We start from the raw sequence: 141,138 nt of genomic DNA, 5'->3' as shown, positions 1-141,138 counted from the left end.
TTACGACCTTTGCAGCTCTGTAAAGCAAAAGAAAGCTGAATCAGGATCATAAGCAAAGTATCTGTACTTCAGATTCCTTTGCTTTGCAGACCTGTGAAGGTTGTAAATTGGCAGCTTGGTTGTAAAGTTACTTTTTCATCATTGCTGTAACTCTGGCTACTAAATGAGGCAGTCACTAAATGAGGACCACCTGTACAAAATCACATTTTACAATTACAGTACCTGTAAACATCAAATTCGATATAAATCCTTTGAAAGGTTCATTTTTTTCTGTGTTTTCGGAAACTTCAGATACGCTGGCATAGCTGGTTGACGGCTGAGGATGGTCTGGGTGTTCTATTCCTGTGGATGGGGAGGGAAATAGGGAGGGAAGTGGAGTTGAGGAAGGAGTAACTTTCTTAAAGAACCCACTATGTTTGGTTTCCACAGTTTTTTTCTTTTTTCCTTCATATATTTCACGATAACACTTTAAGATTTCACACATTTCCCAATGTACCTTTCTAAAACGTTCTACATTTGGATCCATACTTTCTAATTCTGATAAAATTTTGTTAATGCCCGAGAAAACACCAGCCAGTCTTTTCACACTGAATGTTTTGGGCTTAACTTCTACAATCTTTTTTTCTTCTTTTTTTTCTTTTTCTTTTTCTTTTTCTTTTCCTTGTTCTTGTTCTTTTTCTTGTTCTTCCAGTACTCGTTGTGCTTCTAATTCTTCTTTTAGTTCGATTAAATCTTGGTTTGAAAGCTCTCCCTCAGTGTAGGATATCAAATTTCTCAGATCTTCAGCATCAACCTCTAAATCAAGGGATTTCATTAGTGTCAAAGTTTTCTTATTTATTTCATCCAAATTATTTTTTCGGTCCAATCCTTCAAAATTATTTACAACACCAAAATGTTTTAAACGCTTTTTCCAAATCCCTTGCATGCATTTCACACTAACATCCTGCCATGCGGCTGCAACATTTTCAATACAATGGAGGATATTGTAGCCTTTCCAAAACTCGCGCAAGGTTATCCTATCATCCTCCATTGCGGCTATCGCTTTGGCAAATGTTGCATGCAAATAGTATGCCTTGAATGCTGAGATAGCTCCCTGGTCCATAGGCTGAAGGAGAAGGGTGGTGCTTTGGGGTAGATAAACTACCTTTACATCCGGATGGAGACTGTCAAGATGCAGGGGATGTCCAGGGGCGTTGTCCAGGAGCAGGAGAATTTTAAAAGGAATTCCTTTTTGACAGCAATATTCTTTTACTTGGGGTATGAAACAATTCATAAACCAATCCTCAAAGAGGACGTGTGTCATCCAGGCCTTGCGATTAGATCGGTAATAAACGGGCAGTGTGTGCTCACTTATGTTTTTGAACTCCCAGGGGTCGCCTGATTTGTGGATCAGAAATGGCTTCAGCTTGAATCTGGCGACATTTCCACCCAACAGTAAGGTTACTCTATCCTTAAAGGCTTTACATCCAGGTGTTGCTTGGGCCTCTCTGTGTATGTATGTCCGCTCTGGCATTCTTTTCCAGTATAACCCAGTTTCATCCACGCTGAATATCTGTTCAGGGAAATAGTTCCCCTCCGCTATGATATCATCAAGTTCATCCAGAAAATGTTTGACAGCTTCTTCGTCAACCCTTGCAGCTTTGCCTGATATGTGTGCTTTCTGGTAATGAAATCTTTGCTGAAACCGCATAAACCAGCCATGGCTGGCAGTGAATGTTTCGGTGCACTCCTCCCCTGCTCGTTCCTTCAGCGTTGTGAAAATGCTGCGTGCCTTAGCCTGAATGAGAAGAAGGCTAACCGGCAGCCTTTTCTGGATCTGATCTTCGATCCAAAGTATAAGGAGTTTTTCCATTTCGTGGATGAGTCCTTTTCGCTGTCTTGTTATACTTGCGTTCATTCCTGCTGATCCTTTCATCGCCTCTCTGATCCTTGCCTTATCCTTCAAAATAGTGGAGATGGTGGAGTGGGCCAGGCCTTCTTCTCGCGCTATTTTAGTCACCTTCTTCCCAGCCTCATACGCTTTGATGATCTTCATCTTCAAATTGAGATCAATGGCTTTCCTTTGCTTCTTGCTACTTCCTTCAGCTGAACTGGGGTTCTTTCTCTTTGAAGACATCTTGGTATGGGATATAAATGCGCGTAAACAAGTAAATAAACAAAATAAGAGCAGATTATACACCATACTAACTGTAATAGCAAAGATGTGACAGAGAGAGAGAGAGGTTGTAAAAGTCATAAATGCATCTACTGGATGCAAAATGAATTTTTCATTACTGTCATATTTGTGAATTGTCACTAACCGAGGTAGTTGCTAAATGAGGAGTGGCTGTACCTTATTCTGGGCAATTTACTGGAGAGACAGCAGAACACTTCCTTGCTTACAAACCTTTGGCTGGCTTCTCACAACATAAGCCTAAACCTAGTTTCACAAACTACAATACAGCCACTCCTCCTTTTATGTCTACCTCAGTTAGTGACCGTTCACAAATAGAACGGCAATAACCAGTGGGAAAAAAATAATTTTCCAATCAATGTACACACTTATGATCAAATTTCTACGCCTGACAACAATGCACACCACAGTGAGAGTAACACTAGTGTTGCTGCATGAGGGACCTTTATCTGGATGAGATGGCAGCACAATAACCACAGCAACTTTGCAGTGTCTCTCTCTCTCTCTCTCTCTCAGTCACGGGTTCACTTAGCGACCATTTTGCTTCCAATTTAAGGAAGGGATTGCATCGCTAAACAAGGAAAGGGTCTACTGGCATTCATATAATTTATTATGCCCAGACAACTGAACCATATTATGGCTGAATGTGATGAGCATCTTTATGCATGTTGCAAGGCAATGGCAAGGCTCCTACAACATGCTCAGTCACAAACTAGCCAACCCCATATGTTACTACTACTACTACTACTACATTATATTTATATGCTGCCCATCTCCTAGTAACTCTGGGCGGTTATGTTGATTGATTGATTGATTGATTGATTGATTGATTGATCGATTGATCATATGTGGCTGCCGATCCCACATAGTGTGACTCTGGGCAGCGTACAAAACAATCATAAAAACAATTTTAAAAATATTCAAAAAGGACAAAAAAATTAATCTTATAAAAGGCTAAGGGAGCACATCACATTATAAACAATGGAGCCACCTAATCAAATTATCATTCCCTTGTGATCCCCAGGCCTGTTGGCACAACCAGATTTTAAGGACTTCTGGAAGGTCGGGAGAGATGGGGCCAATCTTACCCAGGGGGGACAGTGTTCCACAGGGCAGGTGCCGTGGCAGAAAAGACTCGTCTCCTGGGTCCCGTCAGATGTAACTCCTTAAAAGATGGGACCCACAACATACCTCTTCTGCCAGACCTGATGGGACAGGCAGATGTAATCGGGGAGAGGCTGTCCCTCAGATAGCCCGGCCTCATGCCATGAGGGGCTTTAAAGGTTAAAAACAGCACCTTGAATTGGACCTGGAAGCAAACTGGCAACCAATGCAGCTCACGGAACAGAGGAGTAACCTGTGCTATTCTGTGGGCACAGATAACTGCCCACGCTGCCACATACTGTATCAGCTGAAGCTTCCAGATACTCTTCAAGCGTAGTGTCACATAGAGTGCATTACAGAGTCTACCCAGGAGGTGACCAGAGCATGAGTGACTGTAAGCAGAGCCTCCTGATTAAGGAATGGGCACAACTGGCACACAACACAAAGCTGTGCAAATGTCCTCCTAGCCACAACGGCCACCTGCTCTTTAATCAGGAGTTGTGAGTCCAGGAGGACTCCCAGGTTGCGCACCAGGTCTCTTTGGGGCACTGTAACCCCATCCAGCACCGAAGATGGCATAGTCGCAGGACTGGCAGGCCCAAAAACCCAGAGCCACTCAGTCTTGCCAGGGTTCAGTTGACGCCTGCTGTTCCCCATCCAGACCCCCACCACCTCCAGATACCGGGATAAGTCATCAACAGCATCGCTGAATTCAGTAGGGGCAGAGATGTATAATTGGATATCATCAGTGTACTGATGATACCTCACCCCATGACGACAGATGAGCTCACCCAGTGGCTTCATGTAAATGTTAAAGAGGAGCGGAGAGAGCATTGAGTCCCGCAGCAGCACCACAGTCAGGGCCAAGGGCAGGATCTCTCCTCTCCAATCACCACCGACTGGTATGGACCACAGAGAAAAGAGGAGAACCAGCGCTGTCCATCCCCAGTCCCCTGAAGGATACCACGGTTGATGGTATTGAAGGCTGCTGAGAGGTCAAGCAGAGCAAGGATGGAAGCACAACCCCCATCCCGCTTCCACCAGAGATCATCCAAAAGCATGACCAAGGCTGCTTCTGTCCCATACCCAGGCCTGAATCCTGACTGAAAGGGGTCCAGATAACTCTAGGTTAATCTAGAGTTCCCAAGCTGGTGCTCTTAAAAATCCAGACTTCCCCAAACTGCCACATTTTAATGTAGTACAGGGCGGGGAAGATGAGAACATCTTGAAGGCACATGTTGGGGGACACTGCACTAGATCACTATCAGAGAGGAAAGATGTGACCCCGCAAAAGCTCCTGCAGTAATGCCTTTACCTCAAGGACTTGACAAACAGTCCTGATTAGGTCATCCAAACAGCTTTCTATTCTATAACAAAGGCCAAGATTGCCTTTATTTTATTTATTTTTTCCTGATCAGGGACTGCTCATGACAACAGAACATCTGAAAACACTACCGTCCTCCTCTGCCTTGCTAATCCTCTAGATCCACTCCAGAATCATCTGCTGCAAAATTTTCTCCTTTGGGCAACTGTCTGATCGCCATAGATGAACAGAATCCCCCATAATCCCCTTAACAGAATCCCAGTGTTTTATGTTGTGAGACTATTATTCTAATCGCCTTGTTTCCACGGGGGCTCTTGAGACCAAAACTGAAACACACTATGACCCCTGCTACTACAGCTGGCAAGAAACACATTTCACAGGTTAGTAATTTTGATGGCTTTCTGCAGCTGCCCTCATATTCTTCCCCCCATCCTTTCCCCCCTTGTTCAGTCTTTGGTGTCTGAATACCTTCTGTTGCTCATCAGCATCCTGGAGGCTGAACTGCCTGGGGTGCAGGGGCCACTGCCTCTCCAGATCGACCTCCTCCAGAGGCTCTTCCACCTTCACCTTCATGCAGAAATCCAGCTTTTCCCTGTCCATCCAGGCGTTCCCACCGATGTTCGGATCTCTTGGGAGCACAACCTCCCCTCTGGCCTCTCCACAGCTCTCCTCCTGGGGTTCTTCCTTGACTCTCCCCAAGGGGACCTGGAAGTCCTTGGCATCTTCCTCCAATGGAGCCGGTGCTGGGGGAAGCCCTGCCACCCTTTTCAGGAATTCCTGCCATTGAGAGTCCCAGCGTTGGTGCATTTCCTCCTCTGACTCCGTCTTAAAGTGGGATGGGCCGTCCCCGCTCAAAAAGTCCCCGATGGTCCTCACTTGGACAATGAGAGGGTCTCTTCCCCTTCTCTCACTTCCCTCTTCTTCTTTGGGTACCACAAGCTTCTGTTCCTCCATAGTTGTTCCTCCCTGCAGTTCCAGGAGGGAAAAGGAAAGGGAGGAGGAAACATTAATGAGGGAAACACAATCTGGAAGGAATAAAAAGGCCCTCTTCTGTGTCTCTAATATTAGCTCTTTAAGATTTGCAAAATATTAACTCCCTGGAATAAAAACAATTCCCTGATGCTTAGGTCATGCTTAGTAGCTCCCTAATACAAATTAATTAACATTAAATAAATAAATAAACTGGAGCCCAAGCTCAGGTGAAGCCATGGGTGCTGGTGCTTCAAGCCTCCCGGTCCCCTCCAGTGTCCCTCGGCCTTCCTCTCTCCCTACAATCCTGGGGGCCTCCCAGCTCAGGGTCGGGGCCTGCAGGTTTGCAGCCTTTATGCACAAAAGCTCGGGTGAGCTTGGAATGAGCTCCCTTTGTCTCTGGGGAAATCTGGCCTTTAAAAGGAGTATAAAAGCCTTTTTTTTCCTTTGATGAGTGGCTTAGTTCAGGGCCTGGTCATTCCACCTGGTCTTGTTTAGCTGACAGATGCAAGTTAACACCTAAGTTAAATTAGTTTATCCAGAGAAAGATACAGATATACACATAATCCTCGCTTAGCAAACACAATTGGGACAGGAAACTCAGTCACTAAGCACTGTGGTTGCTAAGTGGAAAATCACATGACCGTGACAGACTCAGAGTGTCACTTCCTCTTCAATCGTTATGTGAAGCAACACGGTTGCTAAGCAAAAAATCACATGACTGTGACTTATGATTTTACTGCTGGCTTCTCCACTGACTCTGCTTGTCACAAGCTGGTTTGTGAAGGACACAAGTGGCGATCGTGCAACCGATCGTGCAACCGCAGGCTCTGTGATGCCCATAAATGAGAGAACTGGTCGCAAAGCAACTTCTTTTTGAGTGTTGTTAGTTCAAATAGTCACTGCTGCATGAGGTATTATCCCCCCGGACCTTTGACTGGCCCCGACCTTCTCGGCCCTGAAGACCCGGCTGTGCCGCTGAGCCTGGGGGTCTGGCAATGGTGGGGAGCTCTTACGGGGGCTGCATTGAGCTGATGTAGGGCGAATTCTGCGGCTTCCATTGATTATGGATAGTTTTTATACTTTTGTGTATTGGTTTTTAAGGTCATCTTAAATTGTTTTTACCTGTTGAGAGCCTCCCAGAGTTGCTTAGATGAGGTGGGGGGGCACAGATCAAATAAATAATAATAGCAATCAGAATCATAACAATGGCAGTCGTGTGACTGAGGGAGGCTGCAAAGGTTGCAAACGATTAAAACAAACTTATTTTTTCAGCATGGTCGCTGAACGAGGCAGTTGGTAAGCGAGCTCTACCTGTATATCATCCTCTGATGGAAACTTCTGCCCGACGCTCACGCACCGGAGTCAAATATTTCAAACAAATCTATTAAATGAAACTCTAGCAGACGGATATATTTGGTCGCGATAGAAGAACCGCTGTAATTAATTCAGGGGGGGCTCTACCACATTACAAGCCCCTCCGCTGCCTCTCCCAGCCGCAGATCAACAGGGCTGCCACCACCCCGGCGTCTTACCGCGTCGCGAGCAGTGCAACCCCGAGGAAGGGGCCAGGGAAGACGGCCAGGGACGAGGCGATCGCCGAGCCGAGCCGAGCCGAGCAGATCCGGCCGCCTCGGTCAAGAGCGTCACCGGATCGCAGCGACCAGGCAGACGGCGGAGAGCCCCAGATCCCGGATCCAGGTCCAGGCCACGCAAAGTGCGGAAACAAGTGCAACGAGTGCCTCTGAAGCGCACCTGGGAAGCGAAGGTGAGCTGCGCTGCCCGAGCGGGAGGCGGGAGGAAGCGGAGAGGAGACCGCGCGGCTGCCCCAGCGGCTGCCCGGCCGGGAGGGGCACCTACCTTCTTCCCCGGGGAAGCCCCGCGCCTGCCCGCCTGCCCGCCCGCCTGCCCGCCCGGGGGCGGACCCGTCGCCTCGCCTCGCCTCGCCTCGCCTCGCCTCGCCTCGCCCGCGGCGCTCCCGCCGGCCCCGGCCCCGGCCCCGGCCCCGGCCCCGGCCCGGCCACGCGCCTCCCTTCCAGAGGGGGCTGCCGCCTCGCCGGCCAGCCGCCGCCTCCTCCTCCGCGCACGGGAGGGGGACAGGCCAGCGGCGCCTCTTCGGGGCGGACGCTCTAGGAGGCGGGGCTCTATGGATTTAACTCTTTCGCGCTGCACCCGGCCAAGGAAGCTCTCCGGGGGGATTTGCGAGCTAAGCCTGGCTGTTTGCTTTCTGAGGGAGGTAGGGTGTGTATGGGTGCGCGCGCGCGTGCGCGCGTGCGCGTGTGTCATAGCGCGTGGTGAGAAATCCACAGCTCTCCCCTAGGACTGCTCACTCCCAGCCGATATTCTGACAGCTCCACGTGGGCCATCCTGCCCAATTCTTCCTATCAGCGGACCTCCTTCTCCGAGCATTGGTCCAGTTCACTTTCGTTTACTGCAGCGCGAGTCCTCTTGCTTTCTTGGCAGCAGAAAGGAAGAGATGCTGCTGTTGCCTCGCTCTGGGATGCCTCTTCTAAAGGGCTTCCTGGGGGTCTCTCATCCAGATGCTGAGCCAAGTCACTATAGCTAGCTTCTGAACCCAGACAAAACCAGCCTGCCAGGCTGTTTGTGTACTGGGAGCTCTTGTGTATTAGGAATTTCCTGTGTCGCTCCTGCTTGTTCTGCTTTGACTTGATAGTGACTAGCTAAGAATTGAACTACAGTAACCTTTGCCTCATTATAATAGTAAAAAACACACCCCTAGGAGTAAACAGCAGATGTTAATGAGCCCTCCATGGCTTATTATGGGGTGCTTAGTTGCAATACGCATGTGCATGATGTAATTTACTCATGGATTTGTTTCAGCCAGTAAGAATCGTGATGAATGTTACCTGCTTAGTGAAATGTATAAAAAGCTTTGGATGACACCCATTTGCAAGCTCGATTTGGGTTCTGATCCTGAGTGTGCCTCTTTGCCTCTGTACAGGAATAAAGTGTGAAAGCCTTCCCTCTACTCTGTGTGTAATCTGGCTCTCTCTCTCACCGCATAAAAATGTGCCCCAATCAGTTGGTCACCCAGCAGCCAAGAATGCTTTCATCTGCTGAGATTTTGCAGATAGAGGCATTAAGAGGGGATCTGTGCCAGGGGAAAAATGAATGGAACTGAGGGGGAAGAGAATGAAAGTGTGTATTTCTCAAAGTTTTCATTTTGACTCTTTCCCGCCACCCAGAGTTATTGTTATGAGATGGACAGTCACATAAATTATTTAAACACAAAAGATCAGTAAATAAAAGTATTATGATGATGATTTATAAAATTTGTATGCAGCTGACTCTCAAGAACTGTGGGTGGTATTTTAATCACAGGATTTATTAATTAATCACAGGAGAGAGAAGTGTAGGGGCATGCCTTGATAAAATCTGGAGGGTGAAGAATGGGTGTGGGCCTATGAGGGCACTTCTAGAAAAATCCCCTTTTCTTTGCCACCCAAATATTCCCTACTGAATAGATTTTACTGAGTTATGGGGCAGTTCCTCCCCCAAAACTTCTACGGAGGCTGAATATATTCAGCAAGGCGCCATACGGCGCAGAGCAACAACAAATGTTGACCTGTTGATCTATTCAGTTCTGCTCATCCCGGCTGACATCTACCAAGATTTCAGAGAAGAGTCGTTTCTAACCTGCCTGCGATCCCAGAGGTTGAAAAAAGAACTTCAATGTGAAACCAGTGCTTCTTTATAACATTTTAATGTGTCAGTATTTCTAAAAGCCAGCAACAGCCATTGTGCTTGATTCTCACCTGCCTGCTGTTTCACTCCAACACTAGTAGCGTCTCTGGACGTTTTCCAGAATCTCTGAGATTGTATGTTACTGCCCTCTAGGATGTCCCTCCTGGATGGATTTTCATGTGTTTATTAAGTATGAAAGAACTACAGAATCTTTTTTTCACACAGTGAGCATCTGTATGGTTTCTCCCTGGTATGAATCCGCTCGTGGACCTCCAAGTTGGATTTCTTATGGAAGCTTTTCCACAGTAGGCGACCTATGGGGTTTCTTGCCCGTGTGCACGATAGTACGCTTCCCGAGATGTGAGCTAGAAACAAAGTTCTTCCCACACTTAGGACAACTGTATGGCCGCTCTCCTTTGTGGGCCTTCATGTGGATCACAAGCCGTGACTTTTGACTGAAGCTCTGTCCACAGTCTAAACACTGGCATAGCTTCTCACCCATGTGCGTCATTTTGTGTGTTTTCAACTGGGAACTGGTCTGAAAGTTTTTCCCACATTCGGAGCACTCGTAAGGCTTCTCGCCTGTGTGGGTCCTCTCGTGTTTCACTAGTGATGCTCTCTCACTGAAGTTTTTGCCACAGTCCAAACACTTGTGCAATTTCTTACCTGTGTGTGTCCTTTTATGGAAGGTGGCAGCTGATCTGGTATCTTTTCCCACACAGAGGATTCATACAGCTTCTCTCCTGTATGGGTCCTCTCATGTTTGATGAGGGGAGCCTCTTTCAATGAACCATTTGCCCCAGTTGGACCATTTATGTGGCTTTTCTCCCATGTGGATACACAGGTGTTTTTTGTCACACTGGAAATGGCTTCATTTAAGTTTTTATCATGTTCTTCATGTAGGGAAGCTTCACTTGCTTTCATTCCTGAGTGCCTTTGTGCTCCCAGTGGATTTCTTTCCTTTCCTTTAATCCCAGAACCCCAGAAAAATTATCTTTTGACTCCTTCCAATGGGCTCTTGCAAAGGTTTATTTCTTCAGATCTTCCCACCTGGAAGGTCTTCTCCATATGGGTTGGCCCATATCCATCATATTCTGAGAGAAACAGAAAAGCATTTATGTCAAATTGCCCCCCGACAATAAATTCCATTTCAAATAAATTCTTGTATAATTTCGAGTGTTGGAGGGTCTCCTGAAGCACCTCTTCCATTTGCCCTAGTCTCTTAAAAGCCTTCACGTTTGACCTACGAAATCCCAATTGAAGCATCCTCATTTGAAGGCCTTCCAGCGTGTATGTGAACACTCCAGTTTGGGAGGACCTCATCATTGGGAAGACTGTCTTCTTGGGCAACAGAGAATATAGTTCATGTATCACAAAGCTACAGAGCAACCATTTGGATTTGCTGGCCTCCTCCAAATGTAAGATTCTCTAATCTGCATCACTAAATTACGGACCTCATCATGGAGAAAATCTATCTATGTAGTCACTAATAATCAATATTGACTTGATGGCGCATAAATCCATCATGTCCACCTGGCAGAAGTTGGGAACACAGGCGACAGCTAGCCCAATATTACACGCTCAACTTACAGCACCTTTTCTAGCAGTCACATCTTTCCCATTCTCTGCAACCTAATCCTTTCAAGCAAAGGTTCCGTGAACCAAAAATTCTGTGATGGAAACTGGGACCATTTCCTTCCCCACAAAATGCCATTTGGCTTGGTGGACCATCAGATGTCAAGGACTGCACAACCAACTCTTTCTGCAAGATGCTGGCACTTCCCTGGGTTTCAAAAAGAGTGCAGAGAACCATCTTGGCTCAAAGCACCCCAGAAATGTTTGCAGTTACTGACAATCTGCATCCTTACCTAGTTAGTTAGCTTCCCCATCATTTTCTTGTTTTATCTCCAGGGGAAGCTTCACCTTCACAATGTCCAAGGCCTCTTCCTCCCATTTGGGAGATTTTAGCATCGTATCCTTTGGAATGCCTGAAAAAACAAAAAGGAATGTTGATTCAACTCAAAGAAGTCCTGGAGGACTTATGCAGCAGGCTTGTTCTCCATTCCCTCCAAGAGGAATAACCCTCAAAGTAGTTGGGGGAGATGGGATCCAATTTGGAGTTGAATGCACAGAAATCACTTTTCCCAAGCCAATTCTGAATTCCCTTCAGGCAGCTATGTCCAAATGGTTGGCAGCTCTAGATTCTTTTGGGCCACAATTCTGAACGCAGATGTAGATGAACTGGCAGGGAAGTACAGAAAACCATTGGCTGCAACTCTGAAGCATAGAAACCAAAAGGCTCTTCCCTACTCCACCAGAGACGCTGGTTAGATAAAGGGACTTTGTGCAGTTCCAACCAGGACAAAATCATCACAGCTGAAACATCTCCTGGTCCGGGAATCACAAGGAGCAAATCCTGTGCAGCTGCCTCCTGGAACCCTTCTCAGGTTTGCTGATTGCACCCACTCTATGTTCCATTCCAAGGACCTGGTCGTAAAGCGAAATGGTTGCTAGGTGAGAATCACAATAGCCTAGACGTGACTGCGACTGTACTTACTTCAGACTTTACTTCAATGTTCAAACGAATCTAGACCTGCCAACCATCTGGACATAGCTGCCTGATGCTACTTCCTTTCCTTTGTCATATTAAGTGTGGAGGAAATTAAGAAACTTTATTAGGGACGTGCAAATTGCACCTAATCTGATTCTGACTTAGCATGTGATTTCATTCTGTTATTGTTCATGACGTGGACATTTTAAACAACATTTTGTATGTTCTACTTCAAAGAGCTCTTTAATTCTAACATATTTTTGCCGTTAAAAAATACACTATAACAATTTATTACCTTTTAAATCTTTGCATATCATTCTGACAATTTAAAACTTAGCAACATTTTTAAAGCTTTGTTTTAATACTGTATATAGACCTTTTTAACAAAGCAGCCTAAATAGAAACACAAAGGTTAAATGGAAACTAAATGTAAGAACACTTTGTTTGCAGGTAGTCCTCACATTACGACCACTCATTCAGCAACCGTTCAAAGTTATGATGGCACTGAACGAGGGGGACTTACGGCCATCCTCAGAGATCCAGAGGTCGCAGCATCCCTGCGGTCATGATTCAGGTGGATTATGACATCGCAGGGAGCTGTGGTTACGTGATCGTCATTTGCAACCTTCGCTGTCGGCTTCCTGTAGGCAAAGTCAATGAGGAAGCTGGCAGGGAAGGTCACAATTCACTCCCGTAGGTCACTCCCACCACTTTTTCTTCCAAGAAACCCTATGACAGAGTATGACAACCCAGGGTTCTCATACTCACTAGGGCCTCCCCACCAGCCTGCATACCATAGTGGCCCCTGCCAGCCTGCCACACTCCACAGCACCTGCTTCTAGTCCCTGCCAACCTGCCCATGGCCCCTGCCAGCCTTCCCACACTCAGTAGCCCTCACATGCGACACTTACCCACTAGCCCACAGCTCTCGCCCGGCAGCCTGTTTGTCTATGACTCCAGCCACATGAATGACCTGTGCAGTCTCTGGGTTATACTGGTAACTTGGATGCTGAGATTGACATCACTAAGCATTGTGGTCATGTAACACTTTATGACCACATTGCTTAGTGATGGAAATTCTGGTCACAATTGCCATCCTAACTGAGGACTACCTGTATTATGTAGGTACAGAATTAGACATAATAATATAGCATTACCAAAATAAAAGAGTACAGGTAGACTATAACTGCGGCTGTCAACCAGGTCAGTGAAACTGCCACTATGCTTATGATCTTACAGGCAGTCCTTGTTTACCAACTACCCCATTTAGCAACCATTTGCATTTACAACAGTGATGAAAAAATAACTTTACAATCAATCCTTGTATTTACAACCTTGACAGCTCTGTAAAGCATAGAAAAGTTGAAGCAGGATCCTAAGCAGAGTATCTGTACTTCAGATTCCTTTGCTTTGCAAACCTGTGAAGGTTGTAAATATGAGGATTGGTTGTAAAGTTGCTTTCTCGTCACCTTTGTAACTGCGCTTGTGACATGAGGCAGTTGCTAAATGGGGACTACCTGTACAAAATCAGATTTTACAGTTACAGTACCTGTAAACATCAAATTCGATATAAATCCTTTGAAACGTTCATTTTTTTCTGTGTTTTCAGAAACTTCAGATATGCTGGCATAGCTGGTTGACGGCTGAGGATGGTCTGGGTGTTCTATTCCTGTGGATGGGGAGGGCAACAGGGAGGAAAGTGGAGTTGGGGATTTTTTTCTTTTTTTCTTTTTTCCTTCGTATATTTCACGATAACACTTTAAGATTTCATACATTTCCCAATGTACCTTTCTAAAACGTTCTACATTTGGATCCATACTTTCTAATTCTGATAAAATTTTGTTAACACCTGAGAAAACACCAGCCAATCTTTTCACACTGAACGTTTTGGGCTTAACTTCTAAAATTTTTTTTTCTTCTTCTTTTTCTACTACTTCTTTCAGTTCGATTAAATCTTCGTTTGAAAGCTCTCCCTCAGTGTAGGATACCAAATTTCTCACATCTTCAGCATCAACCTCTAAATCAAGGGATTTCATTAGTATCAAAGTTTTCTTATTTATTTCGTCCACATTTTCATTGTGGTCAAATCCTTCAAAATCATTTACAACAGCAAAAGGTTTCAAACACTTTTTCCAAATCCCTCGCATGCATTTCACACTAACATCCTGCCATGCGGCTGCAACATTTTCAATACAATGGAGGATATTGTAGCCTTTCCAAAACTCACGCAAGGTTATCCTATCATCTTTCGTTGCAGCTAAAGCTTTGGCAAATATTGCATGCAAATAGCATGCCTTGAATGCTGAAATAGCTCCCTGGTCCATAGGCTGGAGGAGAGGGGTGGTGTTTTTGGGTAGATAAACTACCTTTACGTCCGGGTGGAGACTGTCGAGATACAGGGGATGTCCAGGGGCGTTGTCCAGGAGCAGGAGAATTTTAAAAGGAATTCCATTTTGCCAGCAATATTTCTTTACTTGGGGTATGAAACAATTCATAAACCAATCCTCAAAGAGGACGTCTGTCATCCAGGCCTTTCGATTGGATCGGTAATAAATGGGCAGTGTGTGCTCACTTATGTTTTTGAACTCACAGGGGTCGTCTGATTTGTGGATCAGAAATGGCTTCAGTTTGAATCCGGCAACATTTCCACCCAACAGTAAGGTTACTCTATCCTTAAAGGCTTTACATCCCGGCGTTGCTTGGGCCTCTCTGTGTATGTACGTCCGCTCTGGCATTCTTTTCCAGTATAACCCAGTTTTGTCTACATTGTATATCTGTTCAGGCAAATAGTTCCCTTCTGCTATGATATCATCAAGTTCATCCAGAAAATGTTTGGCAGCTACTTCATCAGCACTTGCAGCTTCACCAGATGTGTGTGCTTTCTGGTAATAAAATCTTTGCTGAAACCGCATAAACCAGCCACGGCTGGCAGTGAATGTTTCAGTGCACTCCTCCCCTGCTCGTTCCTTCAGTGTTGTGAAAATGCTGCGTGCCTTAGCCTGAATGAGAAGAAGGCTAACCGGCAGCCTCTTTTGTATTTGATCTTCGATCCAAAGTATAAGGAGTTTTTCCATTTCGTGGATGAGTCCTTTTCGCTGTCTTATTATGCACGTGTTCATTCCTGCTGATCCTTTCACTGCCTCTCTGATCCTTGCCTTATCCTTCAAAATAGCGGTAATGGTGGAACGGGCCAGGCCTTCTTCTTCAGCTATTTTAGTTACCTTCTTCCCGGCCTCATACGCTTTGATGATCTTCATCTTCAAATTGAGGCTGATGACTTTCCTTTCCTTCTTTCTACCTCCTTCAGCTGAACTGGGGTTCTTTCTCTTTGAAGACATCTTGATATGGGATATAAATGTGTGTAAACAAGTAAATAAGCAAGTGAAAATAAGAGCAGGTTATACATGATACTAACTATAATAGCAAACATATGACTGAGAGATCCTGAGAAAGTTATAAACCACATTATGGTCACAAAATTGTGAAGTCCTTGGGGTTCTCTGAGCTTGGTTCTTTTCTTGCAAACGTTTCATTACCTGGCTAGGTAATGACTTCAGTGGTAGAATGGAATGGGATTTGCTCTCTGTTTATATACTGTGGCATGCCCTGGGTGATGATTGCTGGTGAAGAGAGGTTCCAGATAAGCAGAGATTACCACCAGGCATACAATCAAGCAGTAAACAATACCCAAATCAAGGAACTACCAGAGGAAAAAATAAAACAAAACAAAACCCACACCCCCTCCAACAGTGGCAGGGCATGCCACAGTATATAAACAGAGAGCAAACCCCACTCCATTCTAGCACTGAAGATGTTACCTACCTAGGTAATGAAATGTTTGCAAGAGAAGAACCAAGCTCAGAGAGCCCCAAGGACTCCACAGTTCAACCCTGAACTACGCATATTCTCTTCTATTGGTTTCAAAATTAATTTTTCCTTTCTATTGTATTTGCGAACGGTCACTAACCAAGGTAGTTGCTGAATGAGGAGTGGCTGTCTCTAATTCTGAGCAATTTACTGCAGAGAGGGCAGAACACTTCCGTGCTTACAAAGCTTTGGTTGGCTTCTTACAACATAAGCCTAACCATGGTTTCACAAGCTAAAATGCAGCTGCTCCTTCTTTAGCGGCTATCTCAAGTTAACGACTGCAAATACAATGGCAATAAAGAGTGAAAAAAAATAATTTACCACCAAATTCCTGTGCCAGACAACAATGCACAATGGAGAGAGAGTAACATTGCAATTGCTGCATGAGAACACTATCTGAATGAAACAACAGCACCCAGCGTTCTTCGCAGCGTCTCTCTCTCTCTCTCAGGCACATGTTTGCTTAGCAACCATTTCACTTCTGATTTATGGAAAGGATTGCATCACTAAATGAGGAAAAGGTGTACTGGTGTTCATACAACAAATTATGCCCAGAGAATTGAACCATATTACGGCTGAACATGATGACTTTCTTCATGCAAGTTGCACGACAAAGATGGGGTTGGCTGGTGTGGGTCTTCCGGGCTGTGTGGCCGTGTTCTTGAAGTTCTGTTTCCTAACGTTTCGCCAGCACCTGTGACTGGCATCTTCAGAGTGCAGGAGCACAGACAGGAGCAGTTCTCTCTCTATCTGAGAACTGCTCCTGTCTGTGCTCCTGCACTCTGAAGATGCCGGTCACAGGTGCTGGCGAAACGTTAGGAAACAGAACTTCAAGAACATGGCCACACAGCCCGGAAGACCCACAATAGCCATCGTATGCCGGCCGTGAAAGCCTTCGACAATACAAAGATGAGGTTCCTACAATATCCTCGGTCAAAACTATCCAACCTCTAGATGATGATGATGATGATGATGATGATGATGATGATGATAATTTATTAAAGCTATGAACTACCCAACTCCCAGTGACTCTGTGAAGTTATGGTAACCTAGAGGTCCCAAGCTGGTGCTCTTAAAAATCCAGCCTTCCCCAAACTGCCACATTTTAATGTGCAGTACTACACAGTGAGGATGATGAGAATATCTGGAGGCACATCTTGAGGAATACTGCATTAGATTGGTATCGGAAAGGTTTCACACCGCAAAAGCTCCTGCAGTAATGCCTTTATCTCAAGCACTTGACAAACAGCCCTGATTAGGTCATCCAAACAGCTTTCTATTCTATAACAAAGGCCAAGATTGCCTTTATTTTATTTATTTTTCCTTATCAGGCAATACTCAATAAAACAGAACACCTGGAAACCCTACCGTCCTCCTCTGCCTTGCTAATCCTCTAGATCCACTCCAGAATCATCTGCTGCAAAATTTTCTCCTTTGGGCAACTGTCTGATCGCCATAGATGAACAGAATCCCCCATAATCCCCTTAACAGAATCCCAGTGTTTTATGTTGTGAGACTATTATTCTAATCGCCTTGTTTCCACGGGGGCTCTTGAGACCAAAACTGAAACACACTATGACCCCTGCTACTACAGCTGGCAAGAAACACATTTCACAGGTTAGTAATTTTGATGGTTTTCTGCAGCTGCCCTCATATTCTTCCCCCCATCCTTTCCCCCCTTGTTCAGTCTTTGGTGTCTGGATACCTTCTGTTGCTCATCAGCATCCTGGAGGCTGAACTGCCTGGGGTGCAGGGGCCACTGCCTCTCCAGATCGACCTCCTCCAGAGGCTCTTCCACCTTCACCTTCATGCAGAAATCCAGCTTTTCCCTGTCCATCCAGGGGTTCCCACCGATGTTCGGATCTCTTGGGAGCACAGCCTCCCCTCTGGCCTCTCCACAGCCCTCCTCCTGGGGTTCTTCCTTGACTCTCCCCAAGGGGACCTGGAAGTCCTTGGCATCTTCCTCCAATGGAGCCGGTGCTGGGGGAAGCCCTGCCACCCTTTTCAGGAATTCCTGCCATTGAGAGTCCCAGCGTTGGTGCGTTTCCTCCTCTGACTCCGTCTTAAAGTGGGATGGGCCGTCCCCACTCATAAAGTCCCTGATGGTCCTCACTTGGACAATGAGAGGGTCTCTTCCCCTTCTCTCACTTCCCTCTTCTTCTTTGGGTACCACAAGCTTCTGTTCCTCCATAGTTGTTCCTCCCTGCAGTTCCAGGAGGGAAAAGGAAAGGGAGGAGGAAACATTAATGAGGGAAACACAATCTGGAAGGAATAAAAAGGCCCTCTTCTGCGTCTCTAATATTAGCTCTTTATGATTTGCAAAATATTAACTCCCTGGAATAAAAACAATTCCCTGATGCTTAGGTCATGCTTAGTAGCTCCCTAATACAAATTAATTAACATTAAATAAATAAATAAACTGGAGCCCAAGCTCAGGTGAAGCCATGGGTGCTGGTGCTTCAAGCCTCCCGGTCCCCTCCAGTGTCCCTCGGCCTTCCTCTTTCCCTACAATCCTGGAGGCCTCCCAGCTCAGGGTCGGGGCCTGCAGGTTTGCAGCCTTTACGCACAAAAGCTCGGGTGAGCTTGGAATGAGCTCCCTTTGTCTCTGGGGAAATCCGGCCTTTAAAGGGGGCATAACCCACCCCCTTTTTTTCCCTTTGATGAGTGGTTTAGTTTAGGGCCTGGTCATTCCATCCTACTCCTGTTTAAGTGACAGTTGCAAGTGAACACCTAAGTTAAATTATTTTATATAGTGAAAGATATAAATATACAGGTAATCCTCGCTTAGGAAACACAATTGGGACAGGAAACTCAGTCACTAAGCACTGTGGTTGCTAAGTGGAAAATCACATGACCGTGACAGACTCAGAGTGTCACTTCCTCTTCAATCGTTATGTGAAGCAACACGGTTGCTAAGCAAAAAATCACATGACTGTGACTTATGATTTTACTGCTGGCTTCTCCACTGACTCTGCTTGTCACAAGCTGGTTTGTGAAGCACACAAGTGGCGATCATGCGACAGCAGGTGCTGTGATGGTCATAAATGTGAGAACTGGTCGCAAAGCAAGTTCTTTTTCAGTGTCGTTAGTTCAAATAGTCATTGCTGCATGAGGCATTATCCCCCCGGACCTTTGATTGGCCCCGACCCTCTCGGCCTTTAGGAAGGCCCTGAAGACCCGGCTCTGCCGCCGGGCCTGGGGGTCTGGCAACGGGGGGAGCTCTTACGGGGGCTGCACTGAGCTGATGTAGGGCGATTCTGAGGCTGATTGTGATTTTGTTTTTAAATTGATGATAGTTTTTATACATTTGTGTATTGGTTTTTATGGTCTTCTTAAATTGTTTTTACCTGTTGAGAGCCTCCCAGAGTTGCTTAGATGAGGTGGGGGGGCACAGATCAAATAAATAATAATAGCAAGCAGAATCATAACAATGACAGTCGTGTGACTGAGGGAGGCTGCAAAGGTTGCAAACGATTAAAACAAACTTATTTTTTCAGCATGGTCGCTGAACGAGGCAGTTGGTAAGCGAGCTCTACCTGTATATCATCCTCTGATGGAAACTTCTGCCCGACGCTCACGCACCGGAGTCAAATATTTCAAACAAATCTATTAAATGAAACTCTAGCAGACGGATATATTTGGTCGCGATAGAAGAACCGCTGTAATTAATTCAGGGGGGGCTCTACCACATTACAAGCCCCTCCGCTGCCTCTCCCAGCCGCAGATCAACAGGGCTGCCACCACCCCGGCGTCTTACCGCGTCGCGAGCAGTGCAACCCCGAGGAAGGGGCCAGGGAAGACGGCCAGGGACGAGGCGAGAGCCGAGCCGAGCCGAGCCGAGCCGAGCAGATCCGGCCGCCTCGGTCAAGAGCGTCACCGGATCGCAGCGACCAGGCAGACGGCGGAGAGCCCCAGATCCCGGATCCAGGTCCAGGCCACGCAAAGTGCGGAAACAAGTGCAACGAGTGCCTCTGAAGCGCACCTGGGAAGCGAAGGTGAGCTGCGCTGCCCGAGCGGGAGGCGGGAGGAAGCGGAGAGGAGACCGCGCGGCTGCCCCAGCGGCTGCCCGGCCGGGAGGGGCACCTACCTTCTTCCCCGGGGAAGCCCCGCGCCTGCCCGCCTGCCCGCCCGCCTGCCCGCCCGGGGGCGGACCCGTCGCCTCGCCTCGCCTCGCCTCGCCTCGCCCGCGGCGCTCCCGCCGGCCCCGGCCCCGGCCCCGGCCCCGGCCACGCGCCTCCCTTCCAGAGGGGGCTGCCGCCTCGCCGGCCAGCCGCCGCCTCCTCCTCCGCGCACGGGAGGGGGACAGGCCAGCGGCGCCTCTTCGGGGCGGACGCTCTAGGAGGCGGGGCTCTATGGATTTAACTCTTTCGCGCTGCACCCGGCCAAGGAAGCTCTCCGGGGGGATTTGCGAGCTAAGCCTGGCTGTTTGCTTTCTGAGGGAGGTAGGGTGTGTATGGGTGCGCGCGCGCGTGCGCGCGTGCGCGCGTGTCATAGCGCGTGGTGAGAAATCCACAGCTCTCCCCTAGGACTGCTCACTCCCAGCCGATATTCTGACAGCTCCACGTGGGCCATCCTGCCCAATTCTTCCTATCAGCGGACCTCCTTCTCCGAGCATTGGTCCAGTTCACTTTCGTTTACTGCAGCGCGAGTCCTCTTGCTTTCTTGGCAGCAGAAAGGAAGAGATGCTGCTGTTGCCTCGCTCTGGGATGCCTCTTCTAAAGGGCTTCCTGGGGGTCTCTCATCCAGATGCTGAGCCAAGTCACTATAGCTAGCTTCTGAACCCAGACAAAACCAGCCTGCCAGGCTGTTTGTGTACTGGGAGCTCTTGTGTATTAGGAATTTCCTGTGTCGCTCCTGCTTGTTCTGCTTTGACTTGATAGTGACTAGCTAAGAATTGAACTACAGTAACCTTTGCCTCATTATAATAGTAAAAAACACACCCCTAGGAGTAAACAGCAGATGTTAATGAGCCCTCCATGGCTTATTATGGGGTGCTTAGTTGCAATACGCATGTGCATGATGTAATTTACTCATGGATTTGTTTCAGCCAGTAAGAATCGTGATGAATGTTACCTGCTTAGTGAAATGTATAAAAAGCTTTGGATGACACCCATTTGCAAGCTCGATTTGGGTTCTGATCCTGAGTGTGCCTCTTTGCCTCTGTACAGGAATAAAGTGTGAAAGCCTTCCCTCTACTCTGTGTGTAATCTGGCTCTCTCTCTCACCGCATAAAAATGTGCCCCAATCAGTTGGTCACCCAGCAGCCAAGAATGCTTTCATCTGCTGAGATTTTGCAGATAGAGGCATTAAGAGGGGATCTGTGCCAGGGGAAAAATGAATGGAACTGAGGGGGAAGAGAATGAAAGTGTGTATTTCTCAAAGTTTTCATTTTGACTCTTTTCCCGCCACCCAGAGTTATTGTTATGAGATGGACAGTCACATAAATTATTTAAACACAAAAGATCAGTAAATAAAAGTATTATGATGATGATTTATAAAATTTGTATGCAGCTGACTCTCAAGAACTGTGGGTGGTATTTTAATCACAGGATTTATTAATTAATCACAGGAGAGAGAAGTGTAGGGGCATGCCTTGATAAAATCTGGAGGGTGAAGAATGGGTGTGGGCCTATGAGGGCACTTCTAGAAAAATCCCCTTTTCTTTGCCACCCAAATATTCCCTACTGAATAGATTTTACTGAGTTATGGGGCAGTTCCTCCCCCAAAACTTCTACGGAGGCTGAATATATTCAGCAAGGCGCCATACGGCGCAGAGCAACAACAAATGTTGACCTGTTGATCTATTCAGTTCTGCTCATCCCGGCTGACATCTACCAAGATTTCAGAGAAGAGTCGTTTCTAACCTGCCTGCGATCCCAGAGGTTGAAAAAAGAACTTCAATGTGAAACCAGTGCTTCTTTATAACATTTTAATGTGTCAGTATTTCTAAAAGCCAGCAACAGCCATTGTGCTTGATTCTCACCTGCCTGCTGTTTCACTCCAGTACTAGTAGCATCTCTGGATGTTTTCCACAATCTCTGAGACTGTATGTTGCCTGCCCTCTAGGATGTCCCTCCTGGATAGATTTTTATGTGTTTATAAAGCATGGAAGAACTACAGAATCTTTTTTCACACAGTGAGCATCCGTATGGTTTCTCCCTGGTATGAATCTGCCTATGAACCACCAGGTTGGATTTCTTATGGAAGCTTATCCCACAACAGGAGTGCTTATGGGGCTTCTCACCCATGTGAATTCTCTTGAGCTTCACGAGGTTTGTTTTCCAATCAAAACGTTTCCCGCACTCTGTGCGTATATACTTTTTTCTTGCCGACAGAGTGCTCCCCTTTTGAATAACAGAGGGTTTGCTGTTATTTTTCTCATATTTATGCAATTTATCCTTTGCTTGCACATGTGGAGTATCTGGAACACTGATGGTTGGACATCATCTCTGGCTCCTCTTAATTCCACCCTTTTTGCCACAGTGAAAATTGGCTTCATTTAAGTTTTGATCACCTTCAGGCAGGAAAGCTTCACTGGCTTTCTTTTGTGAATGCCTTTGTGCTCCCTTGGATTTACTGGTTTACTTTTAATCCTGGAACCCCAGAAAAATTATCTTTTGATTTATTCCAAACTCTTGCAAGTGTTTATTTCTTCAGATCTTCCCACCTGGAAGGTCTTCTCCTTATGGATTGGCCCATGTCCATTGTATTCTGAGAGAAACAGAAAAGAATTTGTCACATTGCCCCCCAACAATAAATTCAAAAACTTCTTGTAGAAATTCTAGTGGAGGGTCTCCTCAAGTGTTCCCTCTTCCATTTGACTCAGTCTCTTAAACGCCATCTCTTCATTCCCCCCACTCCCCAGTTGACCTAGAAAATCCCAAATTCAAGCATCCTCATTTGATGGCTTTCCAGCATCTCCCTGAATACTCCAGTTGATGAGTCTAGGACCACATCAACAAGAAGACTCTTTTCGGGGGCAACAGAAAATAGTTCACATATCACCAAGCCACAGATTTACTTAAAACATTTTATAATTAAACACAACTAATTGACGTTTTACAAACCATCATTGCTGGGTCCATGCAACATACTAAGCCGAACAAATCACATTACAGTTAAGCTCAACCTTCCCTAGATGTCCACACTTCAGCTCCAAGAATCCTTCATTCCTGATCAATCTGTAGAATTGGACAGATAAAGCAATGGTCCAGAAATGTGGCATTGATCCCCTTCGTTATGACAAGGCAGAAACTAGATCTGTTGATTTGTTGAGGATGGCTGAATTTGGAATCCCACCCTGAACAAGGGTTTGGATTTGCTGACCTCCTCCAAATGTAGGATTCTCTAATCTGTATCACTAAGTTACAGATCTCATCATGGAGAAAATCTATCTATCTGGTCACTAATAATCAATATTGACTTGATGGAGCATAAATCCAACATGTAATGGGTCCACCTGGCAGAAGCTGGGAAGATAGGTGACAGCTAGCCCAATATTACATGCTCAACTTACAGCAGATCTCTAGCTTTTCTAACAGTCACGTCTTTCCCATTCTCTGCAACCTAATCCTTTCAAGCAAAGATTCTGTGAACCAAAAATCCTCTGATGGAAACTGGGACCATCTCCTTCCCCAGAAAATGCCATTTGGCTTGGTGGACCATCAGATGTCAAGGATTGCGCCACCAACTCCTTCTACAAGATGCTGCCACTTCCCTGGGTTTCAAAAAGAGTGCAGAGAACCATCTTGGCTTAAAGCACCCCAGAAATGTTTGCAATTATTGACATTCTGCATCCTTACCTAGTTAGTTAGCTTCCCCATCATTCTCTTGCTTTATCTCCAGAGGAAACTTCATCCTCACAATGTCCAAGGCCTCTTCCTCCAATTTCGGAGATTTTAGCATCGTATCCGTTGGAATGCCTGAAAAAAAGAAAAAGGAAAGTTGGTTCAACTCAAAGTCCTGGAAGACTTATGCACCAGGCTGCTCTCCATTCCCTCCAAGAGGAATAACCCTCAAAGTAGTTGGGGCAGATGGGATCCAGTTTGGAGATTTAATGCACAGAAATCACTTTTCCCAAGCCAATTCTGAATTCCCTTCAGGCAGCTATGTCCAAATGGTTGGCAGCTCTAGATTCTTTTGGGCCACAATTCTGAACTCAGATGTAGATGAACTGGCAGAGAGGTACAGAAAACCGTTGGCTGCAACTCTGAAGCATAGCGACCAAAAGGCTCTCCCCCACTCCCCCAGACATGCTGGTAAGAAAACGGACTTTGTGCAGTTCCAGTCAGGATAAAATCACCACAACTGAAACATCTCCTGGGTCTGGCAGGGGCAAATCTTATGCAGCTGCCTCCTAGAAGCCTTTTCAGGTTTGTTGATTACACCCACTCCTCATTCCATTCCAAGGACCAAGTCGTTAAGCGAAATGGTTGCTAGGTGAGAATCACAGTAGCCTAGACGTGACCGTAACTGTGTTTGTGACTTTACTTCAGCCTTTCAAACTCAATTTCTGTTATCTTTCCTGAAGTGGACATGGTTAATAACATTTCGTACTTTCTACCTCAGAGCTCTTTGATTCTAACATAGTTTTGCCATTAGAATATACCCTGTAACCTGAGGACTACCTGTATTATGTAAGTACAAAATTAGGTATAATTGTATTGCACTACAAAATAAAAGAGTACAGGTAGAGAATTATTGGGCCCAGCAACAAGGTAAATGAAACTGCAACTGTGCTTATCGTTTTACAGGTAGTCCTCATTTAGTGAGTGCCTCATTTAGCAACCATTCGCAGTTATCACAGTGATGAAGAAGTAACTTTAAAATCAATCCTTGTGTTTACAACTTTGCAGTTCTATAAAGCAAAGTTGAAGCAGGATCCTAAGCACAGTATCTGTACTTCAGATTCCTTTGCTTTGCAGACCTGTGAAGGTCGTAAATATGAGGATTGGTTGTAAAGTTGCTTTCTCGTCACCTTTGTAACTGCGCTTGTGACATGAGGCAGCTGTTAAATGAGGACCACTTGTACAAAATCAGATTTTACAGTTACAGTACCTGTAAACATCAAATTCGATATAAATCCTTTGAAAGGTTCATTTTTTTGTGTGTTTTCAGAAACTTCAGATACACTGGCATAGCTGGTTGACGGCTGAGAATCATTTCGGTGTTTTATTCCAGTGGATGGGGAGGGAAATAGGGAGGGAAATGGAGTTGGAGATTTTTTTCTTTTTTTCTTTTTTCCTTCATATATTTCACGATAACACTTTAAGATTTCATGCATTTCCCAATGTACCGTTCTAAAACGTTCTACATTTGGATCCATACTTTCTAATTCTGATAAAATTTTGTTAACGCATGAGAAAACACCAGCCAATCTTTTCGCACTGAATATTTTGGGCTTAACTTCTACATTTTTTTTTCCTTCTTTTTCTTGTTCTTTTCCTTCTTCTTCCAGTAGCCGTTGTGCTTCCAATTCTTCTTTCAGTTCAATTAAATCTTCGTTTGAAAGCTCTCCCTCAGTGTAGGATACCAAATTTCTCACATCTTCAGCATCAACCTCTAAATCAAGGGATTTCATTAGTGTCAAAGTTTTCTTATTTATTTCGTCCACATTTTCATTGTGGTCAAATCCTTCAAAATCATTTACAACAGCAAAAGGTTTCAAACACTTTTTCCAAATCCCTTGCATGCACTTCACACTAACATTCTGCCATGCAGCTGCAATGTTTTCAATAGCATGGAGGATATTGTAGCCTTTCCAAAACTCGCGCAAGCTTATCCTATCATCCTCCATTGCGGCTATTGCTTTGGCAAATATTGCATGCAAATAGCATGCCTTGAATGCTGAGATAGCTCCCTGGTCCATAGGCTGGAGGAGAGGGGTGGTGTTTTTGGGTAGATAAACTACCTTTACGTCCGGGTGGAGACTGTCGAGATGCAGGGGATGTCCAGGGGCGTTGTCCAGGAGCAGGAGAATTTTAAAAGGAATTCCATTTTGCCAGCAATATTTCTTTACTTGGGGTATGAAACAATTCATAAACCAATCTTCAAAGAGGACGTCTGTCATCCAAGCCTTTCGATTGGATCGGTAATAAATGGGCAGTGTGTGCTCACTTATGTTTTTGAACTCACAGGGGTCGTCTGATTTGTGGATCAGAAATGGCTTCAGCTTGAATCTGGCGACATTTCCACCCAACAGTAAGGTTACTCTATCCTTAAAGGCTTTACATCCAGGCGTTGCTTGGGCCTCTCTGTGTATGTACGTCCGCTCTGGCATTCTTTTCCAGTATAACCCAGTTTTGTCCACATTGTATATCTGTTCAGGCAAATAGTTCCCTTCTGCTATGATATCATCAAGTTCATCCAGAAAACGTCTGGCCGCTTCTTCATCAGCACTTGCAGCTTCACTGGACGTGTGTGCTTTCTGGTAATGAAATCTTTGCTGAAACCGCATAAACCAGCCATGGCTGGCAGTGAATGTTTCGGTGCACTCCTCCCCTGCTCGTTCCTTCAGCGTTGTGAAAATGCTGCGTGCCTTAGCCTGAATGAGAAGGAGGCTAACCGGCAGCCTCTTCTGGATCTGATCTTCGATCCAAAGTATAAGGAGTTTTTCCATTTCGTGGATGAGGCCTTTTCGCTGTCTTATTATACATGCGTTCATTCCTGCTGATCCTTTCACTGCCTCTCTGATCCTTGCCTTATCCTTCAAAATAGCAGAAATGGTGGAACGGGCCAGGCCTTCTTCTTGCGCTATTTTAATCATCTTCTTCCCAGCCTCGTACGCTTTGATGATCTTCATCTTCAAATTGAGACTGATGACCCTCCTTTGCTTCTTTCTACCTCCTTCAGCTGAACTGGGGTTCTTTCTCTTTGAAGACATCTTGATATGGGATATAAATGTGTGTAAACAAGTAAATAAGCAAGTGAAAATAAGAGCAGGTTATACGCGATACTAACTGTAATAGCAAACATGTGACTGAGAAAGAGATGCAAAAGTTGTAAATGCACACAATGGATGCAAAATTAATTTTTCATTACTGCTGTATTTGCGAGTGGTTGCTAACTGAGGTAGTTGCTGAATAAGGAGTGGCTGTACCTCATGCTGGGCTTTTTAGTGCAGAGGCAGCAGATCACTTTCTTGCTTACAAACCTTTGGCCGGCTTCTCACAACATAAGCCGAACCCTGGTTTCACAAGCCACAATACAGCCGCTCCTCCTTTTGCGGCTAACTCAATTAGCGACTGTTCGCAAACATGACGGTAATAAACATTGGAAAAAAATTCATTTTCCAACCAATGCGCAGACTTACGACCAAATTTCTCCGTCTGCCAACAACACACAACGGAGTGAGCATTGCTGCACGAAAGAACTTTATCTGAATGAAACTGCAAAAACCAGCAATCTTTGCAATGTTTCTCTCCCTCTCTCTGCCTCCCTCTCTCAGGCACAAGTTTGCTTAGTGACCGTTTCACTTCAGACTTAAGGAAGGGATTACATCATTAATGAGGAAAGGGTGTACTAGTGTTCATATAAGTTATTATGCCCAGACAACTGAACCATATTATGTCTGAATGTGGTGACTTTCTTCATGCAAGTTGCAAAACAAAGAAAAGGATCCTACAAAATGATTAGCCATAAACTATCCAACCCCTATATGTTTAAAATAATAATGGTAATAACATTTGATTAAATGTATAAGCTGCCCAACTCTGTGCAGTTATGTTAACCTAGACTTCCCAAGCCAGTGCTCTTAAAAATCCAGCCTTCCCCAAACTGCCACAGTAAGGATGATGAAAACATCTGGAAGGCACATCTTGGGGAACACTGCATTAGATCAGTATTGGAAAGGTTTCACACCACAAAAGCTCCTGCAGTAATGTCTTTATCTCAAGCAATTGATAGACAGCCCTGATTATCTCAAGGTCATCCAAAACAGCTATATATTCTATGACAAAGGCCAAGGTGGCCTTTATTTATTTATTTTTTGTTATCAGGCAATACTCACTAAAATAGAGCACCTGAAAACCCTACTATCCTCCTCTGCCTTTCTAATCCTCTGGATCCACTCCAGAATCATCTGCTGCAAAATTTTCTCCTTTGGGCAACTGTCTGATCGCCATAGATGAACAGAATCCCCCATAATCCCCTTAACAGAATCCCAGTGTTTTATGTTGTGAGACTATTATTCTAATCGCCTTGTTTCCACGGGGGCTCTTGAGACCAAAACTGAAACACACTATGACCCCTGCTACTACAGCTGGCAAGAAACACATTTCACAGGTTAGTAATTTTGATGGCTTCCTGCAGCTGCCCTCATATTCTTCCCCCCATCCTTTCCCCCCTTGTTCAGTCTTTGGTGTCTGGATACCTTCTGTTGCTCATCAGCATCCTGGAGGCTGAACTGCCTGGGGTGCAGGGGCCACTGCCTCTCCAGATCGACCTCCTCCAGAGATTCTTCCACCTTCACCTTCATGCAGAAATCCAGCTTTTCCCTGTCCATCCAGACGTTCCCACTGATGTTCGGATCTCTTGGGAGCACAGCCTCCCCTCTGGCCTCTCCACAGCCCTCCTCCTGGGGTTCTTCCTTGACTCTCCCCAAGGGGACCTGGAAGTCCTTGGCATCTTCCTCCAATGGAGCCGGTGCTGGGGGAAGCCCTGCCACCCTTTTCAGGAATTCCTGCCATTGAGAGTCCCAGTGTTGGTGCATTTCCTCCTCTGACTCCGTCTTAAAGTGGGATGGGCCATCCCCGCTCAAAAAGTCCCCGATGGTCCTCACTTGGACAATGAGAGGGTCTCTTCCCCTTCTCTCACTTCCCTCTTCTTCTTTGGGTACCACAAGCTTCTGTTCCTCCATAGCTGTTCCTCCCTGCAGTTCCAGGAGGGAAAAGGAAAGGGAGGAGGAAACATTAATGAGGGAAACACAATCTGGAAGGAATAAAAAGGCCCTCTTCTGCGTCTCTAATATTAGCTCTTTGTGATTTGCAAAATATTAACTCCCTGGAATAAAAACAATTCCCTGATGCTTAGGTCATGCTTAGTAGCTTCCTAATAAACTGGAGCCCAAGCTCAGTTGAAGCCATGGGTGCTGGTGCTTCAAGCCTCCTGGTCCCCTTCAGTGTCCCTCGGCCTTCCTCTCTCCCTACAACCCTGGGGGCTTCCCAGCTCAGGCTAGGTGCCTGCAGGTTTGGGGCCTTTACACACAAAAGGTCTGGTGAGCCTGGAATGAGCTCCCTTTGTCTCTGGGGAAATCTGGCCTTTAAAGGGGGCATAACCCCCCCTTTTTTTCCCTTTGATGAGTGGTTTAGTTTAGGACCTGGTCATTCCATCCTACTCCTGTTTAACTGACAGTTGCAAGTGAACAACTAAGTTAAATTATTTTATACTAGACAACTCTGACCCGGTGGGTCATCCTTGGCGGTTTCTCTAGGGTATAGGAAGGCATGACAGTGAGGGCATAGTTTCATCATTGCACCAACATAGCAGAAATATTATGCCTTGTGAGTCGTACATTTTGCCTTGCTTTTCTCTGTCGAAGGCGGGTATTGCCGTGTTCAGCAATTCTCGCAGTTATTACTCTTTGCCACATATTCTCAAGTCGATCTTCCCTATCCTCCTCTGTCTCTTCTTGTCTCCTCATTTTGTGCCTTCTGCTATTTGTTCTTTCTCTCTGTTTCTGGAGACGTGCATTTCTCTGCTCCTTTGTCTCTTCCTCTCTCCTCCTTCTGTGACTTTCCCTATCTTTCTGGAGACGTGCATGTCTCTCCTCCTCACTCTCTCTTTCTCTCCTCCTCCTTGCTGCGTCCCGACGACACTTGGTGTCATCTCTTGACCATGACGTCCGCCCTCTCTTTCCACGCGGCATAATTAGGCTATTTTTTTACCCCGATGCTGGACAGTGCCGTCATCATCTAAGAAGACTATATATCATAAAGAGAAAAATAATCGTAGTGGCAAGCAAACTTCAATAATAAATCAACATTTACTTACTTAAACAGATAAACAGAATGACCATGGACAGGCAAAAAAGCAATGGGAGAGGGAGCGACTTCCGACTTCCTGCCGGCTTCCCCATTTACTTTTCTTCTGGAAAGCTGGCAGGGGATGTCGGAAATCACGATCATGTGACAACGGGGATGCTGCAATGGCCCCAACTTTGTGAATAAAACTGGTCTGAACGTCCTGGAACTTTCAATTACACTGTAGTAATGGGTCCGGATTTTTTACTCATTCTTTAAGTTAGTGGATTATAGGTACCTTGATTCAAAAATTGTTGCAATATAATGCACTGTTTGGGCTAACTTGAGGATACACACAGACAAAAAGATAAACAAAATGAGAATTTTAGTAGTATACTCGACAACCTCATATTTCCTTACCTAAACAAAGGAACAGAATGACCAAGAGCAAAAAAGCAGTGGGAGTGGGAGTGACTTCCAACTTGCTGCTGGCTTCCCCATTGACTTTGTTTGTGGGAAGCTGGCAGGAAGCATCAGAAATCTTCCTTCCTCCCTCCTTCCTTCCCTCCCCATCCCTCCCCTTCCTTTCTTCCCTTCCTCCCTCCCCTTCCTTCCTTCTTCTCTCCCTCTCCTTCCTTCCCTCCCCATCCCTCCCTTCCCTCCCTCTCCCTCCTTCCCTCCCCATCCTTCCCCTTCCTTTCTTCCCTCCCTCCCCCTCCCTCCCTCCCCCTTCCTTCCTTATATTTATTTATTTATATATCAAATTTGTCACCGCCCATCTCGTTAGAAAGCGACCCCCCTCCCCCTTCCTTCTTTCCTCCCTTCCCTCCTTCCTTTCCACATATAATATAGGCTTGTCCCATTTGCCCTCCCCTCACAACCCTCAGGAGAGCCCTGATGGCGCCTCCCACTCCCCCTCCTCTGCTGACCCACAGAACTGCCGGCCACTTTGCTGGGGCGGAAGGTGGAACAAAGGGAGCCAAGGACCGTGAGGAAAACTGCAGCCCCGCTCCCCTTTCCGGCGTGTCCCCAAGGGCCCCTCCCTCGGGAGAGGAAGGGGGTTCACCCTTTGACCACGGGCATCGCCCCAGATAGCCCTCCCTCACCAGCAGGAATCCAAGTCGCTCCCTCGTCCTTCCCTCACTGTCAACTGCCATTAAGAGATTTCAAATTTCTGGCTCGGTTCCAAAGCAGCTAATTGCCACTCGCCCGTTGGGCCTTGCTGCCAGCCAATTGGGTGCAGGGGACAGAGGAAGGCGCAGCAGCAGAACAGCAGTGCTGAAACAGCCACAAATTTCTCAAATTTCAATCCCACAGGAGCAATGGGTCCCAGATTTTGGATGCATTCTGTAAGTTAGTCCATTTGAGGTACCTTGGTTAAAAAATTGTTACTCTATGACACACCGTTTTTCCGAGTTGAAAGTTACAGACACGAGAGTTTTAGTAGTATATAGATAGATAAAGATATAGATATATAGGTAGTCCTTGCTTAGCAATTGCACTTGGGACCAGAAATTCAGTCGCTAAGCACTGTGGTTGCTAAGCGGAAAATCACATGACCGTGACAAAGTTACGATGTCACTTCCCCTTCAGTCATTAAGGAAGCAGCATGATTGCTGTCAAAAATCACATGATCACGACTTACTATTTTCCTGCCATGTTCTCCATGGACTGCTTGTCCCAAGCCAGTTGTGAAGCGCACGAGTAGCAATTGTGTGACCACAGGATGCGGCAATGGTCCTAAATGCGAGAATTGGTCGCAGAGCTGTTTTTTTCCCACGGTTGTAAGTTCAAATGGTTACTACCGCTGGGCCTGGGGGTCTGGCAACGGTGGGGAGCTCTTACAGGGGCTGCACTGTACTGATGTAGGGTGAATTATGCAGTTGATTGTGATTTTGTTTTTAAATTGATGATGGATAGTTTTTATACATTTGTATATTGGTTTTTATGGTTTTCTTAAATTGTTTTTACCTGTTGAGAGCTTCCCAGAGTTGCTTAGATGAGGTGGGGGGGCACAGATCAAATAAATAATAATAGCAATCAGAATCATAACAATGGCAGTCGTGTGACTGAGGGAGGCTGCAAAGGTTGCAAACGATTAAAACAAACTTATTTTTTCAGCATTGTCACTGAACGAGGCAGTTGGTAAGCGAGCTCTACCTGTATATCATCCTCTGATGGAAACTTCTGCCCGACGCTCACGCACCGGAGTCAAATATTTCAAACAAATCTATTAAATGAAACTCTAGCAGACGGATATATTTGGTCGCGATAGAAGAACCGCTGTAATTAATTCAGGGGGGGCTCTACCACATTACAAGCCCCTCCGCTGCCTCTCCCAGCCGCAGATCAACAGGGCTGCCACCACCCCGGCGTCTTACCGCGTCGCGAGCAGTGCAACCCCGAGGAAGGGGCCAGGGAAGACGGCCAGGGACGAGGCGATCGCCGAGCCGAGCCGAGCCGAGCCGAGCAGATCCGGCCGCCTCGGTCAAGAGCGTCACCGGATCGCAGCGACCAGGCAGACGGCGGAGAGCCCCAGATCCCGGATCCAGGTCCAGGCCACGCAAAGTGCGGAAACAAGTGCAACGAGTGCCTCTGAAGCGCACCTGGGAAGCGAAGGTGAGCTGCGCTGCCCGAGCGGGAGGCGGGAGGAAGCGGAGAGGAGACCGCGCGGCTGCCCCAGCGGCTGCCCGGCCGGGAGGGGCACCTACCTTCTTCCCCGGGGAAGCCCCGCGCCTGCCCGCCTGCCCGCCCGCCTGCCCGCCCGGGGGCGGACCCGTCGCCTCGCCTCGCCTCGCCTCGCCTCGCCCGCGGCGCTCCCGCCGGCCCCGGCCCCGGCCCCGGCCCCGGCCCGGCCACGCGCCTCCCTTCCAGAGGGGGCTGCCGCCTCGCCGGCCAGCCGCCGCCTCCTCCTCCGCGCACGGGAGGGGGACAGGCCAGCGGCGCCTCTTCGGGGCGGACGCTCTAGGAGGCGGGGCTCAGGCCGTATTTGCACAGGTTAAGCCTGGGTGTTTGGCTTCGGGGGGAGGGGGCCCGTAGCGTGTGGGGAGAAGTCCGCGGCCCTCCCCCCGGATCGCCCACTCCCAGCCGAGATTCAGAGGCCAGCCTGGCTTCTGCGGGTCCGGTGGGCGACCCTGCCCAGTTCTCCCCGTTTGTTGGTGCACCGGCGTCTCCGAGAACTTGCCGAGCTAACTTTCGCCCGCCCGCTTTCCACCAGGCGTGCGCCGCTCTGGTCCAAAGGCGGCTCCCAGCAGCCTGCAAATCGCGCACAGGCGAGCAGAGCGGGAAAAGCCGCGCGCCCCGACCGCCCCGCGGGGCCCCGGTGGAAGAGCCCGCGGCGCCCGAGCGCTGGGCAGCCGCAGTCCGGCTGAACTCCGGGGGCGGTTGGGCGGCTTTCCCCAGAAGCCGTTCCCGGGGCCGGAGACCTTCGCGGGGAGGCTCTGCCGAGGAACAAAAGGGCTGCTCTGCACGAGGAAGCCGAGGAGCCAAAGCGTTTAACCTGCACAAGCCTGCAGTTGTTGCGGGCAGTTATTGCGCTGTGGAGAACTCCAGCGACGTTTGGATTAAAATTTAATTGTTGCAAACCGTACATTCATTCCTTGCCCGAACCTAACCCCGCTAGAATCGTTAATTTATTCACGGAGGGAGTTATGTAAGTCATGTATTTATTTGCCATTCATTCCATTTATATGACATATATCACATTAAATTATATTTATATGACATTTATGACTCTCATAAAGGTGAGATATTTGTATATCTCAAATGTATGATAGTGGGTGACTACGAATGAATAAAAGAAGTTAAAAAGAGCACAGCAAAATAATAAACAGCATGGCCAGTGGCGCAGACAAAACCTATCAGCACCATGAACGCAACCAGTTTGGGCTCAGCCACACGCCAGGCCCCAGGCTCAGTGGCAAAAGGTCTGCAAGGCCTTCCCGAGAGCCAGCGCGGTTGGGGCCAGTCTGACCTCCAGAGGGTGGGCCTGGACAGAAGAGACCCTCTTCCTGGGCCCCGCCAGGTGCGTCTCCCCAACGGACGGGACCTGGAGCGTGCCTCCCCCGCCAGATCTAACGGGATGGGAAAGAGGGGCCTGCGGGTAACCTGGCCCCAAGCCATTTTAGGTGGCCCGCAGCGCTTCAAGCCTTGTTCTTAACCTGCCTGATGTTCTTCAAGACACAAAAAGGTGCCTTGACCCAAGGAAAGGGAAGGAGAAGGAGAAGCACAGGGACAATCAGGGAGTGATATAAAATGGTGCAGATTATTTCAACTCAGCTCAACACAGGCTGGTTATAATAGACTAACGACTGCAAAATTTCATTTTCCTTCGGTGCTGGTATCACATCCTTCAGAGATTCCCCAGAATTAAGGAATCGGGCATTGGCTAGCTATGCCTGCAGCTTTACTACAAAGCCCCCATGGCTGCTTAGTTCAGAGTGCAGGATCCTTTCTCATTAAAGAAAAAAGGACAGGTGTTGGAACATGCTGATTACATGTAGTCCTCGCTTAACGACCACAATAGGGACTGGAAAATTCATTGTTAAGCAGGGCGGTTGACTCATGCCTGATTTTACAACCTTTTTTGCAGTAGTCATTAAGTGAATCACCATGGCCGTTAAGCAAATCATGTGGTCATTAAGGAAATCACACAGCTTGTTGGAACCAAGCTGGGAAGGTTGCAAATGGCGATCATGTGACCTTGGGACGCTGCAACCCTCATAAGTGTGAGCTGGTTGCCAAGCACCTGGATCATGATCATATGACAGTGGGGGGGGGGCTGCGAAGATTGTAAGTGCAAGGACCGTAAGTCCCTTTGTTCAGCACTTTGGTTACAACAGTTCCTTCCTTCCTTCCCTTTTTCCCTCCCCCTTCCTTCCTCCCTTCCTCATTCTCCCTTTCTTTCTTCCCTTCCTATCACTCCCTTCTACCCTCTTCCTTCCTCCCCCTTCCTTCCTTCCCTCATTTCCTTCCTTCCTCCCTCACCCACCCTCCCTCCTTCCTTCCCTTTCACCCCCTCTTCCCGTTCCTTCCCTCCCTCCCTTCCCCTTCCTCTTCCTTACTTCACTTGCTCACTCCCTCCCTCCCCTTCCTTCTTCCCTCCCCTTCCGCTTCTCCTCCCTCCTTCCTTCTTTCCTTCCTTCCTTTTCCTTCCTCTTCCTTCCTTTCTTCTCTCCATCCCTTTATTTCCACATATTATATAGCCTTTTACCATATGTCCTCCCTTCCCAAGAGCCCTGGTAAAGTTGCCGCCTCCTCCTCCCTCCTTCTCAACCTGCCACTTTGCTGGGGGGAAGGTGGAACAAAGGGAACCGCAGTCTGTGAGAAAAACCGCCCCCTACCCCCCATTCTGGCATGTCCCCAAGGGCCCCTCCCTAGAGGAAGAGGACTGACCCATTGACCACCAACACCCCATAGCCAGCCCAACCTTGTCAGCAGGCATCGGAGTCACTCCCTCGTCCTTCCCTCACCACCAACTGCCGTTAAAGAGATTTCAAATTTCTGCCTTGGTTCCAAAGCAGCCAATCACCGCTCACCTGTCAGGCCTTGCCGCCAGACGATTGGGCGCAGGGGACAAGAGGGAGGCCGGAAAGAGGTTGGGAATACACCCATGACAATCACATGATCTGGGCTGAAAGCTGCAGTGCAGTGCTGAAGCAGCCACAAATTTCCCAAATTTCAATCCCACTGGAGTAATGGATGATGGAATTTGGGCACATTCTGTAAGCTAGCCGATTTGAGGTACCTTGATTCAAAAATTGTTGCCCTATGACACACCTTTTCGCCCAGTTGAATGTTACAGACAACAGGGTTTTAGTAGTATATAGATAACAACAAAGCAACAACATGGAAGAACGTTTAGGAACATGGTATGTTCTCTTAGTTTGAAACCACTCTGTACTACCACTTAAAGGCCCTGGCATTTCCTTCTGCAAGATAGGGAAATCCAGCCCTTCTTTCACCCATTATATTCACACCTCTCATGATTTTTGTTCAGTATTTCTATAGACAGTTCTAATGTTTCCAGCACTGCACTTTTCCCCCAGTCCAATGTGTCCAGAAGATGCCTTCCATGCCTACATCATTCCTTCAACCTCAGACATTTGGTATCTAGATCAGTGTTTCTCAACCTTGGCAATTTTAAGATGTGTGGACTTCACCTCCCAGAATTCCCCAGCCAGCCTTGCCAAGGTTGAGGAACACCAGTCTGTGGAGTCCTAGGTGCTCTCTGAGCTTGTTTGCTTGCAGATGTTTCATTACCCAACGAGGGAACATCATCAGTGCGAGTGTGGAGTTTGCTGCCTGTTTATATACAGTAGTTTGCTCTGCCAGTGTTGGTGGGGGTGTGGTTTTCTCATTGGTACAAACTGAGTCTATGACTCAGATGTCACCCACAGTCATTGTTAGGAGATGGGAAGCCATATAAATTATTTAAATAAACAAACTTAAAACATCAGCAAATGACTCTCAAGGACTCTGGGTGGTAATCTAATCATAGAATTGACTGATTAATTAATTAATGAAAGTAGGCAACCACAGGAGAGATAATAGATAGGTAGAGTGAGCCTTGGTGAAATTTAGAGGGTGAAGAATGGGTGTGGGCCTTTGAGGGCACTTCTAGAAAAATCCCCTTTTCTTTGCCACCCAAATATTCCCTGCTGAATAGGTTTTACTGAGTTATGGGGCAGTTCAGAAGATTCCAGAAAAGAGTCATTTCTAACCTGCCACCGATCCCAGAGGTTTAAAAAAGAACTTCAATGTGAAACCAGTGCTTCTTTATATTTTAATGTGTCATTATTTCTAAAAGCCAGCGACAACCATTGTGCTTGATTCTCACCTGCCTGCTGTTTCACTCCAACACTAGTAGCGTCTCTGGACGTTTTCCAGAATCTCTGAGATTGTATGTTACTGCCCTCTAGGATGTCCCTCCTGGATGGATTTTCATGTGTTTATTAAGTATGAAAGAACTACAGAATCTTTTTTTCACACAGTGAGCATCTGTATGGTTTCTCCCTGGTATGAATCCGCTCGTGGACCTCCAAGTTGGATTTCTTATGGAAGCTTTTCCACAGTAGGCGACCTATGGGGTTTCTTACCCGTGTGCACAATAGTACGCTTCCCGAGATGTGAGCTAGAAACAAAGTTCTTCCCACACTTAGGACAACTGTATGGCCGCTCTCCTTTGTGGGCCTTCATGTGGATCACAAGCTGTGACTTTTGACTGAAGCTCTGTCCACAGTCTAAACACTGGCATAGCTTCTCACCCATGTGCGTCATTTTGTGTGTTTTCAACTGGGAACTGGTCTGAAAGTTTTTCCCACATTCGGAGCACTCGTAAGGCTTCTCGCCTGTGTGGGTCCTCTCGTGTTTCACTAGCGATGCTCTCACTGAAGCTTTTGCCACAGTCCAAACACTTGTGCAGTTTCTCACCTGTGTGTGTCCTTTTATGGTGGCAGCTGATCTGGAAGCTTTTCCCACACTCAGAGCATTCATATGGCTTCTCTCCTGTATGGGTCCTCTTATGTTTGATGAGGACATCTTGCCCAATGAAGTTTTTGCCTCAATCGGAGCATTTATGTGGCTTTTCTCCCATGTGGATACACAGGTGCTTTTTGTCACACTGAAAATTGGCTTCATTTAAGTTTTTATCACCTTCTTCAGGTTGGGAAGCTTCACTTGCTTTCATTCCTGAGTGCCTTTGTGCTCCCTGTGGATTTCTTGGATTTCTTTTAATCCCAGAACCCCAGAAAAATTATCTTTTGACTTCTTCCAACTCTTGCAAATGTTTATTTCTTCAGATCTTCCCACCTGGAAGTTCATCTCCTTATGGGTTGGCCCATATCCATCATATTCTGAGAGAAACAGAAAAGCATTTATGTCACATTGCCCCCCTAACAATAACTTCCATTTCAGACAACTTCTTGTATAAATTCTAGTATCGGAGGTTGTCCCCAAATCTTCCCTCTTCCATTTACCCTATTCTCTTAAAGGCCATCTCGTCTTCCCCTTCCCACTTGACCTAGGAAATCCCAATTCAAGCATCCTCATTTGAAGGCCTTCCAGCATCCACCTGAACACTCCACTTTGGGAGGACCTCATCATCGAGAAGACTCTCTTCTTGGGCAACAGAGAATATAGTTCATGTATCACTAAGCTACAGAGCAAGCATTACGAATTGCTGGCCTCCTCCAAATGTAAGATTCTCTAATCTGTACCACTAAGTTATGGATCTCATCATGGAGAAAATCTATCTATGTGGTCACTAATAATCAACACTGACTTGATGGCGCATAAATCCATCACATAATGGGTCCACCTGGCAGCAGTTGGGAACACAGGTGACAACCAGCCCAATATTACATGCTCAACTGGCAGCAGGTCTCTACAGTCATGTGAAAAAGAAAGTATACCCTCTATGAGTTCTATGGTTTTATGTTTCAGGACATAATAAAAATCATCTGGTCCTTAGCAGTTCTCAAATGTAGGTAAATACAACCTCAGATGAACAACAACACATGACATATTACACCATTTCATCATTTATTTTACAAAAAGAAAGCCAAAATGGAGAAGCCATGTGTGAAAAACAAAGTACACCCTTACTGCTTCCACAGGTATGAAGAGGTTAGGTAGCAGCTAGGTGCTGGTAATCAAATGCCCTTGATCAACTGATCATCAGCAAGTGTGACTACCTCTATAAAAGCCGAAGTTTTAGGAGTTTGCAGGTCTTGAGCATTGAGGTGTGTGTTAACACAATGCCAAAGAGTAAAGGCATCAGCAATGATCTTAGAGAAGCAATTGTTGCTGTCCATCAATCTGGGAAGGGTTATAAAGCCATTTCCAAACAATTTAAAGTCCATCATTCTACAGTGAGGAAGATTATTCACAAGCGGAAAACATTCAAGACAGTTGCCAACCTTCCCAGGAGTGGACGTCCCAGCAGATTCACCCCAAGGTCAGACCGTGCAATGCTCAGAGAAACTGCAAAAAATCCAAGAGTTACATCTCAGTTTCTACAGGCCTCAGTCAGCATGTTAAATGTGAAAGTTCATGACAGTACAATTAGAAAAAGACTGAACAAGTATGGTTTGTTTGGAAGGCTTGCCAGGAGAAAGCCTCTTCTCTCTAAAAAGAACATGGAGCATGGCTTAGGTTTGCAAAGTTGCATCTGAACAAATCACAAGACTTCTGGAACACTGCCCTTTGGACAGACGAGACCAAAGTGGAGATGTTTGGCCATAATGCACAGCCCCACATTTGGTGAAAACCAAACACAGCATATCAGCACAAACATCTCATACCAACCGTCAAGCACGGTGGTGGAGGGGTGATGATTTGGACTTGTTTTGCAGCCACAGGACCTGGGCACCTTGCAGTCATTGAGTCGACCATGAACTCCTCTGTATACCAAAGTATTCTAGAGTCAAATGTGAGGCCATCTGTCCGACAGCTAAAGCTTGGCCAACATTGGGTCATGCAACAGGACAATGATCCCAAGCACACCAGCAAATCTACAACAGAATGGCTGAAAAAGAAAAGAATCAAGGTGTTGCAATGGCCCAGTCAAAGTCCAGACCTCAGCCCGACTGAAATGCTGTGGCGGGACCTCAAGAGAGCTGTACATAAATGAATGCCCACAAACCTCAATGAACCAAAGCAATGTTATAAAGAAGAGTGGGCCAAAATTCCTCCAGAACAATGTGAGACTTATAAAATAATACAGAAAACGATTACTTCAAGTTATTGCTGCTAAAGGCGGTTCTACAAGCTATTGAATCATAAGGTATACTTAGTTTTTCACACACGGTTTCTCCATTTTGGCTTCCTTTTTCTTAAAAAAATGACATACTGTAATACGTCATGTGGTGTTGTTCATCTGAGGTTGTACTTACCTACTTTTGAGAACTGCTAAGGACCAGATGATTTTTATTATGTCCTGAAACGTAAAACCATAGAACTCAAAGAGAGTGTACTTTCTTTTTCCCATGACTGTAGCTTTTCTAGCAGTGAATCCTTTCCCATTCTCTGCAACCTAATCCTTTCAAGCAAAGGTTCCGTGAACCAAAAATTCTGTGATGGAAACTGGGACCATTTCCTTCCCCACAAAATGCCATTTGGCTTGGTGGACCATCAGATGTCAAGGACTGCACAACCAACTCTTTCTGCAAGATGCTGGCACTTCCCTGGGTTTCAAAAAGAGTGCAGAGAACCATCTTGGCTCAAAGCACCCCAGAAATGTTTGCAGTTACTGACAATCTGCATCCTTACCTAGTTAGTTAGCTTCCCCATCATTTTCTTGTTTTATCTCCAGGGGAAGCTTCACCTTCACAATGTCCAAGGCCTCTTCCTCCCATTTGGGAGATTTTAGCATCGTATCCGTTGGAATGCCTGAAAAAACAAAAAGGAATGTTGATTCAACTCAAAGAAGTCCTGGAGGACTTATGCAGCAGGCTTGTTCTCCATTCCCTCCAAGAGGAATAACCCTCAAAGTAGTTGGGGGAGATGGGATCCAATTTGGAGTTGAATGCACAGAAATCACTTTTCCCAAGCCAATTCTGAATTCCCTTCAGGCAGCTATGTCCAAATGGTTGGCAGCTCTAGATTCTTTTGGGCCACAATTCTGAACGCAGATGTAGATGAACTGGCAGGGAAGTACAGAAAACCATTGGCTGCAACTCTGAAGCATAAAAACCAAAAGGCTCTTCCCTACTCCACCAGAGACGCTGGTTAGATAAAGGGACTTTGTGCAGTTCCAACCAGGACAAAATCATCACAGCTGAAACATCTCCTGGTCCGGGAATCACAAGGAGCAAATCCTGTGCAGCTGCCTCCTGGAACCCTTCTCAGGTTTGCTGATTGCACCCACTCTATGTTCCATTCCAAGGACCTGGTCGTAAAGCGAAATGGTTGCTAGGTGAGAATCACAATAGCCTAGACGTGACTGCGACTGTACTTACTTCAGACTTTACTTCAATGTTCAAACGAATCTAGACCTGCCAACCATCTGGACATAGCTGCCTGATGCTACTTCCTTTCCTTTGTCATATTAAGTGTGGAGGAAATTAAGAAACTTTATTAGGGACGTGCAAATTGCACCTAATCTGATTCTGACTTAGCATGTGATTTCATTCTGTTATTGTTCATGACGTGGACATTTTAAACAACATTTTGTATGTTCTACTTCAAAGAGCTCTTTAATTCTAACATATTTTTGCCGTTAAAAAATACACTATAACAATTTATTACCTTTTAAATCTTTGCATATCATTCTGACAATTTAAAACTTAGCAACATTTTTAAAGCTTTGGTTTAATACTGTATATAGACCTTTTTAACAAAGCAGCCTAAATAGAAACACAAAGGTTAAATGGAAACTAAATGTAAGAACACTTTGTTTGCAGGTAGTCCTCACATTACGACCACTCATTCAGCAACCGTTCAAAGTTATGATGGCACTGAACGAGGGGGACTTATGGCCATCCTCGGAGATCCAGACGTCGCAGCATCCCTGCGGTCATGATTCAGGTGGATTATGACGTCGCAGGAGCTGCAGTTATGTGATCGTCATTTGCAACCTTCACTGTAGGCTTCCTGTAGGCAAAGTCAATGAGGAAGCTGGCAGGGAAGGTCACAGTTCACTCCCATAAGTCACTCCCACTTCTTCTTCCAAGAAACCCTATGACAGAGTATGACAACCCAGGGTTCTCATACTCAGTAGGGCCTCCCCACCAGCCTGCACACTATAGTGTCCCCTGTCAGCCTGCCAACACTCCACCTGCTTGCAGTCCCTGCCAGCCTGCCTGTGGCCCCTGCCAGCCTTCCCGCACTCAGCCCTCACATGTGGCACTTACCCACTAGCCCACAGCTCTCACCCAGCAGCCTGTTTGTCTACAACTGCAGCCACATGAGGTCCTCTCTGAATCACCTGTGCGGTCTCTGGGTTATAATGGTAACTGGGATGCTGAGATTGACATCACTAAGCGTTGTGGTCATGTGACACTTTACAACCACATTGCTTAGTGACGGAAATTCTGGTCACAATTGCCATCCTAACCCGAGGACTATTTGTACTATGTAAATACAAAATTAGGCATAATAATACAGCATTACCAAAATAAAAGAGTACAGGTAGACTATAACTGTGGCTGGCAACCAGGTCAGTGAAACTGCTCCTATGCTCCTATGCGTATGATCTTACAGGTAGCCTTCATTTACGAACTACCCCATTTAGCAACCATTCACATTTACAACAGTGATGAAAAAATAACTTTACAATCAATCCTTGTATTTACGACCTTGGCAGCTCTGTAAAGGATAGGAAAGCTGAAGCGGGATCATAAGCACAGTACTGGTACTTCAGATTTCCTTTGCTTTGCAGACCTGTAAAGGTCGTAAAATGGTTGTAAAGTTGCTTTCTCGTCACCTTTGTAACTGCGCTTGTGACATGAGGCAGTCATTAAACGAGGACCACCTGTACAAAATCAGATTTTATAGTTACAGTACCTGTAAACATCAAATTTGAGATAAATCCTTTGAAAGGTTCATTTTTTTCTGTGTTTTCAGAAACTTCAGTTATGCTGGCATAGCTGGTTGATGGCTGAGGATGGTCTGGGTGTTCTATTCCTGTGGATGGGGAGGGAAATAGGGAGCGAAATGGAGTCGGGGAAGGAATAATTTTCTTAAATAACCCACCATGTTTGGTTTCCACAGTTTTTTTCTTTTTTCCTTCGTATATTTCACGATAACACTTTAAGATTTCACACATTTCCCAATGTACCTTTCTAAAACGTTCTACATTTGGATCCATACTTTCTAATTCTGATAAAATTTTGTTAACACCTGAGAAAACACTAGCCAATCTTTTCACACTGAACGTTTTGGGCTTAACTTCTACAATTTTTTTTTCTTCTTCTTTTTCTACTACTTCTTCAACAATGCTTTGTGCTTCCAAAACTTCTTTCAGTTCGATTAAATCTTCATTTGAAAGCTCTCCCTCAGTGTAGGATACCAAATTTCTCACATCTTCAGCATCAACCTCTAAATCAAGGGATTTCATTAGTGTCAAAGTTTTCTTATTTATTTCGTCCACATTTTCATTGTGGTCAAATCCTTCAAAATCATTTACAACAGCAAAAGGTTTCAAACACTTTTTCCAAATCCCTTGCATGCATTTCACACTAACATCCTGCCATGCGGCTGCAACGTTTTCAATACAATGGAGGATATTGTAGCCTTTCCAAAACTCGCGCAAGGTTATCCTATCATCTTCCGTTGCAGCTAAAGCTTTGGCAAACGTTGCACGCAAATAGTATGCCTTGAATGCTGAGATAGCTCCCTGGTCCATAGGCTGGAGGAGAGGGGTGGTGTTTTTGGGTAGATAAACTACCTTTATGTCCGGGTGGAGACTGTCGAGATGCAGGGGATGTCCAGGGGCGTTGTCCAGGAGCAGGAGAATTTTAAAAGGAATTCCATTTTGCCAGCAATATTCCTTTACTTGGGGTATGAAACAATTCATAAACCAATCTTCAAAGAGGACGTGTGTCATCCAGGCCTTCTGATTAGATCGGTAATAAATGGGCAGTGTGTGCTCACTTATGTTTTTGAACTCACAGGGGTCGTCTGATTTGTGGATCAGAAATGGCTTCAGTTTGAATCCGGCAACATTTCCACCCAACAGTAAGGTTACTCTATCCTTAAAGGCTTTACATCCAGGCGTTGCTTGGGCCTCTCTGTGTATGTACGTCCGCTCTGGCATTCTTTTCCAGTATAACCCAGTTTTGTCTACATTGTATATCTGTTCAGGCAAATAGTATCCTTCTGCTATGATATCATCAAATTCATCCAGAAAACGTTTGGCCGCTTTTTCATCAGCACTTGCAGCTTCACCAGATGTGTGTGTTTTTTCGTAGTGAAATCTTTGCTGAAACCGCATAAACCAGCCACGGCTGGCAGTGAATGTTTCGGTGCACTCCTCCCCTGCTCGTTCCTTCAGCGTTGTGAAAATGCTGCGTGCCTTAGCCTGAATGAGAAGAAGGCTAACCGGCAGCCTCTTCTGTATCTGATCTTCGATCCAAAGTATAAGGAGTTTTTCCATTTCGTGGATGAGGCCTTTTCGCTGTCTTATTATACATGCGTTCATTCCTGCTGATCCTTTCATCGCCTCTCTGATCCTTGCCTTATCCTTCAAAATAGCAGAGATGGTGGAATGGGCCAGGCCTTCTTCTCGCGCTATTTTAGTGACCTTCTTCCCAGCCTCATATGCTTTGATGATCTTCATCTTCAAATTGAGACTGATGACTTTCCTTTGCTTCTTTCTACCTCCTTCAGCTGAATTGGGGTTCTTTCTCTTTGAAGACATCTTGATATGGGATATAAATGTGTGTAAACAAGTAAATAAGCAAGTGAAAATAAGAGCAGGTTATACATGATACTAACTATAATAGCAAACATGTGACTGAGAGATCCTGAGAAAGTTATAAATGCACATATGATGGTCTCAAAATTAATTTTTCATTACTGTTTTATTTGCGAATGGTCACTAACCAAGGTGCTTGCTGAACAAGGAGTGGCTGTACCTAATTCTGAGCAATTTACTGCAGAGACACCAGAACGCTTCCTTGCTTACAAGGCTTTGGCTGTCTTCTTACAACATAAGCCTAACCCTAGTTTCACAAGCTACAATGCAGCTGCTCCTTGTTTTGTGGCTATCTCGGTTGAGGACTGCAAATACAATGGTAATAAAAAGTGGAAAAGAATTCATTTCCAACCAAGGTGCACATTTACCACCAAATTTCTGTGCCAGACAACAATGCACAATGGAGAGAGAGTAACACTGCCATTCTTCACAGTGTCTCTCTCTCTCTCTCTGTCTCTCTCTCTCTGTCTCTCTCTCTCTCTCTCTGTCTCAGGCATGAGTTTGCTTAGCGACCATTTCATTTCTGATTTATCGAAAGGATTGCAGCGCTAAGCGAAGAAAAGGTGTACTGGTGTTCATTATGCCCAGACAATTGAACCATATTACGGCTGAACTTGATGACTTTCTTCATCCGGGTTGCACGACAAAGATGAGGTTCATACCACATGCTCAGTCACAAACTATCCAACCCCATATGCTAATAATAATAATAATAATAATAATAATAATTTAAAGTTATAAACTATCCAACTCCCAGTGACTCTGAGCAGTTATGGTAACCTAGAGTTCCCAAGCTGGTGCTCTTAAAAATCCAGCCTTCCCCAAACTGCCACATTTTAATGTACTACATGGTGAGGATGATGAGAACATCTGGAAGGCACATCTTGGGGAACACTGCATTAGATCAGTATCAGAGATGAAAGATTTGACCCCGCAAAAGTTGCTGCAGCAAAGTCCTTATTGATAAACAGCCCTGATTATCTCTAGGTCATCCAAAACAGGTTTATATTCTATGACAAAGGCCAAGGTGGCCTTTATTTATTTATTTTTCCTTATCAGGCAATACTCACTAAAACAGAGCACCTGGAAACCCTACCGTCCTCCTCTGCCTTGCTAATCCTCTAGATCCACTCCAGAATCATCTGCTGCAAAATTTTCTCCTTTGGGAAACTCTCTGATCGCCATAGATGAACAGAATCCCCCATAATCCCCTTAACAGAATCCCAGTGTTTTATGTTGTGAGACTATTATTCTAATCGCCTTGTTTCCACGGGGGCTCTTGAGACCAAAACTGAAACACACTATGACCCCTGCTACTACAGCTGGCAAGAAACACATTTCACAGTAATTTTAGTAATTTAGTAATTTAGAATTACTAAATTCACAAAATTTAGTAATTTTGATGGCTTTCTGCAGCTGCCCTCATATTCTTCCCCCCATCCTTTCCCCCCTTGTTCAGTCTTTGGTGTCTGGATACCTTCTGTTGCTCATCAGCATCCTGGAGGCTGAACTGCCTGGGGTGCAGGGGCCACTGCCTCTCCAGATCGACCCCCTCCAGAGGCTCTTCCACCTTCACCTTCATGCAGAAATCCAGCTTTTCCCTGTCCATCCAGGGGTTCCCACCGATGTTCGGATCTCTTGGGAGCACAGCCTCCCCTCTGGCCTCTCCACAGCCCTCCTCCTGGGGTTCTTCCTTGACTCTCCCCAAGGGGACCTGGAAGTCCTTGGCATCTTCCTCCAATGGAGCCGGTGCTGGGGGAAGCCCTGCCACCCTTTTCAGGAATTCCTGCCATTGAGAGTCCCAGCGTTGGTGCATTTCCTCCTCTGACTCCGTCTTAAAGTGGGATGGGCCGTCCCCGCTCAAAAAGTCCCCGATGGTCCTCACTTGGACAATGAGAGGGTCTCTTCCCCTTCTCTCACTTCCCTCTTCTTCTTTGGGTACCACAAGCTTCTGTTCCTCCATAGCTGTTCCTCCCTGCAGTTCCAGGAGGGAAAAGGAAAGGGAGGAGGAAACATTAATGAGGGAAACACAATCTGGAAGGAATAAAAAGGCCCTCTTCTGCGTCTCTAATATTAGCTCTTTAAGATTTGCAAAATATTAACTCCCTGGAATAAAAACAATTCCCTGATGCTTAGGTCATGCTTAGTAGCTCCCTAATACAAATTAATTAACATTAAATAAATAAATAAACTGGAGCCCAGGCTCAGGTGAAGCCATGGGTGCTGGTGCTTCAAGCCTCCCGGTCCCCTCCAGTGTCCCTCGGCCTTCCTCTCTCCCTACAATCCTGGGGGCCTCCCAGCTCAGGGTCGGGGCCTGCAGGTTTGGGGCCTTTACGCACAAAAGCTCGGGTGAGCTTGGAATGAGCTCCCTTTGTCTCTGGGGAAATCTGGCCTTTAAAAGGAGTATAAAAGCCTTTTTTTTCCTTTGATGAGTGGCTTAGTTTAGGGCCTGGTCATTCTACCCTACTCCTGTTTAGCTGACAGATGCAAGTTAACAGCTAAGTTAAATTATTTTATACAGAGAAAGATATAGATATACAGCTAGTCCTTGCTTAGCGACTGCAATTGTGACAGGAAACTCAAGTCGCTAAGCACCGTGGTCGCTAAGCAGAAAGTCACATGACTGTGACAGTTACGATGTCACTTCCCCTTCAATTGTTAAGGAAGCAGCACAGTTGCTAAGTGAAAAATCACATGACCACAACTTGCGATTTTACTGCCGGGTTCTCCACTGAGTGCTTGTCGCAAGCCAGTTGTGAAGCGCACAAGTGGCGATTGTGTGACCACAGGATGCAGCAATGGTCCTAAATGCACGAATTGGTCACAAAGCTGTTTTTTTCCCCACTGTTGTATGTTCCAATGGTCACTGCACGAAGCATTATCCCCCCTGGACCTTTGACTAGCCCCGACCCTCTCGGCCTTTAGGAAGCCCCTGAAGACCCGGCTCTGCCACCGGGCCTGGGGGTCTGGCAACGGGGGGAGCTCTTACGGGGGCTGCACTGAGCTGATGTAGGGTGATTCTGAGGCTTCCATTGATTATGGATAGTTTTTATACTTTTGTGTATTGGTTTTTAAGGTCATCTTAAATTGTTTTTACCTGTTGAGAGCCTCCCAGAGTTGCTTAGATGAGGTGGGGGGGCACAGATCAAATAAATAATAATAGCAATCAGAATCATAACAATGGCAGTCGTGTGACTGAGGGAGGCTGCAAAGGTTGCAAACGATTAAAACAAACTTATTTTTTCAGCATTGTCACTGAACGAGGCAGTTGGTAAGCGAGCTCTACCTGTATATCATCCTCTGATGGAAACTTCTGCCCGACGCTCACGCACCGGAGTCAAATATTTCAAACAAATCTATTAAATGAAACTCTAGCAGACGGATATATTTGGTCGCGATAGAAGAACCGCTGTAATTAATTCAGGGGGGGCTCTACCACATTACAAGCCCCTCCGCTGCCTCTCCCAGCCGCAGATCAACAGGGCTGCCACCACCCCGGCGTCTTACCGCGTCGCGAGCAGTGCAACCCCGAGGAAGGGGCCAGGGAAGACGGCCAGGGACGAGGCGATCGCCGAGCCGAGCCGAGCCGAGCAGATCCGGCCGCCTCGGTCAAGAGCGTCACCGGATCGCAGCGACCAGGCAGACGGCGGAGAGCCCCAGATCCCGGATCCAGGTCCAGGCCACGCAAAGTGCGGAAACAAGTGCAACGAGTGCCTCTGAAGCGCACCTGGGAAGCGAAGGTGAGCTGCGCTGCCCGAGCGGGAGGCGGGAGGAAGCGGAGAGGAGACCGCGCGGCTGCCCCAGCGGCTGCCCGGCCGGGAGGGGCACCTACCTTCTTCCCCGGGGAAGCCCCGCGCCTGCCCGCCTGCCCGCCCGCCTGCCCGCCCGGGGGCGGACCCGTCGCCTCGCCTCGCCTCGCCTCGCCTCGCCCGCGGCGCTCCCGCCGGCCCCGGCCCCGGCCCCGGCCCCGGCCCGGCCACGCGCCTCCCTTCCAGAGGGGGCTGCCGCCTCGCCGGCCAGCCGCCGCCTCCTCCTCCGCGCACGGGAGGGGGACAGGCCAGCGGCGCCTCTTCGGGGCGGACGCTCTAGGAGGCGGGGCTCAGGCCGTATTTGCACAGGTTAAGCCTGGGTGTTTGGCTTCGGGGGGAGGGGGCCCGTAGCGTGTGGGGAGAAGTCCGCGGCCCTCCCCCCGGATCGCCCACTCCCAGCCGAGATTCAGAGGCCAGCCTGGCTTCTGCGGGTCCGGTGGGCGACCCTGCCCAGTTCTCCCCGTTTGTTGGTGCACCGGCGTCTCCGAGAACTTGCCGAGCTAACTTTCGCCCGCCCGCTTTCCACCAGGCGTGCGCCGCTCTGGTCCAAAGGCGGCTCCCAGCAGCCTGCAAATCGCGCACAGGCGAGCAGAGCGGGAAAAGCCGCGCGCCCCGACCGCCCCGCGGGGCCCCGGTGGAAGAGCCCGCGGCGCCCGAGCGCTGGGCAGCCGCAGTCCGGCTGAACTCCGGGGGCGGTTGGGCGGCTTTCCCCAGAAGCCGTTCCCGGGGCCGGAGACCTTCGCGGGGAGGCTCTGCCGAGGAACAAAAGGGCTGCTCTGCACGAGGAAGCCGAGGAGCCAAAGCGTTTAACCTGCACAAGCCTGCAGTTGTTGCGGGCAGTTATTGCGCTGTGGAGAACTCCAGCGACGTTTGGATTAAAATTTAATTGTTGCAAACCGTACATTCATTCCTTGCCCGAACCTAACCCCGCTAGAATCGTTAATTTATTCACGGAGGGAGTTATGTAAGTCATGTATTTATTTGCCATTCATTCCATTTATATGACATATATCACATTAAATTATATTTATATGACATTTATGACTCTCATAAAGGTGAGATATTTGTATATCTCAAATGTATGATAGTGGGTGACTACGAATGAATAAAAGAAGTTAAAAAGAGCACAGCAAAATAATAAACAGCATGGCCAGTGGCGCAGACAAAACCTATCAGCACCATGAACGCAACCAGTTTGGGCTCAGCCACACGCCAGGCCCCAGGCTCAGTGGCAAAAGGTCTGCAAGGCCTTCCCGAGAGCCAGCGCGGTTGGGGCCAGTCTGACCTCCAGAGGGTGGGCCTGGACAGAAGAGACCCTCTTCCTGGGCCCCGCCAGGTGCGTCTCCCCAACGGACGGGACCTGGAGCGTGCCTCCCCCGCCAGATCTAACGGGATGGGAAAGAGGGGCCTGCGGGTAACCTGGCCCCAAGCCATTTTAGGTGGCCCGCAGCGCTTCAAGCCTTGTTCTTAACCTGCCTGATGTTCTTCAAGACACAAAAAGGTGCCTTGACCCAAGGAAAGGGAAGGAGAAGGAGAAGCACAGGGACAATCAGGGAGTGATATAAAATGGTGCAGATTATTTCAACTCAGCTCAACACAGGCTGGTTATAATAGACTAACGACTGCAAAATTTCATTTTCCTTCGGTGCTGGTATCACATCCTTCAGAGATTCCCCAGAATTAAGGAATCGGGCATTGGCTAGCTATGCCTGCAGCTTTACTACAAAGCCCCCATGGCTGCTTAGTTCAGAGTGCAGGATCCTTTCTCATTAAAGAAAAAAGGACAGGTGTTGGAACATGCTGAGTATGGGCACTTTGATACTTGGAAAAAAATGGAGACGAGATGGAGGGAAAGGAACCATCCCATTGCAAAAAACACTGTGCATCATTGCACTTGGGGATCACCATTATCCTGCAGAAAGTCAGGATTCATGTGAAAATTCACACCATTTTAGAGGAAAACCCTGCACAAAGAAACCCCTCTAACACAACATGGTAGCATAGGCTAAAGTTGGAGATTCAGCTACTTGTATTGAGGATGCAAAGGGCCAGATGGGAACTTTGCATAGGAACGTGTTATTTTTTTCTATTTGCAGGTGATGGGGACCACCCTGAGTCATTGGGAGGTATACAAATTTCATAAACAAGACAACATGGAAGAACATTTAGGAAAATGATTAGTTCTGTTAGTTTGAAACCACTCTGTACTACCACCTAAAGGCCCTGGCATTTCCTTCTGCAAGATAGGGAAATCCAGCCCTTCTTTCACCCATTATATTCACACCTCTCATGATTTTTGTTCAGTATTTCTATAGACAGTTCTAATGTTTCCAGCACTGCACTTTTCCCCCAGTCCAATGTGTCCAGAAGATGCCTTCCATGCCTACATCATCCCTTCAACCTCAGACATTTGATATCTAGATCAGTGTTTCTCAACCTTGGCAATTTTAAGATGTGTGGACTTCACCTCCCAGAATTCCCCAGCCAGCCTTGCCAAGGTTGAGGAACACCAATCTGTGGGCTCCTAGGTGCTTGCAGACATTTCATTACCCAACGAGGGAACATCAGTGTGAGTGAACGTGGGGTTTACTGGCTGTTTATATACAGTAGTTTGCCCTGCCAGTGTTGGTGGGGGTGTGGTTTTCTCCTTGATACAAACTGAGTCTATGTTATGACTCAGATGACACCCACTGTGATTGTTATGAGATGGGTAGCCATATAAATTCTTTAAATAAACAAACTTAAAACATCAGCAAATGACTCTCAAGGACTCTGGGTGGTAATCTAATCATAGGATTGATTGATTGATTGATTGATGAAGGTAGGCAATCACAAGAGAGATAATAGGTAGAGCGGCCCTTGGTGAAATTTAGAGGGTGAAGAATGGGTATGGGCCTATGAGGGCACTTCTAGAAAAATCCCCTTTTCTTTGCCACCCAAATATTCCCTACTGAATAGGTTTTACTGAGTTATGGGGCAGTTCCTCTCCCAAAACCTCTACGGAGGCCGAATATATTCAGCAAGGCACCATACGGCGCAGAGCAACCACAGATATTGACCCATTGATCTATTCAGTTCTGCTCATCCCGGCTGACAGCAAGTATTTCAGACAACAAGATTTCAGAAGAAGGCCATTTCTAACCTGCCTGCGATCCCAGAGGTTGAACAAAGAACTTAAATATGAAACAAATGCTTCTTTATCACATTTTAATGTGTCAATATTTCTAAAAGCCAGCAACACCCATTCTGCTTGACTCTCAGCTGCCTGTTTCACTTCAACACTAGCAGCGTCTCTGGACGTTTTCCAGAATCTCTGAGATTGTATGTTACCTGCCCTCTAGGATGTCCCTCCTGGATGGATTTTCATGTTTATGAAACACGGAAGAACTACAGAACCTTTTTTCACAGAGTGAGCATCCGTATGGTTTCTCTCTGACATGAATTTGCTTGTGGACGCCCAAGCTGGATTTCTTACGGAAGCTTTTCCCACAGTAGGGTGGCTTGTGGGGTTTCTTGCCCGTGTGCAGTATAGCATGCTTCCTGAGCTGCGAGCTAAAAACAAAGCTCTTCCCATAATCAGGACAGCCGTACGGCCTCTCTCCTGTGTGGGCCCTCATGTGGATCATGAGCCGTGACCTCTGTCTGAAGTTCACCCCGCAGTCTAAGTGCTGATATGGCTTCTTGCCCATGTGCGTCCCTTTGTGTGATTTCAATTGGGAACTGGTCCGAAAGCTTTTTCCACATTTGGAGCACTCGTCAGGCTTCTCACCTATGTGGGTCCTCTCATGTTTCACTAGTGATGCTCTTTCCCTGAAGCTTTTGCCACAGCCCAAACACTTGTGGTGGTTTCTCACCTGTGTGTGTCCTTTTATGGAGTTTGAGGTGGTAGCTGGTCAGGAAGCTTTTCCCACACTTGGAGCATTCATACGGCTTCTCTCCTGTATGGGCCCTCTCATGTTTGATGAGGGGAGCCTCTTTCAATGAAGCATTTGCCACAGTTGGAGCATTTATGTGGCTCTTCTCTGGTGTGGATCCTCAGGTGCTTGACCAGAATCCCCTTTTCCCCAAAAGCTTTTCCACATTTGGTGCATTCGTACAGCTTCTCTCCTGTGTGAGACCTCTCATGATCAATCACAGTGGATTTTGTGTTGAAGCATTTGCTGTATTTGGAACATTTATATGGCTTCCCCCCTGCCTGGATTCTCTTGTGGTTCACGAGGTTAGTTTTCGAATCAAAACTTTTCCCGCGCTCTGAGCAAATAGACTTTTTTCTTGCTGACACAGCGCTCCCCTGTTGAATAATGGAGCATTTGCTGTTAATTTTCTCATATTTCTCCAGTTTATCCTTTGCTTGCACATGTGAAGCATCTGGAACACTGATGGTTGGACACCATATCTGGTTCCTCTTAATTCCAGCCTTTTTGCCACAGTGAAAATTGGCTTAAGTTTTCATCACCTTCTTCAGGCAGGAAAGCTTCACTGGCTTCATTCCTGAGTGCCTTTGTGCTCCCTTTGGATTTACTGGTTTTCTTTTAACCCCAGAACCCCAGAAAAATGATCTTTTGACTCCTTCCAATGGACTCTTACAAACGTCTATTTCTTCATATCTTCCCACCTGGAAGGTCTTCTCCTTATGATTGGCCCATATCCATCATACTCTGGGAGAAAGAGAAAAGCATTTATGTCACACTGCTCCCCTAACAATAACTTCCATTTCAAACAACTTCTTGTATGAATTCTAGTATCAGAGGTTGTCCCCAAATCTTCCCTCTTCAATTTACCCTATTCTCTTAAAGGCCATCTTGTCTTCCCCTTCCCACTTGACCTAGGAAATCCCAAATTCAAGCATCCTCATTTGAAGGCCTTCCAGCATCTATCTGAACACTCCACTTTGGAAGGACCTCATCATCGAGAAGACTCTCTTCTTGGGCAACAGAGAATATAGTTCACGTATCACTAAGCTACAGAGCAAGCAGTAGGAATTGTTGGCCTCCTCCAAATATAAGATTCTCTAATCTGTACCACTAAGTTATGGATCGCATCATGGAGAAAATCTATCTATGTGGTCACTAATAATCAACATTGACTTGATGGTGCATAAATCCATCACATAATCGGTTCACCTGGCAGAAGTTGGGAACACAGGCAACAGCTAGCCCAATATTACATACTCAACTTACAGGAGGTCTCTAGCTTTTCTAGCAGTCACATCTTTCCCATTCTCTGCAACCTAATCCTTTCAAGCAAAGGTTCTGTGAACCAAAAATTCTCTGATGGAAACTGGGACCATCTCCTTCCCCAGAAAATGCCATTTGGCTTAGTGGACCATCAGATGTCAAGGACTACACAACCAACTCCTTCTGCAAGATGCTGGCACTTCCCTGGGTTTCAAAAAGAGTGCAGAGAACCTTCTTGGCTCAAAGCACCCCAGAAATGTTTGCAATTATTGACATTCTGCATCCTTACCTAGTTAGTTAGTTAGCTTCCCCATCATTCTCTTGTTTTATCTCCAGGGGAAGCTTCACCTTCACAATGTCCAAGGCCTCTTCCTCCAATTTGAGCGATTTTATCATTGTGTCCTTTGGAATGCCTGAAAAAAGAAAAAGGAAAGTTGATTCAACTCAAAGAAGTCCTGGAGGAGTTATGCACCAGGCTTGCTCTCCATTCCCTGCAAGAGGAATAACCCTCAAAGCAGTTGGGGGAGGGGATCCAATTTGGAGTTGAATGCACAAAAATCACATTTCCCAAGCCAATTCTGAAGTCTGAATTCCCGAATCAAATGACATGCTAAGTCAGAATCAGATTAGGTGCAATTTGAACGCCCCTAAAAAAGATTCTTTATTTCTTCCACAGCTAATATGACAAAGGAAAGAAGTAGCTTCAGGCAGCTATGTCCAGAAGGTGGGCAGCTGTAGATTCTTTTGAACCACACTTCTGAACTGAGATGTAGATGAACTGTCAGAGAGGTACAGAAACCCATTAGCTGCAACTCTGAGGCACAGCGACCAAAAGATTGTTTCCTACTCCACCAGAGATACTGGGTAGAAAAGGGGACATTGTGCAGTTTAAAAAGGTTAAAGGGAAACTCAATGTATGAAAAGGTGGTTTATTATGTAAGTACAAAATTTCAGCATAAGAATAGTGTGCTGAGAGCCAGTTTGGTGTATAGGTAGTCCTCAGGTTACCATGGCAATTCGGACCAGATGTCCATGCCGCTTAGCAACAGCAATTCCAGCAGTTCAGGTTGCAGCTGTTAAGTGAGGACCTCATGTGACCACAACTTCCGATTTCCTGCTGGCTTCTCCATTGACTTTGCTTCTGGGAAGGCAGTAGGGAAAGTCGGAAAGCACAATCACGTGACCATGGGGAAATTGCGATGGCTGGAACTCTGAAGACCAGTCTTGTTCCCCTCGTTCAGCACCATTGCATGTTTGAATAGTCACTGAATGAGTGGTCGTAATTCAAGGACCACCTGTAGCTGTTAAAGCACTGGGCTAAAAACCAGGAGACTGTGAGTTCTAGTCCCATCTTAGGCATTAAGCCAGTTGGGTGACCTTGGGGCAGTCACTCCCTCTCAGCCCTAGGAAGCAGGCAATGGCAAACCACTTCCAAAATCTCGCCAATAAAACTGCACAGACTACTCCAGGCAGTTGCCATGAATCAAAAACAACTTGAAAAAAAAATTGTTACCAAAATAAAAAAGTACAAAATCAGATTTCATAATTACAATACCTGTAAACATCACATCGGATATAAATCCTTCGAAAGACTGGTCTTTTTCTCTATTTTTGCAAACTTCGGATACGCTGGCATAGCTGGTTGATGGCTGAGGATTGTCTGGGTGTTCTATTCCTGTGAATGGGGAGGGTAATGGGGAGGGAAGTGGAGTTGGGGAAGGAGTAACTTTCTTAGAGAACCCAGTATGTTTGGTTTCCACAGTTTTTTTCCTTTTTTCTTCATATATTTCCCGATAACACTTCAAGATTTCATGCATTTCCCAATGTACCTTTCTAAAACGTTCTACATTTGGATCCATACTTTCCAATTCTGATAAAATTTTGTTAACACCTGAGAAAACACCAGCCAATCTTTTCACACTGAACGTTTTGGGCTCAACTTCTACAATTTTTTTTTCTTCTTTTTCTTTTTCTTTTTCTTGTTCTTTTTCTTTTCCTTCTTCTTTTTCTTCCAGTAGCTGTTGTGCTTCCAATTCTTCTTTCAGCTCGATTAAATCTTCATTTGAAAGCTCTCCCTCAGTGTAGGCTATCAAATTTCTCACATCTTCAGCATCAACCTCTAAATCAAGGGATTTCATTAGTGTCAAAGTTTTCTTATTTATTTCGTTGACATTTTCATTGTGGTCAAATCCTTCAAAATTATTTACAAGAACAGCAAAACGTTTTAAACACTTTTTCCAAATCCCTCGCATGCATTTCACACTAACATCCTGCCATGCTGCTGCAATGTTTTCAATACAATGGAGGACATTGTAGCCTTTCCAAAACTCACACAGTGTTACCCTATCATCCTCCGTTGCGGCTATGGCTTTGGCAAACATTGCATGCAAATAGTATGCCTTGAATGCTGAGATAGCTCCCTGATTCATAGGCTGTAGGAAAGAAGTGGTGTTTTTGGGCAGATAAACTACCTTTAAATCTGGGTGGAGACTCTTGAGATGCGGGGGATGTCCAGGGGCGTTGTCCAGGAGTAGGAGAATTTTAAAAGGAATTCCCTTTTGACAGCAATATTCCTTTACTTGGGGTATGAAACAATTCATAAACCAATCCTCAAAGAGGACGTCTGTCATCCAGGCCTTCCAATTGGATCGGAAATAAATGGGGAGTGTGTGCTCACTTACATTTTTGAACTCACAGGGGATTTCTGATTTGTGAATCAGAAATGGCTTCAGCTTGAATCCGGCGACATTTCCGCCCAACAGTAAGGTTATTCTATCCTTAAAGGCTTTACATCCAGGGGTTGCTTGTACCTCACTGTGTATGTATGTCCGCTCTGGCATTCTTTTCCAGTATAACTCAGTTTCGTCCACGCTGAATATCTGTTCAGGCAAATAGTTCCCCTCTGCTATGATATCATCAAGTTCATCCAGAAAACGTTTGGCCGCTTCTTCATCAACACTTGCAGCTTCACCAGACGTGTGTGTTTTCTGGTAATGAAATCTTTGCTGAAACCGCATAAACCAGCCACGGCTGGCAGTGAATGTTTCAGTGCACTCCTCCCCTGCTCGTTCCTTCAGCGTTGTGAAAATGCTGCGTGCCTTAGCCTGAATCAGAAGGAGGCTAACCGGCAGCCTCTTCTGGATCTGATCTTCGATCCAAAGTATAAGGAGTTTTTCCATTTCGTGGATGAGGCCTTTTCGCTGTCTTGTTATACTTGCGTTCATTCCTGCTGATCCTTTCATCGCCTCTCTGATCCTTGCCTTATCCTTCAAAATAGCAGAGATGGTGGAATGGGCCAGGCCTTCTTCTCGCGCTATGTTAGTTACCTTCTTCCCGGCATCATATGCTTTGATGATCTTCATCTTCAAATCAAGATCAATGGCTTTCCTTTGCTTCTTGGTACTTCCTTCAGCTGTGCTGGTGTTCTTTCTCTTTGAAGACATCTTGGTATGGGATATAAATGCATGTAAACAAGTAAATAAGCAAGTGAAAATAAGAGCAGGTTACACGCAATACTAACTGTAATAGTGAACATGTGACTGAGAGAGAGAGAAGCTGCGAAGGTCATAAACACACACATTGGTCCCAAAATTAATTCTTTTTACTGTTCTATTTCTGATTGGTCACTAACCAAGGTAGTCGGTAAACAAGGAGTGGGAGTAATTTACTGCAGAGAGAGCAGATCATTTCCTGGCTTACAAAGCTTTGGCTGGCTTCTCACAACATAAGCCTAACCCTGGTTTCACAAGCCACAATACAGCCACTCCTCATTTAGTGGCTACCTCAGTAAGCGACCATTCACAAATACGACAGTGATAAATGGTGGAGAAATTTATTTTCCGACCAATGTGCGCACTTCAATCAAAACTGAAACACAAACTATGACCCCTGCTACTACAGCTGGCTAGTAACACATTTCACATGTTAGTAATTTTGATGGCTTTTTGCAGCTGCCCTCATATTCCCCCCCCCCCGCTTCCCCCTTTTTCAGCCTTTGGTGCCTGGATACCTCCTGGTGCTCATCAGCTTCCTGGGGGTTGAACCTCCTGGGGTGCAGGGGCCACTGCCTCTCCAGATCGACCTCCTCCAGAGGCTCTTCCACCTTCACCTTCACAAAGGAATCCAGCTTTTCCCTGTCCATCCAGGCTTTTCCACCGATGTTCGGATCTCTTGGGAGCACAACCTCCCCTCTGGCCTCTCCACAGCCCTCCTCCTGGGGTTCTTCCTTGACTCTCCCCAAGGGGACCTGGAAGTCCTTGGCATCCTCCTCTGATGGAGGCGGGGATGGTGCTGGGGAAAGCCATGACACACTTTTCAGGAATTCCTGCCATTCAGAGTCCCAGTATCGATGCGTTTCCTCCTCTGACTCTGGCTTAATGTGGGATGGGCCGTCCCTGCTCAAAAAGTCCTCGATCGTCCTCACTTGAACAATAAGAGGCTCTCCTTCCCCTTTCTCACTTCCCTCTTCTTCTTTGGGTACCACAAGCTTCTGTTCCTCCATAGTTGTTCCTCCCTGAAGTTCCAGGAGGAAAAAGGAAAGGGAGGAGGAAACATTAATGAGGGAAACACAATCTGGAAGGAATAAAAAGGCCCTCTTCTGCGTCTCTAATATTCGTTACTTGTCCAAGATTTGGAAAACATTCTCTCCTTGGAGTAAAAACAATTCCCTGATGCTAAGGTCATGCTTCATAGCTCCCTAATACAAATTAATTAACAATAAATAAATAAACTGGAGCCCAAGCTCAGTTGAAGCCACGGGTGCTGGTGCTTCAAGCCTCCCGGTCCCCTTCAGTGTCCCTCGGCCTTTCTGTCTCCCTACAATCCTGGGGGCCTCCCAGCTCAGGGTCGGGGCCTGCAGGTTTGGGGCCTTTACGCACAAAAGCTCGGGTGAGCTTGGAATGAGCTCCCTTTGTCTCTGGGGAAATCTGGCCTTTAAAAAGGGTATAAAAAGCTTTTTTTTTCCTTTGATGAGTGGCTTAGTTTAGGGCCTGGTCATTCCACCCTACTCCGGTTAGGTGACAGTTGCAAGTTAACAGCTAAGTTAAATTACTTTATCCAGAGAAAGGTACAAGCGGTTGTTCTGTTGGCAGTAATATTTGTTCACTGGTTCCGCATTACTTTTTTTTTCTGATTTGTAATAACTGGGGGGGGAGGGTGTTGCTGTTTGTTTGCTTCGCTTCATGGCAACGCTGTGTCATTATTACTGTCTCGCCAGTATCACTACCAATATTATTATTATTCGTTGCTTTTGCCTCGCGCCTACCTTCCCGATCGAACTGCAGCCTGGCGGGCGATTCGCCTTCTTTTCCGAACGCGAGGGGGGAGAGGCCAGCGGCGCCCCTGGGGCGTCCTCTCTAGGCGGCGGTGCTCTATGACTTTAACTCTTTCGCTGGGTTGGCGCAAGAGCGCGCTTCAGCCGGGCGAGGAAGATCTCGCGGCTGCCTGGCACAGGTTGAGTGTGGTTGAGTTGGAGGCGGGGCAGGCTCTGGCGTGGCGTGGCGTGGCGTGGCGTGTGGGGTGAACTCAGCCCGTTTCTGGATTGCAGTTCAGCGTAGTGGAGAAATCCGGGATATAAAATTAATCCACTAACCAAGTTAAGTGGGTTGCGTGAACACAGCCGTTGGACTCAGATTTAAGGCTCAGGAGCTCCGAAAGGTCCTTTGGGCTGTTCGTTTTCAGCCCTACAAGGCTGTGATGGTGGGGAAAAATTGAAGAGAGAGTGCTAGATACTCTGCCATGAGTTCCAGGGGTATAAAAATAATGTGTGTTTTTTTTTAATTAGGATTCCAAAGTCTCCCATCTGGTACATCCCATTGAAGGAGTTCAGCCAGTGGAAAATTCACAAACGGTGTTCCAGTGTGGTTGTGGAGACTTCACACAACCTACCTTCCCAAGTTTACATTAAACTATAATGAACTCAAACCAATTTTCTGGGTCTGCAAAAGACAACTTTATGTACAGGATGCTGGGCTATAATGCCATTTGTGGATTGTGGAGACCCAGCCACTGGGAGAGATCCTTTTCTACAGTACAGCAGGGAGTTTTCCTCTCTCTTGATCCAGAAGGCAAGACCAAGTACTTTTGACCCTCCTTCCTGTCAAAGAAATCTCTCCCCAATTCTGGTTCTGTCTCAGCTTCTGAAAGCAGGTTGAGTGCCAAATTCAATGATGTCATTTTCCTTTCCTTTCCTTTCCTTTCCTTTCCTTTCCTTTCCTTTCCTTTCTTGCCCTAAATCTAGGAATGTGAATGCATTCTCCTCACTCCCAAAAGTAGTTTGCCCCACTCTGCCCCTAGATCAGGAGCAGGCAACCTCTGGCCTGTTTTGAGATCGGCTTGCGGGTGCTCTCACAAAATGGCTGCTAGGATGGGCCTGGCCAGTTGCACTCACAACATGCTCTTCAAATCTGGCCATGGCTGATGGGAACTGAAATCTAGCACCACCTTCAAGCGCTCTTGAAGGAAATGGGTTGTGTAGACTAATAGTTCCCAACTTAGGTAACTGCTGTAGCAGACATACAGATTTCAGGTCCCAGAATTCCCAGCAACTGGTCAGGCTAGCTGTGGAGATGGGTCCTGCTGGACCAGATAAATAAATCTGAATCTAATTCTACATAAGAGTCTTTTGGATTGCCGCGGGATAGAAATATGTTGAATAAATAAATAATAAATAAATCAGGGGCCTCGCCCAGTATTTTATATCATGCAATGGCCAATCTGGAAACTCACCAGCATGAACAGAAGGGCCATGAATCTCTCCTCTTGGGGTTCCCCAACAGCTGGTATTTAAGAGCTGCTGCTGGTGATTCAGAAAGTAGCAAAGAGCTATCAAGCAGCCACTGATAGCCAGAGACCCCCAGGAATTTGTCCAGCTGCCTTTAAAACTGCTTATGCTGCTGGCTATCGCTGCATCTGATGGCAGCAAATTCCGGTGAATGAAGTATTCTTAAAGTCATTCTTTCTCAGTCGAGTCAGATGGAGACAAAATAACCCAGTGGTATTGCTACAGACACACCTTGGAGGAGAAGTAAGAGCAGAGATGTAAGATGCACAAGCTGGATCAATCTTTTTCTTTTTTAAAAAGGAGCCTTTATTATTTTAATCCTCACAGTGCACTAAAGATACTCAAGGGGGTCCCCACCTACTATAAGGGGGGAATAACGGTGATCATTCTTAGGTCTACTCAGGTACACGCCTGTCCGGTGTGCACCTTTTTATGTTTTTTAAGATCAGAGCTGGAAACGAAGCTTTTGGGGCACTCGGAGCACTCGTATGGCTTCTCGCCCGTGTGGGTACGCTGGTGCGTGATCAGGTTGGCTTTGACGCTGAAGCTCTTCCCGCAATAGGGGCAGCTGTACGGCTTCTCCCCGGTGTGCCTCCGCTGGTGCTGAACCAGGTGCGCCAGCTGGCTGAAGTTGTTGCCGCAGTACGAACAGTTGTACGGCTTCTCGCCCGTGTGCACCCGCTTGTGGGTCAGCAACCGAGAGTTCGTCACGAAGCGCTTCCCGCACTCCAAGCAAGGGTATGGCTTCTCCCCCGTGTGGGATTTCTTGTGAATGTTGAGGTTGCCCTTCTGGCTAAAACTCTTGCCACACTCAACGCACTGGTGCGGTTTTCCTCCCGGATCAGTTTTTTCAAGACTCGGAAAAGGAGACTCCCAGGGGAGTCTGTCCTGGCAGGCTGTGCCTTTGGGTGTTTTTCCTCTCTTCTGCGCTCCCAAATTGGCTGAGCTTGGCTGAGGCAAATGTCTGCCCTCCGGGCTTCTCCTCTTAGCCTTACACCTGCAGATCACCTCTCGGTTTTCAGGGCCCTCTTCATCCCGTCTCAGGGCGAGGCTACGCTTGGGCAAGCCGCTCCCACGCGGCCAGCCTTTATACGGCTGTTCTCCAGCGCCAGCTTTCTCCTGCGTCCCCGAGCCAGACCTTTTGTAAAAGCGTTCCCCGCAAGGGGTGCACCGCTGCGTTTTCTCAGTCTGTACCTTCCGATTCTTAAGGGAACCCAAGCTCAGACCCAGGCCGTTTTCAGCACCGGCCTTGGTCGTCGTCTTCTTCTTCTGACCGACGGGTCCCTCTTGAGAGCTCCATTCGTGGAGACTTTTCTCACTTTCAGCCGAACAGCGAGCCTGTTTTGCACTCTTCCTTGGATAGCGTTCCTGGCGACTGCCACGAATCTCTTCGAGCTCAGGATCACAGATCAGCTTTCCTGTGATTTTTTCTAAGGGGATTCCCCATTCCATTGGCTCGGATATTCCTAGCAGAAGGGCGTCTTGCTTCTGGGTGTCCTTAGATTCTGAAACAAGCAAGCAAACGATCGTGAAAAACCATTAACACGTCATTCATTGACCAGATTCACACACCAAGTTAAGCCACTCTTTGGGGTCCCAGCTTGCTCAACAAGTCAAAGGACCTGTTTCACCCTAAGCCAGTGTTTCTCAACCTTGGCAACTTTAAGACGTGTGGACTTCAACTCCCAGAATTCCCCAGCCCATATGCATGGCTGGCTGGGGAATTCTGGGAGTTGAAGTCCACACGTCTTAAAGTTACCAAGGTTGAGAAACACTGCTCTAAGTGAAGCTGTAACCAATAGATAACCCCCAGCCACATGCAGCAGATCTACCCAAGCTTCTGGAGGCTCCCAAGATTGACCTCCTGCCAAATTCAGAACTAAAACAATAGCAAAACGTTCTTGTTATATTCACAGCGAGCCCCATGATCTACAGTGGGGCAAAAAAGTATTTAGTCAGCCACCAATTGTGCAAGTTCTCCCACTTAAAAAGATGAGAGAGGCCTGTAATTTTCATCATAGGTATACCTCAACTATGAGAGACAAAATGGGAAAAAAAATCCAGAAAATCACATTGTCTGATTTGTAAAGAATTTATTTGCAAATCATGGTGGAAAATAAGTATTTGGTCACCTACAAACAAGCAAGATGTCTGTTTCTCACAGACCTGTAACTACTTCTTTAAGAGGCTCCTCTGTCCTCCACTTGTTACCTGTAGTAATGGCACCTGTTTGACCTTGTTATCAGTATAAAAGACACCTGTCCACAACCTCAAACAGTCACACTCCAAACTCCACTATGCCCAAGACCAAAGAGCTGTTGAAGGACACCAGAAACAAAATTGTAGACCTGCACCAGGCTGGGAAGACTGAATCTGCAATAGGCAAGCAGCTTGGTGTGAAGAAATCAACTGTGGGAGCAATAATTAGAAAATGGAAGACATACAAGACCACTGATAATCTCCCTCGATCTGGGGCTCCATGCAAGATCTCACCCCGTGGGGTCAAAATGATCACAAGAACGGTGAGCAAAAATCCCAGAACCACATGGGGGGACCTAGTGAATGACCTGCAGAGAGTTGGGACCAAAGTAACAAAGGCTACCATCAGTAACACACTATGCTGCCAGGGACTCAAATCCTGCAGTGCCAGATGTGTCCCCTGCTTAAGCCAGTACATGTCCGGGCCCGTCTGAAGTTTGTTAGAGAGCATTTGGATGATCCAGAAGAGGATTGGGAGAATGTCATATGGTCAGATGAAACCAAAGTAGAACGTTTTGGTCTAAACTCAACTCGTCGTGTTTGGTGGAGAGAGAATGCTGAGTTGCATCCAAAGAACACCATACCTACTGTGAAGCATGGGGGTGGAAACATCATGCTTTGGGGCTGTTTTTCTGCAAAGGGACCAGGACGACTGATCCGTGTAAAGGAAAGAATGAATGGGGCCATGTATCGTGAGATTTTGAGTGAACACCTCCTTCCATCAGCAAGGGCATTGAAGATGAAACGTGGCTGGGTCTTTCAGCCTGACAATGATCCCAAACACACCGCCCGGGCAACGAAGGAGTGGCTTCGTAAGAAGCATTTCAAGGTCCTGGAGTGGCCTAGCCAGTCTCCAGATCTCAACCCCATGGAAAACCTTTGGAGGGAGTTGAAAGTCCGTGTTGCCCAGTGACAGCCCCAAAACATCACTGCTCTAGAGGAGATCTGCATGGAGGAATGGGCCAAAATACCAGCAACAGTGTGTGAAAACCTTGTGAAGACTTACAGAAAAAGTTTGACCTCTGTCATTGCCAACAAAGGATATATAACAAAGTATTGAGATGAACTTTTGATATTGACCAAATACTTATTTCCCATCACGATTTGCAAATAAATTCTTTACAAATGAGACAATGTGATTTTCTGGATTTTTCCCCCCATTTTGTCTCTCATAGTTGAGGTATACCTATGATGAAAATTACAGGCCTCTCTCATCTTTTTAAGTGGGAGAACTTGCACAATTGGTGGCTGACTAAATACTTTTTTGCCCCACTGTATTTTACTAAAGAATACAAAGTCTTCCAACTCCTAAAAGATTCAGGGGGGTGAAAATTCAGTCTTCGGAAGCTGAATTGTACTGCAAAAAGGTTGCCTGGTCAAACTTTAAACTATGATTTATTCATTGCAATGACTGTGTTTGTTCACATTTTAGCTCAGCAGAGCTAAAGCTACTGGGCTGTTAAAAGTTTTTTAAAATGTAATAATAATTTTAAAAAGTAACGTGTGCATCCAGCTTCACCCTATCTTTTTTGTCAGTGATCAATGTGATTTATTTATTAAACATGATGGCCTGAAATGCACATTGAAACATTGTGTTGCTATAAGCTCCTTTTGTAAGTCACACTAAAGGTTATTAGCATTTTTCTAATATTCATTCTGATATTTTTATATGAAATGGTTATTATTGCCCCAATTGGGGCTGGCAAGAAAATGTTGCTAAGTGTTTCCTCTAGCATTTCAGCCACCCATGCTTCACCCCCAACGTCCTATAATTATCCCACAACGTTATTATTTCTCTTCCTGTCCACTATATTGCTGTTTAAGAATTTTCCTACTGAGTATTTTGAGGCGCGTAGGGAGTGTAGCTGCAAGCGTTAAATGCCCTCCCAAGCCAGCTGATATCTTCCTGTTATGCTGGCTATTTTTTGCTCTGAAAATGAACCTGCTTTTTTCTCCAGTTGGTCACATTACAGATGTATCCGGCATGCTGGCTATCTAACCTATTAATTGCCATCAACACATCTGGAAGGTAGAAAGCTGGGGAAAGATGGTCTATAGAACTGTTTAATCCTATAGGTCTCTTGGAGAAAAGTAACACGTATGTACGCACACAACTCCAACATCACAAAGCACTGAGCCAGTTTCTGCTGGGGGAAAGAAACTGAGTTTGTTAGCGAAGAAGAAATGATATCCGTGTTCCATGCAAAGTTTTTCCCGTTAATTATTCCATCAGGACAGATCAGACTAATTTTCTCCAGATGTTCAGAGGCTGATTGGCTCTAAATATTAATCTTCACTACTGAGCGAAAGAGATCAACAAATCCATGGAGACTGAACAGCCGTTATTACCTGCAACTTATAGTGGCAAATTCTGTATTTTAACTAGGTTCTATGCAGGTCGGCCCTTTCCTTTGTCTTTCTTGAACCTGGTTTCTTGAAAAAGATATTCATCCTTGAACTCAGAACTTCAGCCTTACCCAAGATGGCTTCCTCTTCCTCCTCCTCCTCTTCTGCATCTGTGGAGATACAGCTTTCCACAGTGTCTGAGGGATCATGCTCAGATGTGGGGGAATTCACAAATTCCTCCTCTAGTAGTCCAGGCACCTGAAGAACAAGAGACACCAAGTGTGCCTGATTAGCCAAGATGTCACAGACCGAAGTCTTTGATATGAAGTGAGCAACCTTAAAGAAGCTAAGCAAGTTTGCTTGAAAGAAGAGAATCAAGGAATCTTCCTTGGAGTTTTACAATGGAAAAAAAGGTGGAAGGTCATATAATTCAGTCTTCCCCTACTTATTGCCTCCAGTGTTTTGGACTAAACTCCCATCGTCACAGCCAGGCTGGTTGTCCAACACAGCAGAAAACAGCTTGAAGGAGATATTCTATTTCTTGTCATCCAGTTTTCTATTTTACTTTCCCAAATAATGTTTGGTACCTACTATGCAAGATCAAGCCTCACATCCACTATCGCTGCATGTGCCTTTTTCTATCTGTTTTTGTATTGAGCAACTGGATCCCATCGTGTTTCTGTTTTAACTGTTTGTTATGAGCTGCTCAGAGTTGGTTTGTAGTTGAGTGACACCTAAATCAAAGCAAACAAATAAATAAATAAATAATTGCTTTATCCTGCTGCAAGGCTTGGAAATGCCCTAAAAACGCTGGTAGATCCAGTCCTCATTGCTTTGTCTCCATTTCCATTGGCACACCCCGGATTTGTATTCAGCTCATTAAAAAAAAAACACCCAAATTTCTCAACTATGATATGGTTAAAGTGTTGCAAACTGATCCTGAGGCCCATCCAAAAAGGTAGAAGATTCTTTTGTTAATTGTGTAGGGAGGCTTTTTTAAAAGTATATTTAGACATTTTGTCAATTTTTTTCTTGTAATTTGCAAATACTGTAAACATTATTAAAAAGACACAGAGGATCACAGAAAGAAAAGGATCATTTTGGTTCTCAAGGCAATTCTTACTCCCCCAACAGGCTGGCAGAAAAATATCTCCTATCCCACTGGGGGGGAGGATGGGGGGGATGGCAGAAAGCATTTTTTTTTTCACTTTGACAAGGTCCATGTCTTGTGCCACCATAGGACAGTTTTAGCTGAATGGTTTGCGGAAGCTTAGCCACTGTGGTTGGTAATTTATCCCTTATGGCTAAGTGTGCTGTAGGAATTTACTCATTTGGGCTTACTCAAAGTCTTGGATAACGGAGATCCCTGAATTGCAGATTTCGGTTATTGTCCTTTGGGTTCAGCCCAAAAGTATTCCAGACAAAGGACAGTCCACTTTCCTTGAAAATTTCCTACACTGTAGAGCCCACTCCCTTCCCAAGCAATTGTTTTCCTTACTTATAATCAGAATCTGCTTTTCCATAATGTAAAGGTTATTATTCCATTCTGGGACAACTTTCCTCTGCGTGACATCCTTTCAAGTTCAGTGAAACTTTGTTTTAACAGACTATTTTTAGGGGAAGGGTTTCTGTTGCTCCCTGGTGTCCATTAAACACAAAAGGACATATTGCAGAGATTTATGACATTTGCCTACCAGTGTCAGCATGCAAGTGGTGTAAACCACCACAGATGTTGTAATATTAACATAAATTTAAGTGCTTTGTCCAGATTTGTTTGCTATCTCAGGGGGATGCAACAGACTGCATGTGGGATTCATGCGGGATATTTGGATAGAAATATGGCCCACTGTCTCTGAAGTCTACTAAATGGGTGTCCATTAAATCAAAGTTTTGCTATACTTGAAGAGTGTCATCACATCACCCCAAAGGCTACTCTTCTTTAGGTTATTCTCAGTTCCCTTATTCTCTCCTCATGAGACTTGGTTTCTCACCTGACCGACTTTGCTGTCCTTCTCAGAACAAATTCCAGTTTCTCTAAATAAGCCTTCAGGGATAGACTCAGTAGCTGTGTTCACACAATTTACTTAAGCATGCTGCATTCATACAACTACTGATGTGTGAACCTAGACCAAATCCAGAGGGTGGACTAATACATAAACCAAACTGAGCATATTGTGTATGGGTCCAACCCATAAGGGACCTCCCCAGTGCAGAACAGATTGAAACTCCTGTATTAATTCACATCATTTAGAAACAATATTCCTACTGCTGCAACCTTGAATTGTATGTGGCTTTTTTATAGCCATTGCAGATAATGGACATCCTAATTTAGAAATTAAGGCCCACAAAAGTTGGCAGAGTCTGGACCACATTTGGTTGCTAAATGATATACCCCAGCTAAGATACCTGGCTACATCTTGTAGACTTCTGCAGAAGGCCACGTTCTGAAGTCCCATCTCAAAATCATGACATTGGAAGAGCACATTGTTTGAACAACACACCTACCTTTTGTTCACAAGACTCAGCTTCTTGCAGCCGAAGGAGGAATTTTTCTGCTAGAGCCAAGGCCTGAGAACATGTGGCGGGACCACTTTTGCAGACCCAGATCTGCATCTCCAGTGGCAGGATGGTCAGGAACTGCTCCAGGATCACCAGATCCACAATCTGTTCCTTGGTGCGCCTCTCTGGCAGAAGCCACTGGCGACAAAGCTCCTGGAGTTCGTTCAAGACTGCTCGGGGGCCCTCGATCTCCTGGTAGCAGAAATGCCGGAAATGTTGGCGCTTTATCTCCAAGCTGTCAATGTTCACCTCAGCCAAGGTCTGTTCTTTCAAAGGCCCTGAACTTGTCAAGTTCTCACAGGCTTTCTGGGTTTCCCTGCTGAGGCCCTGCAAGGTAGGCCTCCCCATTGCACGCCCTTCCCTGATCAACTGGTTGGGCTGTTTCATCATCCGATACGAAGCCTTGAACGCCATCATATCCTCCTCAGATACCGGCTCAAACAACCGCGAAGGCCTCCACACGGAATAGAGAGACGGCACCGCCGCCAACCCTTCTTTCTGCCGCTGAGTCTTCTGGCTCTCCTGCAGACCTGTGTCCAGTCCCTGCTTGCTCTGCAGCAGAGCAGCCCCCGTCAGGAGATTCCTGGCCGTTTCCCTTCGGAGAACACAAGAGTTTCTTTCCACTTGGTTCACGCGGGGCTTTGCCCCCCACAGGTCACACGATGCCATTTTAGTTGCTGGCTGGACAATCTGAACTGGAAAAAGAAAATTCCCTAATGGATCAATGCAACTTGATACCCCTTATGGATGTTCTGCATAAAAATGAACAAAAAAATGAATTTGTGGTTTACGGTTAGACAGGATAGATTATAGAATGAAGAGAGTCATGATGTAACTCTAGATAAAGAGGTTAAAACATAATTATACTATAACTGCTGTGAAGAATATCAAAAGCCACCTCCTAATATCCTTTTTCTTTTTATCTTTTATATAGATATAAATACATCTTATATTTTTATAAGATATATACCTTATATCTATTCTCCTTCATATCTTTCTTTTTCTACTTTCTTCTACTTTTCTTCTTATTGCACATTTAGCTTTTTTATTTCTCTTTCCTTTTTGTTTTCTCTGTTCTATTTTAGTTTGTATTAGTTCTTATTATTGCTGTTAAAACTTTCAATAAAAATTATTTTTTAAAAAAAGGTGAACACAGTTGGTGCCTAATGTACATTTCAACCCTCTGTTGTACTTGATGTGGCTTTTAAAATAACCTAAATACTTTAGGGAGCAGCCAGTGTCAGGCAGGTTGACCTCAGAGGCTCTAGTTTTTATCCTCAGGCTATAAATAAGATTAGGAATATGAGAAGCAGAATCTTCTCAATTGGGGTGTCAAGATTGTGGGAATGCAACTCACTTCTATCCCTTTGTACGAGCAAAAAAAGGGCCTAGTTTATGGCCGGTTGAGAAAAAGGCAAAATCTCACAGGAATCCTGAATTCTAAATATTTATTTTAAAAAGAAGTGTTTCAGATTTTTTTCCCCTCTCTTCTGGGACAATTTTCATTATTCTGCTAAATGGAAGAAAAAAAAAATCAGTGTTCCAAAAAAATGACTCTTTTTCTCACCTGGTTAGTCCTGGGCTTCTCCTTGCAGGGACTTTGTTTCTACTTCAGCAGTCAGATTCAGTTTTAATTCAGATTCCTGTACAGGAAGGGAGCTTGCACCTTTCCAACCTTATGATTCTCCTTTGCAGGCAGAACCTTCCAGGTCCAATCACAAGTGTCTCCAATTAGAGATGGACAGAAAGCAAGTAATGATCTATCAACCAATCTGTTCCAAATTACAGTAATACCTCGGTTCACGAATGCTTCTGTTCACGAACAATTCGGTTTGCGAACAGCAGCGTTCGGGAATTTTTGCTTCCGTTCGGGAACTCCACGTCGGGTGACGAACACGACCCGTGGCCATCTTCTCGGCTCTGACACGTGGTCGTGGCTTCCTCTAGGTGAGATTGTGGTCGCAGACAGACACTTGCTGTGAAGCTTTTTGGTGTCGCCTCAAGCAAGGTTAGTGTTCTCTCTCTTCATACTGTACTGTACTTTATTTCATATTTTTGTGGTTAAAAAAAAAAACATATGGTTCAGAACGGATTAACCTTATTTACATTGAACCTTATGGGGAAATTTGATTCGGGTCGCGACCAATTCGGTTCGCGACCATAGAATGGATTAAGTTTGTGAACCGAGGTACCACTGTACTTGGAAATCTGTAAGAGGTTCTGACCCCTTGTTAACACACCTATTGCTTTAGCCAGAGCAACAACAAAACAACTTTTCACCCCTCAATTTAGAGCAGTATTTCTCAACCTTGAGAACTTTAAGACGTGTGGACTTCAACTCCCAGAATTCCCCAGCCAGCCATGCTGGCTGGGGAATTCTGGGAGTTGAAGTCCACACATCTTAAAGTTCTCAAGGATGAGAAACACTGATTTAGAGTGCTGAAAAGATGCTTGCAAACAAAACCAGGAACAGATTATAGGAGGGAACAACTATGATTTCAAGATTTTTCTGACACTGAAAACAAATTCTTGTACTCAAAATGGAATCAGAGGCACCCTGGTCTTTAATTCTGAGATTATAGTGGCATAATATGCCTGACCAAGTCAGTTACTCTCTCAGAGAAAATTTTTGCCACCGTGAGTTGGCACTACGCTCTCAGACACCCCATTCAAACAAGGGGCAGTTTTCCATCATCCGCAGTAGTGCCTGGGACGCTGTATCTTCTGGCCGCTTTTCGCTGCAGTCCCAGATCTGCAGAGGCCTGACTGGGATCAGTGCCCCTGCAGACAGAACTGGGGAAAACTTACCAACCCTATTTCTTTCATCCCATTTTCCTCTGCTCCATTCCCACGGAGGAGTTTGTGTTGTGCAAAAAGGAATGGAGAGACCTAGATCACAGTAGTCCTGTTTTTGCAGGGCCATTCCAGGTCAATCTCTGCACTGGCAGCAGGAAGAAATTAATCCGCTGTTAATACTCTTGCCCCAGTTTGCTCGGCATAACAAGCAGGCTGACTGGCTGATAACCTTGTAGAATCCCGGAGCTGTTCAGGGCTAAAACTAATCCTATCTTCACACTAGTTCTGATTTAGTTCTGTGGTTGTGTGGCGCAGGTTATCTGATGGACAGCTGTAAGAGCACAGCCTTACTATAACATGGTGGGCCCTGAGGATCTAGTAAAAATCAAAGTGGATCTCTGAATAGAAGATCTTGGGGGAACTCAGGAAAAAAGAAAGAAAGAAAATCCTGGAGTTTGTCCCTCATCACTGTATAATCAGTGTAGACAAGGGGTGAGTAAAAAGTAGACTAGGTTCTATTGTTCCACTACTGGATGGGTTTGAATAGGGGTCTCCAATTGCTACCTAAGGAGCAAAAAACAACCCTGTTCATCCAAATTCCCATGATACATTTATTGCAGAGGTAGAGAATCAGCAGCCCTTTGAAAGTTGTTCAGCTACAACTCCCAGCAACCCCACACATCGTGAGAGATTCTGAATGTTGTAGGACAGTAATATCTGGAAGGCTGCAGGCTCCCCACTTCTGCTTTATTGTGATGGAAGACTTGAGCGAGGAGGTCCAAGGTCAAAGGGAGGGGGAGAAGAATCCCAAGCATCTCCTCAGCCCGCAGCCTGAGCGTGTGAAAACTAAGAGGGTGAGACTGGCACCGCCCTAAGGAATTCGGAGTGTTTAGTTGCGGTCGCTGGGGGTTAGAGTTAGTCTGGCGAGATTCTGTCTAGTAGGTGTAAGCTAATAAAGTAACTGAACTGTTCCTGAATCGTCCTGCTGAGTTTCTTGGGCTGAACCTGACATTTATTAGGCCAACTGAAAATTTCCAAAATACTTTGCAAGTTTCCAAGATTCTTCATTGGGCAACATAATTAAAAATCCAGAAAAAAAGGATAAGAGAGGGAAAAAACTAGGCTTGTGTTTAAAACATGCACGTGTCAGGTTCCTGACTGTTTCACCAAAGCAATTGTAAAAAAATCATTTTCCTTTCCTTTCAAAATTAATTTTGGATCTGTTATTTCTACAACAGGGTGAGTATTGTTTTGGAACCAGGAGTCACTTTTTTTTTTTTTTTACATCAGTTTGGCTGCGGGCATTTCAGCTCTTTTGTTTCTTACAAGTTTGGAGGTTTTTACAAAAAAAATAGCTGTGTCAGACCTTTAGGAAACTATGTTAAAAGCAAACTTGGGAAGCTCCAGAAGTTGCAAAAAAAAATAGCTGGACAGGGTGTGGATTGCCTATCACTGCACTACATGAACGCCAAGGTCAGTCCAGCATATGATTCTACATTCACTGAATTAAACTGATCAATCCTCCAAGCCATCATTTGGAAAAAGAGGTAGAATACAAAATAAGTAAATAAAATAAATTAATTTTATACCAAGCTCTACTTAGCTGAAAGCAAGTTTTAGTAAATAAAAAGACAATTGAATACGCTTGAAATATTCCCCCACATACTGAACTCAGAATAAGCAACTTATCAGAGATTTTGTAAGACATTTGGTAGAGATTTTTAAAATTCCACATACTTTTTAATATTTGATTCACTGCTCCAATTTTAGTGTTTTTCTCTTTTCTTTTTCATTCTTTTAGGACAGGGTTTGGGCAGTTCCCTGTAGATCTCTGATGTTTTCATAGTAGTTAACTTTTAGTAACTTTTCTTAAAAATACATTATTAAGTCATTCCTACTATCTGCTGCAATGGGGCTGGATAAAATGTTGCCATGTTGTAACATTAATAAACAATTCTTTCATATAATGGTAAAAACTAGATTCCTGACCCTTTTCATTACTGAGTTCTGTATGCTTTAATTACAGCTGTCTTTATTTTGAATGCTATACCGGATGCATGTTTAACGTTCATTTTATTCTGATGCATTTTATATTTTGAATAAAGTTATGCATTCCAAATTAAAAGCTCAGGCTGACTTAGAAATATTCTGGGATAGAAGCTTTTGCATGGTTTATAATATCTTTCCTGTGCTTAAACTGTATTTTAACGTTTTATTCTTTTATCATTTTTCACCCTTTAATGGCCAAGTAACCCGCTTACCGAACTTTGATTACCGAGCAGATCAGGAACACGGTGGTTTTCATCATTAACTTTCATCATTAGGGAACTTAGCAGAACTTACTGCTGAATAGCCGAGGGCAGGATTGAACTTTAAGCTATTTCCTTCAGCGCGCTCTTATTTCCTGATCCATGATCCCAGGTCAGAGTTCCTGAATTTCTCTTGGGGGGGGGCTTTCAAATCACACCGCAGTCACAGAAAAATCGCCCCTACGCCGAAAAAGGCACAAAATCTGGCTGCAGCCCGTCTACCCAGGGGTGCCCCCCACCCCCCGCTTCAGGGACTCCCGCATGCAGGGTTGCAGCCGAGCACCTTGGCAGCGAAGCGCCGCCGTCGGGAGCGGCTGGACGGACTACAACTCCTATCCTGCCCAGCCAGCCCCTCTTCCCCGGGAACCCTTCCCGCCTGCCCAGCCCGGGATTCCGCTCCCGGCTGGGACTCACCTTCCCTCTGCAGCCTTTGCATTGCGCCTCTCCGCCGCCGCGTCCCAACTTTCAGGAATCGGTGACCCCCTCCATGGCACCCGGGATGGAGACGCATACAAAGGGCAGTTTCTCACCGAGGGGAAGGACCCGAGCAGGACAGGAAGGAGGCGGCGACCCTTCCCACCCATTTCCCCCGCCACAAATCTGGACCTTTCTAGGCAGGAGAGCTCGGTGCCTTTAACCTTTTGCGAAAAGGGACTGGCGCAGGCGCGCGGGCGGCGGAGCGGGGCCGGGGGCGGGCGCGCGACCGAAGGGCCGCGTGCGCGGCTTCCGCGGGGCGCGAGGGCTGCGCTGGGGCGCGTTTGCAGGGAAGCGCCGGGGCTCGGGCGCGTGGCGCGCGGGTCGCGTTAAGCCGGCCTGAGGAGCCTGGTCCGCCTGGGCATTGCCTACAGCTCAGCCGTTGCAGACCTGGATATTATTATTAATATTATTGTTGTTGTTTATATGCCGCCTTTCCCTCAGGAGCGCAAGGCGGCATTATTTGGTTATTTAGCTATCAAATTTGTATAAACCTAATTATATATTTTAATTGTATATTTATTTATTGTTTTAACATGTTGTGAGCTGCCCAGAGTCCCCCATTGGGGGGAGATGAGTGGGGGACAAATTTAATAAATGAATAAATAAATATAGCTGTCCATCTCACATACGTGACTGTGGGTGGCATTCTATTCTATTCTATTCTATTCTATTCTATTCTATTCTATTCTATTCTATTCTATTCATTTTATTTTATTTTATTTTATTTTATTTTGTTTCATTTTATTTCATTTTAAGAGCCACCCATCTCCCGTATGTGACTCTGGGCGGTGCACAATAAAAGAAATATGTCAGGCCTAGGCCAAGGAACTCCAAGAGACAGTGCAAATTCAGTTCAGCTATGTTTATTAGCTACAACCTCTAGCAAGAATCTTCCCAGACTGAAACCCCGGATCCCAGAGTCCTCCAGCCACAACAGTGTGAATTCCTCAAGGAGGTGCCAGTCTCATCCTCTTGTTCCTCCCACGCTCTTCTGGGGAGCTTTTTTTTTTTTAATCTGCGCTCAGTCGTTACCGACTCTGCAGTGACTGCTTGGACGAGTCCTTTTGCAGTTTTCAAGGCAACTGTTTTTCGGAAGTGGTTTGCCAGAGCCGCCTTCCTAGGGCAGAGCCCAGCTGGCGAGCGCAGAAGGCAGGGTTTCCGTTGCTTCGCGCCCTTTTCGGGCGCACGTGGTTTTTCACGCTTACCAGCAACTGCTCCCGACTCCTTTTTGCAAGGCACCGCCAGCATTTTTCCTCCCACCGGAGTGAGAGTACCCATTTATCTACTCACGTGAGTTTTCGAACTGTTGGGTTTACAGGAACTGGGGAGGAAACAGGAGCTCACCCTGCTAACGCAAAGGCTGGACACGAACCGCTGAAGCGTCAACCATTTCTGGCCAGCAACTTTCAGCGTCATTAAGCCGCTGCGCCACCGCGTCCCCCTTCTGGAGAGCTAAGAAAATGTTTATCTCTCTGAGCCTGGCCTTCATAATTCCATTCCATCACAAATAAACAATATAAAACAGTATAATACAACCATTTAAAAAAGTGAAAACACATACTGTATAAATAAGAACGAGGGAGAATGGACCAACAACCTACAGCAGTGTTTCTCAACCTTAGCAACTCTAAGATGTGTGGACTTCAACTCCCAGAATTCCCCAGCCAGCTGTTCTGGGAGTTGAAGTCCACACATCTTAGAGTTGTCAAGGTGGAGAAACACTGACCTACACAGTGTAGCCACCTTGCAAGGTCCCTACTTTCCTGGGATCGCCAAGCCTGTTGAAAGAACCAGGTTTTAAGAGATGCCAGTAGGGTTGGGGCTTATCTTATCTTGGGGGGATGATGTTCCAAAGGGTGGGTGCCACAGTAGAAAAGCCCCCCCCCCCGCTGGGTCCCATCAGGTGGAACTCCTTGGCAGACTGGTCCATAACATCCCCTCCTGCTGGACCTTACGTATTTATTTCATTCAATTTCTGCCGCCCAACTCCAAACTGATTTTGGATGGCTCCCCATGTAAAAGAACAAGAGGAAAATTGCAATGAAATAAATGCCCAAGATGGAAAATCCGGCCATTGGACACCCAAACATAGGCAGGCACGTGGCAAACCCATCCAGGCTGCTCCTTCCTGCGATTTTTCCTTGTAAAGGCTGGGCTAAGAGACATTTTGCATGGTTAAGGGCTGACTTCGATCTTGATCTCTCTGATCCTCATCTAATGCCTCAACCACTACATCACCTAGCCTCTGTGTTGGGTGAATGTTTGCAGAACATATTAATCCTGTTCCCCTGGATTGTGTAATGAGCCCACTGGGTTGGGTTTGCTTAACCCCAAGAGCCACCAACTGATCAACCAAGTTTTAAATTTAGCCATGTTGTGGAAGCCCAGCCAACACTGCAGTGGGAGGCTTTTCAATTCAGGACTCCAGTAACTATGCTTCATCTCCCCTTCAGCTCTCTAGGCGTTTTAAGAGACATGGTTTCTTCTCATCAGGGGTGTCCACAAGATGTGGTGAAAAAAGTCAAGATGGTAGCCATCAGAGTGTAATGAAAGTTTTGCCTTTTAGATGCATCGTACCCACATAAACTTGGCGGGGCTTTGATTGCGGGACTTTTTTGACCACACTCCAGTTACCCCTCGGGGGGGTGTGTGGATTGTCTACATGGGGAAATTGTGTCATGGACCTCCTGTCCCTCTAACAACCCTCTGTTTGCATAAGCTACTAACCCATGCTTAATATTGCTGCAGTTCAAACTCACTAAACCAGAGAGTAAGCCCATGAGTTGATTAAGCAGGAATAGGATGGAGCATCCTGAAGGAGCCAGTTAGCATGGCAGGTGACATGCTGGCAAATGGGTGTTTTGCAAGTGGCTATGTCCCCTTAAGCAGCTATTTTATGAGAGGGACTGTCTCACTTCAAATGAGTGTACATTGCGTAACCTCGCCTTTTCAAATGTGTCCATTTGAGATCTCTTGCGTTGAATGCTGTACTTCATATTACTCTTAATACAGTGGTACCTCGGTTCACGAACGCTTCTGTTCATGACCAATTCGGGTCACGAACAACTCCGTTCGCAAAATTTTGCTTCCGTTCGCGAACGCCGGATCGGGTGAGGAACAGGATCCGTGGCCATTTTCCCTCCTGTGACACGTGGTCGCGGCTTCCTGTAGGGAGGGGGACTCTCCCTTCAAACAATAACCGCCTCCCCACCCGCCTTCCTGTCCTCCACGCCAGAAGTCACCTCGAGCAAGGTTAGCGTTCTCTCTCTTCGTACCGTATTTTGTGTCATATTTTTGCGGTTTTTTAAAAAAAAACATGGTTCAGAACGGATTAACCGTAATTACATTGGACCTTATGGGGAAATTTGGTTTGACCGAATTGGTCGCGACCAGAGTCGCGGAACGAATTAAGTTCGTGAACCGAGGTACCACTGTATTTAGGCAAAATCTGCTTTGCAATTCCAATTAAATTATTCAAGGCCTGCCCTCTGTGGCAGCAGAAAATAACTCCTCTCTTTTATAACAGCCTTTCAGACACTCAACGTTTCTGCATCTCCATAATCTTCTTTGCAGGTGAAACCTACCCAGTTCCTTGCATTTAGAAAACTAGACTCAAAGGACGCAGTCTCAGTTAACATGCTAATGTTCTGTCTGCAGGGATTTTGAACTGTATTTAGTCTCTAGTTCTCCGCATGATCTATTTACAGCTTTTTCAGGTTTCATGTCTTTGTTCAGTTAATAGTCCAAGAATTCCAGGAATGACAAAAATCCACAAGGCATTATTTAATAGGTACATCACAAAACGTAAGGTGTATTCTCTTTTTCCATACTAAGAAAGTCACAATTTTCAAGAGACATAATAGGCTATAAAAAAAGAACGACCAGGAAAGAGGGGGGGGAATGGCTTTAAAAGGGAGAGAAGGGGGTGCCAGTATTAAAAGTGTATGTAAATATCTGTAAAATGTAAAAGAAGACAAAAAAAAAAAGCTGACACACCCATTATGACAACTGGCCAGAAGTGTATCCAAAAGGAGACAATAAATGGAACAGGAAACGTTTGCAAAGATTTCATTTAGAATCTACGACTAATACATGTACGGGACTCTCCTAGCAATCCCCAACCCACAAACTAAGACCAGAGCCTTGATCCAAAAGGAATACATGTATAAAAGAGCTGCATCAAAAAGCATGCCGGATGTGATTATGGAAGAAGAGGATTTTGTTTTCATTGTCTGCACAAAACCCATTTTTGCTGCATCCCAAATGGTGACACTGATAAGCACCCAAAGGCCACAACATCTAAACCCTTTAGACTAAGATACGCTTGAAAAGTTCCAGGAAGGGTTCTCTCGAGCCCATGGTCACCACGCTCCTTCCAAATCACAAACCACCCTTTCATTTACCCCCAAATATAGCGGAGAAACTGGGACAGAAATTTGTCCAGCTCAAATCCACTGCTCTAAAGTTTTCTATGCAGGATTCATTCCTCAACACTGCATTTTGAGGCCCAGGTGGGTTTTCTGGGGCAGGTGAAACAGAGACATGAAGAAAGGCTGAAATTCCGGCCCTGAAATTCATTATAATGGTGGTAAACCTGCCCCTTGAAATATCGATTTGCCCCATCATGACCTTACAGGGCACGGTCGTGGCTGTCCGTCTTTAACGCAAGCAGAGGGTTCCAAACTAGTGGCTCTGCTGGCTGAATTATTATGGGAATTGGAGTCCACATCTGGAGGACTCCAGGTTAGGAAAGGCAGCTTTAAACCTTCCTATTGCATGCAGTTCTTCGTAGTAATCATTTTCACTGCATGAGGAAAAATGTGCCTGGGGAAGGGAGAAGATGACAAGGCAATGAGCAGGTGGTGGAAAACAATCTCAAACTTTCCCCTCCCATGGCCTGAAGGCTCTTTAAACTCCCCCCCTTGCAGCTCCTCTTCCCTGCAGTCTGCACCATCCCACTCCTTTCCCCCCCAAGATAATAATAAAAAAACACTAAAAGGACAGAAGATGGAAAGAAAAACCAGGGGGAGGAAATCAAAATTCCATGGTTGTTTTCCTTTAGGGAAAAATGCCTTGGGGGGTGAGGGGGAACCTAAATGGCAGGCAATGAATCCCACAACAGGGCCTTCTCAGCTTCTTCTGAACGGCAGTTAATCTTCTCCACCAATCGGCCCATCTCCTGACTTTCTTGCAGATATCCAGAAGAAAATTTCTAAAGAAGGAGGAAATAGGTGGAAAAGGAGGCTTGTGGCCCCCTCCCCCATCTGTTCTCCCCTTTTGAAAAAAGCAGGAGAAGGTGAGCAAACTAGCAGGTAGAATATTGCAGGGGATAAAAAGGTTTCAGTAGATCCACCCCACATTTTCTCCCAGGTGGGAAAAGAGATACCAAAGAGAATACTGCAGAGAGTATCCCTGGTTAGAAGGATGGAGACCTATTAACCACAGTTCTTCAACCTAATCGCCTCCAGGACCCACTTTATATAGGACTGAGGCCAATCGAATATCAGACTTTAACAAGAAGGTTGTCCTGGACGCACGCTCTCTGATTCTGCAAGTGCTGGGCTATACACGAAACTTTCGGGACAGCCTGCCCGCTTCCCCCTGTGAACTTTTTTATGTTTGGTGAGATCTGAGCTCGAAATGAAACACTTCCCGCACTCAAAGCAGCCGTAGGGTTTCTCCCCAGTGTGGGTCCTCTGGTGGGTAATAAGGGACGATTTCCGATTGAAGCATTTGCCGCAGTCCAAGCACTTATGGGGCTTTTCCCCTGTGTGGATGATGTTGTGGTTCAGGAGATTAGAGCTGGTACTGAAGCTTTTCCCACACTGGAAGCACTGATAAAGGTTCTCCCCGGTGTGGATCCTCTTGTGTGTAATCAGGGGTGCTTTAGCATTGAAGCTTTTCCCACACTCGGAGCACGTGTAGGGCTTCTCTCCCGTGTGAGTCCTCTCATGGATGATGAGGTGAGTTCTCTGGCTGAAGCTCTGTCCACAGTAGGAGCATTTATACGGTCTCTCTCCCGTGTGAACCCTTCTGTGCATCATCAGGTTGGTTCGAGTGCCAAAACCTTTCCCGCACTCGGAGCACTCATACGGTTTCTCCCCCGTGTGGATTCGCTTGTGTGCAATGAGAGAGGCTATCTGGTTGAAGCTCCGGCCACACTCGGAGCAATGGTACGGCTTCTCACCTGTGTGCACCCTCTTGTGCCTCAGCAGCTGGGAGCTGTTTCCAAAGCTTTTCCCGCACTCGGGACACTCGTACGGCTTCTCCCCCGTGTGGGTCCTCTCGTGGGTAATCAAGGACGACTTCCAGTGGAAGCCCTTGCCGCAGTCAGCACACTTGTGCGGCTTCTCCCCCGTGTGGACAATGTTATGGTAGATCAGGTTGGAGCTGGTCGTGAAGCACTTCCCGCATTCGGAGCACACGTAGGGCTTCTCTCCCGTGTGGGTCGCTTTGTGCTTCAGGACAGCCGCCTTTGTGCCAAAGCTTTTGCCGCACTCGGAGCACGGATAGGGTTTGGCTCCAGCTCCAGTGCCTTGGCCAGATGCAAGGGGCGCTCTGTTCTTGAAGGTCTTCCCACATCGGGGGCAGATGTAAAATTCGTCGGGGTCCATTTTCTGATTGGGAGGAAGGTCATCAACCTCGCAGAGGTGTCCGCACTCTGTGCATTTCCTTTTGCTCTTATTCTGGGCTCGGTCTTCTTTTACAATGCTTCCATCGCCTTCTTGGCCAAGCACGGCCTTCTTGGGAAGGTCTTCCTGGAAGCTCTGTAGCTCCCGCGGATTCCCAGGCTCAGCCTCTTGCTCATCCTGGAATGGGAAGAGCGTCCCTTTGGCCAAAGGGGTTTCCAGCTGAAGGATTCCATCTTCTTTTGCCTTCGTTTCATCATTACCTGCAGGGATCATCAGAGCCTGGTGAGTCACAGTCCATTAGCATGGAGAATCCATCTTTACCAAGCTTGCGTACAATCGTGATATATGCTTCATTCAAGGAAGTTAAGATGCCAATTTCAAAAATCTGACTGTATCAAGTTTAGGAACAAATGTTTCCTTAAAGATGAAAGAGGAAATTCACCCAATCCTGGCACTTTCCCATTACACATAGTCAAAACTACTTCTTTGAACTCATCTACGGTAAAATGAAGTAATAATATTTGGTGGAAGGGAAATCTAATTTTGGAAAACCAAGTTTAGCTTCAAAATCCTCTATGTCTTTGCAAAAGGATTCTCAGGTTTACAATATAGATTAGAATAAAATATGAAGACTGTTAAAGGCACCAGGCTAGAAACAGGAGACCCTGACTTCTAGTCCTGCCTTCAGCATAAACCCAACTGGGTGACCTTGGGCTAGTCGTTCTCTCTCAGCCCTAGGAAGGAGGCAATTGCACACCACTTTGAAAATATTGGTAAGGAAACTGCAGGGACTGATCCAGGCAGCCACCAGGTGTCAAGACTGACTCAAAGGTGTAAACACACACACACACACACACACACACACACACACACAAATTTATATCTTTGGGAGCACTACATGTAAGTTCCATTTCAATGGGTGTGTAGAGAGCCACGGGGATGACCTTGGAGTAACTCAGCACAGATGATGGTTGCAAAAACATGCTTAAGCTTGGGAAACCAAGAAAGCATGAGAAACAAGGTTAATCTGACTCTTTTCTGATTCACTACAGCAGTGCTTCTCAACCTTGGCAACTTTAAGATGGGTGGACTTCAACTCCCAGAATTCCCCAGCCAGCCAGGCTGGCTGGGGAATTCTGGGAGTTGAAGTCCACCCATTTTAAAGTTGTCAAGGTTGAGAAACACTGCAGTAGAGCGTAAGAGGGGAAACTTAACCTATCTCAGTAGAGTTCTAGTGTTCCTGTAGAGTCTGTTTCCTGGCCTAGCTTACTTCAAAGGGCTGACGGGCTGTGACCATTTTTCATCCTTCTTCCGCTTTGGGAGATACGTCAAGACCCAGCCACATCTTTCACCGTTTTCCTGATATCTTGGGAAACATCATCTTTTCCACTTCTTTTTCATCACAGAAAAGGATAGCCCCCTTCTACATTACCTGCACGGGACCATGCTTGGCCAAGGAGATACACAGCACGAAGCACTTGGAACACTAAGTTTACTATTAGGATTAGAGATATGGGGGTGCCTTTAGGAGCTAAGACCTACCCAACAAGAAGGCTTCCTTATCACTCTTCTGCTTGCCACCGCTGGCTAGTTGCACCTTCACTGGGTCTTCAGGCAGCAGCTCTTCTGAGATTGGGCGGTTAGCGGGCACATCTCCCAAAGACCCTGCCATCTGAAAGCAAGGTAAGAACATCGAATGAAGATACAAACAGGACCTGGCCAAGATGAAGGCCAGAGTTTCTGGTGAAAACATCAACGTTTTCCATTTAAGCAGTCCTGACAGCATCCTCCTTGCAGAATCCTAAGCACAGAAAGGGAAATTTGCAGGGCACCAGATCTAGTCCCAACACAGACGTTTTGGACCTCTACTTGCACTGCATCATTGCATCGTCCCATTGCAGAATGACAAAACCCTGCCCGCTCCTATGTCACTGGGATGCCCACACCCATCTATTTTAGCCAGCACTGCCAATAGTTAGAGAAGATGGGAGCTGTGATTCAGTATAATTTGGCAGACCCTACACTTTCCCTCCCAACTGCCAATAAAATCATTCACTGTAAAGAAAACTAGATTCTCTCTCCTATGCTGAAGCCAAGCAGAGATTCTGACTATGAAAGACCAATCTTGTGTCTAGAATTAAAATACAAGGATGTGGAGGAGCTGAAAAAGGGGTACAGAAGAGCCACCAAGATGGTGAGGGGCTTGGAGGCTAAATCCTATGAGGAGCAGTTAAAAAAATTGGATCTATTTAACCTAAAGGGAAACATGATAGCGGTCTTCTAATACTTGAAGTGCAGTCAGAGGGAAAGAGGGTATGGATTTATTCTCTGTACCTTCTGAGAGTAGGACAAGAACCAATGGTGGGAGCTTTCCAGAAGGAGATCCAAATACAAAAGGAGGAGGAATTTGCTGTCCATGACTGCTATGGAGTTGTGGATCAACCTCCCTTCTGGAGTCATGGAGGTTCCATCACTGGAGTTTTTCAGACAAAGGTTGGACAAATATTTGTCTGGGATGGTGTGAAGGTTCCTACCTTAGGCAGAAGTTGGAGTAGAAGACCTACAACGTTCCTTTCAACCTTAGGATTCTATGAATGTACTTGTTATACTACAAGTTGCCCAGCCCTGGGCAAACAGTTGCCCTCTTTATCCCAGCCCTCTTTCTTTTTAGCAGGAAATGTTCTTGGACCATGAACCCTTTTCCTTGTCTGGGTCCTTCTGGCTGCTGGGAACTGCAGATCCCCTCAATCATAGAGATACCCACAGCATCTAGACCAGTATTTCTCAACCTTGAGAACTTTAAGACGTGTGGACTTCAACTCCCAGAATTCCCCAGGCTGGCTGGGGAATTCTGGGAGTTGAAGTCCACACGTCTCAAAGTTCTTAAGGTTGAGAAACATTGATCTAGACCAAAGCAGCATGCAACATTCTTTGGGACAAAGACCCATTTTCAGGACTGCACAAGGGCTGCACCACAGAAAACGGGTGGGAACAGGACAAAACCTACATGTGGTTGATTTATTCACAATTACTTCAAATTAAAACACAACAACTATGGGTATTCCCCATGGGTGTAACAGGTTTTCTCTTCTGTTGCATCAAACGTTACAACTGGTAACACTACGGGGGAGCATCCTACAAGGATCCAGGGTAGGATAAAGCTATTCTAAATTCTTGCTTTATATTATGTCAACCCAATGGTCCAAGGCTTGCTGCCTTGGCAACAGGTCTCCAAAAGTCTTTCCCAATCCTTGGTGTCTTGACATTAGAGAAGCCAGAATCTGAACCCAAGATTTGATGCATCATCTCCCCATTCTCTTCCCACCCTACAAATCATATTGGAGAGCACGATCCAGTTCCCACACAAACATTCCAAGGAGACCGGCAGTTTTCACGTCCTTGGTCTCTCTCTGGCGAGCTCGGCGGGTGTCCCTCTGGTTGTCTTGCTAAGAAGTCCTCAGCCAGGGCCACTGCCTCAGAACAGGTCTCGGGACTGCTTTCCCAGACCCAACTCTGGATCTCCAGGGGCAGGATGTTCAAGAACTGCTCCAGAATCAGCAGCTCCAGGATCTGCTCCTTGGTGTGTCGCTCCGGCTGCAGCCACTGGTGGCAGAGCTCCCAGAGTTGGCTGGCGGCCTCTCGAGGGCCCTCAGCCTGGTGGTAGCAGAACCGTCTGAACCGCTGGCGCTGCCTCTCCGAATCAAGGCTGTCCTCCTCCAGAATCTCCTCCTTCACTTTCACAGGAAAGTTCAGGCTTGCATAGGCCTTGTGGGCTTTGTCACAGAAGCCTGCCCCAGTTTGAGTCGCATATTCTTTTCTAGGCCACTGGTAACCCTCAGCCACTCCTTCTTGACTGCTAGGCCCTGACTTGGATATTTGATTCTTCCATCTTGGATGGGGAGATGGCGGGGCACTCAAGAAATCTGACCTCTGGCCTTCCCAGCCCTGTTGGAGCCTTTCTGCTAGCTCCTGTTTCACAAGTGGTAGAGTTGCCTTAGCCACAAGCTTCACGCTGCTCTCTACGCAGGTGACATCATGGCCTCTTCCTACCTCTTCCAATCTCTTCTCAGGTTGTGTGGGTCCTGCCAGGTCTTGGTCCTCCATTTTGTAAAGTTTTGGCTGCCCCTCTGGGAGAAAAATATATACAGAACCAGGGTTAATAACCATGATGCAACACAATTTCTCAGCAATGTTCTACCAGGCCATTAGAGAAGGTGAAGAGCTTTTTTGCTTGTCTAAGGTAACATTTTGTCAGGGGAAATTCATCAGGAAATTAGGTACTAGTTGAGGGCAGAGCCCAAATCAGCGATGGGTAGGGTCTAAATGAGTACACACAGGGTTTCTTCTTTCTAGCTAACCCAGGAGAAGCTGGAGAACAGACTGTTCTTGCCAGAGGCCTAAAAACAGGGCAAAGAAAATGGAGCAAAGAACCATATGAAACTAAGGGCTACAGTTGCGTAACTTTGCAGGATTAGAGTCCCTGTGTAGCTTCATTGTTGTAATCACAATGAAAGCTATATAGTTTCCTCAGAGCATCATCTATGGTCTTCCTAAAGATATGGTGGCTCAGGTCTTCTCAGAAACTTTAGACGGGCTGAAACTGTAGACTGGACTTCCGTTCACTCTGCAACAGGAGACTCACCTTGGTGAACGCTCAATCCTTGTCCCCAAACCAATTAAAAACTGCTGTGCCATCCCTAAGAGCTGGACTACAATTCTCACCAATAGCCATGCTGGTTGGGGATGATGGGAGCTCTAACCCAGCATGCTTAGAGAGTATCAGGTTGTGAAGGTGTAGAGCAGTGTTTCTCAACCTTGGGAACTTTAAGATGGGTGGACTTCAACTCCCAGAATTCCCCATGCTGGCTGGGGAATTCTGGGAGTTGAAGTCCACCCATCTTAAAGTTCCCAAGGTTGAGAAACACTGGTGTACAGAAAAGGGACTCAGCTGGACCAGAGATCTCATTCAGATTTTAAAAAGGCAGCCTTCTGCTCTGCAACCTTCAACCAGCCTTTCCCTATGCTGCTCTCTGGGGATGATGGGAGTTGACATCCAACTGGCGAACACCAGGTTGGGGAAAAGCTCTCCACGTGGAGGGCGTGACCCAGCTGGTCCTTAGCCCGGCAGGCTTTGCAGTTTGGGTGATTGAAAAAAGGCTGCCCTCCCATTTCTGAAATAAAATTTCCCCCTTTTACTGATGCCTTTGGCGCTCTCTCACTTTGGCATTTTTCTTGCATCCTTTACCCAAAAAGAAGCGGGGCGGGGGGGAGGGAGGTGGATCCTATCAGCTCCAGGGACTCGCTCTTTGACTCTGTAGCCCCCCCACCAGCTTTTGTGCGGCTGCTTTCACGGGCCTCCCATTCCCACCTGATCCCCCCCCCCCCTTCTCCACCATCCTCTTCCTTAACTCACTTCCCCAGCTGTGTTGCAGTCCTGGAAATCTGCAATTTAAAATGCAAAGATTTTTTTTAAAAAAACAGCAACGGGAGCCAAAGGTGGTGCCTCCTTCTCAACCAGCCACCCAGGAGGAGGGACAGGAAGAGGAATTCATCTGCAGCTTTGGGAAGGAAGAAAAAAAAAATCCGGCTCCATCTAGGAGGCTCGGCTCTGTCATTTTAACCCAGTGTTGTCCAAACTTGGCCACTTTAAGATGAGTGGACTTCAACTCCCAGAATTCCCCAGCCAGCCATGCTGGCTGGGGAATTCTGGGAGTTGAAGTCCACTCATCTTAGTGGCCAAGTTTGGACAACACTGTTTTAACCCCTTGAAGCTCCAAGACAACGGACCCGAGAGAAAACTTGTCTCCACTTGCCACTGGGCGATTTGGACTTCGTGGCTGGCGATCCCCGGGCAAGGCGCCGGTCTGAAGTCAAGCCTCCCGAGCAGCCTACGTGAAACATTTCCAGCGATCGTGGATGCCAACTCCCAGCCAAAAAGGGACCAAGGAGGGTGGGAGTTGCTCTCCAGCCTAATGGAAGACGAGATGCACGGTTCAGCTCTAAAGGACATGTGCACGAAGTCCTTTCAAAGCATTTAAACTTCCTTTCGGGTCACATTCCCTTTAGGGGGGAACATGACTTGCTAGGCTCTTTTGGCCAAGGAGAGAGAAACCCCTGACTTGGTTGTGCTCATCGTCTTTTACCTTTAGGGTTTATTCTGTTTGGTTTCGGAGCTGCCCAGAGTTGCTGAGAGTGGGGCAGCGTACGATTATGATTAGGGTTGGTGGCACAGTCAGCCAGAGGTTTAGGCTGGATTTGGCCTTTTTATCCACCCGTGGAGTCCTTCCCAAGGCCCTGGGGTGGGCAGATGTGTGAGGGTGTGAAAGGTATTGGATCGTGGCAGGATATGAGCTCTTCCGAGGAAAGCTGCCTTTCGCAATGGAGGGAGGGTGATTTTGTCAATGCTGATGGGGCTCAAGGAGTGCTCCAGATGTTTTGGGATTGCACCTAAGGTGTCTATAACTATTGGTACCATCTTTGCTTTCTTTTGCCACAGTCGTTCTACTTCTATTTGCAGGTCTTTATATTTTGTGATTTTCTCCAGTTCTTTCTCTTCCATTCTGCTGTCTCCAGGGATTGCAATGTCCCCTATCCAGACTCTTCGTCTTTCTTACCAACAATGGTTAAGTCTGGGGTGTTGTGTGGCAGGTGCTTGTCTGTTTCAATTCTGAAGTCCCAGAGCACTTTAGCTTCTTCCTTTTCTGTTACTTTGTCTGTTCTGTGGTCCCACCAGGTCTTGCTGGCAGGCAAATGGTATTTCTTGCAGATATTCCAGTGCACCATGGTTGCTACTTTGTCAGGCCGTTGTGTGTAGTCGGTCTGCGCGGTCTTCTTGCAGCAGCTGACTAGGTGGTCCACTGTTTCTTCCGCTTCTTTGCAGAGGCAGCATTTGCTCTTCTCGATTCTGGCTTTGTATGCGTTTGTTCTTAAGGCTTGGTCTTTGGCAGCCAGAATGAGCCCCTCTGTCTCTTTCTCCAACTTTCCTGCTCTTAGCCATTGCCAGGTCTTGTTGTTACCTGCTTAGCCTGCTAGTTTTTTTGTGTGCTGGCCATGTAATCCTTTGCCTTGCCATGTCTCTTTTCTGTTCTTCATTTGGTCTTTCTTATAAGCCAGTATGCTCTCTTTGGTATTCAGGAAGCCTTCATGGTGTACCAACTTCAGTGCATCTTCTTCACTGTCCTTCAGATATTCTTCCAGCATCCTTTTTTCTTCTTCAACTGTCTGGTGTAACATTCCATGCCCACCTGTGCTCCTTGGTAAGTAGAGTCTGTCAACGTGGCTGCATAGATGAAGGGCATGACTCATTGTCATGATTTTTCTGGTCTTCCTATCCAGGGCTTTTAGTTCAGCTCGAGTCCTGTCCACTGTTCCAGCTGTATATCTAATGACTGGAATCACCTTGATGGTCTTTCTGCCACTGAGTTTGGACTTTAAGATCTTCTTCACTCTCATGATGTATTCACTACTAACCTTCTTCTTGACTTCAGTGTGTTTGATGTTGTCAGCTTGAAGGATGCCCAGGTATTTGTAGAGATCTTCTTCATCCAGACTCTTGATGTTATTTCCATTGGGCATCTTTTCCTTCATTTTCACTATTTTTCCCCTGTTGATGGTACGGGTGGCACATTTGTCCAGTCTAAACTCCATTGGAATATCTTGGCTATATATTCATACAGTGTTGAGCAGCGATTTCATTTCAGATGGTGTTTTTCCATACAGCTTCAGATTGTCCATGTAAAGGAGATGGGATAGCCTGGCAGATGTTTCTGATGTTTGATAGCCATGTCCTGACTGGTCATTATTGTTGATGGAGGAATCAATGCAATGACACACAGTAGTGGTGATAGTGAGTCTCCTTGAAAGATTCCTCTGTTGATGTTAACCTCTCCCAGTCTATTGCTCTTGACCAGCAACAGTGTCTTCCACTGTGCCATTGATCTTTTCACAACGCTTCGGATGCATCTACTGACTCCTGTTATTTCTAGGCACTTGATTATCCAGTCATGTGGAAGGGAGTTGAATGCCTTCTTGTAATCAATCCAGGCTACATTCAGGTTGGTCTTCCTTCTCTTGCAGTTTTCCAAAATCATCTTGTCAATTAGGAGCTGATCTTTTGTCCCTCTGCTGTTTGGGCAGTTTCCTTTCTACTCAGATGGAAAGAGCTTGTTTTCAACTAGGTGCTGTTGGGCTGCATCAGCTACCACCCGAGTTAGCAATCTGAAAGTTGTTGGCAAGCAGGCAATTGGCCTGTAGTTGCCTGGTGCCGCCCCTTTTGCTGGATCTTTCATTATCAGGAAGGTTTTGCAAGATGTTCACCAGTCTTCAGTTTCACCTCCTTGCAGTATGTTGTTAAACTGCTTGGCAGTGAGTGGGTGCAGAGAGTCAGATGTTTCAACCAAAACCATGCAGTTCATCTTCACCTGCTGCTGACCAATTCTTGATCTTCTTGCCCTTTTCTCCACCATTTCTGCTGTTATTACAAGTTCTTTCATTTCAGCTTCTTTTTTTTCCCCTTCTCCACCTCCTTTATCCAAGCTGCATTCTTGTTGCATTTCTTTGGGTTGTCCCACAGCTGCGCCCAGAACTGCATTATTTCTTCTTTGTCAACTGTTGACTGGTTCATTGCAGTCTCTCCGTTGATGGATGGGTAGAAACGTTTCTGATTTGACTGAAATTGGAGATTCTGCCCGTAGTGTGCAATTGGAGCTTCGTATCTGCTGGTTTCCATTGGCTATGGCTGTTATTTGCTGCTTTACTATTTCCAGTGCTTCCTTGATCTTCCTTGTTTCTAGGTGATACTTCTTGTTCAGGTATTCTTTGTTCTTCTTGTTCAGTCTTTGTATATTTGCGACAGGTAAGCAACTTTTCTTCCAGCAGTCCTGCAGCTGCTGGCCCTGGTTGCTCAGCCAACAGTCCTGAGTCCTGTCGCCCACTTGTCACCAGATGTCCAGGATCTCCAACACCTAGGGCGGTCCTTGTTGACCCTGGTGACAACTCATTCAGTATGGGTTTCTGTAAATTACATCTCACCATATGATTTATGGGAGAGACACTTTGTGTGGCTCCTCTGATGAGACCTGTCCATTATGGTTGAACCTCTGGCATAGCTCTCATCCTCCTCGGAGTACGCAAGCCCCACAACCGTGTCAAGGTAGAGCCTCACTGGGGGATTATTATTATTATTCTCACTCACCTTGGAGAACACTGTATTGGGTTTAACAAATAAATGAGTAAATAAATAAATAAATAAATAAATAAATAATATTGTGCCAATTTCTGTTGGAGGAGGAAATGCCCCATCACTTTGAACTTCTAGTCCTCCTCTCCACCCGTGAAAGCGTATCCAAAAAGAAAATATCATTAAATACTGAGTCCTGATTTATTTGGTTATATTTTCTAAGATAATGAAATAAAAGAAATATTTAGCTATATTTGTTTAAGTGTCAACACAAAATCATGTGGTGTAAAAAAGTGCTCTTCACTCCAACTTGTCACAGCCAAGTTGGGCTTGTTCTTTTCTGTGTGTGGAAGGGAAATGAGCTTGCTTGCTGTTTCTTAATTAGCTTCCTAAATCCTTTTAGTCCACAAGAGGCTGGAAATATCAGTAACTGGAATTTTTTTGGCAGACCCTCCAAAGTATTAATAAAAACAAGGATATGTTTTAATATTCCAGTTTTCATACAAAGATAAAGAGCATTCTTACCTGCCATATACTAGTATATATTTTTAAACAACCTTTGATGGTTTCAGGCGGTCTCAAACGGGGTCAGGGTTATCTAGAGCAGTGTTTCTCAACCTTGGCACCTTTAAGACATCTGGACTTCGGCTCCCAGAATTTCCCAGCCAGCATGCTGGGAGTTGAAGTCCAGACGTCTTAAAGTTGCTAAAGTTGAGAAACACTGGAGTGGCTTTCTGCTTGTGTTGGTCTCTTTTCCATTGGAAGGAATTCCTACCTCCCATCTGTTGTTGGCTTGTAAGCTTCAGCTGTACTTGCAGGTCTTTTAAAGGGAATGGCGGCTTGGTTTAAGTAAAGCTTTCCTTGTCCTTGACTTCTGCAAATACATGGATGTATTCCTTCTTCCAGCATCTTTTTTCAACTTCCTGATTTAGCCTAGGGCACCTAACCAGGCACAGGCCTGCTTTGCTGTGAAGCCCAAGCAAAATTAAGGGAAGAGCTTGTCCTAGATTGATAAGAAGTCTAGCAGCTGTGTCCAAAACAATTCCAATGTCCAATGTCCAAGAGGCATTCTGGTTCTCTTTCACAAGAGTGCCAAGCCTTCTCCCCTTTACTTCAAAAGACTTTGAGAAAAGGAACCTCCCCACCCTCATTGGCCTCTATATCCATTGAAAGGAGAAGCACTTGCTAGAATTCTTGTGTTGTGAATTTCGCCTTCCTCCAAATCTTACCAGTCAGAGCTCTGAGAGAATTGATCTTGGGATTAACCATTACCAGTCCAGGAGAAGTCTGACAGCTTGGGTGTTCAAGTTTGGGGTAGGGTCAAATCTGGCAAGGGGTCTGTTCCCCTTTCTCTTGGGCAGAGAAGGAGCAGGCACGCAAAGTATCATGCTGAGGGGTGGGAAGCTATTTCTTCCACCCACCCCTTTTTTATATGGGGTGAACAGTGAAAGGATCTGCTTAGAGGAGTAAAAGCAATGACAAGGACTAAGTATTCTTATATGGCTTCCAATTTTTGCTTAGAACGTACTGCTCCGTCTCCCCTCTTCAGTGTGATGTCATGAGATGCTCCATTCCCAGCTCTCAATAGAACGCGTAATACAGGCAGAATGATGGCTGGGCAACCACGTAGCCCATTCCAAGCATTCAAGGGAGATCTCAACTTTCTATGTGTCTTGGGTTTTGAGTGCACATCCATCTATGGGCCAACGGGCGACATCAACTAGAGCTTCTAATTTCTCTCTCTGGATTGGGACAGGAGGAGCAGTGAAGCTTTTGACCTGGAATGTGAGAATCGATGCTGTTGAAGAACTTTTGTCACTCAGCTTCCCAGCTCTGAGGTAGCCCTGGCTATGTTTCCACTTCATCCCATTCTTGAAAATTCTCACCTTTCTCTCAACCTACTGATTAGTTAATCTGTCTGCTTTTGCCATTCAAAACTCATCCATTCTTTCTTTCTAATGGCATCCATCCATTGTTGACTGTCTCTCTTGTCAGACATACTTTTAAAGTACTTTTAAAGTACCCAATTCAAGTTATGTTGATATATCTTTTGACGGACCCAATTCTCACTTCCATAGAACTAAGTGGGCACAAATGCACTCTTATAGTCATTCAGCAGACTTTCCAGCCACATTACCCACTAACTTTCTATCAGCATTTGCATTTCTCTATCCATCCATCCATCCATCCATCCACACACCCCCACACCCCTTTGGGCATGTATCTCAGAATCAGTCTTGACTCCTGGCAACTAACGTGGATAAGTCCACAAACTTTTATTGGCAAGATTTTCAGAACTGACCTTGCCAGGATTTTTTTCCTAGGATTAAGAGAAAGTAACTGGTCCCAAGTCACTCAGCTGATTTTGTTCTAAAGGCAGGACTGGAACTCACAGCCTCCTGGTTTCTAGCCTTTGACCACTAAACTGTCTCTCTTTCCCCCATTTTTAGTAAATTGATGTTTTATGTATTTATATATATTTATGTTTTTAATGTTTGTTGTGAGTCGCCCAGAGTTCCCCCATCGGGGAGATGGGTGGGTGAGAAATTTAATAAATAAATTAAATAAACTAAAAAGCATTATGCAATGGGTAAATATTCAATCATCAGGCACCCTTAGGATCTACTGCAAATCACCCAGAAGTGTACCAGGAGGCCCAGAGAATTATTTTGCACGCCTCTAGTGCAGAAGACAATGAATGATGAGAGGCCTGACACCTTCAAAATCAGTGTGAACCAGCTGTGATTTTTAAAAGGGAAAAGAGGTTCTGCTTTCCTATGGGAGAGGCTTGGGAGGCGGGGTAGGGCATCCAGGAATATGGGGCGGGGGGGGAGGCAGGCAGGCAATCTTGTCAAAGCCTTTTCAATATCAGGATATTGATAATATCTTGATAATATCCATATCAACGTCCCAAGAGGATTCCCACTCTCCCTCTCTTCTTTTCAACTTTATGGATTAGATTTCTATCCCACTTTCATTCTCAGGAGCTCAAAGCAAGGTCCTTTCCCTTCCATCTTTTCCCACCACAACCACCCTGTGAGGTTGGTTGGGAAGAAGGAGCTGGGAGAAGGAGCTTCCATGGCTGAAGGAGGACCAGAACCTGGGTCTCCCTGCTCCTAGTCCAGCACCTTCACCATCTCCCCACCCTGGCTGTCCTAGATCCAGAGGAAAAGAGAGAGAGACCACCAGAGGGGGCCCAGAATTTGGGTCTCCCCGCTCCTAGTCGGGCACCTTCCCCACTAGCCCACCCCGAAAGGGATGGACGGCCCCAGGTCCCCCCAGGGAGCTTCTGTGGCTGAGGGCACCCCGCTGGCTTTTCCCAAGGCCACTGAAACGTTCCAACGCCCTGCATCCTGCTGCCGTTTTGGGAAGCCAGGATCCCTCTGGCCCACCAGGGGAACCCCGATAAATCGTCAACGCCCCCCACACAAACATCTTGCATCCTCTTTGCCTCTCCGGCTCTCTCCCAAGGGTTAAATCAAGCAAGCTGAGCTTGCACAGAGCGGCTGTGCTATTTGAGAAGGAAGCAAACGGCTGGTGGCTTTCCTGTACTTGCTAGGAAATGAGATGCTTCCAGGGGATTCCTTCCTCCTGGATCCCTTTTTTTAAAATCCTAACCTCTGGCCAGCCGCCGTTGCCGCCGTAGCCAGCCAAAGGGGGGGATCCCAAAGGCTGCAGAGCCTGCTTTTCCATTACTGCCGAGAAAGGGAGTGGATACGGGCAGGCGGGTGGCCTGAGGAAAGGTGAGCATCTTTGTCTTCGGGGAAGGAGAAGCGGTGGGCGAAGGGCAAGGGGGCAGGCGGAAGGAAGGGCCACCGCTGCCCAGAATTCAAATGGTACCTTTTCACAGAGGTCATCACTGAGTTACTGTAGAGTTTCACCGAGCCCTGCCAACTTTCTTCCTGGCTCTGGCATCTACTTTTTTTAAACAGCCGCTCAGCCACATTTCTTCCTGTCGCTAAAAGCTCCTGGCATGGAAAGCAGGGGGAGGCTGAATGTGAAACGCAGACGAGGAGGAGTCAATGAAAGAAAGGGGCATGAGGCTCATTGAATCAGCTAGCAATCCTTTTGGCATCCTCTGGTTCCTCTTGAGGACATTACGCCGAATGCCCACCCTAACGAAACACAGAGTGTATGGGCTGGGTTCACACAATTGGTACAACCCTTAACCCAGGTTAACAAAATGCAATGGTTGTGCTCCCAGGACCTGTTATACTTAGAGATGGGCTGCTCCATGCAACATGGGAAGCCAATGGCTGGGTTTCCTGTGACGTGTTGAATCACAAACTCTGATTGATTGCCATCAAGCTAGTGTTGCCTCTTAGCCACCAAATAGCTAGATCTTGCCACAGATGGTTTGAGCCTCTGGTAGCGCCTTGGAAGGGGTTGGCGTGTCACAGAACACGTTATGGGTGATCTGTAGTAGATTGGGAGGGATTTCTGGCTCCTGTTTTACCAAAGTAGCAACAGAAAGGTTTACTTTGGACATCAGGCTAAGCCAAGGCATGTTTAAGCTTGTTAAGGAATAAACCAGATTTATCCGGGTTTATACCAACAACATTATAGCTTGGGGTAACATGGGAATCTTCCTGCCTTCCTGTTGAAGAAATAAAAAAAGCTTGGGGGGACCCCAAGGGGGTTACTGCATGGAAAGACGGTAGCTCCTTTTGGTTCTGCACCCAGTTCTGCTTCCTCAGCCTGGCACCCTCGGATGTGTCGGAACTACAGCTCCCAGAATTCCTAGCCAGCACAGCTCCATTGCCTATTGGATACCTCGAATGACTGGGGGATAAATCACATTTGCTCTTCTTGGCCCGTCCCCTGAAGCTGATTGGTGGAAAATCTAGGATGCACAAAAAGAGGGAAGAAGAATTCCTTCATGGGGGGCCTGCAATGCATGGTCAAAAAAGTCAAGATGGTGTCAGCAACAGTGCGACCGTAGCTCTGCCCACGTGCATAAAAAATGGACAGAACTTCAATTGCACTATGGCCACCTGCGGACACCCCCATTCTGTCAGTGTATAGTTAAATTTGGAACTCTTTCCCACAAGTGATGAGGCTATGAGCACCAACTGAGACATAGGGCTAGCGGTTTCTCAACCTTGGGCACTTTAAGATGTGTGGACTTCAACTCCCAGAATTCCCCAGCCAGCCATGCTGGCTGGGGAATTCTGGGAGTTGAAGTCCACACATTTTAAAGTGCCCAAGGTTGAGAAACCCTGGGCTAGGCAATAGATGGGTGTAACTCACAATGACAGCATGCCTCCTGCAGGATCTTTATTACATCTACATCCACCTGTCTTCTAGGAGCTCCAAGTAGTGGACATGGTGCTCCTTCTTAATTTTACCATCACAGCCCTTGTCCAGCGGGGTAGGTTGATCTGAGAGGGAGCAACTGGCCCCAAGTCATCCAGCCACCTGAATGGGTAAGTAAGGACTTCCATTTTGGTTTCTCAAGTCCTAGTCCAGTCCTTTTATTGCTATGATACGTTGACTTCTCTCGTGTTTGGGAAGTTCCCAAATTAATTTGATTAATCCGTGAGAAATAGGATGTTTGATTAGAGATGGCCTTGATCTCATCTAGCGACTCATTTTTGTGAGCTGAATAACCTTGCGGGTTTGTGGTGAGGATAAACTGAATAGTATAAGTTACTTGGATGGGTCTACCAACCAACCCTATACGTGTCTATGTGTGTCTTATTGCTTTATGGATATATCTGTGTATCCTTATTCTTTTTTTTTCCCCAACATTTTTTGTTCCAGGACAGTGACTCCTTCCCTCCAAAATGGAGACCTGGGCCCGAAAGCGGGGCTCAGAGATCTGTGCCCAAGTGGTAGCCTTGGCGGAGGATTTTTTGTTGAGGCAGCGAGAGAAGGAAAGATGGGAACGACGGGTGAGATCGGCTTTTCCTAGTCTATGGATTGGGGCACTTCAACATCCTGAACATCTTTTGGAAAGTCCAACATGGCCATATTCCACAAAACATATTGAATTGGAAACCCGAAGAGTTTTGAGCTTGGAATAATTGTTCCCACCATACTGGAAGGGTTCTGATGTTGTTCCAACCATATGAATGAGTTCTGAGCTGGAACAGAGGACTATTTCATGCCTAGAACACTTCCGGTAAGGTCCAAACAATCCATTTCAAACTCAAAATCCTTTATACACCCTATGAAGTGGGCTGGAGATTGGTTGTCTGAAGAACTGCCTCTTTTCCCACACAGTTATCTGGCCTTTGAAATCATATTTGGAAGCATTTTGGCATTCCACTGGCCAAAGTCTTCTTTGGACTCTTTCCCATAATATAAAAGGTGCAAGGTGCCATGAAAAAAATGTGCAAAGTTCTGAATTCTCTTCATCCTACAAAAGAACACAAAAGGAACAGGAGTTAGGGAAGAAACAAGGCAGTTCAAGCAGGAAGCTAGGTATGTGAGCCACGAGATCGGCATTTCCTTCCAAGTTAGAAATGCTAAAATCTTTCCAGGTTGATGTGGAGATAAATGGCAGGCAGGAAGGTAGAAGGAGAGGTTGTGGGCTGAACGCAGGATACATTTTCATGCTGTTCTGGTTCTTCTCACCTGACAGAGGTCTGGATAACTCAAAAACGTGTACCCCATTTCATGTCATTCTGGTTTCTCCTAAAAAAAATTACCGGACAGCTATAGATTTTGGATTTCTTTTCAGGGTCTAACAGAGCTGAGATTGTTTTCTATACTGAAGTATGTCATTATGGTACTTCTGTTCTACATGCATATGATTCTGCTGATTCCACTATTAAAATGGGGAAGAAAGCCTGTGACCCAGTGTTTCTCAACCTTGACCGCTTGAAGATGTGTGGACTTCAACTCCCAGAATTCCCCAGCCAGCCATGCTGGCTGGGGAATTCTGGGAGTTGAAGTCCACATATCTTCAAGCGGCCAAAGCTGAGAAACACTGCTGTGGCCCATAGATTATATCCAGATATAAGATATCAGGTGACAATTTTACATTACCACCCATTATTGACCATGTTGTCAGAAAACGACAGACACGGGTTCGGTTGTCCAGTAGACAGAAGTTTTTATTGGGCACGTTTGCAAAGGTGGGTCCCTCCCGCAGCAATGGAGGAACCCCGAAGCAAGGTCTGACAGGTTTTTATACCCCCTATCTGTCCTCCCCCTCCTACGAGGGCTTGGCTCACAATCTCACCTTTTTTACCGCCCCGGAGCGCCGCTAATTAACTGCAAAACCGCAGACATTCCACTTCCGAATCCAATCAGCGCAATACACATTCCAATCCCCACTTGACCCGACAGCCGCCCCCTGCCGTTTCTCTCCACTCTGGTGCGATCGTGCCTCTTGCCTGCAGTCTTTCCTCCCTCCTGCCGCCCCTCTCCACTCTGGTGCGAGTGTGCCTTCTGCCCATCCTCCCTCCTGCCGCCCCCCCAAGGCTGCCCCATGGTGCACAGCGCTCTCCCCTAGCAAACATGGTTCGTTTGAGGCCCTCACTTCTCCCTGCCTTCTCACAATCCCCCCTTTTTCTTTTCACGCCTCTGTTGGGCCTCAAACCTGACTAACAAGATTGCTCCCTTGTCCCGGACCCGGGGCTTCACACACTGGGACAGGTAATTCCCACAAGCAGGGAGACATTGCATTAAGCAACATACTAGGACCAGTAAGGCAATGAAACCAATGGCTAGTACAAAAAGTTGTTTTAACCAAGCAAAGTTAGGTAACCAACTAGTGAGCCACGACCAATTCCATCCCTCTGGATCCTCGGATATGCGAGAGGCTAAGGTCTTCAACTTGGCTAGTTTTGCTTCAACATAATTCTTATTGTTGGTTAGGTTAAAGCAACAAAGACCTTGAAAAGATTCACAGCCTTGTCCTGCCCTTAATAGGAGATAGTCTATAGCTATCCGATTCTGAATGACCGCCCTCCTGATCTCAGTGACTTCTTCAGTGAGGGCTGCAATGAGAGAGGATGTAAGGTTGACACTTTTAGCCAGGAGGCAGGCCACCTTCCTTAGGTCCAGGTAAGCTCTTCCGCTTAGTGCAGGAACCCCTACTAAGGAGAGGGCCAGAGCCATGGCTTCTGTTTTGGACAAGAGTGTCACATCACTCTCACAATCAGATGGCAGCTCCCTTTTTCTTTTTTCTTTTGATGGGTGCGCTTGTATTGGAGGCAGAGCATATAGAGAGGTCAGGCGCCCTATGGCACAAGGGCCCCCTGAACTATAGGCTGGAACATAGGTGTAAGCTTCATGTCCACATAACAAAAAGAAACCTTTAGGTAGGTATAGAGGGGTTGAGGCGTAAGGGATATTATAGACCCCTCCACAAGTGAAAGCAGGACCTTTTGAGGGCAATGGGGGGTACGGTTCTGGGTATTGTTGAAATATACACATTGAGTTGCATTGGTTATCCCCAAGAGATTTAGAGCCATTTGCCTTTGATTAGTCCAGGGTCTTGGTATGGGAGAAGACCCAAAATGATAGAACATCCCCCCCCCCACGGGGATCATCCCCAGTGATCAAAGCTGTCTGTGCCAATTCTACGCCTTTATGTTGGTCATCTCCTCCCCTGCCTTAGTTCAGTTCCTTTTAAGTTTTACTTTGAGTCCGTCTCCCGAACCGCTGATTCAGTTGTCAGAAGAACTTGGTATGGTCCCTCCCAAGACGGCTTCAGCTTCTCATCCTTCCACGTCTTTATCAGGACCTAATCCTCTGGCTTGTGGGGGTGTTGGTCTTTCAGCAAGGGGGGCCGTTGAGCGAGGAGTCCCTGTTTTCTTAGAGACAAGAGAGATTGTGACAGTACCAAGAGATACTTTCTCAGGAAGGCATCCTTTAGCTCGGGGATAGGCTCTCCCATTGGAGCCAGGAAAGGTCTTCCCATCATCAGCTCGAATGGGGAGACCCCCACATCCTTGCGAGGGGCTGTCCGCATTCGAAGCAGGGCAACCGGAAGTGTCTTTGTCCAAGATAGCCCTGTTTCCAATCCCAGTTTGGTGAGATGTTGCTTCAACACCCCGTTGGCCCTTCCCACTTTCCCACTGGAGTCAGGATGCCAAGGGGTGTGGAGTTCCCATCGAACCCCCAGGCTCCAGTACCACGGCTTTACAGTGTCTACCAAAGCCTGCACCCCCCAGTGAGACCCTTCATGCAGTTTCTCCACCATCCCCCTCATGCCAGCACGGCTCACTACTGGGGTCCCCTCAATTGTAACCCAATGACCTGCTTCCTCCCTGCAACCTTCCCTTTCCAGCAGCTGTGAGTAAACCCCGTTCCAGCCAAATTTTCCTGAAAGTGTGCACTACTCCCCAGGCGTATCGCGAGTCTGTGTAGACGGTGAGGGACACTCCCTTTCCCAACTCTAGTGCCCGTTTCAAAGTGTGCACTTCACACAGCTGAGCCGACCAATCCCCTGGTAGTGCCCCCTTCTCTATTGTCTCTCCCTCCGCCGTCACTATCGCATATCCTGACTTCCTTTGTCCCTGCTCTACTCGGCTAGACCCATCCACAAACCAGACCTCACCCTCCTCCAGCGGGACCGCCTGCAGGTCCTCCCGGGTCTTTGTTTGCAGCTGCAACAGGGTGGAGCACTCGTGCTCCGCCGGCTCCCATTCTTTCTGCTCCCCCGCAAGAAACTCCGCTGGGTTCAAATTCCTGTCTGTTCCTACCACCACATCAGGACTTATCCGGAGAACTGTCTCATATTTCAACATCCTCCCTTCTGTCATCCAAGCAGCCGCCTGCTGACTAAGCACACTTAAGATCTGATGGGGCGAATGGACAATCACGGGGCTCCCAAAAGTGAGTTTTTCCCTTCTGTCACTAGCACAGCAGCGGCAGCCACTGCCTGCACACAAGTCGGCCATCCCCTCACCACTGGTTCTAGGGCTTTGCTCAGGAAGGCCACTGGTTGATATTTCCCAGCCCGTCTCTGAGTCAGCACTCCAATGGCGGTTCCCCCATGGGCTGTAACGTATAGGTGAAAGGGGGGCCAAGTTCGGTAGAGCCAGAGCCGGGGCCGTCACCAGGCTCCTTCGTAATTCCCCCCACTTCTCTGTGTCCCTGTCTGTCCATTCTACCCTGTCAGATGATCCTTTCAACTTCTCATACAGAAACTGAGCCTTGCTCATGTACTCATCTATCCATAGCCGGCAATATCCTACTAGACCCAGAAACCGCCGCACCTCTGTTTTAGTATGAGGGGGCTTCAACTGCATTATCCCCTGTATGGGAGAAGGATCAATCAACTTCTTGCCCTTCCGGAGTACATGTCCTAAATACTTGACCTCCCTTTCCACAAATTGGACCTTCCCTTTTGACACCTTCAATCCTTCCTCAGCCAACCAGTTCAATAAAGCCACTGAGTCTTCTCTCACCTTTACTTCCTTCTCTCCAGACACCAACAAATCATCCACATACTGCAGCACCTGAGAACCCCAGGGGCCCGGAACCCCTGGAGTTTCTCTTCCAATGCCTGTCCAAACAAGAGGGGGCTCTCGGTGTACCCCTGGGGCAGCACCGTCCATCTCAGTTGTTGCTTCAGCCCACGCCTCCCATCCCGGGACAGCGGGTATTGGGCTTGCCGCAAACCCGTCACCCCTGGTTTCAAGGGGATGCTAATTGGGGCGATGCGAAACCGACCCGCCCCCCCCTTCTCCTGCCCATACCTCAGGGTTCACAACCTCCACGTCCGCCTCCCGCAACAAACACATCCTTTCTGCCTGTTCCACATTCCACAACTCCACTCCTAGACTACCCATTAGATCCCTTCCCAGCAAGTTCACTCTCGCCTGTGGGATCAGTAACACATCTGCAGTTACCTCCTTCCCATTCCACTCCAGTCTCACTTCCTCCAGTACGTCTGCCTTGACCAGAGAGCCTCCCACCCCCATCACCGATACCGATGCGCCCCGGGATTTCGCAATCCCTGGGATGTTCGAGAGGCTCTGGTGTCCACGAGGAACTGCCGTTCCTCGCCGGTGGGACCCACCGTGATGTTTACCAAGGGTTCCCCGTGGGTCCCGGTTGGGGAACCATGACCCCCCTAGTCGTACAGGGGAAACTCCTCTCATGTTCTCCCGATGTTCAGCATTATTGGGATCCCAATTTGGGTCTGCCAGAGGGAATTTAGTATCTGCGGCCGGGGCATTTGGGACATTTGCATTCCTTTGCTCCCAAGCCCCGAGCGCAGCTCGCCGAATCTGGCCCCTCTCTTCTGGCGTATAGAGGTGGGCTAAAATGTAATTCAGTTCCCCCCAGGAGTATTCCACCGGGCCGAGAAAAAGTTCCAATTGTTCGGCGGCGGTATGGGCGTTCTCTTGCATACGAGGGAGGGTCCTTTTTAATTCCCTCAACTCACTGGGTTTGATGGGAATCGTTACGTAACTGGTGACGGCCACCCCCTGTGCGTTCGTTCCGTTCGGGACTTCCCGGACGGGGAAGGCACTGGCCAACCTTAGAATAAAGGGCACGTTCTGAATGTCTTGGTTCAGCTGGTCCAGCTCTTTCCGCTGCCCGGGATAGGGTGGGGGCGCCGGAGGGGGAGCGATAGGAAGAGGAGGAGGAGGAGGAGGTGGCGGCCCCCATTGAGGTCTAGTCAGCCAGAGGTCCTCCTCATCCTCCTGTTCTTTTTGGACAAAAATTTTGGCTAACTTGGGTCGAGGCCCCTCCCAATGAACATGGAACCAGACTTCCACATAGGGTTCCTGTGTTAACATCTTATGCTCCACAATGTAGTTTTTTAGTTGGGTCACCCAGTAATTACTGGGGATTCCAATGGTAGGGGAATTCGGGGTCCACTAGTGGATATTTTCGCCATTCTTTAGTGCACAAAGTTATCATGGTCGGTTTTTCCAGACCCCTGGTGAATGGACACAACCAGGGTGTCTCCCACTGTTGCAACAATTGTCCTAATGGAGAATCCGTGGGGATTCCCCCTACTGCGTTTTTCCCATTGGCCCCTGGCCTTACACTCTTACTCTGCGCCTTACCCATCCTTCCTGACTACGTTTCCCACCTTACAGAAGGTCCCGGACTCTTCTGTCCCCTTGCGGCGTCCAACGCCTCGTAACCACGCTAATCTCCCCGAGATTATGGGTAGGCTGTACTCACCAGACCTCCCGGAGGTCTCCTCGTCGGCCGACTTCCTCTTTACTTCTGTCTGACTGGCGATTGGAGTCCCGTCCTGGACCCGACTCCGGGGAAAACGGGAGACACCTCAACGGGGTGTTACGGCCGATTACTCACCGGTTCCCCACAGTCCGGTCCACGTCGAGGACTCCTGGCTGGCTCGCCAATTTTGTCAGAAAACGACAGACACGGGTTCGGTTGTCCAGTAGACAGAAGTTTTTATTGGGCACGTTTGCAAAGGTGGGTCCCTCCCGCAGCAATGGAGGAACCCCGAAGCAAGGTCTGACAGGTTTTTATACCCCCTATCTGTCCTCCCCCTCCTACGAGGGCTTGGCTCACAATCTCACCTTTTTTACCGCCCCGGAGCGCCGCTAATTAACCGCAAAACCGCAGACATTCCACTTCCGAATCCAATCAGCGCAATACACATTCCAATCCCCACTTGACCCGACAGCCGCCCCCTGCCGTTTCTCTCCACTCTGGTGCGAACGTGCCTCTTGCCTGCAGTCTTTCCTCCCTCCTGCCGCCCCTCTCCACTCTGGTGCGAGTGTGCCTTCTGCCCATCCTCCCTCCTGCCGCCCCCCCAAGGCTGCCCCATGGTGCACAGCGCTCTCCCCTAGCAAACATGGTTCGTTTGAGGCCCTCACTTCTCCCTGCCTTCTCACAATGTTGTCTGGAACTGATGGGAAATGTAGTCTAAAAGCACCCAAATATCCACAGCCCACTGCTGTGTTAAAATTCTGGATCTACCTGGAATAGATAAACTAACATCTAATGTAGCTGGGAATTCAAAGCTAGGCTGCCTCTGACCTAGAGTCATCATGCTTAATAACTATTATGGTTGGGTTCACGTGACCCACTTAACCAGGTCTGACAAAAACCTCCTCACACAACATCCTAAGCTTGGTTAGTATTTGATAGCTTCGGGCAGCCTTTGTCAACTGGGGTTCTGTAAGAGATCGTGATTGAAAAAAGATAAACGTATCTACAGCTTGCCAATCACGCTAATGTGCTGTGAACTGTAGATATAATCATGATTGAAGAAAAACTACAATTTAATGATCCCACTAATGTGCCGTGAGCTGTAGATATAATTGTAATTGAAAAAAACCTACAACTTACTGATCGTGCTAATGTGCCGTGAGCTGTAGATATAATCATTTTTATGCAGGGTTTCCCTGAAGCCTGAAAATTATTTCAAGAGTTCCTCCAGGGTAAAAAGGTTGAGAAAGGCTGTCTTAGTATGTTCCATGACTTCAACCTCTCGGTTTAGTTTACCATCCTGTTTATTGTATAAATCCAGAATAGCAGGTTAATTTGGTGATCAGGTTCAACCTGTTGTAGGGCTGGAGCTGTTGGGCCTCCACCAAGAAAAGAGATCCCTCTTTATATTTTGTTTTTCAAATAGATGTTGAACTATCACTAAGACAAAAACATCTCTTCAGGTCCCTATTCCTATTTGAGAAGTTTTCTTTAGAATTAAGACTTCCACTTCTTGTCACTGTTTGCTGACTTGTGTGTCCAACTACAATAGGCAACCAGGCCAGATCTTTCCAACCCAAAGCAGCCCCACTTGGACCTCCAGGAGGAGAATGATGATGACGCCACCTCCCTTGGTAAGATTTCAAGACGTTGGAGATTTCTTTAGGCCAAACTGAAAGCTCTGTGCCATTTGGTACAAAGCCTGGATTATCCACATTGCATTTCATCTTATGCAAAGAACATTGGCTATGCTGGCTGTGGATAATAGAAGTGGTGGTCCAACATTTCTGGAGAGCAGAAGGCTAGGGAAAGCCAATCTAGATATAATTGCACCTAAAAGTCGAAAGAGCCTTATCAGACCAAAGGCTTAGATCAGACCAAAACTTAGTCTAACATCTCAGATCAAATCCAATTATTATTAGGGTCCATAATCGAATAAATGGTTCAAAACACAGGTAATATAGAAATGTGATAATTTCAGTTATCACTTATTATTGTTAGTTATTCTGACGATAGAAGGCAATGCTCTTTGTTGTATCTTGATTTGTATCTGATAGTAGCAATTTGGTATAAAACTGTTTTGTTTGGGAATTATTGGAAGATGAATGCTAGATGGTGTTTTGGTTAATCCCAAATGAGGGGTTTGCTTTCCCACCCATAGCAGACCGAAGGGATTTGCATTCAAGACATATTGCCTCTGATTTAGAGTTGATGTGGCCAATGATTCCTTAACTTCCATATCTTTGTCTCTTCCTGTTTCCAAAACTATCTAGGGTTTTGGCCATTTCAATCAACGTGTTAGTGAATTCTTGGTGAATTCTTTATCAGTGAATCCTCCCAACCCAGAGACATCACTAGGGCTGGATTGGGTGACCATTGTCCTGGGTACCCACAGTCTAGAGGGACTTCTAAGTAATCAGTGGTCTTCAGAGTGGGGTACACAAGATGACCCACTGGGATGTAGGAAGAAGATCCTAGAATGTCCATTTCTATTTTTTTTTTAATTTAAAGGAATAAGACTATACTGATACTTAATATACAGAATATACAAAATATAATATATGTTGGGGGTATGTTGTATAATGTAGATAAAAGATTAGTATAGTGATAGATAGATAGATAGATAGATAGATAGATAGATAGATAGATAGATAGATAGATAGATAGATAGATTTAAATAAGCATATATAAGCTAAGGGACAGGCTCAAAAATGTTTTACTGATAAAGGAACACAATCAAAAAAGTTTGGGGACCGTTGTTTTAGAGGGTGGAGGTGATGGGCTGTTGTTGCATGGCTACCCACTCAGAAGTAAAGATTTCCTAATATTTAAATGGCAGATGAACCAATCAAACAATTCTTGTGGAGGTATATGGCCAATGAGGTTATTGGAGCAATGATGAGCTCATCCCTTTGCCAGTCCTGGGCTCTCATTGGCTATGTACCCTGAAAGCCAGGCTCTGATTGGTTCACCTGTCTGCTGGTTACATGGCCCAGATGTTTGCATTATAAAATGGCAGCTCTTGCAGTGCCAGCGGGCCAATTAATGCTTTTTTGACATGGGTTGGCATGGAGGTGGAAGGAAAAGGAAGAGGCTACTGTCAACATTCCCTCTGCCAGCATTGAAAACTAGGCGGGTGTATAGGCTGGCTAGTTGAAAGAAAGGGTGGCTGTCAGAAAGACCTTCCCTTCAACCTTTAGCAACTCCAGAGCTTCCTTATGCCAAGACTCTGCTTCTCTGAGCAGGTGACGCCCAGGGGAGTGAGAATGAGGAAGAGGAGATCCTTCAGCTAGAAGATTCTGAGCCCAATGGGACATCCACAGGAGGAGATGCCTCCTGGAGCAATTCTCAGTTGCGTGATGTGGGAGAAACTTCTAGGAGTCATCAGACCTCAGACATGAAAGAGGGGAAGAGAATGGGTCCTCCCATTCCAGGTTATGATGGGCGCTTGAAAGAGCCCAGAATCTACAACTGTGGGGCTGTGAAGATGTGCATGGACTGTGGGAAAACTTTTAAGCAGAGCTCCAGCCTATATAGACACCGGAGACTCCACACAGGGGAGAAGCCCTATGGCTGCACAGAGTGTGGTAAGAGCTTCAGCCGGAAGTCGCATCTTATTGCGCATGAGCGGACCCACACGGGGGAGAAGCCCTATGACTGCACAGAGTGTGGCAAGAGCTTCAGCCGGAAATCACACCTCACCACTCATGAGAGGATCCACACGGGGGAAAAACCCTACAAGTGTGGGGAGTGTGGGAAATGTTTCAGCCAGAGTTCGGCCCTTGTGGCGCATGAAAGGTCCCACACTGGCGAGAAGCCATTTACATGCCCAGATTGCGGGAAGAACTTCCATCGGCGGTCAGGTCTTTCGGCACACGAGAGGACCCATACAGGGGAGAAACCGTACCGGTGCACTGAATGTGGAAAGAGTTTTAGCCAGAGTTCAGGACTTTTGGCCCACGAACGAACCCACACAGGCGAAAAACCATACCGGTGCACCGAGTGTGGGAAAAGCTTCTGTGAGCGCACAGCCCTCGTGAGACATCTGAGAACTCACACTGGGGAAAAACCATACACTTGCGCCGTGTGTGGGAAAAGTTTCAGCCAGAGCTCGGGCCTTTTGGCGCATGAGCGCACCCACACTGGGGAGAAACCCTACAAATGCTCTGACTGCGGGAAAAGTTTTGGGCACCGCTCTGACCTTCTCAGGCACCAGAGAATCCTTAAAAGAGGAAAGCCGTATAAATGCTCTGAGTGTGGGAAATGTTTCGGCCGGGGCTCAGATCTCCTCCAGCATCAGCAGATCCACACAGGGGAGAAACCGTATAAATGCGCTTATTGTGGGAAGTGTTTCAGCTGGCGTTCGAACCTTATTAAACACGAGAGAATCCACACCAGGGTGAAAACGTATAAATGTGCAGTTTGAGTCTAAAAGCTCTCCTCTTCAAATGCCAGAGGTTCTACGCAATGGAAGGCCACCGTGCCCGGTACATTGATTGTGAGAAATTCGATACAGTCGTAACTCACTCTTATTACAAGGGGCAGTAAATACAACCATTGCAGAAAATCTCCAGAGACAGAAAGAAAATTATTCCTAATTGCTGGAGCAGCATCAGGATTCAGTCGTATATTACTGACAGTTAAAAAAAATCTACATCGGAGAAACAATGTTGGAGCTGTCTGACCTACCTGAAAAGTGCCATTCATAACTCTCCACGGTTAAACTTCCACAGAATCTGGTTCCATTGCAAAAATGACAGCAGGATTCTAGAATTAGCGATCCTTGATAGTATCTAACCCCGTGTTTCTCAACCTTGGCCCTTTTAAGAGGTGCAGACTTCAACTCCCAGAATTGAATGAATTGAATGAATTGAATTCAATTCTGGGAGTTGAAGTCCGCACCTCTTAAAAGGGCCAAGGTTGAGAAACATTGATTAACCCTTCTTGTGCAGCCAAAGGTGCTTTTTAAAAACTATATTGAAAACCTAGAATAGTAAAGTTGTGGATGGAATGTATTTTAATACCAATAGTGAAGGAATTTCATTATAGATATATCCTAGCCGTAAGCTTAGCGTTCCTAATATTCTTGAGACTGTTTCCTGGAATACATGGAGTTGAAAATAATCAAATCATTGATCTGACAGTATTATGTTTTTTGCGGGGGGGTGGGGGGGGGAGAAAAAGTGTCAGAGAGGCACCGGGCTAGAAACTGGGAGACCCTGAGTTTTAGTCCTGCCTTAGGCACAAAGTCAGCTGGGTGATCTTGGCCCAGTCCCTTTCTCAGCCCTAGGAAGAAGGAGGCAAGGGCAAACCACTTCCAAAAATATTGCTGGGGATGCTGCAACAGTTGGAACTCCGAGGACTGGTCGTAAGTCCCCCTCTTTCAGCACCATCATAACTTTGAACAGTCGCTAAATGAGTGGTTGTAACTCAAGGACTAGCTGTACCCATCAGAGAATCCACACTTACAAGTGTCCCACCTACAAAAAAAAATTAGCGATAAATCCTCTGTCACCAAATATCAGAGAACCCACACAGGTGGGAAACCATCTTCTTCTCCCAAGTGTGGCAAATGATTGAGTCAGAGGTCTTCTCTTACCAAGCACATGCCAACCCATGCAGGAGAGAAACCTTACAAGTGCTACGAGTGTGGGAAAAACTTCATTTCTAGCTCAGACTGTCGAAAATATGAATGAGCGCATTCTACAAACGTAGCAGGAAGTGTTCACTAATCTCCTTGTTCTCATAAACAGAAAACTGAGAAGTGAATGCAGCCGTAAGGACACTCACGTACAAAAGTGCAGTGTGAAAGCTTTGTTATAATTCAGACAGTAAGAACAGATTTAGCTGGTGCTCAACTCTTAACAGAGCTACAATTTTTTTAAAAAAAGAGTGACTCTGTATACATTTATTCTTTTGGCCCAGAGATTAAGATGAAAATGCAACTGGAAAATATGGAAATTATTTAGAAATATTTAACCCTGTTGAAAGATTATTTCCAGTATAAAAATAATCAAAAAGCCCAGCCTTATGCTGAAAATGTAGTTATTAAGCTCCAGGTAACTCCTCAAAAAAATCAAAGGGACTTGACTTGAGTCTTTAAAAAAACTTCTGGTCCTAACTCAGCTGTCCTTCAGGGCCTGAAATATGCCAGGGGGAAAAATGCCATCGATAACAAAAGAATTTGAAATAATGTTTCTAATCTTCTTGAAGATATACAGATATTAAAATAATTGCGTAACTTTTGAATAATTTCATGTTGTTCTTGTTCTTTAAAACAGTCCCTGCCTGGATTGGTTGCAAAGGAAGTTTAGATGCATAATCCTTACAAAATTTATTTATTTTATTTATTTATTACTTTCATGGCCATCTGCAATACCATTAAGGACTCTTAGCCGTTCCCAAGAGACCGACACGTGCAGTGAAAATGTCCATGGTAAAAATCAAAACAATAAAAACATATTGAAAAGCAACAATAAAATAATAAATGATGTTAGCTTCCACACACAAGTTGCTTCTGGAAGGTAGTTAGAGGGGATCCGATCAAATTTCAGCTGGGAAGCCCCAAGAAGATTGTCACCTGGTCTCGGCCCCCCGTCATCTCCTGATAGGGAACCAAAAGCTATTTCTCCTGGAGGAATTGTGAAGCTGGAGAATTCATTCCTGAAAGAAACCCTGGTTCCAAGGAATAGGGGGCTTTATAGATGAAAACCAGCACTTTAAATTGCATTTGGAAACTCGTTGGAAGCCAGCGGGTGTTAGCTACGGTGACCGTAAATTCTTGGAAACAGCAACGGATCAGCCTGAAAAAGGGGCAAATCTGAAGGAGGTTCCTAAGAATAAAACATTATAATGGTTCGTGTTTATAACTTGGGTTTGCCAAGGAAAATTCAAGTGCAAAACCAAGAAAATCTTGACCAAAACGCACGTTCTAATAAAAGGCAGCTTTCTGAAATAAAGGACTGTCCTCTGTAACAGGGTTCCTCAGTGTTGGTGAGTTGAAGATGTGTGGACTTCAACTCCCAGAATTCCCCAGCCAGCCATGCTGGCTGGGGAATTCTGGGAGTTGAAGTCCACACATCTTCAAGTCACCAGCATTGAGGAACCCTGGTCTATAATACAGGACATTGGGTCACTGTAGTGTTAGCCCACTTGGACAGCAGTGATTCTGAACCGTTTGCAGCTTCCATGTGGTTTTGAAGGGCAGCCCCGAGTCAACTGGATTACAGTAGTCCAAACAGGATTTGAGCCGTCCCACCCCAGGTAGGACCACAACTGGTGCACCAGTAAAAACTTGGGAAAGGGACCCCTGGCCATGGCCCCCACTCATTGCTTAAGTAGAGCTGTGAGTCCAGGACGATCCCCAGGAGCAAAGCTTCTCTTTCAGAGGTAGGTTTTCCCCATCCGAGACCAAGAGTTTCAATGGAGAAACAGCAGCCGAGTCTTTCTTAGGTTCAATTTTGCCATGTTCTGGCCCGTCCGCATTCTCACAACCTCCAGGCCCCGGGGCAGGATTTCCAGCATCTCCAGCATGGCCGAGGCTCCCGGTGCCTAGCTGGGCGTCAACCCGAGAGCAGATTTTTGAGCAAAAGCAACTATTCCCAATGTCCAGCCAGCCATCTCGCCCTCCTGTGGGAGGGCATTGATGGAGGGAAGGGAAGCAGGAGAAAGTAGTCCTGTTGGCTGAGGTAGAGTGGAATTGTAGTCCAGAACATCTGAATGGGAGCAGAATGGTCAAGACTCAGTATGGAAAGGTAGGAAGAAATTAAGAGCTGGAAAGAAGAACTTGGATGGGTGGTGGGTGAGATATTATTCCAACCCAGTGTTTATAGTTAACCTGGACTATGATGGTCCTTTGGGTGATCAAGAGTGACGTTGTTGGGATTTTTGCCTCATTTTCACTGGCTGTATAGGTGGGACGGTGATATCTTGATGTCATGCTAGACACAAGCTGTAATTAGTACAAGCTGTGCCCCATGGGGTACGAAACACAGTGGCAGAGATGACGCAGCACATTAACCATAATGCAGTGGAGTTGGCCTTAGTTTGTTGTGGGGAGAAGAGCCAACGTTGGGCTTTTAGCAGGAGTAATATGTGAGGGAACTCAAGATGGCCTACAGCAGTGTTGCTCAACCTCAGCAACTTTAAGATGCATGGATTTCAACTCCCAGAATTCCCTAGCCAGCATGTTGCTGGGGAATTCTGGGAGTTGAAACACGTTGGCTGGGGAATTCTGGGAGTTGAAATCCATGCATCTTAAAGTTGCTGAGGTTGAGCAACGGTGACCTACAGTGATAAGGTTTGCACAGCACACTAAGTGAAAATGGGGTGGGTTGGTTGTAGCATAAGAGAGCCAGTTTGGTGTAGCGGTTAAAGCACCAGGTCAGAAACTGGGAGACCATGAGCTCTAGTCCCTCCTTAGGCACAAAGCCAGCTGGGTGACTTTGGACCAGTCACTCTCTCAGCCCAGGGAAGGAGGAGGCCAGGGCAAACCACTTCTGAAAAATGTTGTCAAGAAAACTGCAGAGACTTATCCACGCAGTTGTCAGAAACCAGGATTGACTCAAAAGACCCTAAGTCTGTGTCATAATCTATGAACCCATGGTTAGATTATGGCTTTGTCTGTTGTGTGAAACTAAGCATGATTAAGCAATTCACAGCATTGTTTTTTGCATAAATCCAGCTTCTGTCTTCCGTGCAAAAAGTTTTACATCCAGTGTGTTAGGTGTGTGATTTGTAGCCACTGTTCTTTGTAGACCATGGCTTTTTGATCCAGGCATTGTGTCCATCCAGCCAATTAAGCTTACTGGGTGACTCCCAGTTAAGTAAACCATGGCCCAGCTTGTTGCGTGAACAAGACCGAGTCCAAATCTTGCTATTTCAGAATTGCAAACCAGTTTTACAGATGCTGGAGAGAACCGGGTCAAAAATCAGAGATCCAGCTCTGAAGGAGCATGGACTGGGTTAGACAAAGTTACTTTCCCTATACAAAACAGAAATGTTTCAGACTGGAAGGGAGCACAGTACCTAGAATATGGGTGAGCATTTTAAAAATATTAATTTTGGGGTGGGGTTGGTTACAAAAATAGCCTTCTGTAAAGCAAAGTACCAGTTTCTGGCAGCTACGAAATCAAGGAGAACTGCAGAGGTAGAAGTTGCAAATGTGTCCATTTGCAACTTCTAACCCTAACCCCCCAAAAATCCCCACCCACCCCAGCCCCAAGCTAGAGTATTGTGGGTCGATAGTGATTTCCTATTCAGGCTGGGCATCAGAAAGATGCAGGCAAAATGGATCCTGGATGGTTTCTTCAATCCACAAGCTGATGGATCTGATCCATCACAGATTTCCAAGCCAAGTCTGGACAGCCATTTGTCTGGGGATGGTTTGAGGATTCAAGCCCAGGGAGTGGGTCAGACTAGAAGATCTCCAAGGTCCCTTCCTACCTTATGATTCTATCTAAATTCTAGTTTATCATTTCCTTCCAAAGTGAAGAGCAGACTCATACATCTTTAATTCTAAACTTACTGCACCAATTCAGAGTTTCTGCATTTTGCCTTTGGGGATAGCTTAAAACAAGAACAAAAGCTATCTCACGCACTTCAAGCTTACTCACCCTGCATGAGTAATGAACTACATATATTCAGAACAAGGCCTGTCTATTTCTCCATAACCCCTTCACCTTTAATGGGAAGACTACTTATTGGCGACTGGTGATTTCTTGCCTTTTCATCTAGAACAGAATTCTAATGGAATGGAAACCTCGAGAAAGCCGTGCTCTGTTGAGAACTCACCTTGGTTAGCTTTGCTCTCCTTCCACACGTTGGTTGTATTATTTTTATGTTTAGTCTAACCACGATTCAAAGGGACCGACTGGGAGACCCGCTTTGTGAAGAGGGCGTACCTTTGCTCTGTACTGTGCACTGAATTCCAAGATGTCAAAAAGGAACCATGTTTATGCTTTTTTAGGCCAGAAATGATGGATTTTTCCCAAGTTGAAATCAGGGTGAAATAAACTAAATCCCTGGAAGGGAGAAGGCTCAGAGCCACCTGGGTGGAATTTGAAACTAAATCAAGGCTCCTCTGTTTTACACTTTAAAAGAATATTGTACACCTCTCTATTAACAGCGAGACCCTGAAGGAAGACACAAACACGCATCTCTAAACCTTGTGCTCTGGTTTTCTTGACTCTCACATTATCTGTCCTATCCTCCAAGCTACCTATCCTGCTTCAATCAGCATGTTACCTCTCAGTCTCCCGCTTTTAACTTCTCTTGCCTTTCCACCTTCACCTTACAGTTCCACAAAGACACGGCTCTCCCTTCAAAGCTTCATTATCTAGGATAAGCAAAGAGTTCATTTATTTGAACACTACCATTGTATAAAATATCCACTCGTTTAGTAACGAACCGTTTGATCGCTCCACCTGCTAGCACCATATGATGGCGTCTCCATACTACAGGGAAGGTGCCCAATTTTCTCAGGGCATCCTACAATTTTTTGTTCAAGACCTAAACACCAAAATACATTTGGATTTGCAGACACACATAGGCAGGGACACAGGCTAACAAAGGCAGCTACGTCATACAGTGTTGCTAACACCTTTTGAATGGCGCTTCCTTATCAAGGAATATTTCTCAATTGTTTCTAAACTTCCTAAGAAGCTAGCTAGGCCCCCCTCACTTCCAACCCCTTAAGGAATCTAGATCCCAACTTGATCATAAAAAAAAAAAGTCATTATTCAGTGTAATAGACCAGGAGAGACCCAAACTTCTTGGTGTACCATTTGAGTAGTACATGAGTGATAGAAAAAGACATTGAAGTCCTTTGCAGGACTTAATAGAGCCCTTGCCAATTTATGGGACTCCTGCAAGAAAATGTGGGGCTTGGTAGCGCTTAGGCACACCCTTTAGAGCCCCACTGAATTCCTCCCCAAGTAAGCACGTGTAGGAGCGCAGCTTAGGGACTGCGTGCCTCTGAATACCACCGTGGGTATTGCCTTCTCATCCTGCTGGTGAACTTTCCAATAGCATCTGGAAACCCAGCTGATGGATCCCAGATCAGTGGCATAAGACATGCTTGGCATGTAGCAGATCCTACGTTGGATCCCTGGCATCTCCAGGTAGGGCAGTGAAGACACCTGCCCTGGAAACGCTTCTTCCCAGTGACGCTGACTCAATGGGCCGAGAGTCTACTGCAGCGTAAGACAGCTTTCCACGTGGCCGTAAGTTTTGTTTCAACATTTTGCCCCTGTTCCAAGCATGCATCTGGTGGGTTCTCTGGAATGGATTCTCTTGTGCCTCCGGAGGGAAGCTTTATGACCAAAGTTCTGCCCGCAGTCGGAGCACTTGTACGGCTTCTCTCCCGTGTGGACCCGCCGGTGATTGACGAGGTTTGAGTTCGTGCTGAACTTCTGCCCGCAATCCGAGCACTGGTACGGCTTCTCGCCTGTGTGGACCCTCTTGTGGTTGACCAGGTTAGAGCTGGTGCTGAAGCTTTTCCCACACTCGGCACATTCAAAGGGCTTCTCTCCCGTGTGGGTTCTCTCGTGGATGAGAAGCTTGGATCGGCTGATGAAGCTTTTCCTACAATAGCTGCACTTGTGCATTTCCTCCCCGGCTTGTGCTTTCTTCCCTGTGTGCAGCCGCTCGTGCTTCCGAAGATAAGAGCTGGAGATGAAGCTTTTCCCACACTCGGGGCACTCGTACGGCTTCTCCCCGGTGTGGGTGCGCCTGTGGATGATAAGGTCAGCTTTCTGATTGAAGCTTTTCCCGCACTCAGGGCACTCATACGGCTTCTCCCCAGTGTGCGTCCGAATATGGATAACCAGCTGCGGCCGGTGAACAAAACTCTGCCCGCATTCGGAACATTTGTAAGGCTTCTCCCCAGTGTGCACCCGTTTGTGTGTGATGAGGTTGGAGCTCGAGGTGAAGCTTTTCCCACACATGGGGCACTCATAGGGCTTCTCCCCCGTGTGGGTCCTCTCGTGCACGATGAGCGAGGCCTTGTCACTAAAGCTCCTGCCACAGTCGGTACACTGGTATGGCTTCTCACCCGTGTGCACACGGGTGTGCTTCATCAGGTTGCAATTTGTGCTGAAGCATTTTCCACACTCGGAGCACTTGTACGGCTTCTCGCCAGTGTGGGTCCTCTCGTGGATGATCATATGTGCGCTATTATTAGAGATCTTCCCACAGTAGGTGCACGTGTAGAGTTTTTGCATTCTCCGGTTTGGAGGAAACTCAAAACCACGGTTCAGAACTGTCCCCCAACTGGGACCAGTATTCCTCCTCTTTCCCTTCTGGTTTCCCTCTGGGAAGGTGTTTTCTTGTAAGCTTTCCTCGTGAAAAATAGCTGGGATCCCTGATTGGCTTTCTTGGTGGATTTCTTGGCGAGGCTCACTTCCTGGCATCGCTTCCAGTCCACAGACCTGATATAACTTCCCATTGAGTTTTGCCAAAGACAGCCCACTGATGCCTGGATGCCTTTCGAAGGAGAAGGCCTCCTCCTCGTTTTCGTAACCTTGGTCAGTGCCTGGAGGAACAAATGAGAGAATCATGACCTGTAGAGAGTAAGGAAGACTTCCATGACGGAGATACGCAGCAACCGTTACCTAAGCAAAGGGAGCTAAAACATGTTTTAAGTCCAGAACGTCCAGATAACATTTGGAAGCGGGTCAGACAGAGACCTCCCTGATTCACAAGAGTATAAGCAGCAGAAAATACAGCCCAATCAGACTTGCAAGATTCTGTTCTTATAGCCCATCTCAATAAAAGCAGTCTTAGCCTTCCTGTGGCGTTGATTAGGAAATAATCAATGCTGCAGGAATCTGGCTTTCCTAGTGGGGCTGATGTAACCTGGCTGCTTATTCTATAGTTACAGAATAAACACAGCTTCATAACTTGGATAGAAACACTGCACCCCTAAGAACCAAACACACCCAACTCTCTAAGATGCTACTCAGGGGGCAACTATCTCTGGGTTAGAGACTGGAGGAACTAGCCAGGGGGCTGCAGCTGTCATCACAGGAAGACATAGGGATTATCCTTTTGCCCAATTTCTTTTTTAAGAGTGGGGTGATGCGTTATAAGGCTGGAATGGGAGCAAGAAACCCCAGGGAAGCCATATGACTGAATTCCAACTGCATATTTTGGGGAATTAAACATTGGAAAAATAAATGTTTTGCCTCTCAGATAAATCTTGATTCATCGGTAGTGGTTTCAAACAACCACAAAAGCTGTGCGGCTGAAAACTGGTTGTTTTACTGCTTATATTTCAGCAGCACAAGGGCATGCAAATGGGCCACACACAGCGTATGGGTTTCTAGTTGCCTACCCCCAATTTAGGCTGATGACTGATAGTAGCCAGAGCTTATAAAGCAAGGCATCATACAAGGGATAAATGATAAAAGCTTGTTTACTAAACATAGTGCTATTTAAACCTGCAATAATTCCCTGGAGAAAACCTAACTAGGCAGGTAGTCCTTGACTTACAACCATTCATTTAGTGACCGTTCGAAATTACGACGGCACTGAAAAAGTGACTTACAACCAGTCCTCGCATTTACAACTGTCGCAGCATCCCTGCGGTCACGTGATTGTCATTTGGGCCCTTGGCAACCATCGCACATTTACAATGGTTGCAGCGTCCTGTGGTCATGCAATCACCATTTGCAACCTTCCCAGCCAGCTTTCGACAAGCAAAATCAATGGGGAAGCTGGCAGGGAAGGTCGCAAGTTGTGGTCATGTGGTCTCACTTAATGGCAAAAAAGGTTGTAAAATTGGGTGGTCATGTGATGCCTCACTTAATTACTGCACTGCTTGATGAATTTTTTGGTTCCTATTGTGGTTGTAAGTCGAGGACTACCTATAATGACGTAAGAAAAATCTCTGTTAAGCTAGCAACTCCTTTACTCGGCTATGTCAGCTCATTGGTTGCACCAAGCTAACAAAAGTTTACCATTTGATCTGGGAACGTTTTTCAGAACTCAAAAGCGATCCTCTATTTTGTGACCTTGAACTCACCTTCCAGCCAACAAACCAGCCGCTGAAGATGGGATTAACCTGAATCCTTCTACTTGCAGGACAAGCGTTCTATCCCAGAAACACCAACCTGGGGCTTCTCCTTTGAGAGTAGCTCCCAAATATCAGGAAAGTGAGAAAAGGTGCTTGTGCTAGATATCCTGCACTCCCAATGAAGGAACGGAGGGGGAAAAAAAGTCCGGCTTCTGGAATTCTTTCTAACCCCTTTGCCGGTGCTGGCCATCAGAGGAGTCTCTAGTTCCTTGTCGGACTAAGTCATGTGTTGTGTCTCTGCTCCCCTTTTGTGTTACCTCTGGGTGTGTTTGTGCGTAATGTGTGCTGGGATAGCAAGCTCTCCATTCTCGGTCACCTAGCTGGGACTGAAGGAGGAACTTCGAAGAGCTGCAATCCTTCAAGCCGCTGCCCAGCCACCCCTCCCATTCAGAGGCACTGGGGATCTTTTTTCCTGGATTCTTTTTGGCCAGAGACCCCAACCAGATCCGGATAATTTTCAACCTCGATTTTTCTTTCGACGGCTTCTCCTGCCATACCAAACCCAGTCTTTTCTGTTCAGTCTCCTGCTGACAGAGTTCTTAGCCTCTTTCATAATTTCTTTCGAGCGTTCTTTTGGGCTGGGAAGAATAAAAAAATGGGAGGAAAAAGGACCTTCTCCCTTACCTAAAAAACTGGCCTCTTCATCGCTCTCTTCCTCAGCCCCTGCAGAGAGACGGCTGTTCATGGCTTCAGACACAACCTTCTCTGACTTGGGAGAATTAACAACAGCTACCTCTTCCCCGGGATAGGAAACCTGCAACAGGAACAGAGTTGCGATGCAAGCATAATTTTCACACGCTCATCTAAGCTATGGTTTGTTTTGATCATGGCTGGCAGACTTCACATCTGGCTAAGCCATAATCCACAATTTACAAACCACAGGGTCTAGGTCAGTGTTTCTCAACCTCAGCCACTTTAAGATGTGTGGACTTCAACTCCCAGAATTCCCCAGCCAGCCATGGACTTCAACTCCCAGAATTCCCCAGCCAGCCATGGAGTTGAAGTCCACACATCTTAAAGTGGCTGAGGTTGAGAAACACTGGTCTAGGTTCACTAATCACGTTGAATCAACCCAACATATCTTCCTATGGGTCAAGTGAGACCATCTGTAAGAAGCTTAAGAACAAAATGGCAGAGTTACTGGGGGAGTTAATATTCCCAAAATAGTAATGAAATGCTTCAGTCTGCACTCTTACGTACACATACCTGAGGTCTAGCCCCTCTGCATGCACGGAGATTTATATCATTGCTTTGTTCGAGATATTTTGGTCTCTTTTGGACAATGAAACAGCTGATTCTTCTGATCTCAGAAAACCAAGCAGTGTCAAATCTGGTTCAGGCTTGGATAGGACACCCACCAGCAAATAAAGGGCTACATCAAAAAAACAGGCCGGAACAAAGGATTTATCCAGCCCACACAGCTGGGCAAGACCAAGGAAGCAAGAATTATATAGGTTTCAGTCAGGGATTCTTGGAAACCGTAATAGGAATTTCCCACCCTCATTTATAGGGGAGTCTCTTTCAGTGATCTGAAATGTTTCCTCCCAGATTTCTCCCCACCTGGGCCAAGTTGCTGTTTATGACCTAAGCGACCGACAAATTCCCCTTCTACCTCTTAAATGTTTATGTCTGCTCTTTCTTCCCATCCCATCCCATCTCACAATCTCTCACCAGTTTCTTCTCTGCTACGCATGGTCTTATCAATAAAATAATTGAGTCAAGATCAACTTGGAACTTCGCCTTGTCTTTGCTTAATCACCGAATTACAAAAAATCCTTGAACTGCACATCAACCTCTTTGCTTATGAATGTTTGGTGCAAACAATTAAACAGGGAACATAAGGAACCAGAATGTTGCACGACATTCCAACCTTCCCTGTGTTCACATATAACCAGAAACCCTTTTCTCCATGGTCGTTTCTCACAAAGTGAACTAAGGCAACGTTTAGCAACAGGGGATCACAGTGAGCAAAACACCCCAGTACCCCCACAAAGGGCTACTAAAAAAAAGTTTTCAAACAATAGATTAAAAATGGCAGGAAGCCCATGCCCTCACATGAGTTTTTACAAGATTTAAGGGAAGAATGCCAACATGTTGTGTTACATCAGCATTCTTCAGTGGGATCTTGGAGTAAGATCAATCAATCAACTTGCCTAAGATTTGGAACAAGCCCCAGATAATTCAATGCAACTTCCTCTTAGGCAGAGAAAGCAAGGACTAATGGTAAATAAACAGATCTAGCAAAGTTCACACCTGATTCCAGAGTTTACACGGCTGTCAATTTGATCCCTGACTGCCTGCGGAGGAGAACCAAGGGTGGTATAATAGGATGTGGGAAAGACCTTGGGCCAAGAGACGCTGCCAAGGGAACTGTCAGATAAGAGACGGCATAGCCTGCAGCTGGATAGTGGGTGGGGCAAGAGGCTCAGAAAAGACCCTCCCTAGTTTCTCAGGCAGTAAAGGAGATGGCGGGGAGAGAATTGTACTTTCAGATTTGCAAGATTTTGTCAATGTAGCATTACGCTAAAGTAGAATTAACTCATCTGGTTGTGTTTCCTATCTGGTTAACCCTGCAAGGCCGACAGGTGCTTGCTTACCTTTTCTTTCAGTCCATCAGCCTCCTGCAGCCGCAGCAAGTAATCCTCTGCCAGGGCCACCGTCTGGGCACAGCTCTCCGGCTTGCCCTCCTTGACCCAGTTCTGCATCTCCGGGGGCAGAATGGCCAGGAACTGTTCCAGGACCAGCAGCTCCAGAATCTGCTTCTTGGTGCGTCTCTCGGGCTTCAACCACTGCCAGCAGAGTTCCTGCAGCTGGAAAAAGCTCTCTTTGGGCCCTTCGGCCTGCTGGTAGCAGAACTGCCTGAAACGCTGGCGCTCTGTTTCTGAGCCAAAGGCTTCTTCCGCCTCCAGGATTTCTTCCTTCACTCTCACCGGGGAAATGAGGCCTTGGCCATCTTCGCTGGGGTCTGGCAAGGGTTGGGTTATGCCTTTTCTCCCAGGCCTCTGACTCGGATCAGCGGTTCCCTTGAAGGAGGAGTGGGAACCGTCTCGGGACCGGGCAGGGCTGGGTAGCTGGGTGCGTTTCTGTCCGGGACGAGAGGGCTGCATCGCCTTCAGAAAGTCCTGCCACTGAGCGTCCCACGGCTGCTGGAGATTCTCCTCCGGCTCCTGCTTAATAAAACGGGAGTCTAGCCCAACCGGGAACTCTCGGACGGCCCCAAGCTGAACAGGGTAAGAACTTTTCCGTCCTCTTTGAACGTGGTGTCCCGGGCCCGGCTTCTCCATTTCTACCCGCCTGCTGGAAAAGAAATCCAAACCTTCTTCAGTTCAAAGTTCGACACACAGGCACACACAGACACACTATCCCCTCCCCTCCATCACCAGCGTGGGGTAGTGTCCGGTGCTGGGTTTGGGGTGGGGAGACCCAGGTTCTGCTCCCACCCCCAACGACAGAAGCTCTCTGGGGGACTCTGGGACAGGCCCTCTCTCTCTGTCCAACCTACCTCACAGGGCTGTTGTGGGGAAAAGTAGGAAAGAGGGTATAGAGGATGTTTACTGCTTTAAGCTCTGGAATGAAAGGTGGGATATGAATCTAAGAAAGAAAGAGTTGCTTAAATCTCACATGAGTACAGAAAATATGGCTTTTCCCTCTCTAGCTAATATTAGGAGCTCATTACAGTAAAGCCGTGTTTCTTCCCCTTAGCCCCTTTAAGATGGGTGGACTTCAACTCCCAGAATTCCCCAGCCACCCATGCTGGCTGGGGAATTCTGGGAGTTGAAGTCCACCCATCTTAAAGGGGCCAAGGGGGAGAAGCAGCAGTAAAGGGCTTTCCAGCAGACGCTGCTTCCTTCTGTCTCCCGCATTCCCGCACAGCCTTTGCGGGGAGCCTCGACCTTTGCAGAAGGACGGGGCAGCTTTGGAAGCACCCCAAGCCGGAGCCCTCCTCCCCCCCGCTCCAAGCCCAAGGAGCGCTGAGTGGACTCGGTGGCCGAGCAAGCCCCCCGCTCGCAAGCCCCCTGCCTGGCGCCCCTCTGCCCGCCCCGCCGCCTCGCACCGCCCCGGCTCCGTCCCGCGCTGCGGGCTGCGCTCGGGGCGCCTTACTCGGTCCAGGCACCGGAATCCGCCTCGCCTCCTCCTGCCGCGGCCGGCGCCCGTCCCCGGCTCGGTGGGACAGGAAAGTGCAGCGCTCCCGGGGCCCCCCTTCGCTTCACGTTTCCTGTCTCTCTAAGCGCCGGAGCTCGCTGGCTCGTTTAACCATCGCAGCGCCGGCGGGAAGATGCGCGGCCGCCCTCGGGAGGGGTGAGCTTCCTTCCGTGCGAATCACCAGCCTCGCGGAAGGCGGGGGGCCGGTGCAAAGGTGGGGGGTGGGTGCAAAGCAAGGGGGTCGCTGCAAAGGCGGGGGGTCGCTGCAAAGCAAGGGGGTCGCTGCAAAGGCGGGGGATGGGTGCGGTGCAAAGGCGGGGTGGGTGCAAAGCAAGGGGGTGGGTGCAACGGAAGGGGGTGAGTGCAAAGGCGGGGGGTGGGTGCCAAGCAAGGGGGTCGCTGCAAAGGCGGGGGGTGGGTGCAAAGCAAGGGGGTCGGTGCAAAGCAAGGGGGATGGATGCAAAGGCGGGGGGTGGGTGCAAAGCAAGGGGGTCGGTGCAAAGGCGGGGATGGGTGCAAAGCAGGGGGATGGGTGCAAAGGCAAGGGGATGGGCGCAAAGTTTGTTTAGCGGTGCAAAGCGGCAGTTTGTCTAGTGGTGAAGGCACCAGGCTAGAACTCACCGAGAGATCGTGAGTTCTAGTCCCGCCTTAGGCGTGAAAGCCGCTGAGTGACTTTGGACCAGTCCCTCTCTTTCCGCCCAGCCCACCTCACAGGGCTGTTGCTGTGGGGAAAATAGGAGCAGGAAGGAGAATTAGGTATGTTCAACACCTTGAGTTATTTATAAAAGTAATAAAGGCAGGATAAAAAATCTAAAAAAGAAAAAGGCAGGGGGTCAGTGCAAAGCCAGCAGTGTACCCCTCCCTCGGACACATCTTTGGGAATTCAGCTTCTGAACTCACTGCCAGGGCTAAAAGCTCTTTGAAGCCATTAATACTCATTTAAATCAGTGTTGTTCAAACTTGGCAACTTTAAGATGCATGGACTTCAGCATCTCATAGGTCTGGTAGTGAATGCAGCTCGTATGTATGTGTGTGGGGGTGTCTTTTACCCCCACATGGGTCTACAGTATTAGGGAGGCAGAGAGAGAAACGCAGCTGTCTAGGGAAGCTGGCCATGTGCTCGACCTCACCTGCGGTAACTCTGCATCATCGTGCCATTATTCCCCTTTTACGGATGGACACTGAGTTTCCCCTGGAGAAAAAAAGTCATAAATGATTTCATTCCCTTTTGCATCCTGCGTGGAGAACTTGGTGCTGTACAAATGAACGGACAGGCAGTCATCAGTGGCGTCGGAAGCCTTGGCTGGCCTCCGAAGCTCAGCGGGTGACTATCCCGTGTGTTGAGTTTGGTTACGGAGTCAATGCATTGGCCGGAGTTTGCACGGCTTTGAAGCGTTCTCTGGCCAAACCTGCCGGATTCAGGAAAGATGCTAAGCTGTGAAGAAAGGATAAATACAGTAAGTCAGTGTTGTCCAAACTTGGCCACTTTAAGATGAGTGGACTTCAACTCCCAGAATTCCCCAGCCAGCCATGCTGGCTGGGGAATTCTGGGAGTTGAAGTCCACTCAAAGTGGCCAAGTTTGGACAACACTGCAATAAGTAAAAATAAAGAAGGCTAAAGCTGACCCACCTTGCACATCCCAGTTGTATTTCTCTGATCTCGTAAAGGGGTTGTGTGTACTCATCGTGTGGGGATCGTGTGGAATAGAGAATGCGTGTGACTTTGCAAGGCTGTTGCAAGGGAGGTGTGTTAAAAGCCAGACCGCACTTCAACAGGGGAGGACAGGTTCTTTGGGCCAAGATGAGCATGGTTGGTTTGTTTGTATACTTATTTTGGACCCGAAGGATTGCAATCAAGGGTGTCTGCAGGCTGTGGTCCAGAAGGTCCAGGTGGATTGAAGCTCGACTTTTTTGACCATAGCTCTCAAAACACCTTGGGAGAGTGCATCGTTTTGAAGAGGTGACTTTACCTAAGGGGAAGTTGGGGGGATATATTAAGCACAACACAGCCACAGTGCCCCTATTTTAGTCTTTATTTCCTTTGAAGAGATGCAAAATAATTGGATCGCCACAAACCGTAATTTTGGCATTCAGTTACAGCTGTGTAATTTCAGGAGGTGGAAGCACTTGAGCGATCTTGTCTGGGTCCAGAGAGTAAGCCGGGTCAGGCATGGTTTGGACCTGGATGGGACACCACCAGGAAATCACAGAGATGAAGACTGGGAAGTTCAAAGGCAGTAGTAAATCACTTCCATGTTGCCCCAGAGAGAACTTACTTGACAAATTTGTGTAGATTTGAACTCACTGCCAGGGCTAAAAGTTCTTTGAAGTTAAGCTTGACTCAAAGGCATCTTTACTGTATTGTAATCTTGGCTTACAAAAATGGCCCTGGGAAAACACTTGCAGTTCTTTATCATTTTATACATTTGCAGTACAAGTTCGTTGCTCCAAGTAGGCATTCTTTAGTTTTTCTGCCTCAGTAAGTTCTGGCCTCTGAGGGACAACATGATTTTTAAATGTTTAATATCATGACTGGTTATTCTTTCTGTGGACCCAGTAGAAGAGCCTTCTCTGACTAGTGGCTTCCAGTTGGGCTTCAAAACCCATCCTCCCCTGCCAACATATCCTGTGGTCAAGCTGACTGGGAGGATGGTGATGGAAGTTGCGGGCCTGTCTGGGTGGGTCCGTATTAAGAACAGCCCTTTAGAGCAGGGTTTCTCAGCCTTGGCAACTTTAAAACACGTGGACTTCAACTCCCAGAATCCCCCAGTCAGTGTACAAATCCCTAGAGATGCCTAAAATGACCTAATTGCAATTTTTAATATGATCGAGGGGACGATGAAATATATGACCAGAGAATAATCATACTGTATTGACTGTTTTGAATTTTAACTACATTTAAATGTAAATCAGATCGTATCAAACGCAGGGTTGCCTCGCTGCTTCTGTGCACACTGATCTTAGAGGAAGTCCCATTTTATTCAGTGCATCTTACTTCTGAATAGACTGGGACACACGTAGCATTGTGTGTTGAAGTGTTGGCTTTGTTTTTCACTTTAATGTATTGTCACCCATCCTCAGAAATATATTTTTGAAGGTGGTCCAGTCTATTGTCATATCAATCCTGGAGATAAATTAGGTTGAGATGAAATGGAAGACTTGGATCCCTTATGTCCAACATAAGAATAAAAGTATTTTCATATTTTAATTGTTGTTGCTCTTGTTTATTGCTATTAATATTACAATCTTTATTTTATTACAATAAATACAATACAATAGTATTACAATACTATTAAATACTATTAATACTTTTAAATACAATAGCATTACAATCTAAAAAAAACAACCTGCAGTTACTGTCTAGACCAGTGTTTCTCAACCTTGGCAACTTGAGGATGCGTGGACTTCAACTCCCAGAATTCCCCAGCCAGCTTGGGGTTGAGGAACACTGGTCTAGGCACCAAGCTTCTGTTAAAGGTAAGAGCTAGCTAAACTTGACAGTTTTCTCCGAAACAACATTTCTTCATGAGATAAAGTAATGTTTCCGATCTGGACGACCAGAGAGCCACGGTGGCTGAAAAATTCAGCGAGTCGATCGAAAAGTCCAGGTTGGGAAAACACTGAGATAAAATGCAAAGGGTTAAGTCGACAGAGCTGCGTTTCCTAGAGAGGCCACGGACGTCGGGAAACAGGCGGCCAAAGTTACCTGGATGGGTCTGTCCAGGGGAGCCTTCGTGCTCCTGCGCTGCGATGGCGGGAGGGGGTTTCTTGGGTGGGTGGCTGGAGCTTTTGGGGTGCGAGTGAGTGTTAGGATGGTGCAAAGGCACAATTTCAGGGTGAAGGTGAATCAGTGCATCAGACAGAAAGCCCCGGAGCAGAATAACTCGTTTGCAATCCCGCATCTCCTGGAAGGGCTGGGGAAGAGACCCCGGAGAGCCATCCACACGTTTAAACCAGATCCGTGAAACACTTGGGGCTTCGTGGCGTGACTTGACTTCCATGCCTTTGGTTTTGTTACAAATAACGTTATCTTTTAAGGAATCTTTTAAATGCTCCCTGTGTGCCGCTTTGTGCTAACCAGGATTACAAAGGGTCAGTTTTGGTCTTAATTCTCCAGCGAAAAGATGACCGTAAAGATTTGTTCTTAAATACTTTTGGAACCATATTTTTGAAGGCATCTGCCCTGGTCTCTTTATGTCGCGTGTGAGGTGCCTAACTTGATTTGAAAGGGGCGAAATCTCAGCCTTTCTGTAACCAGATTCTAGAAGGAGAATGTTATGCATTTAATTGGGGGAAAAGGCTTCCTCACTTATCAAGTATATACCCAGTCTGCAGCATTTGTTCAGAATAAAATCTCAGGAAAACAAAAAAGACAAGCAGGCCAAGTGCACATTTTTTATTTATTTATTTAATTTATATAGCTGCCCATCTCACAGATGTGACTCTGGGCAGCATACAGTAAAACAACCAGTTAGAACAAATCTAAAGCAACAATTAAACACAAATATAAATTAGACTCCAGAATGGACCGCCATCCTACACACAGTGTAACTGTCTCGTAGGCTCCCTATTTCCTTGGGATCCCCATGCCTGTTGGAAGAACCATGTTTTAAGGGATTTCCTAAATGCCCACAGAGTCAGGATTATTCTCACCTGGGCGGGGAGTGATGTGCCAGAGGGTGGGGGTCACGACAGAAAAGGCTTGTCTCCAGGGTCCCGTCAGATGGAACTCCTTAACAGGCGGGACCCGTAACATGCCCCTCCTGCTGGGCCTGATGAGACAGGTAGATGTAATCGGGGAGAGGCGGTCCCTCAAATATTCATTTATTTATTCAATTTGGATGCACAGGAAGTAGAAAGAGTGTGGGAAGCCACAGAAATGCACCTGCAAGAATTGAGTAATAATCCAGCGAGAGATGGGGCAACTTGGAGAGTTTTATCCACAAAGTCACCAGGAGTCGACTACAACTCAACATAATGACAATCAAATATGCTGTTGGTCTCCCAAGGATTCTTGAGCAGGTGGCTGTCTAGGGCAGTTTGGACTGATTATTTTTACTTTTAACCAGAGGCAGTAATTTAAAACATGAGAAAGCATAAGTTTCTTCCCTTCCTGGGCAGGAAAAGTTTATTCGTCACAGGCAAACTGTCATGGAACTTTGACCTGAAAATGGGAAAGGGATGAACAAACAGTGAAGGGAGGAGTTTCAGAAAAGTTTCAGAGGAGTTTCAGTCCCAGGAAAGATGAACATGTGAGAAAGAAATTCAAAAAACCCTGCCTTGATTTTGTTGGGTATAAGATGGAAATAGATACATTCTGGCAGGTTTTTAAGATTCCATTATTCTGATTGATTATGTACCATCAAGTCTTTTTCAGCTCTTAGCAACCACATAGATAGATTTTCTCCATGATGATCTGCCTGTAATCTGGTCCTCCAGGTCTTCCAAGGGTGCCCCCATCGCCACTGTAACTGAGTCCCTCCCCCGTGCTGCTGGTCCTCCTCTTCTTCTCTTTCCTTCCACCTTTCCCAGCATCAGAGCCTCCTCCAGAGAGCTGGGTCTTTGCATCATGTGTCCAAAGTGTGATAATCTGAGCCTGGTCCTTTGTACCTTGCCTGAGAACTGGGTTGATTTGTTCGATGACTCTGATTTATTTTCTTGGTTGTCCACGGTATTCTCCAGAGTCTTCTCCACCATCCAAGTTCAAAAGTGTCAATACTCTTCCTATCCTGCTTCTTCAAAGTCCACCTGTTATTCTACCTCAAAACAATAAAGAGTATTTTTGAATTTTTGCTATGCCTATTTCTTGACCTGGCCTACCACAAAGAGCTGATACACCCACACTACTGCATTTTTATAAAAAGGACTGGATACTGTGTAAGTTCCTGGGTCCAGCTAAAGTCCTCTGCCTGCCTGGTCCCTTTTGAGCCCTGGAGCAACTCTTGATTAATTACTCAATTGCACAAACATATTAAGTGCATCCTGTTTCATTACTCTAATGCTTGTTTTCTCATGGGGTTTGCAGGGCTGGGCTCCGCTTTCGGGTGTCCCTGGGTATCCTGGATACCAGCAATTCCTACCCATCGGAAGCTTGTTTCACCCGCCTCTTCAAGGAGACTGAGATGAATGAGTCTCGCTCCCTGCCCGGGGAATTTGGAAGCCTCCTCCTCAATGCCAAGCCCTTGATGCCAACTGAAGTCCCCACGAAGAACAGAACAACTTTAGACCAATCCCCCATCAGAATAATATACCGCTTTATAATGGGGTTAGAGAGCTCAAATGCAATTACATAAACATATCTGATTAAAGGATTAAATTATGCGGCTTTGCGGGAGGGAGGAAGGAAAGTGGCAATGGGGCGATGCTTTGCGCGGAGCTGATGTTCCGTGCCCGAGCGATTCAGCGCTCCGACGGCTGGGCTGCTCAAGGCACCAGCTGGGTTGGGAGCCACGTGACTCTTCTCTCCCTTTTGGTTTCCTGCCTAGCAACCGCTGACGAAGCGAGGGCTCCTCCTTTTTTCTCATTGGCTCGACGGTTCTCGCTCCGCGTCCCGGCCTGCTTCTCCACCGTTCTGCCGAGGAGTTGAGCTGACGGTCGAAACACGCCTGATCCGTCCCGAGGCATTTCTCGCTCCCCGGAACGGGCGCTTCTTTGCAAGGCGGTGGGAACCACTCTGATATGCACCTTTGGGGCTCCAAAAAGGCCTCTCACGATTGCACGGAGAGCAGGATTCGCGCTTAAACCGGCCTGGTCTTTTGCCTAGGAAGAGGCTCCCCGGGGATCCATGCACCCATTCGGCGGGTGAAGGGAAAGGTGGGACAGCGAAGGCAGATTCGTTCCTCCGCTGGCCCAGCTTAGTGGAAAAACAAATGCACTTTTCAAGGCATGGAAGAATCCACTGAACTGAGAAATCCTATAAATGCTCTGAATGTGAAAAAAGATTCAGTGACAACAGGACCTTGAAAGTGCATCTAAGAAGTCATTGGGTTTCTCCTCTGTATGGGTCAGTGTTATGAATGTGGGAAGAGATTCAGTGACAGCAGAACACTTAAAGTGCATCTAAGGACTCACGCTGGGGAGAAGCCCTATCGGTGTTCTCTGTGCAGCAAGGCCTTCCGTTGGAGTGCACACCTTAACGGGTATCACAGACTCACACCAGGAAGAATATTTTATTTATTTATTTATTAAACTTGTCCCCGCCCATCTCGCCCCAATGGGGGACTCTGGGCGGCTCAGAACATATTAAAACAATAAATAAATATACAGTTAAAATTTAAAGAGGACACGTTTACAAAGAATAAAAGGAAAAGGAAAAATCCAAGAGGCCAATAGAAGCAACATCAGGCCTCTAGGGGGCTAGCCAACCCCACATCTGATGACCTCCCTCCCTGCCCCAGGCCAGATGGCAGAGCCAGGTCTTCAAGTCCCTCCAAAAGGCCAGGAGTGAGGGGGCCTGTCGCATCTCTGGGGGCAAGATGTTCCAAGGGGCGGGGGCTACAGCAGAGAAGGCCCATCTTCTGGACCCCGCTAGTCGGAGTTCTTTTGCCGAGGGGGTCCAGAGCATGCCCTCTCTGTGTGATCGGGTGGGATGGGTTGAAGTCGTGGGGAAGAGGCATGCTTTGAGAAGCCTTATGAATGCCCTGAGTGTGGAAAGAATGTCAGTGTCATCAGTGTCCTTAAAGTGCACCAAAGAATTCCCACTGGGGAGAAGTTCTATCAGTGCTTTGAGTGTGCAAAGAACTTCAGCAACAGCTACAGCCTCAAGTCGCACAGGGACAGATCCTCCTGGAAAACATCTATTTATGTGGTTGCTAAGAGTCAACAATGACTTGATTGCACATCATCAATCAATCAATTTAAATCACATTAGGCAGAGAATTGGAAGGTTACCAGATCTTGGCTGATCTTCAGGTTAAAGCACGTCCCTGTCATTTAAAAAGGTCAGAAGCCACAACCAATGGAATAAACAGCATGTTATACTTACTCTAATTCATTATCTTAGCCATGGATTAGCGAGTTTACATAAAAACCAAGTCACCTGCTGTAGCTCTTTCCAAGGCTGTATTTTCTCATAATAGATTGTTACCTTAGGAGAGAAATATGTATCTGTCATAAATATAGATTCAATTTAAACACTACCGTTCTTAGCAACAAATATGATACAAGTGGATATTCTGATTAACGTGGGGATGTTGAGTTTACTCTTAGGAACAAGGAAGAATATCACGTCTGGTGGAGGATCTGTTCTATGTCATAAGTGCAATACCTCTCTCTTCCTGTTCTTATATGGTATTTCTTTTTTCTTTATTACTCTTTCCATTCTTTTCCCAAAGCATTTTTTCTTTCTTTCACAAACCTCTGAATTCTGATTTGGGTTTCTGTCTGCTCTCTTTTCATTCAGTTGTCTTAGCTGCACGTACCAAGAGGCTGAATTAGCCCTCTAATTTGACGGGAGGCTGATGCTGATGAGGGTGCATGGGCTGTCTCCCCGTGGTCTTTTATTTCATTCTTTCCTTGGTATCCTTTTCAAAAGTGACTACGATGCGTTAATTTTCAACAACTAAAACGTAATGCCTACGCCCAATAGAATAGCAGTATTCATAAAGGAATATCGTCAACAATAACCGTGATGCTAGGAAGAATGACTATCTTTTTAGAACATTTTCTGCATACAGTATATATGTTTTCTTCTCGTGTAGGGATAGTGATGAATCAGTCACCTGATATTGCCTCTCTGAAAGAGATGGTCAAGTCCATTAAGCAGGAAAAACTTGGGGTCTAGAAGGGGAAGGACCAGTAATGGACTATTTAAATTTTGGGCTGTGGATGAGATGAGGCCACCATCACATAATCAAGAGGAATTTGGGGGTTGCCAAGGTTCTCCGCACACATCAACTGCAAGTAAGAGGCTAGAAGAGCTTCTATTCATGGTATCAATGCAACTGAGACTGACTCAAATGCCTTCAGAGATTTCCTAGTTGCTTGTGGATTGGTTGAAACAGATGTCTCTGGCTTACTAAATTACTGGCTTACTACTACCTTGTGTCTGGCAGGTAAGGATAGATAGCCACGGGGACTACATTTACACACCAAATAGGTCAATTAAAGAGCTAGTGTTTCGATTCACACTTTTGTGTGTGCGTCTTTGAGTCAGTTTTTGACTCCTGGCAACTACCTGGACTTGTCCCTGCAGTTTTCTTGGCAAGGTGTTTCAGAAGTGGTTTGCCCTGGCCTTCTTCTTCCTAGGGCTGAGAGAGAGGGATGGCCCAAGATTATCCAGCTGGTTTTGTGCCCAAGGTGGGACTAGAACCCAGTCTCCGGGTTGTAGCCTGAGGCCTTAACACAATGTTTCTCAATGTTGGCAACTTTAAGCTGTGTGGACTTCAACTCCCAGAATTCCCCAGCCAGCTTGCTGGCTGGGGAATTCTGGGAGTTGAAGTCCATATAGCTTAAAGTTGCCAAGATTGAGAAAAACTGCCTTAACCACTAGGCCAAACTGGCTCTGTTCAATTCACACTAAGCTTTGTTAATTTTAACTGAGATGGTTCGCTTAGTGTCATGTGGAAACCCAGCCTCTTTGATTAGTTTAGAACTGGAAGTATCATGAGAAACCAGAAAATTGCTTAATTAGTAATTGAGCGAAGAGGATTGTGTGAATGAAAACTTAGAAATTCAGGTAACTATTATGTTCTCCTTCCAGCTCCCCTCTCCTTCAACTTTCACCACCTTGTTTCCCATTTTTTCCAAACATTGCGTATGGGGAATATTTCTTCACCCTGCTCCCTGGAACATATCATCCATCAATTTCTGTCTCTTGATAGCCTTCTTAATCATTCTTTTAATTCATTTAGGCATTGCTCTCTCCACCTCATAGCAAAGCAGAGTAAAAATTCACCATCTTCCTTCAAAATTATCTGAAAAGTGACATGGACCCAGCTTGAAGGAACGGGGAGGCAGGTGCATCCATGGGAGTGGGTATGTCAACATCTCCAAGAGGGCTGGCGTGGTATTGTGATAGAAGCCTCGTGTCTTTTGTACTTGTGTGTGGCATGCAGATACAAAAAGGGCAAGGCTTTGATTATGATGCCACGGCCACCATCTTGCAGAGTTTTACCCCCATGGCAGACGCCGGCAGGGAGGGGAGAGGAATCAAGCACTGAGTGGCTTTTATGCCTCTTTTCGTAACCCGTGCCTTTTAGGCGTATTGGACTAAGGTAATCAAAATTCAAAGCTAGCATACCTCCAGTGATCCTATTTTCTTGGAAAAAAATAAAGGGCAAATCTGAAAGAGGTTCATAGGGATTAAAAGAATGGTTTTGTTTATAATTTCCCTTTACAAAGGAAAAGTCAAGAGCAACACCAAGAAAATAAATAATTAAATTAAATAGCTGTAAAGGACAGCTTTCTGAAATAAAGGCCTGTTCGTTATCATAAAGGATGTATGGTCACTGTAAACATACCCTCTGTCCCCACCATTTATAGTCCCATACATTTAGAAGGTAGCAAATTAGGGCACAAAATATCCAATGAGTGGCTTGGAGGAGGGAGTCACAAGAGGAATTTGTGGGTACGTGGCACAATTCCTTTTTTTAAAATGGAAGGCTTAATTTTATTGATTCATTCGTTTTGTAAAAACAAACAACCGAAATGAAGATGGGGATGATAGTAATATCGTACCTAATAACACACAGGAGGAAAGGCAAACTGTACTCCATCACAATCCTAAAATAAAAATCTACTACCAGGGAGTGGATCGTGCCACAACCTATTCCTAAGCCTGCTGAGGTTCTAGAAAAGTGAGGAGAGGCCTCAACAGTAAATCCAAAACAAAGCTCTTTTGTTTGCCTTAGAGCAGTGTTTCTCAACCTTGGCAACTTGAAGACGTGTGGACTTCAACTCCCAGAATTCCCCAGCCAGCAAGGCTGGCTGGGGAATTCTGGGAGTTGAAGTCCACACGTCTTCAAGTTGCCAAGGTTGAGAAACACTGCCATAGAGGCTCCCTCCATCCAAAATGCTGTGGTCTGTTCATCTGGAGCTTTCTGGTTGTCCAAGAAGTCTGTTTTTCCAACTAGAGATGCCCCCGCTATCAAGCTTAACTCAAGCCTAGGAAAGGGAGCTCCTTGTAGGAAGGATGTTCCGTATCCAAAACCATTCAGACGTGTGGGGCAGAATTTTGCCCTGGCCCTAAGAAAGAGGAGAATCAGGAGACATCTCCTGGCTCTGCCCGGTCTGCCCATGGATAGGTGTACATGCTTACGCTGGTGCTCCGTGGATCTCAACAAATGTGGTCCCCAACCCATGGGTGAAGGGGGGACTAGATGGGAGAAGGGGAGAGTTAGTGACATGTGAGGTGTTAACTTCAGCAAAAACCTGAGTCGACTGATGGATCGCAGGACTTCGGTTGCGGATGTTGTACAATTTCCTCCGTACAAAAAAAGCAAACGTTCCATACAGAAACAGAAAACGGTTCAGACAACTGAGTACAATTGTTAGCCAAAAGGGCTGGAAGTGTGGAATTGGGGATGAGAGTCAGGTGGGGAGGGAGACACAGTCCCCTCCACCCGAGCCTCCCTCTAGAGTTGTACGCTTCCTCCGTATCCCCTTTCTGACATTCTGCGGTAACCCCGACGCTCTGTTCATCCTGAAGAGGTAAACGGGGAAAGGTCTCCCTTCCAAATGAAAGGATGGGTCTGAAAAACAAAAAGGAAAAAAAAGATAATTGGTACAAACGCTGCGCTTCAGACAGAAGACCCCTTCTCGAGTGTGCAATGTCAGTTTAGATATGCGGTTGCTCATGTGACAATGTGCTCTTCGGCGCGGAAAAAAAGTCTAAATCCTCAAACACAGAAAACTAGCCTGACAAGGGGAGAACCTAACGAATTCTGAGATTTCCTAAATTGGGGAACTGCCTACAATTGAAAACCCCTGAACGAGTGTATTTTCAACAGATAATATATTATATACTAAAACCTTGTATAGGCCACTTTTCTGCCTCAGCAAGCTACAGATTTTAAAAGCATCAAACAAAGAAGCACAAAGGACGAAAATGAAAACATTTTTAAACAAGTCTAAACTGTACTGAAATCCATCAGAGGCCATCTGTTTTTTCTGGATTGGGGAACTCCAGGGTCCTGCTACAATGTACTGTTTCATGTACGGTACATATCCATCTAACTTCCCTTAGCTGTAGTAATTATAATAGGATCTTTGATGAAGAATCATAATTACAAACAAGCTGATTACAGGAGAAAGTGGGCTTTCAGATTTACAGGCAGTCCTCGACCTATGACCATTCATTCAGTGACCGTTTGAAGTTACAATGGCGCTGAGCGAATGCTGGTTATGATCCATCCTTGGAGTTCTGGCCATTCCAGTACTCTCCTCGTCATTTGATGTGATCTAGGCGCTTGACAACTGGTTTGCACTTACGACGTTTGCAACATCCTGTGGTCATGTGATTGCCATTTGCAACCTTCCCTGCCAGCTTCAGGGAAAATTCATTAGGGAAGCGGGCAGGGAAAGTTGCAAGTCACTGGGATAAGTCTCCCCCACCCATGCATCCTGCCCCAGCCCCCCTGGACTCATGCCATGCAGGCCATTCCTGCACTCTCCCTGACCTGTGCCTCTTGCAACGTCATGCACCTTCCCCAACTTGCACCTCTTGCACACTCACACCCTCCTCGATCTGCACCTCTCGTGCACCCCATTGTGCCCTTCCGGACCCATGCTCTGCCTCTCGAACACCCTCTCACACCCTCCCCCGCACCTCTTGCATCCTCACGTACCCTGACTCATGCATCTCACACCCTCCCCAACCCACAGTCTCACGCACCGCCTTGCACCCTGACCCAAGCTGTGTCTCTCGTGCACCCCCTTGCGGCCCCATGTACCCTCCCTGACCTGCGCCTCTCGTGCACCCTCTCACGCCTTTCTCAACCTGCACCTCTCATGCATGCTCTTGCACCCTTGCACGCCCTCCCCGACAGAAAACGCAGCCAATTTTCTATCGCTAGAGCTTTTTGATCAAAGTCTTCTGATCCAAGGTTCTGGGATTTTGTTTATAACAAACAGGTTTTGTGGCCTGAAAATTGTGAAAACCTGTGCCCTAGAGTGTTGGGTGAATCTAGCCTGTTTGATTTGTTTATGGTTCAAATGTATTGGGCGTACCCTCTAGATGAGTTATTCCGTTTCAGTGTTTTGTGCGAACGTAGCCGCTGTGATAAACAGAAGAGGGATGCAGGACAGTATTCCTTCTGATGCTGTGGGTTCCAGTTTCGTCAATGTGACCGAAGTTGGGGATACAGGCAGTCCTCACTTAATGTCCACTCGTTCAACAACTGTTCGAAGTTACAATGGTGCCGAACGAGGGGAACGTATGACCAGACCAGACCAGTTGCGGCTGTCACAGCATCCCCACAGTCATGTGGTCATGATTCAGGACTTGGCAACCAGCTCACAATTACAACGTCGCAGTGTCCCGCAGTATGTGATCACCATTTGTGACCTTCGCTGTCAGCTTCTGACAAGCAAAGTCAATGGGGAAGCCAGAAGGAGGTTGCAAATGGTGATCGTGTGACACTGACATTGTGGGATTTGCCAAATGACAGCAACTAGGATTACTGTTGTTAAGTTGGCAATGTGACATTGTGCTTTACAATCGCGTTGCTTAGTGACGGTTGTTTTGTAACCTGTTGGTAAGCGAGGACTACCTGTAATGGCATTTGTAGCTCATAATCCATGGAGTCAAGACCGGACTACAGCACAGCTTGGCAACATACAACCTGAGGGCAGCACCACCAGAGTTATCCTAGAACCCCCAAATTAAATAAAACCTGAAACATTACCCATGGTTCACCTGAGCACCAACGCTTGGGAGAGCTTTGCGTTCTTATATGAGATTTTGCAAAATTTCAGACAAGATGATGGCATTCTCGGCACTGTTTCAGATGTATTTTTATTTTATGGCACTGAAAAGGTCGCCAACGCCTACACCTGTACTGTGGTTGCATCAGTTAAGTTCTCATCTTTGCCCAAGTGCCAGTAGAACCTGCAGGGGGCGCCTTAGGCCAGGCTGATGAAAGCAGCCTTGTGGTGGAAGCCCCGCCCCTCTTCTGTCTATCAAGACAGTCACATGCCCCAAAGGGGCGGAGCCTGCAATGCAACACTGCAATGTTGCTTTTGTCATTCAACAGTGGGAAGATCCTGTGGAGCCACGTAGATCTTGGCTTGGCCTACCCTCAACCCAGCTGACCTACCTCACAGGGTTGTGATGAACGGCGGGGGCACGTAAGCTGCTGCTCTGAACTCCGCAGGGGGAAGTTCATCCACTGCTCCCAGCCCTTCGGCCATTTCCTTCTTCTGCCTGTGGATTCTCTGGTGGCTGACAAGGTGTGTCCTCCGATTGAATCTCTTCCCGCAGTCAGGGCAGCCGTACGGTCTTTCTCCAGTGTGGATCCTCTGATGACTGATCAGGTTGGTGCTGCGGTTGAATTTCTTCCCACAGTCAGCGCACTCGTATGGCTTCTCCCCCGTGTGGATTTTCTGATGCATCTTCAAGCCGGATCGCCGGGAAAAGCTCTCGCCGCAGTCCGAGCAGGTGTACAGCTCCCTGGCCGTGTGGATGCTCCGATGCCGGACGAGGTGCTTGTTCCGGCTGAAGCTTTCACCGCACTCCAAGCACTTGAACGTTTTCTCCCCCGTGTGGTTCTTCTGGTGCCGGATGTACGTGGACCGATCGCAGAAGCTTTTGCTGCAGAGCAGGCACTTGTACGGCTTTTCACCCGTGTGGCTCCTCTGGTGGGTGATGAGGTGGTGGCTCTGGCTGAAGCTCTTCCCGCACTCCGCGCACTTGTAGGGCTTGTCGCCAGTGTGGAGGCGTTCGTGGCGGACCAGGCTGGATTTGTCACAGAACTGCTTGCTGCAGGAGGCGCAGCTGTAGGGCTTCTCCCCCGTGTGCATGCGCTGATGGGAAATCAGGTTGGAGCTGCGGCTGAAGCCCTTCCCGCAGTCCAGGCACTTGAAGGGCTTCACCCCCGCGTGGATCTTGCTGTGGCTGTTCAGGTGTGAGCTGCGACGGAAGTGCTTCCCGCAATCGGAGCACTCGTAGGGCTTCTCCCGGCCGTGAACTCTGATGTGCATGATGAAGCCCGCCCGGGAGATAAATACCTTCCCGCAGTCGGAGCATTCGAACAGCTCCTTGCCGGTGTGGGCGTGGCGATGCTTGTTGAGGCTGTGAAACAATTTGTCACTCGGTCGCTTCCCTTTGGGAATCGGTTGCCTGAGGATGGTTTCATAGGGGTCTCTCCTCTGCAAAGCCACAGGTTCGGTCTCCTGCTCCTCTGGTGGGTCTTCTGTCGGCTCACTTGGGTTCAAAACAGGCTCTTTTAAGCTCTGGAGGTTTTCTCTCCCGGCCACCATCTCCCGGTTGTCTCTCTGCCGTCCGTCATCTGCCGAATGCAATAATCCCCCCGCTCATTAGTCCTTCTCTCTTTGGGGTTCGGGCTGTGTGGGCGATTCCTTGGGCTGCTCAAACATCCCAAGGAATTAGGAAGGGTCTTCAGCAGGGTGGGGGGATTGCAAAGTTTGCAGAAGAATCCATTTTCTGCTGGGGGAAGAAAAAGGGGGGAATCCCAGAAGGAGGCCAGTGAAGGTACTGCCAACTATCTACTACAGAGAAAGCTATGGTGAGAAATGGAAAGGTGGAGCAGAATTCCTCAAATTAGCAGCACCTCATGCTGCAACATTTTATTACAAGCCCCACTTGCATTAAAGTACACATATAATGGAACATGTCTTAGGCCCAAAGAAATGTATCCATCTAGTTCTGGCCTGGACTCAGGTTTCTTTTATCTGACCATTGTCTCGGTTGCGGCTCTTCCTTCTGTTCCTCAAGGTTATTCCTTCTGCCCATTCCAACAACAGGGAATTAGAGGCCTTTCACATGTTGCTGAACTACAACACCCAGAAGTCTGCACTGTCAGCCATGTTGGCTAGGACAGCTGGGAGGAGAGGTTCAGCAACATTCTGAAGTTGGAAGATCCCCTACAGGTAGTCTTCGGGTTATGATGGCAATTGGGACCAGAATTGCCACTGCTAAGCAATGCGGTCGTAAAGCATGACATCACATGACTGCACTGCTTAGCAAAGGCAGTTCCAGCAGTCCTGGTTGCCATCATTAAGCAAGGACTGTGCAGGTGGTTAAGTGAGGACCTCATGTGACCATGACCTCCGACTTCCTGCTGGCTTCCCCATTGACTTTGCTTGTGGGAACCCAGCAGGGAACTTCGGAAATCGCGATTACGCGACTGCAGCTTGCTGCAACATCGCAGTTGCAAGCCTGGTGCTGAGCACCTGGATCACAATCACATGACTGTGGGGACGCTGCAATGGCCAGAACTCTGAGGACCAGTCGTAAGTCCCCAGTGCCATTGCAAGTTTGGACAGTCACTGAACGAGTGGTCATAACCCAAGGACCACCTGTACTGCAATTCTAGCCCAAGATTCCTTACTCTGATTCTCTCCTCCTCTCCGGGTTCTCACCACTTGCCATGTGATCCTTCATAAATTTGAGATGTTGGTCTGGAACCGGAAACTTCTAGCACACAAACTGAGCGCTCAAAGAACAGACCATTCAGGAGTTTACATGGCTGACAGTGAAGACTGCTGGGAGTTGTAGTTCACCAACAACTGAACCCTTACCTGCCATGCTGGCATTCCCATCCTCCTCTTGCTTGACCTCCCTATACAGCTGCCTGAGGGTAACATCCAGAGAAGTTTCTTTTCCCTCTGGGAAATTCACTCCCACCTCTTGCTTCATTCCTGCCACCTGAAACAAAAGAGGAATTTTAATCCACAACAATTTGACAGCAGGGTATAGAAGAGGGCAATCTTTCTGAGCCAATGGATGCCTTTGGCTTTTGGAGAGTGTGTCGTGGGCACACTCACAAAATGGCTACCCTGGTAGATGTGAACAGCCACGAGAAGACAAAGCATTGAAGATTCTTCCTATCCTCATCCTTCAGATACTTCCTACACCCCCCTCCAGCTCACCTTTGTCTATTTGGGGGGAGGGGGGCATGTTTCTGAACAAAGCAGGGCAGCCCCCCCATCGTTATTTTCTAAGAAGACAGGACAAGAACCAACGGATTGAAATGGCAGGGACGCAGATTTGGGTTGGACATTAGGAAGAACTGCCGAATGGTAAGAATTATTTGATGATGGAACATTACGACAGAAATACTTCAAGAGATCTGTCGGGGATCCTACAGTAATGGATTCCAGCCCTGGGCAGTGGTCAGACTAGATGACCTCCGCAATTCCTTCCAACATATGATTCCATGGATACTGTATTCCTAAGCCCCTGTGGGGCTTGGATTCATTTTTGGAAGTCGTTAAAGGGTTAGCACTTTCCTCTCTCAGCACACCGCTATCCCATGTACGGCCATTTTTAATTCAAAGAACCTTCACCAGATGAAGCCAGCTAGAACAGAGAGCCTGGTGGGTGCCAAGGGAAGGATCTGCAGGCCTGGAGGGGTCCCCAGGCCTGGCCTTGGGGTGAACAATCTGTTTCCCACAGAGTAGCACGGAAACTCTTGAGACAAGCACCAAAGTAACATTTCTCCCCCAGCTGTGTCTCACAGCAGCGACCATTAAGGCAGTGTTTCTCAACCTTGGCAGCTGGAAGATGTGTGGACTGCAACTCCCAGAAGGCTGGCTGGGGAATTCTGGGAGTTGCAGTCCACACATCTTCCAGCTGCCAAGGTTGAGAAACACTGCCTTAAGGGTTCCAATACTGGCTGTGAGCAACCATTGATAGCTTTCTTCTCTCTTCATTCACCCAGTTCCCTTTTAAAGCCATCTCTGTGAAAGGCCAGCAGGGTTGGGGCAAGTCTCATCTCAGGGAGAAGGATGCTCCAAAGGGCGGGCGCCACAATCACTTCCTTTACACATCCATGTAATTTTTTTGGAAACAGCATGGAAGCGGTTTGTCTCTACCTTTTTTCTTTCCTTTTTTCCAACTTCCCAGTCTAGCCTATCGCCCTTGGATGACCTAGTGGTCTCTCATCCAAGCACTGCGTTCGCTTCCAATCTCAGACAAGACCAGCCAAGAGCAACCACCTTCTGCCTTCTTTTAAACTTCTCCCTTCCATGCCCTGTATACAATTTTAAGTAAGTTTCTGGCAGTAAGCCCTTGGCGCGCAGCAGATGTTCAACTCAGCATCTCCAGAAACAACCCTCTGACAAGGTTCTCTCTTTGCCCCATGTGCTGAGCAGACCCAGGTGGTTCAGTCGAGCGACGTGTCTGAGTTCTCACAATGCTGCTGATCCCTTGGGGGCATTCAAAATGACGGCCCACGGTATTTCAGCTGGCTGGGTCAAGCCTGTCCTGGCTGGGCAAGACCACGGAAGCAGGAACTATGCAGATTTCAGGAAAGTCTCTTTAACGTTCATCTGGGGGAAGTCCAGGATCTTAGAAATTGCAAAAGGGATTTCCCAGCCTCATTTCTAGCAAGATCATTAAGGGGGAGCCTCTCGGAATGATACGAAACGCTGCTTCCCAGGTTCCTCGTCACCTGAGCTAAGTTGCCCACAACTCCCTTCCGATCTCTTGATCGTCCGTCTCTGCTGTCCCCTCCCGTTCCTTGCCCAGCCTCCCCATGATCTCTCCCAGGCTGCCACCGTTAGCCACGGGCCCCATCAACAGCGTCCTTCGCCCAGCGTCCAGCTCCAGCTGGTGTCCCCCGACCGCTCAGCATCCCCAGAAACCACCCCCTCACCTGCTGATCGGGCTTCTTCGCCTCCCGCTGCCTTAAGAGGAAATGCTCCGCCAAGGCGACCGCATGGAAGCAGCTCTCGGAATCCCGTTCCCGGATCCAGCTTAGCATTTCCGGGGGCAGGATGGCCAGGAACTGCTCCAGGATCACCAGCTCCAGCATCTCCTCCTTGGTGTGCCTCTCGGGCATCAGCCACTGGTGGCAAAATTTCCGGAGCTGGCAGTAGGCCTCCCAGGGGCCCTCGGCCTCCCCGTAGTGGAATTGCCGGAAGCGCTGGCGCTGGCCTTCAGAGCTGCCGGCCTCGGGGCCCCTGCTTTGCGCCTCGTGTCTTCCACTTGGGATCCTGAGGCCTCCGCTGCCCAGAGAAGGTTTGGGGGCCTTCTCTGCTTTAGCCCAGTCGGACGTGGCCGCTGCTCCTTCCAAAACGGCCGGGCAAGCCTTGGCGTTGTGCTGTAGCACAGTCTCTGGCAGCTCAGACGTGTTGAGAAAGTCCTGCCATTGCACTTCCCACCGCTGCGACACCGGACCCTCGTCTGCCTCCTGCTTAATGTGCTGAAGTGGGGGGGACAACTCGCCCAAGATGGTCTCGGTCTGCCCAGCCAGACAGGCTGGTCTCTCAGGGTCCAACTCCTGCTTCTCCGTCTTGATTTCTGGCTTCACGTCCAAGTCAACGATGACTCTGTGGAGCGCCAAGGCTGACATCGCCCCTTCCCGCTCCAAGGACATCTCCTCTTTCCCCGATGATTCTAATTCACTTCCGACCCTCCATCTCTTCCGGCAAAGGCGGAGGAAGACATCCAGCTTTGGGGTTCTGCTTACGGCAAGGCGAGGGGGGCGTCCTGATGCTTCTTGCTCCCCCAAGACCAGATTCTCTTGGGGACCACTTCCCTAAAAAAGTAAGAAATACAAAGATTCATGAGGGCAACCGGCAGGACAGGAATACCCAAACAGGTGCCCTCCAGATGTTCTAGGTTTCAGTCCCCATCATTCATTCCCAGCCAGCAGGGCTAAGGGCAAGGGATCATGGGGGATGCAGTCCCCAAAATCACTAGCATCAAATATCTCTGGCACAGAATAGCGTGCTCCTGGTTTAGGGCTGGTGTTTGGCCTGTTTGCTTCTGGCTAACTGGGCAGCAACGTGAAGCCACGGAGCCTTGCGCTGCAAACACGGTTGCTTCTGCAAAATTCCACGTTTTTAAAGTCCTCCAACAGACAGACCCACTGTTTTCTCCTGAAAGCTATTTCTCCCTTCCTTTTTCCCCCTCTCTTGCTGGGGGACGTTTGACGCTCGTCTCTCAGTGACCCCCCTCCCCATGAGACAGCCGGCAAAAGAAGCGATGAACAGAACGAATCTTAATGCTGCAAATATTAGCATGAATTGCCACGGAGCTCCCTGGGTTAAGGGGGGGGGGGCGGCCTTTCTCTCATTCCGACCTCCCTCGCAGGGTTGTGGTCAGGGCAGAATCCCCAAAGGACCACTCTTGACTTCCCAGAAAGGGAAAACACCCCCCCAATATAATTGCAATAGAATCTGTTATGTCAGGGCTTGCATTTTAATGAAAGATGCAGTTCGCTTCTCCCTTGCTCCCACCCCGCCCCTTCACTTACGGATCCGGAGTAAGGCCTGAGCGCTTTTCCTTCCTCTGGGAATTCAGGCGGGGAACAAAGGCGCGCTAGTGGAAGAACCCCCTTCCCCCCCACTTTATTCCTAAATAACCTAGGATTGCAATGAAAAGCAAGCAAACCCGGTTGCAAATTTGCTGAAGAACAGGACGGGGAGGAGGGGGGTTCAATAGAAAGACGGTCTCCCCGCCCCTTTCCCCGAGGCCCTTCCTCTCTAGCAAACTAAACTGAATTTTAACTGTTCAAGAACCGGAGTTCCTGCCTCCGATTTTGCCGTAGAGGCGGTTGTTCAGACGATCGGTGGCGTTGAATTGCAGCAAGCCTCCTGGCTAAAAAAAAAAAAAAAAAAAAAAAAAAATATATATATATTGCAATCAGCGGGGAGGGGCTTTGCTTGACTTTTTTTTCTGCCTTCCGCCCTTGTCATGCGAGCCCCATGGGCTACTCCAAGGGACAAATCGGAGATTGCTGGGCCGGTGTGGAAATCTGTGGGGTGCAGTGGCTTTAGGCCCCTCCTCTTGCAGGTGAAAAAGCTATGGGGGGCAGAGATTCCCATTTAAAAAAAAACCCAACTGTGTAAATCAGTGTTTTTCAAACTCAGCAACTTTAAGATGTTTTGCTATGAGGTGGAGAGAGCAATGCCTAAATGAATTAAAAGAATGATTAAGAAGGCTATCAAGAGACAGAAATTGATGGATGATATGTTCCAGGGAGCAGGGTGAAGAAATATTCCCCATATGCAATGTTTGGAAAAAATGGGAAACAAGGTGGTGAAAGTTGAAGGAGAGGGGAGCTGGAAGGAGAACATAATAGTTACCTGAATTTCTAAGTTTTCATTCACACAATCCTCTTCGCTCAATTACTAATTAAGCAATTTTCTGGTTTCTCATGATACTTCCAGTTCTAAACTAATCAAAGAGGCTGGGTTTCCACATGACACTAAGCGAACCATCTCAGTTAAAATTAACAAAGCTTAGTGTGAATTGAACAGAGCCAGTTTGGCCTAGTGGTTAAGGCAGTTTTTCTCAATCTTGGCAACTTTAAGCTATATGGACTTCAACTCCCAGAATGGCTGGCTGGGGAATTCTGGGAGTTGAAGTCCACTCATCTTAAAGTTGCTGTGTTTGAAGAACATTGGGGTAAGTATTGCAAAAGGACTACAGATTGTAAAAACCTCAGAAAGGTAGTTGGGGCTGAGAATTGAGGAAAATCACAGGAGGGAGGAAAAAAGGTCACCCTCCCTTTACTTTTATGTTTTCCTCATGTGTTAGATTTACATCCTACCAGTTTTCTATGAGTTTAGGGGCTGTGTACAGAATTATGCAATCACAGAGGTGGAAGGGAGCATTTATTTATGTCCTGATTTACTTATTCTGGGGCTTCTATGCCACCTAAGCTAAAAAAAAAAAAATGGCCATTGAATCCAACTTTAATAAGTTGACTTACAGCATCTCTGAGAGACGGTTGTCCAGCCTCTGCTTGAACCCATCCGGCTAAAAAGATCTCTCACACACCCTTTTTGCTGACTGATCCTGCTGCCAAATTGCTTTTACCATTAGTTCCCCCCACCCAAAAAAAAATTAAATTAGAATCCACCTTTCTGAAGGTATACCCATTTTCCTCCAAACCGGCACTTCTGGTATTTGCATTTTTGAGTGTGTGCTGTCAGATTCCCCCTCGTAGCAATCTGGCTCGAAGACAAAAGAGGAAAAAATATCCAACATTTATAACTGGACAATCCCCATTTTAAAGGGATCAGTGGATTTTTTTAGATGCTACTTTCTCCTCTGATCATCAAGGGCAGGGGAGTCTACCAAGGCATTTCTGCGGGACAGAGACCATTTTCAAGGATGTAAACTGATGTGTAGGAAGAGAACAAGGCTCGCAAGCTTGCTTGATTTATTTATTTTACAGTACTTATTGCAAAGGACTTTGGGCAGCGTTCAACATCAAAGAATCAGCATCAAATTTAACATCAAAGAATCAGCACTGAACAAGACCTTACAGGGTTGTTGTGGAGAAAATAGAAGGCA

The 141,138-nt window shown here is 46.7% G+C and overlaps 5 protein-coding genes, 1 long non-coding RNA gene and 1 pseudogene across 12 annotated transcripts; 2 read left to right on the top strand and 5 right to left on the bottom strand.

Moving 5' to 3' along the window:
- Positions 1 to 19,561: 19,561 nt before the first annotated feature.
- On the top strand, positions 19,562 to 47,580 carry LOC148213887 (uncharacterized). Its single transcript, XR_015793657.1, has 3 exons — positions 19,562 to 19,688; positions 31,773 to 32,270; positions 47,315 to 47,580. It is a non-coding gene; the product is annotated as an uncharacterized LOC148213887 (long non-coding RNA).
- A 3,488-nt stretch (positions 47,581 to 51,068) lies between these two features.
- On the bottom strand, positions 51,069 to 52,317 carry LOC112542336 (uncharacterized; annotated as a pseudogene).
- Positions 52,318 to 58,837: 6,520 nt separating this feature from the next.
- On the bottom strand, positions 58,838 to 72,709 carry LOC103067195 (zinc finger and SCAN domain-containing protein 18-like). 5 transcript variants are annotated; one of them, XM_088129521.1, is made up of 5 exons: positions 72,518 to 72,631; positions 72,056 to 72,283; positions 66,945 to 67,693; positions 64,571 to 64,697; positions 58,838 to 61,339 (listed from the first exon to the last, which is right to left on the bottom strand). In XM_088129521.1, the coding sequence occupies exons 3-5, from the start codon at positions 67,665 to 67,667 to the stop codon at positions 60,234 to 60,236; spliced, it is 1,956 nt and encodes a 651-aa protein (XP_087985647.1). In that variant the 5' UTR covers positions 67,668 to 67,693; positions 72,056 to 72,283; positions 72,518 to 72,631; the 3' UTR covers positions 58,838 to 60,233. The 5 variants fall into 5 exon arrangements, with proteins under 5 accessions (XP_087985647.1, XP_087985648.1, XP_087985649.1 ...); XM_088129522.1 differs by having other exon boundaries at positions 72,138 to 72,283; XM_088129523.1 differs by lacking the exon at positions 72,056 to 72,283 and having other exon boundaries at positions 66,945 to 67,750.
- Positions 72,710 to 76,350: 3,641 nt separating this feature from the next.
- On the bottom strand, positions 76,351 to 84,739 carry LOC148213886 (uncharacterized). Of its 2 annotated transcripts, none has more exons than XM_088129478.1 (4): positions 84,626 to 84,739; positions 82,582 to 83,339; positions 80,755 to 80,884; positions 76,351 to 79,472 (listed from the first exon to the last, which is right to left on the bottom strand). In XM_088129478.1, the coding sequence occupies exons 2-4, from the start codon at positions 83,314 to 83,316 to the stop codon at positions 78,091 to 78,093; spliced, it is 2,247 nt and encodes a 748-aa protein (XP_087985604.1). In that variant the 5' UTR covers positions 83,317 to 83,339; positions 84,626 to 84,739; the 3' UTR covers positions 76,351 to 78,090. The 2 variants fall into 2 exon arrangements, with proteins under 2 accessions (XP_087985604.1, XP_087985605.1); XM_088129479.1 differs by having other exon boundaries at positions 83,263 to 83,339.
- A 7,188-nt stretch (positions 84,740 to 91,927) lies between these two features.
- On the top strand, positions 91,928 to 105,336 carry LOC103066720 (uncharacterized). The gene is made up of 5 exons (XM_007441092.4): positions 91,928 to 92,133; positions 93,698 to 93,816; positions 94,154 to 94,284; positions 102,045 to 102,126; positions 103,738 to 105,336. Exons 3-5 carry the CDS (start codon positions 94,177 to 94,179, stop codon positions 104,916 to 104,918), a joined length of 1,371 nt encoding a protein of 456 aa, XP_007441154.1. The 5' UTR covers positions 91,928 to 92,133; positions 93,698 to 93,816; positions 94,154 to 94,176; the 3' UTR covers positions 104,919 to 105,336.
- Positions 105,337 to 107,562: 2,226 nt separating this feature from the next.
- Positions 107,563 to 118,732, bottom strand: LOC103066965 (uncharacterized). 2 transcript variants are annotated; one of them, XM_088129509.1, is made up of 4 exons: positions 118,668 to 118,732; positions 117,164 to 117,863; positions 115,191 to 115,320; positions 107,563 to 113,024 (listed from the first exon to the last, which is right to left on the bottom strand). In XM_088129509.1, exons 2-4 carry the CDS (start codon positions 117,848 to 117,850, stop codon positions 111,727 to 111,729), a joined length of 2,115 nt encoding a protein of 704 aa, XP_087985635.1. In that variant the 5' UTR covers positions 117,851 to 117,863; positions 118,668 to 118,732; the 3' UTR covers positions 107,563 to 111,726. The 2 variants fall into 2 exon arrangements, with proteins under 2 accessions (XP_087985635.1, XP_087985636.1); XM_088129510.1 differs by having other exon boundaries at positions 117,164 to 117,860; positions 118,668 to 118,719.
- Positions 118,733 to 129,650: 10,918 nt separating this feature from the next.
- LOC103067515 (uncharacterized) lies at positions 129,651 to 139,287 on the bottom strand. Its single transcript, XM_007444492.4, has 5 exons — positions 139,091 to 139,287; positions 137,486 to 138,370; positions 135,408 to 135,534; positions 132,965 to 134,155; positions 129,651 to 130,399 (listed from the first exon to the last, which is right to left on the bottom strand). The coding sequence occupies exons 2-4, from the start codon at positions 138,206 to 138,208 to the stop codon at positions 132,966 to 132,968; spliced, it is 2,040 nt and encodes a 679-aa protein (XP_007444554.1). The 5' UTR covers positions 138,209 to 138,370; positions 139,091 to 139,287; the 3' UTR covers positions 129,651 to 130,399; position 132,965.
- Between the last annotated feature and the right edge of the window lie 1,851 nt (positions 139,288 to 141,138).

The sequence above is a fragment of the Python bivittatus genome, unplaced genomic scaffold (genome assembly GCF_059951505.1).
Source record: "Python bivittatus isolate LINGU-HERP-01145 unplaced genomic scaffold, Pbiv_v1 ctg000810_np1212, whole genome shotgun sequence".
NCBI lineage: Eukaryota > Metazoa > Chordata > Lepidosauria > Squamata > Pythonidae > Python > Python bivittatus.
Note: the sequence above shows the minus strand (reverse complement) of the source record. Positions and strands in the feature narration are given on the sequence as shown.

Excerpts from the sequence above, each read along its gene's own strand:
- LOC103067195 (XM_025174964.2), bottom strand. The coding sequence starts at position 72,614 with ATGCGTCTCCATCCCGGGTGCCATGGAGGGGGTCACCGATTCCTGAAA. Across the intron at positions 64,698-66,944 it reads CTGAGTCTTGTGAACAAAAG|GTGCCTGGACTACTAGAGGA; the intron begins GTAGGTGTGTTG and ends CTTGTTCTTCAG. Across the intron at positions 61,340-64,570 it reads GGAAGAGGAAGCCATCTTGG|AATCTAAGGACACCCAGAAG; the intron begins GTAAGGCTGAAG and ends TGCTTGTTTCAG.
- LOC148213886 (XM_088129478.1), bottom strand. The coding sequence starts at position 83,316 with ATGGAGGACCAAGACCTGGCAGGACCCACACAACCTGAGAAGAGATTG. Across the intron at positions 80,885-82,581 it reads ACTGCCGGTCTCCTTGGAAT|ATGGCAGGGTCTTTGGGAGA; the intron begins GTTTGTGTGGGA and ends CCTTGCTTTCAG. Across the intron at positions 79,473-80,754 it reads TAAGGAAGCCTTCTTGTTGG|GTAATGATGAAACGAAGGCA; the intron begins GTAGGTCTTAGC and ends TGATCCCTGCAG.
- LOC103066720 (XM_007441092.4), top strand. The coding sequence starts at position 94,177 with ATGGAGACCTGGGCCCGAAAGCGGGGCTCAGAGATCTGTGCCCAAGTG. Across the intron at positions 94,285-102,044 it reads AGGAAAGATGGGAACGACGG|GCAACCAGGCCAGATCTTTC; the intron begins GTGAGATCGGCT and ends CAACTACAATAG. Across the intron at positions 102,127-103,737 it reads TGATGACGCCACCTCCCTTG|GTGACGCCCAGGGGAGTGAG; the intron begins GTAAGATTTCAA and ends TTCTCTGAGCAG.
- LOC103066965 (XM_088129509.1), bottom strand. The coding sequence starts at position 117,850 with ATGGAGAAGCCGGGCCCGGGACACCACGTTCAAAGAGGACGGAAAAGT. Across the intron at positions 115,321-117,163 it reads CTGATGGACTGAAAGAAAAG|GTTTCCTATCCCGGGGAAGA; the intron begins GTAAGCAAGCAC and ends TTCCTGTTGCAG. Across the intron at positions 113,025-115,190 it reads TGAAGAGGCCAGTTTTTTAG|GCACTGACCAAGGTTACGAA; the intron begins GTAAGGGAGAAG and ends TTGTTCCTCCAG.
- LOC103067515 (XM_007444492.4), bottom strand. The coding sequence starts at position 138,208 with ATGTCCTTGGAGCGGGAAGGGGCGATGTCAGCCTTGGCGCTCCACAGA. Across the intron at positions 135,535-137,485 it reads CGAAGAAGCCCGATCAGCAG|GTGGCAGGAATGAAGCAAGA; the intron begins GTGAGGGGGTGG and ends CTTTTGTTTCAG. Across the intron at positions 134,156-135,407 it reads TGGGAATGCCAGCATGGCAG|ATGACGGACGGCAGAGAGAC; the intron begins GTAAGGGTTCAG and ends TGCATTCGGCAG.